General features: G+C 40.8%; 1 protein-coding gene and 1 long non-coding RNA gene across 2 annotated transcripts in view; both read right to left on the bottom strand.

Annotated features, from left to right (window-relative positions):
- The window catches only part of LOC103278708 (uncharacterized), a 14,413-nt gene extending 12,124 nt beyond the window's left edge, over nucleotides 1-2,289 (bottom strand). Inside the window, exon 1 of the long non-coding RNA XR_506276.3 lies at nucleotides 1,125-2,289. This is a non-coding gene — a long non-coding RNA (uncharacterized LOC103278708). The remainder of the gene's footprint in view (nucleotides 1-1,124) is intronic.
- Nucleotides 2,290-60,834: 58,545 nt separating this feature from the next.
- Nucleotides 60,835-125,908, bottom strand: mdfi (MyoD family inhibitor). Its single transcript, XM_008109691.3, has 4 exons — nucleotides 124,923-125,908; nucleotides 81,048-81,275; nucleotides 62,842-63,117; nucleotides 60,835-62,431 (listed from the first exon to the last, which is right to left on the bottom strand). The coding sequence occupies exons 1-4, from the start codon at nucleotides 125,056-125,058 to the stop codon at nucleotides 62,175-62,177; spliced, it is 897 nt and encodes a 298-aa protein (XP_008107898.2). The 5' UTR covers nucleotides 125,059-125,908; the 3' UTR covers nucleotides 60,835-62,174.
- Nucleotides 125,909-129,620: the final 3,712 nt, after the last annotated feature.

Raw genomic sequence — 129,620 nt, 5'->3', positions numbered from 1 at the left:
TGCTTATCTGGATAGCACCCAACTGTCCAGCTTTCTTGAACCACTTCATATTTAATATCCTCCCCAAGAATCACAGAGCAGTATTGTTTTTTAATCTATTATGCTATGTCTCAGATCTTCTCTACCAGTTTGATTCTCAGAATCTACTCTGATACCTACAAGCTACTTTTAGCAAAAAGGACCCAAAATAATCTGTTGACTTCTTCAGAGCTGAAATCACACAATTTCTATTAATTCCATTAAAATATTTTTCAAAGTCCCTGGGCATAAACCCTCACAGTACAGTGCAAGTAAAATCTGATTGTGTCTGTAGGCCAGGAAAGTATTATGTGATACTTGGACTAACTGCTGAATTTTGGAGATGCACAGTAGCAAAGGGAGGCCTGAGAACTGAGTACCTTTGTCCCATATGAAAAGATAGCAGAGGTGGGGTGGTAGAAGTTGATGTTTCTTGTAACCTATGAAAGTGTGACCACAGATGACCTGCTGTTATTTTGAAGTCACAAGATCTAAGGGCCCGGAAATGGGACAACTAAGTTCATTCTTTCCATTTAGTTCTAGGAGAGAGTTTGGCTTTCCTGGGGTTTATTTCTTTCTATCTTCCTCTTTCATACATACACACACTCAGTTTAAACTCAAATCCTTCAGCTTCCTTTCCCTGCATTCAAAAGCCTTTTCAGACCTCTTACAGTTTTCATTTCAAGCCTCCCTTTCTCCCCTTCTCTTTCTCTCTCTCTCTCTCTCCTTTTTAAGGGGGCACTGAAATTTATACAATATTTAAGTAGCATAGCAGAGTCCTGGAAGATATTATTAATGTAAAAGGGACAGGCTGGAAATGCACTTGAACCTGGTTACAATTAGAGGGTGATTTTTCTAAAGGTCAATGAATTCAGATAATATCCACAGGGGGGAAAAGAAATTTAATACCTTTTTAGTGAATTAATTAATTATAATATTATATCGGCTTGGGGTTCTTTTCCAGAGTGATTAAGGGAGCGATCTGTCTTCGGAGAGGCTGGGGGAGTCAGCAAGTGAGCAAGAGAGTGACAGAGTGAGGGAGAAAGGGGGAGAGAGGCACTTTAATGCAAGAATAATGGAGCCTTTTCTTTCTTTTAAAAACTTACTGTATTTCAAGGCCACGCGCTCCCTGCCTTCCCGGGCCTGCTTCTGTCTGCTCTTTGGCTAGGCATTTCCATTCTGCGTACTCTAAAGCCCATAGAAAGCAGAGGCCATTATTCCTTCAGGATGTGGGTCAAAAGCAGAAATCTGGGGAAGACAGCGGCGTGCGCGTACAAGTGGCACAGACCAAAGCGCAAGGCAAAGGGAAGCCTCTGTATTGACTCTTTAGCCCTGCTGGCCCATTGAATGTTTAAAGAGTTTTTGTATTGATTCATCGTCTCCTTTTAAACTGACCAATTACGGTATTTAGATTTAAATAAACCAAGCAAAAGCTCAGTATACTGAAGGAAGTGTGTGGTAACTTACAAAAAAATATGACAATTCATTGTGGGAATTGCAAAAAAAAAAAAAAAGATTTTCTATAACTACAAAGTAGTCCATGGGTTGCTGTGAGTTTTTTGGGCATCCTCAGAGATTGTGAGGTATATTGGAAACAAGGCAAAATTCACACTTGCCTCCAACAGAAAAGGATTCATTCTTCCATCCCGGACCTTCCACAGATATATAAACCTCCCTTTCCTAGTTTCCAATATACCTCACAACCTCTGAGGATGACTGTCATAGATATGGGTGAAATGCCAGGAGATAATGCTTCTGGAACATGGCCATACAGCCTGGAAAACTCACAACAATCCAGTGATTCCAGCTATGAAAGCCTTTGACAACACAAAGTAGCCCTTGCTTTTACATGTGAAAGGGAAAAGACTACACAACTTTTATTTTGCCAGTTTAACTTTATAGCATTTTAACTCTTGCTACAATTAAAGATGCATTTTGATTTGTTGTATTTTGTTGCTGCTGACTAAAATTGTTTGTTGTATTTCCCTTTTCACTTATTTTTATTTTATGCTATTACAATCCTATTAAACACTGCAGTCGGTACTTTTTGTAGGAAAGTGAAATATAAATCAGTTAATACTGTCAACCAATTCTGCCAATAAACTGCTATCATATCAGCTAGTCTCAGGTGACCTTTTGACTTTTGCATCTTCTTTGTACAGGGCATAACTTATCCAGAATTCCAAAATCTGAAATACTCCTAAATCCAAAACTGCCCACATGAGTGGCTGAGATGGTGCCATCTTTGTTTTCTTCTGGTTCATTGTGCACAAACTTTGTTTCATGCACAAAATTCTAAAAAATATTGTGCATAAAATTTACATTAACTTGACAGAAGTGGGATAATCCCATTTTTCTGATGGGAAAATGAGGCAAAAAACCTAAAGGCTGTCATTCTTAATTCTAGGATAAACTTCAGGCGACTTAAACAATTTGAGGAATGGATCTAAAATTCTACAATCAGATTTACACAGAACGTCTGTTCAGTGTTCCCTCATCATAACAGCATCAATTGGTTGTGAGCAAGGGGGACAGGACAGTTCGCAAAGCTGAAGGATAGTGAGATTGGCAGCCTGTCACTATGCACACAGAGCTTGGGAGCATTACTTTTTGGTCAATCGTCTTCAGAGTTCCATAGTCAACATGATTAAGGAATTGAAGGGAGCTGTAGTCAAAAAAGTAACTTTTCCATGCTTACAATTTATTTGCTGGGAATTTCTAGGCCATTGAAAGGCTGCTGTTATAAGCAATACCTTTCCAGTCTTTCTGCATGCCCCATCCTTATGAACATCCAACTCTGGTCTTTTTTCTGACCAAACTCTTCCAGAGTTAGGAAGGGCTATCAAGACTGAGCTCTTGCAGAGACCCTTAACACTGAGAACACTTCTGTGCCTCAAGATCCACTCCTATAAAGCAAGGGGCAGAGGTACTTTCATAGAAGGATAGAAGATTTCAAGATAATGCATTAAGCGTTATTATTATTTTATTATCTCTACTAGCATGCAATGGCTCTAAGTACCCCTGTGAATCTAGCAAAATGCTTAAGACTCAAGTGCCTTGCTCTATGGTGTTTCCTGGCATTAGTTTATCCTCTGCTCAAGCCAAGGCTGAAATTTACACTCTCAGCTAATCCACCCAGCCAGTGAAATTAATTATAGCCTCGTACATTAAAAATTAACATAACCTTTCTGGATATATATGCTTATAAGTAGAGAAGTATGCTAGATTCCCTCCGCTACTGTAATTGGAGTTGCTTTTTTTCTACTTAAAGCCTTCTCCCTTGTTTTTTTTAAAAGATGTGGACATTTGAACTCATTAATCATAGATTCTTAGAAATTGGTAAAGTTTAAGAGCCTGTAATTGCATTCTGTTCTGAAACTGACTGTCTATGGGGGTGTGTCCTATTATTAATATTCAAATAAACACTAAGACTTGGGGCAAAAAAGAGGTTCACAGATTTACCACTTCATCACATGTGTCTTCACAAGCATCCTAGAATGCTTGCAACATAATTAATCAATGGAGCCCCACAACGCCCATCACACGACACACCCTTACATCTGGTGGGGCTCCGTTGCTGTGGGCGATGCAGGGTGTGGGGTGACGGGATTGCCCTGCTGCCCCACAGATTTGCCGCAGAGGCTGGCAGATCCCCCCGCTGCTCTTCGTCAATGTGATGAGGTCCTTTTCAGTTGCCATGCTAGCCGGCACATGCTGCCACCACCACAACACAGGAGGCTTTCTGTGTTGCCATTAAAAGCAATAGAGGGAAGCCACACAGTCCATGCTTCTCACCATGGGATCAACTGGAATGAGAGCCAGGCAATGAGCGGCATGGGGTGCCACATTCCCCATTCCCCCCGATGACATAGGGAGATTCCGGCGGCTGTGTGACGAAGTTGTTCCCACAGACTAAAAAGCCCGCTCCTGGAAGTGTCTGTGGGCCGTCTAGATCCTCCAATGCTATTCTACAATATGTTTCTGGCCCAAGTATAATAAAAATATAGGGTTTGCTATTATTCATGGTTTCAGGTCCCTACAGGGGTCTTAGAACATATCCCTAGAAGATATGGAGGTTACACCACAGGATCAGAATATATTTGGTTAACTGTCTCCTGCGGTCTTGCACATTACAGTCTAGGTTGCTGTGGGTTTTCTGGGCTATATAGCCATGTTCCATAAGCATTTTCTCCAGAAGTTTTGCCTGCATCTATGGCAGCCATCCTCAGAGTTTGTGAGGTATGGAACATGGCCATACAGCCCAGAAAACTCACAGCAACACAGTGATTCCAGCCATGAAAGCCTTCAACAAGACATAAAAATAGATGTGTTGGGAGCAGCACTGCTTACAATGTGATGGCTTTTTTGAGGGTATGGTATCATCAGAAGATGTAGCCACAAGGATGTAACTTCATGATGTATGTGTGTTTCCTGATACTGGATATTAGCCGCCTTCTCAGGAAGGCTTTGGGTGGAGATGAACACAAAATTAAGTATGCATTATACTCTTCCTAAAATCCACAGAAAAGTGAGGTCTGGATTCCTTTGTCTGAAATCCTGCCATGACTTCACATTGACTTAACTGCTATTACACAAATAGTTTTAAGTAGTTGGTCAAGGGTGGTGTCCTTTTCAGGATTGTGCAAGTTCTGTTAAATCAACATCAGCTTAGAAGCATTGTCTAAACATTAGTGGTGGTGGTTATTCTTATTATTATCGTTATTTAAAACACTTTTCCCCCTTGAACCAAAGCTCAATTCAAAATACTGAAAACAATTTAAAAAGCGCAATTAAAACAGTACAGCACATGTGTAAAAAGTCTTTTTAAATACCTTTTTAAATACCTTTAATTCACAAAAACCTGCCAGATTTTTTAACAGGTCTTAGCCTACTGATGGATGGATAGCAAAGAGTAGAGCATTTTAACCTTTTTGAGAAGAGCATTCAAGAGCCTTGGAGCAGCCACTGTAAAAAGATGTGTAAGTGGCTCCTTAGTGTTGATTATTAGATGTGTCATACAGACCACTATGAAGTGGTAAGAGTACACGGCTGTACTACCTGTTGTATACAGCTGGTTTACAGTGCAATTCAATGGGAAGCATAGCTGTGCTTGCACAGCTTTGTGCTATGCGGTCACTGAACTGGCTCTTGCCCCTTGACTCCCCCTTAACTGTTTACTGGTACACCTCTGTGCTCCCAAATGGCACAAATTAACAGAGTTCTTTTTTCATTCAGAGGAGAATCATTTTAAAGGACTTCTTTTTGCTAGTACAGCTCTTGCAGACATGGAGATGAATGTGTGAAATATTGTCTGGAGATGGAAGCATGAATATCTGGCAGACATTTCGACCTTTGGCAGAAAAGGCAGAAACAACTGTGAAACCTTTCTTTCTCAGGTTTTTAATAAAACCCCACCCTTCCTTTCCCCTCTTTCATACTATGCTACTTCTTCATTTCCTCTATGGTTGCATTTTTTAAATGGATACATTTGTTTCCTGTTAATTTCTTTATGTCCTCTTCCTTCATCTTGCAATGGGGTGGAGGGTGAACCTCAGAACCAACTCACAGACTTACTGTACTTGTCTTCTCAGAAGTAAGCTCTATTGAATCCAGTCTGAATTCAAAGGCAGTAATTCACAATGTGATAATGGGAGCAAACATATCAGGCTGTGGCCTATGATGACCTCTGATTTATAGGCAAATGTAAAACTGTTAAAGTCTCATTCCGAACATTTACACAACTTTGTTCCCATGGTTTGAGAAATTCAGGCGAGGGGGCTATACGGGTATCATGTTATGCCAAGTGCACAAGTTCTTCCCTGGTTCTGCTCTCATACTCATTAAAATGGATGAGAATCCCCACTAAAAGGGCATTAAGAAACCACTCTTTTTACTGCATGTTAACTCTCCAGTTAAATACAACTGGGAGGTTAAAAGGTGTTAGAGAATAACTGATTTGAATGATCTTGGCTGTGCATCTCTAAGCTGCTGAGCTCAGCAGTATATTCTATAAACTCATGACATTTCCCAAAGATTTGGCCCATGGCCCCTAAGCCTTTCAGAACCATCGCGTCTAGTGAGTCCTTTCTGATTATCCCTCTTGCCTGGGCCTTCCTCAGAAAGACCCCAGATCATTTTGCCACTTAAACATGAAGCAGCATGTCAAACTACATAGTACCTTTGTGGAAATAGGGCAGTATATAAATAAAGGATTATTATTATTATTATTATTATTATTATTATTATTATTATTATTATTATTATTATATACCTAAAGTCAGCAAAGCTAAGATCAAAACAGACACGGTGATAAGCATTTAATTGACTACAGATAGGTATCTGGGCAACTAGAACTGTAAATTGAACCCATGTTTACTTTTGCAATGGGTAATCATATTTGTTGCTGATAAAGTCCTCCAAACTATCCCATTCGACCCATAACACTGAATATCCTGCATTTCCGTCTTCTCTAAAACCATGGATCCCAACTTTTGGTCCTCCAGATGTTTAGAACTCCAATTCCCAGAAATTCTGGGAGCTGAAGTCCAAAACACCCGGAAGACCAATGGTTGGGGACCACTGTTCTAAAGAATAATGCCTACAGTGTTTGCCAATGTTTTGCTGTTTATTCTTTTCCTTTAAGCAAAGTTAATAGCAACTTCAGTAATTGATCTGGCAGTCTGGTGGGCTTAGTGAATGGAATCAAAATGGCTAGAAGATATGTACATTACTTCATAGATTTGCTGAGTTTGGCCAGGCAGAAAGTGTTTGAGTGAGGCTCCTGGCATGATTGTACCATAGCTTATGCCGATGGGGAAATTGCTGTCCAGCAACATCCAAAGAGCCACATAAGTATCACGCTTGGTGTAGATCAGTGTTTCCCAAACTTTGGTTTAGCAAAAGTTTTGGACTTCAGCTTCCAGAATTCTTGTTAGAGAAGAGGGCTAGGGCTTTTGAGAGTTGAAGTCCAAACAAGCTGGAGGACCAACGTTTGGAAACCATTGATGTAGATTAGTGGTTCCTAATCTTTGGCCCTCCAGATTGCTTTGAGTCTCCTTTGTAACCGCTTTGAGTCTCTTTTGTGGAGAGAAAAAGAGATGTGTAAATAAATAAGAATGATAATGATAATAACAATGCTTTTAGACTTCAGTTCCCAGAAAACCCTCAAAGCTTACCAGTCCAAAACACCTGGGGGTCCAAAGGTTGGGAACCACTGGTGTAGATCCTGTTTTCTTTCAGGGAGGCATTTCATATGAAAAGTTATCATAAAACAAAGTTGGAGATTCCCCCGCCCCAAGGGAAATCTTCTACACTGAAAAGAATGAAGTCAAACCGATTTCACATTGGGGACAGTGGGGAGATTTAAAAAAAAATCTCATCTATCTTTACGGGAAAGAAATGTGTAGGCATCACTTGAAGACAGTTTCATTGGATCCCTTTGGGTGGCTTGTGTCAATCTTCTGACATTTAAGGACAACCTTGATCACTGGAGCTGTACCTACAAAGCTCCATCATGCAAAGGACACACTACGGGGCACACCTGACACAACTGCAACAGGGTCCCCTTGGGCTCTCTGCCTGTTGAGTTAGACAGGCCGCCTCCACTTGGGTCTTTCCAAACCTGCTGCTTTCATTTTTCCCTGTTGCAAAACAAAGCCCACCATCTTTCCTTCAGCGAGCCCATTCTTTCTTCCTTCCCACCCCTCCTTCTAACTGTACGCCTGTGCCAAAGAGAGCCTGTGTGCTCGCTCCCATTGTGCTATCTTTGGGTCCTAAATTAAAATTTATGACATCTTGAAATGAGCAGTGAGGGTAATTTTGCTTCTGAGTGAAGATGCTAATGAGTCTCCTTAATGGCGTGAATAAGGAGTTGACGGGTCGTGTGTCACTTTGCGCAGCCCGCGCCGGTGGTGTAATGGCCACAGTAAGTGTCTGTAATTATACCCTGTCTCGCTGTATTTTGGCAGCCGTTGTGGGAGAAAAGGCGGCTCAGTCACATACCAAGGGGTGGGGGGTGGGGAACAAATCCCTTGTACTACTTTCTGCATCTCCTGCCAACCCTGGCTTGTCCCATGCCCCCAGCTCCAGCCCCTTCAGCAGCAGGTTCTCTGGACTTGGCCCACAGACTGAGTCAGCCTTGGAAATCTCCCCTGATTTCTTTTCCAGCATGTCTCCTGACTCTGCAGTGGATGCGACTCTTAGAAATGTGTGCCATATGACATCTGTTGTCCTCCTCCTTCTACTCTGTGAGAATATCAAGTCTCATTTGTAACAAAGATGTGAAGTCACAGATAAACTAAAAAGTCCAGATTCCAGAGTTAAGAGATAAGAGGAATAAGAAGCTCAGCATATGTAAACACAAATTCCCATAATGACATTTTGCTGCTTCTGCTTTTTTGTTACCCCCACAAGCCTACACAAGCTCTAAGTTAGGACAGCAGAGTGTGTGTTTTGTGTGTGTGTGTGTGTGTGGGGTGGTGGTGGTGGTGGTGCTGTTTTCAACTTCTAACATTTCCATTTCCACGTCATTTCTTCTATATTTTTTCTTTCCATTAAAGAAAATCTGTTCAGGACAAAAAGGTGGATAATCAGGATAATGATAGTGATAGGAGCCTATGTCTGGTGTTGCACAGAATTGTAAGAGAAGTCCAGGGGCGCTATCCAATCCATTGCTCTTCCAGTGTAATCTTGAAGCTGAATTGCAATTGTCCATCCACACCTTGGGGACTAGATGTTTCATGGCATCTTCAGGGGTATATTTATGGGGAGAGAAATGAGGGCATTGCTCAATCTGAATTTTGAATGCCACATTAAATTTCCCTTCAGTTTGCAAATGTTTAGCATTGCAGAAAGTGAGACACTGACAATAGTTCACAAGTAGAACTCTTACATCTGCTGTGTCTGCATTCCCTTGGACCTGCTGACTGCCCCTTTTCTTTAGAGCCTAAATTATATTTGTAAATGCTTGACTGAAGATTTCAGTTACTGCAGTGCTGGAAATCAGGAGGATGAAGAAATATTTCACAAGGGACCAGAATTCTTATTTGCAGGACAATGATCTCACTTTGCTCTCATCTCATGATTACAACCCAGTGCATCTTGATCCCACTTCCCTTTCTTTCCTCATCCCTTTTTGGTCAATATGTACACATGCACCTCTCTTGATATTTGGATGTGGGCACACATCACAGCACCATTTAAGCACCTGTTTTGTGTACATTCACACATGTATGTTTAAAAAATGTGGCTGGGGAAGAGAACTATCACTAAGCTTTATGTTATCAGACAGAAAAGTCCACTAAATTCAGGGGTTATTCTCAGGTAGCTGGGTATAGAATTGCAATGATGAGACATTCTTGGTGGAGTTCAGTACAAATGATCTCAAACACAATCTGATCCTGGGTCTGGGATCTGGTCACGTTGTAGCAAGACTTCCTGGAAATGTGAAAATTGTTAATGTGGGATTTGTGTATTGGTAGAGTTTAAATGAAATTTGTGTCTTGCCTGTATTGCATACTGATTGCATCATCCAGAGTGTACTATAGTCTGGAAAGAGTTAATTGCTAAGAAGCTGTGATGTCCTTGATGTGTGGCTGGAACTGGGGAGTGTCCAGACACAAGTGTGTGTGCATTGCTGATTGCATCAGTTCAGTTCCGTTCTGTTCTGAGTTGAGTTGAGTGCTGTCTGCCTAGAGTCCTGTGTTCATCTGCAAGTCTGTTTGTCTTGATTATTACTGCTTACAGTAAAACTTTGTATATAGTTTTACTAATGTCTCTGAGTGTCTCTTCGTTCTGCATTCCACTGACTCCATCCAACTACTGCTGTGCTGCAAATTACTCTGACAATTTCTGCTCTTATTAGTTCCCAAAATCAAAACAAGAAGATACAAGAGAATAAACTGCTTTTTATGAGATCCAAGACTGAAAAGCAGTTTGGTTTGTCAGCTAACAGGAAAGGGAGCCCAAACAGCACTGCTGATTTTAGTAATTCCCAAGGTATAGAGAAGGCAGAAGTTTTCACTTTCTGTTGTTTAATTGGGAATGAAACATGAAAGTAACAATATTGCCAGGTGATGAAACACAGAATTGTTCATTCCACTCTGTAGTAATACATAATATATAAACTGCAGGAGTCCTAGTCTTCCATTCTGGAAAAGCAGGGTTGAGACTGATCAGGATAATTATTCTACTGTTATGTATATGATAACTTTAAAATTTAGAATATTCTCTTGCCTAACACGGACAGTCTCCATTTGGTGAGGATTTTCATAGACAAATCCTCTTCCTGTAGCATTAATGGGCAGAAGTCTCTTTATTTTTCTTGCAGCAAGTAATACCATGGGATAAGGTAAAATAAGCTTGTTCACTAAAACCTATTCCTTAAGAGCCATGGAGAGAAGAAATATTTCCACAGTGTTTCCAAAGACTTGGAATTCCCTGTCCCTAACAGCATGTGTATAATTCTGCAATCTCCATTTTAGGATTGAGTTTATGTAGCTACAACATCGTATCCAATATATGGGATGCTGAAATCCTTCCCCCAGCACATTCCTGTTTTGATAAAACATATATCTTGAGAAAGTATTCTTGAACTTAAAAGAATGTGTTGGTTCTAGTAAAAATACTGGCTGCCTATGGATTCTGGATCCCCCCCTTTAGATTCTAAAACACACAGAGGGCAACCTGAAAGACCACATTCCCTCTTTTAGAAACTAAAGTGAATTAGTACCTCTTGACTTATCAATATGCTGTATCAGGGCTTAGAGTTATAGAGCCAGAAGAGATATCAAGGGCCATCCAATCCATGAAGGAAACGAATCCCTTTCCCCCCACTACAATCTATAAAACTCACACTGCCTCCCTATGGGTCCTTCTACACAGGCCTGAAAACACAGAAGAAACTGCAATAAAAGGGAGGGTGTCAAAATGTCTTTTCACAAAAATGTGTGCTGATTCAGATTAACAGCTGAAAAACACGTGTTTAAAAAGTGTGCTTAAAACCTAATTTCGGCCTAAAATGCACATATTCTCATGACTGTATATTCTTGCAGTCAAGGAAAACATGTGATTTCGTTCATATGCCCTGGTGTACTGCTCCAGGGCATGTGCACATTTTAAAATCCCCAAACAGCTAAATGGAAGCTCATTTGGAAAGCAATTACAGTGAGAACACCCTAGAACCATTCCTTTATTCTGATCTATATGAAATCAAACAGAGCTTGAATTTACAATAGGGTGAGGAGAGATAATAAGATATCTGCTTGTGTGTACATTTCGGTATCTGCATGAGCACATATGGGGTCCAGCACATCTTGGAGAGATAATTTTTTAAAAAGGAGACTTCTGCCAGATATCCCACATTCATCTTGTGGATTTTAAAAATCAGCGACTAATGAAGGTGTCAGGACAGCGAGAAGCCATTTACCGGGAAAGGCAGGTTTGTGTTTGAACTTGCTGTCAGGTCTCATGATATTTTTTTTTTTGCCCCACTGATTTGCCCCACATTTTGGCACTATGTTTTGAATTAAGCTCAGTATTTACACTATCCCATTTCATTAAAGAGAACCATCGCTTGCTGGTTCCTATCAATGGCAGGCAAAATAGAGGGTGTATTCAGCAGTCTCCTTCTCTGGCAGTTTTTAAGCAATGGCTGGAAGACAATTTCTCAGCGGTGCTATGATTGTGTGTTTCCGCTTGGCAGAATGGGGTTCCACTAGATGTCCCTCATCATCTCTTCCAACTCTATGATTCTGTATAATTGTAGTAGTTTGCTATCACGTTTAACTGTGATGGTTCCATCCTGTGGAATCGTGGGATTTGCAGTTTGACTATTAACTTCAAATTCTCTATCAGAAAGCTCTAGTACTGGAGGTCAGGTGAGTGTTGTAAAGAAGCCTATGAACCTCCCAAACTACAAATCCCAGGATTCCACAGGATGGAACCAAGGCAGATAAAGTGGAATCAAACTGCTCCAACCTAGGATACACACAAAGGCATTCTTAAGTTATGCCTAGACAGACGCAAACCCTTTGTATCCCCATGACGTCTCAACATGATGCCAGCCCAGGCTCTCAGGAGGGCAAAATTTGGACAACCCCCTCCCTCCCCCCAGCCTCCCTTGTCCCATCTCCAAGCTCAACAAACCAAAATGGTATCAGGGCAATTAACAAAACGGAACCCTCTTTCAACTAATTCCATCTGTCAGGGGAAAACACAGATGCCAATGGAACTGTGCCGAGGAGATTGGGCACATCAGAGAGCTGGCTTCCCACAGAATCAATAAAAGTGTCTATTACAGAGATACAAGCAGCAGTGTTTTAGAGGACAATATCAATAAACTCTGGAGAGCTCTGTTCACACACTCAAATTGGAGGTTGGCAAGCAGATTGCTTCCCTGCGCCGGGGAGACCACGGCCATTGAAATATTGAAGTACTTGCATATAAACGCCGCTTTCAAGTATTTTTGACAAGGGTACTAATTAAATCTTAATTGACACTGCACTAATTAGCCTCTTAATTACATGGAACCACATAATTAGCAGCACACTCTGTGCTAATTGTTAATTAGGAAAACCAGGCCTCCCCCTCCCTGCTTCCCCTGTTGTCTCTTTTAACTAAAGGGCCTCTTGTATAAAAGAGGTTCTCAGAACAATAGACCTGGTAAATCCCTCCACATGAGAGAAAGGAGCTTGTTGGTTCCTGGCTGCTGTTCTCCCCATCAGTCCTGCCTCTGAGGGCTGAAAATGGAGAGGGTGGGCTTCGGAGGCACTCAGCTTTTACGGAGCTCATTGGCACCCAGCAGGGAAGGTGCTGAGACCACTAGTAACACTTGCCAGCTGCTAATTAATTATTACAGGATTGTTATTCAGCAAGAGAGCAGAAGTCTGTCATCAGGAGAGCCAGCCAGTTAACCGATTTTGCACTGGTTCTGCACCTGGTTACAATGGCATCACAAAAGTGAAACCTGCAAATGTGGAGGGCCAACTGTTACTACTCCCTATGCACAAACAATGTCACATACGATATGTTTTTTTCAGTCCTATTCATTGAACTCAGTTTTGAGTCCCATTGAGTTCAGTAATGCTCACTACCAAGTAAGCTAGTTCAGGTAAAGGTAAAGGTTTTCCCCTGACGTTAAGTCCAGTCATGTCTGACTCTGGGGGTTGGTACTCATCTCCATTTCTAAGCCGAAGAGCCGGCTTTGTCCATAGACACCTCCAAGGTCATGTGGCTGGCATGACTGCATGGAGCACCGTTACCTTCCCGCCAGAGCGGTACCTATTGATCTACTCACATTGGCATGTTTTCGAACTGTTAGGTTGGCAGAAGCTGGAGCTAACAATGGGCGCTCACTCTGCTCCCGAGATTTGAACCTGGGACCTTTCGGTCTGCAAGTTCAGCAGCTCAGGGCTTTAACACACTTCACCACCAGGGCTCCATGTTCAAGATCAGTCTTAATTCCTTCAGTGCTAATTCATTGTAGCTATGCATGACCAAACATCTATGTTTCTTTAGTTCTCTTACACTATCCTCCCCTGCCAACATTAGTTTTTTTTTAAAGCTTTCCAGAAAAAAATGCTAGCATCTGGGTAGGCATAAAAAGACTTTGTAAATAGAAGCCTCACTGTCAGAGACTTTATTAAGTGATCTCTAGATTTTGAATTAAGTGAGACACTTGCTGCTGTCTCCATCAGTAAATTGTTTCACTCACTCTCGGACTAGTGCACAATTATAATTGTGTAGAAGAAGAGTTGAAGATATAAATGTGTTGTGTCATGGTATGGTGAAGAGGAAGGAGAAGACAATTGGAACCTGCAAATTATCCCTTCTTATAAGTAACAATTACATCATTTTCATCCATGTTACTTTTCACCGTTCAAAGATATGTTAATAACAGCAACGGCAACAACATAGTAGATTAGTAAGCCAAAAAATCTATTTCTTTTTAATACAAACATGTTTTCAATTAACCTGCCTATTTGCATGTTGGTGCCCGACTTTGTCGGTGATTTTACATTCTCTTAGGCCCCTTCTATACTGCCATATAATTCAGTTCAAAGCAGATAATCTGGATTTTATATGGCGGTGTAGAAGGGGCCTTAGAAGAACCATAGCCTAAACAAGAGAATGTGACATATTTTAACAAGGGTATAATGTACAATGGTTTCTCAGGGCTAAGGTAATAATAGTAATAATAATAGAAATATTATTTACCTGCCTCTCCCTGCGGTTGAGCTATTAGCGGAGGTAAACCAACATGTTAATAGAGTAACATTTGTTTTAGACATGTGAAAAGACATGGCCTGACAGTGACAGTTTGAGCTGATACATACCTTAAGCTTCCCTGTACAGCTGTGAGTAAGTGATCGATGGGACTGTCATTCAGGTGTGAATGGGTGATGATATATTACACTGTGAGGTTTTGGCTCATGCTTGAACTTGGCATATGTGAATACAGTTTTGTATCAGCCAGGCTACAGATGCACATTTGTTAGATCATGTTAGCACATTTTGATTACCATAAATTTTGCTTTGTGGGTGAGCGTAGTTCCTTCCCTCAGACAATTCTCTGCTCTTGAAGAGTCATAACATGAAGTATTTCTCAAGAAACCCACTATTCCCAATAAAATAATACTTCATATAGTCCCCCTCCACTCATATACTCACTTATAGTCTTTGTTCACAACCTTTGTATTTATATGTTGTCCCCTTACCTCTTTATGATCCGTCTGGCAAAGCATTCATGATCAACAGCTGGGGTAGGCAACATATGGCCCTTTAGCTATTGTTTGACTGCAGCTTCCATCATCCCTCAGCATTACAACTAAGCTAGCCTCTGACAGATGCACAAAATGTTTAACCCCAGGAAGGCTGATGCCCATACATGAAAATGGCACTGAGTTAGTAGTACATTCATACTATGTTCATTCCATTTCTGCACTATGTTATAGATAAAAGAACATAATACAATGAATCATTCAAAAGAAGGCACTGCTGGGAATATTCTTTATCTCACTATAACAATTTAACACCTAGGCCTAAAGGGCATGACTCACTTTTAAATCCCATTTGTATCAGCAGGAGTGACTTAAACATAACGTGTAGAAATCAATGGCAGGTATCTATCTTTTGCTAGCTTGTGTTCAAAACATTTAGCCTGCAAGAGAACAATTGGCTAATAGCAGCAGGACAGAAGTTGCTGTGGAATAGCACATAAACAGAGACTTTTGAAAGAACTGTTTGCTGTGACTTAATGATGCAGTTTAGGCCATTCTCAATGCAGGGAAGTGTCATAGCAGTTATTCACCCACCTTTTAGGAGAAAGATCCTACATTTTATGTAGTCCTCTATACAACAGTAATCTCACAATATCTATTATAGAAGACCATAGTGGTAGTAAAATAATAATAATAATAATAATAATAATAATAATCATCATCATCATCATCATCATCATCATCATCATCATCATATTTCTTACCCACCTTCCTTGTGGCTCAAGGCAGGTTACAACATAGCTAAAATCACATAATCATTATGTAAAATACTCATATTAAAATGTATTTCTACAAAATACATATATTAAAATAGACCTATTGTTATGTGTTAGTTGTTTCTAATTTATGATGATTATAAGCTGACCCTAGGTAAAAATAAAGGTTTTCCCCTGACATTAAGTCTAGTCGTTTCTGACTCTGGGGGTTGGTGCTCACCTCCATTTCTAAGCCAAAGAGCGGGCGTTGTCCGTAGACACCTCCAAGGTCATGTGGCCAGCATGAGTGCATGGAGCGCCATTACCTTCCCACTGGAGCGGTACCTATTGATCTACTCACATTTGCATGTTTTCGAACTGCTAGGTTGGCAGAAGCTGTGCCACCGGGTTAAACCGGTTTTCTTTGCAAGATTTATTCAGAGCAGTTTGCCTTTCTCTGAGGCTGAGAGAGTGTGACTTTCCTAAGGTCACCAAATGGGCTTCTATAGCTGATCAGGGATTTGAACCCTGGCTTTTAGATTCATTTTTGTAGTCAATGTTTTCAAAACATCGTGATATTTTGATGCTAAATTCATAAATACAGTAATTACTACATGGCATTACTGCGTATTGAACTACTTTTTCTGTCAAATTTGTTGTATAACATGATGTTTTGGTGCTTAATTTGTAAAATCATAACCTAATTTGATGTTTAATAGGCTGTTCCTTAATCCCTCCTTATTATCCAACATATTCACTTATCCAACGTTCTGCTGGCCCGTTTATGTTGGATACGTGAGACTCTACTGTATTAATAGCTTTTCAATATGCTTTCTCCATTATGCTAGTGTGTACACAGAATGCACCCAAGAAAACAGCCATATTTTGGGGGAAAGAGTGCCTGCAGTAAAAATCTATGTATGCGTTCCAGGTTTCTGTCATTTACATAGTCTCCCTGACATGCTTCAAAGATAAGCTATGCGTGAAGCAACTCACTTCTAAAGTTCATTTTGTTCTGTGACCACGGTTTCATTGGCATGTACCTATGTACTTGATTTAGTCCGAGTGTCAGAATATGTAGCAGTACGCACCAGTGTGTTGCAGGGTGCCTCCCTCCTCCTTGTGTCTCTGATCTAGTTCAGACTCCCTTTGCCTTTGAAACATTCTTTCCTCACCGGCTGCAAAGCCAGCTACAATAGTCGCTCTTATTAAATGGCTTCATTTCCACTCTCTGCTTTTGGTCCTGCAGCACCAGTCCTTGTGCCTTTGCAAAGTCAAAACCCCAAGGCATAGGTTTTGAAAGGCCCCCTTCCCGACTCCCTCTCTCTCCTTTTATAGTGCTATTTTCCGGGAATTATGAAAGAGGTTCAACACCTGCCGTTCAGCTTTCATGAGAATCAATGAAAGAAAAGTGCAAATGGGGGAAAGGGGCACCCTTTTCCTGAAAAATAAGGGGGTTGAGGGGAAGAAAACATCTAGATTTTGAATAAGAAGGGTGGGTGGGAGCAATGCAGAGCCATGGACGTTATTCTCATTTGACAAATCTTTCTAATTACGGGCCAATTATATCCTCAGATTCCTAATTGGGATTCTGGCAGTTTTTCAGGCTTGTAGGGTAATTAAAGCCTGGTAATTCTATTAAGAGGGAAATTTGGGAGAAATCCCTTATCATAACATTTAGCTTTTGCCATCTGTGCTGATGAGCCATGGCAAAGATGGAAACGTGGGATTTCTCCATTGGAGCTTGAATATTTTTCCTTGTCTTGACAGGCCTAGGACTGCTCAGTGAGCTGCTTCTTCTCCTGGTATTAATGGCATCTTTTCACAGCAGGAAGAACATGCTCAATACTTTTGCCTGTGAGACTCTAGAACCCACAAGGGATTGCTCTCTGAATGCATATATTTAGGTTCACTTGGGCGCTCAGAGCAGGACTTTAAGGTAGAGACCCAGAATCTTAGAATCCGAGAGTTGGAGGTCAGCAGAGTGAACACAAGAGTCTCCAAACACAACAAGACTAACTTATCACATACCCTCCATATGTCCCAGTTCTTCATGGATTGTTCAAATTAGTCTTCAGCTGATTTATGTTGCAACAAACTTGAGTTCAAAGTACAAAATACTTTGTGTACAATTAATTCAGTGAAAGGATAGGATAAGAGAGGAGGTATAGAACCTTACCTTTCCCTGTAGGCTCAGGCAAAATCAAACTGCTGTAACCTCTCATAGTTTTGTGTTCTTCCTCATTATCAATGCTTGCTGTCTTGACCATACTCTAATGTTGTTTGGCCACATGTGTCCTGGTTATCACCTCTGAAATATTGGAGAGTATATTTCCACATTTTGAAACAAGTTAAGCAATACTATGGCTATCTAAACCAATATTGGGAATTGGGGAAGTACTCCATAGTTTATCATTATGAAATTCTACAACTTCTTAGCCTGTAATGTATCATGAACCACACTACTCAAGCATTTATTAAACCTTTGTCTCCTAGAAATTCAGTAACTTTTGCTCTGGGTCTCTACTGACATTCTAAAATGTGAGGATTGTGCACTTATTTCATGCAATTTATTAAGTCAGAGGTGAAAACCATGCGGCTCTCTCAATGTTGCTGAGCTACAACTTCCAGGATTCCTTACTATTCAGCTATTTTAGTTAGGGCAGCTGGGACTTGCTATCCAACGACATCCAAAGGGCTTCTCAGTTCCCTTCCCTGTATCATGTACAAAAAAACACTGGTGCTGACTGGGAACTAGGTTGTTTCACTGAAAGAAAAAGCTCTACCATTGAATTTTTGTATTGATAGGAGCATGATTTATGAATTTCATGTCAGTAGATATATATGAATAATCGGACTCTAATCTTGCTAATATTAAGGGAGAACTTTCAAATAAACAGAAATCCTTATGTGATTTGCCAATAAGTACAGTTGACCATTTTCACAGATGTATGAGCTAGGAATCTATCGTATCAAATCTGCATTTTTACTATTACTGCATAAACTACACTGCTGGTAATCCAAAAAGCAATAACAACCAGTGCCCATGTACAGAACAAACAGAAAGATGACAAACAGTAGAGCAAAATAACTGTTAGAGGCCCACTGGTAGGGGTTTTCAATGGACATGGGTGGATTACAAATACTTTCTAGAAAGATTGACTTCTGGATTCCAAAATTCAGAGGTCTCTGATGAAATTGGTGGGAAAACCCTCAATATTTAATTCTGAGTAAAGGGGTTGCTTCTATGGGATTGAATAAAGTTTATAATCCTAAAATGTGGCTTAACACTTTAATATGGCTTAACATTTTGCAATTATAAAAAAGATGTCAGACTTTCGGCTGAGAGAAAACTGCAAAAACACCTACAGAGAATATTCCATAAATCTAACAAAATACAATGTAGCGTGGTGTTTGGTTAGCAAAGTACAATGGCATGCATTGGATTTGTGCCATTACAATTATGATGATGATTATTATTTACTATTTATATCCCACCTTTCTCCTTGTGGGGAATCAAGGTAGCTAACAATCCCACATATTGCAGCTCACTTTTGTGATTGGGGCATAAGTCAGAAGTCCTTTTCCAACCATGCAAAAATCAAAATCCCACTCACTCACCTTATAACCAGCACAGCTTCCTCAATACAGGGGGATGATATACACCCAGTTGTTTTCCTATAGCAGGGCACTGAAAGGAAGTAATCTGCAGAGAGCTTGCAAGGATCCACCATATATCTTTGGAGATGCCTATCACAGTGCATCTGGCTACAAAAAAGTAGCCAGTCATGTCCCTATACCTTCTTTCTGTTTTCTGGCAACACGAAAATGGTCATGTTGGGAAGCTATGCTGCATGCAGGGTGAGGGTTTGGTGGGTTTTTTGTTTGTTTTGGTAGCAATGGAAGTAGCTATGAGACAAAATCATGTGAAATAAGCACACCTCCTGATACAGGATCTCTGCTAAAGCATATTACTATTTTTCAGACTAAGCTTGAAATTTTTACTTTATTTGGATTACACCTCAGAAATCTTTCAGCAAAAGGATTTTTGGATGATATGCATCTCCAGACTGTAGGCTCAAATACCTCCTTACTGCATTTCATATTTTTCCAGATGATTCTGGCTAAGACTTAAATTAGGAGCAGGCCAAAAAGACAATCCACCAAATTCTGTTGCCTGGTATATTATTATTGATGATTACGTTGATAATGATGGTGATGGTGAGCAGGATGATGGTGATAATAATATAAAAACTCAAGGCAGTTATTTTTAAATGGGTTGGTTGTTCTAGTTCCTAAAAATCCTCACTTCCAGTGCTGTCCAGAATTGAGAACAAGAATAGAGGTAGCCAAGATGAACACAGAGGAGCTCGAACAAACATAGTCAGTAAACCCACCCGACAACATTCTAATTATAATTCAAGTCAATTATTTTTCTCAGCTGCATTGGGACTAATTCCCTCCCAAAGTCTCCCAGTAAACATTTTCCCAGTGCTATCAAATTTGCTACACAAAGGCAAGCCGGGGCTGCGGCTTATCTCAGCTGAGTATTATTCCTCTATCTTTCACTATGTAAACCTACTCGCCTGCCTGCCGATAAGAGGCCTTGCACAAAGGATCAAAGGAAGCAAGGCTCTTATGGAGAGGAGGGGTCTCCCCCCCCCATCCCCCCATGTTATTATAAATTTGCAGACATAGAAAGAGCTGCTTTCCATCCCAATAACCCAGATTAAAATAATTACCCCAGGCAGGTTTCATTAGCCAAAAAAAAAAATCCTCCATGCCAGCACTGAGGATAGGAACTCCCCATGTTAGATGCCGGGTGCTTAAAAGGACTTCCCTGCTCATGGCTTTGAGCTGAGTGTTAAACATGGTAACATCCCCCTCCCTGTCCTTTCTTATGGATATTGTTATCATCTTGCTCAGATGGCATTGAAAGGAAAGGTCTGCCATGGAATATAAATCCAATAACGAAATTACCCCTTCCTCAGATATGTCTGACCCACAGAAGAGAAAGGTCAGTGTTACCTGTTTAAGTAGTATTACCTGTTTGACTAATAAGAACGTATTCTGTGATGACCCTACATGATGGCTAGTGTCAGCTCACAGAGGCAGTGCAATGATCGAAGAGAGATGCCTTTCCAAAAATGGGCACCATCATTGTTCTTAATGTGTAACTCAACCTTTATTGTGCCCCACACTGTAATCTCTGTGTTAGCAATAATGCACATGGTTTGGCTTGGCTTGGTTATTGTGGGTTCTCATTAGATCTGTCTCCCTCAACCTTTGGCCTTTCAAATATGTGGGGCTTCAACATTCAGAATCCCTGACCATTGTCCATAGTGACTGGAGTTTCTGGGAGCCGAAGTCCAGAATGCTGCGACTTTTGGGGGAAGCTGGTTTTCATAGAAATTCTAGTGCAGATAATAATTCAACATTGAATATTTTGTGCTAACATGTGTTGAATGCCTGCCCATTGTTTTCAAAGCCTTTTCAATCTGTTCTGGCTGCTCATATCCCAGGATATTCATGAGGTGATGATTATTTCCATAAATTAATAACAGGAAAAAACCTTACTTTTATAAAACCTTGAGGATCATACATGCATGTGCATGTGCACAAATCTAAATATCACCGGTGACATCAATTGCAAATAGTACCACTCTCAATTCTGCATTTCTGCATTTCCCCCCTACTAACTCATAACTGTGTCGATCCAAACCACTGACACGATCTTGCAAATGCAAGCTACCTCCAAATGATGAGATTGCTGGGGAGCATGAATAAAAAAGGTGGGCAGCTATGGAGGTGGAGGAGGCAAAATATTAAAAGTATGATGGATTTCCTCTGTCTTCTTTGGAACACGTGAGCCGAAGGGACACGGAGGAGACTTGAGCAAGTGCCAAAAGGAATTTCCAAACTGCTCTTTCAACATCCCCTCTGCCTCCTTGGCAAGGACATGACTTCCTCTTAGAGATGAGCCAAGGCACAAGGAGGATGGGAGAGCGGGCTGGACGGGGTGGGGAGAGTACAAGAGACCCTTCTGCCCATTGGCACATAATCGTTTTCCTATTAATCCGGCATTATTATTATTATTATTGTTATTGTTATTAAACATCTCTCTTCTCCCAAATCATCGCTGAGCTGCAGCGATGTCCCCAGTAATAGCTCCATAAATTTCAGCCATAAAAAGTAATGGAGGGAGACAAATGAGATAATTAGGAATAAATCTTCACGAGGTCTCTATTCATCAACATCCCCCGGAACTGGCCAATATTCCAAATCATTAGCAAAGCCCGTAATTAACAAAGAACCCAGGCTTCCAACGTTAATAAAGCTTTCCTGACTCTATATTATCAGGTAGCGGCTGACGAATCGGCCCTGTTAATATTATGGCCTTTGTTAAAGATCTCTCTTTCATTCATTGCTCACTCTCTCTTTAAACTAAAAAACCCATGTCAGTTTTTTCCCCTTCTTCTGCTAAATTTTAATTAGATTTTGCATGTGCATCTGTAGAGGGAGAGTGTAGGGACAAAAGGACAAGGGTTTTCCTTTCATACTCAGCAATGCTGGCAAAAAGAAGAATTCTAACCGCTGGCTTCTCCCCCTCATCGCTTTCTTCTTCTTCTATTCAGAAATATAAACCTCTCTCCTCTGGGTGCCTTTTTGAATCAGAGACCAGAACTCATCCCAGAGCATTCTGGAAAGGGTTTCAAAAGCACTCAAGATCACTTTTCAAGGACTTGGTTCCCATTTAGATACTACTGTGAAGTGGTGAGCTTCAGAAGTGCTGATGGCCCAGTTGCTCCCATTGTGACTTGGCTGCAAAGGTTTTCAGAGAAGCCCAGTATTTCTATGTGGCTACACCAGTTCTCCACTCCGTTGTGTGGTGTTTCAGGATAATAAAAAGGAATGATCCTGAAACATCCTAACAGACAGACTCACTCCAAAATCCTACATTTGTGTGGCTTATTTAAATAAAAATGGCAAATGTCATGCTTTTTAACCTGAGAAACCACTTCATTAGGCATTTCTAGGTCCTCTGGTACAGGGCTACTTCAGTTTCTTCCACTTGCGACCCCTTTCTGTCAGAGAAATTTTTAACTGAACCCAGGTATATAGGAATATAAAACAGCTACAAAATATCAGACATTCCGGTAATAAATCATCATTTGAAAGGTTTGCTAAACTGGCTGGTTCTCCTTTTTGTGGAGTACAGCTGAAGCATTTTCTGCAGAGCCCACTTTAAACACTGCATGTTGTTTCTAATAGATGTGTGTAAATGGGTGGCATTCAATAACCTTTTACTGTTGCCAAACTTTTTGTGACATTAAGCTAAGGGGATCCCATTTGGGGCTGGATCCACAGTTTAAGAAGTAGTGCTTTAGTGCAATTTTATGGTTGGCTTTCAAAGGAAGTTGACCACAGAACTGTGCTGGAGGACCTAGAAATGCCTTAGAGGAGCATTCTATATAGGCCAGCGGTTTTCAACCTGGGGTCCCCAGGTGTTTTGGCCTACAACTCCCAGAAATCCCAGCCAGTTTACCAGCTGTTAGGATTTCGGGGAGTTGAAGCCCAAAAACATCTAGAGACCCCAGATTGAGAACCACTGTGATTCTGTGGTTCTGTGGTCCTTGCCTTTTAAAATCATGTACACATAGCAAAAAAAAAAAAAAAAACTGGAAAGGAGGGATAAAAATTAAGGTAGAAGAATAGTATAAGGAAATACTGAAATTAGCAATAATAGTTAAATTAACATGTAATTTAAAGGTAAAAAAGACCTAAGGAAAATAACAATTTTGAAAGTATATGGAAAAAAAAACTATTGAAGAAACATTGAGCAAATAAAATGGGAAGCAACCCACACCAGAAGAAATGAAGTTCTGGTGTGATCACGAAGAAAAAACGGACTCCACAGATGGGGAGCATAACAGGGGAAATGAGAAGAAATAAGTACATTAGAGTCTCGCTTATCCAACATAAACGGGCCGGCAGAACGTGGGATAAGTGAAAATGTTGGATAATAAGGAGGGATTAAGGAAAAGCCTATTAAAATAAAATTACATTATGATTTTACAAATTAAGCACCAAAGCACCATGTTCTACAACAACTAGACAGAAAAGGCAGTTCAATACATGGTAACGTTATGTAGTAAATACTGTATTTACATATTTAGCACCAAAATAGCACAACATTTACTACAAAAACATTGACTACTAAAAGGCAGACTGTGTTGGATAATACAGAACGTTGGATAAGCGAAGGTTGGATAAGCGAGAATCTACAGTATATGAATTATAGAGGTTGTATTTTGTAATGGAATGGAATAGAAATTTAATATAATTATTAAAAAGTAAAATTGCGTATAGGGCAACAGCAGAGGCAGTGCCAAATATAGTAATCCACGAATAATCAAATCTGCAAATGCTTAACTTGCAAACATGAAGGGACAATTGTTGTGTAATACTTGTACTAAGCTAACCAAAAGGCACAGAAATGTGTGCAGGGTTTTGAAAACTTCATATCTGTTCATCAGTTCAGTTCAAATCTGTTCAAGCAGTTCATAGGGATGGAGACAGGGTTAAGAGATGAGAAAGCTCAGTTCATAGGTGACATTATGGTGCGTGCTTGATGTCCTATTTGGGATGGGGTGGCTGCAGACCTTTAAATTAGCAGACAGCACCAGTGTTTTAATATTTATCTGGAGTATGCTCTACCATGAGTAAAAGTAAAAAAAGGCAGAAATACTCCTTTCGTTGTGTTGTCGAAGGCTTTCATGACCGGAATCACTGGGTTGCTGTGGGTTTTCCAGGCTGTATGGCCATGTTCCAGAAGCATTCTCTCCTGATGTTTTGCCTAAATCTATGGCAGGCATCCTTAGAGGTTGTGAGGTCTGTTGGAAGCTAAGTGAGGTTTATATATCTGTGGAAAGTCCAGGCGGGGAGAAAGAACTCTTGAGGCAAGTGTGAATGTTGCAAATGGCCAGCTTGATTAGCATTTAATGGCCTTGAAGATTCACAGCCTGGCTGCTGTGAAATCCAGAAGCACGTAGACAATTTCAACAGAAAGGAGAAAACCATGAAAATGAAAAAAATCTGGCTACCAGTATTTTAAAAAACCTTTAAAATCAGGACAGTAAATAAAGAACAAATTCAGAAAACAGGGGAATTCCAGACAGGAAACAATCAGGGACAGGCAACACCTTCCAACAAATGGTTCCCTCAGGCAGCAAGCAGCCAGGCTGTGAATTTGCAAGGCCATTAAATGCTAATCAAGCTGGCCATTTGCAACATTCACACTTGCCTCAAACAGACAAGAGTTCTTTCTCTCTCCCCCCCCCCCTCCCCCCCCCCCAGATATATAAACCTCACTCACGGTAATTTCCAACAGACCTCACACCCTCTGAGGATGCCTGCCATAGATGTGGGCAAAACATCAGGAGAGAATGCTTCTGGAGCACGGCCATACAGCCCAGAAAACTCACAGCAAGCCACTCCTTTCATTCTTTGAAAAAAATCTAGCTATACATTTCAGCATCCCACTTCAATTAAACCACGCAATACATTTTTTTTTAAAAAAAGAATCACTGTTTGAACAATAATAAAATAGGCTGATTGGCTATTTTAAGTTAAAATATGCAATAATAAAACATTAACTAAATCTATTGAGGACAATCAAATCTATTTATTGTATACTGTACAATATCTTCATTTTTAAAATGTTGTGGAAGTGATTCACATCTGCAAACAAAAATCTGAAAATATTTGAAAATATTCAGAGTTCATCAGATATTTGGCTGCAGCCCAACTCAGTAGGAATGTACAAATATTGTCACTTCAAGGCATCTGATGAGTTCATTTCTCTATTTCTTCAGCTGCAAGCTGTCTCCGTATTTAAAAAAGAAAACACCTTCTGTTTCTCAGGTCCCAAAGCAGGAATGATTTATCTGAAATGATCACACAGCTTTGTCAACATGACTAACTACAATATATGATCTCAGAGTTCAAATGGTGAAAAAAAAAAGGCATTGGGAATCTCAGGCCTGTAGGAAATCAGCACTCTTGGAGAAGGAGTTCTTCATCTGTGGAGTCCTTCTCACATTACAAATTTTATACACAGAAGCAGATTCCAGTTAGGGAATCACATGAATCTTTCTTATGCACCAATCTCTGCAGGTACTTAAACTGAACACGTTTCTTAGAAACTGAGATCTATCCACAGCTTCTCCACAGATTTAAATTTATCATCTGTGATATTATCAAATCTACAAAGGGATTCCTATGTAGAAGATGGAATTATCCAAAGTGTTTTAGACTCAGAAATAATGGGGGAATTCTACGTCCTCCAGTGTGATTCTCTGACCAGCACTCAATGGAAATCTATTCCTAGAGTCATGCTGGAAATGTATGAGATTAAAAAATAGCAATTTCTTTATTCACCGTCTTCCACCTTCATAGGTGCTCTGTGTCCCTAACCCTGGTGAATATGGAGGACTGACTGTAGAAGTTATAAAACTCCTCCTGAAGTTTGATAATTAACTCTTGCTGAAAGTCTAGTATAAGCTGATGGGATCTGTACAGCAGATGCATCTCTTTAATGCAGTACACAAAGCAGCAAATGTTCTGAAACAGCATCTGGGAAAGGTGAGCACACAAGATCTTAACAATTCATTGAGTTTTTCTGAACCATCTTCCAAATGGGACCTTTTTCTCTCTTTACTTTGCATGGCTCATGAGCACAAACCAAGTGAAAGCTGGGATATTGTGATGCTTCCCCCCAACCGATTGCTTTCTTCTTTTTGTTGGGTTGATAACAGACAGCATAAAGCTTTTAAATGTAACTAGGAAATGTTATGCATTATACGAATAAAGTAGTTTTACCCCCCACTAATTATGGGTATTTTTGAAATGTAAATGAATTGTGCCCTTATGAAAACAACAGAAAAAGGTAACTGGTTTCAAGGAGCTCTGTTAATAGCTCTGCTTATTTCTGAAATTGAGTAAATGTTCTGCATAAATTAGACCGTTCTTTTCAGGGAGACTGGCAAATATTTTCCCCAGTGTGCTAGAGAATGACATCCATTTATTTCTTTTTCTGGAAATTTACCAGGAACCAGAAGCCAATGGCTCAGAATCAGACCAGTTCAGGAACCAACAGTTGAAGTAACACTGAAATAGAAGTTATGGCAAGTTCACCATGCCTTGTATAAAGGTAATCTAAATCATATGCATTTTGTAGTAGAAATTGAGCTCCTGATCCTTTCAGAAGAAGACAAGAACAGGATACAGCTGAGATAGCTTCAGAACGTAAGCGCCAATCAGACATCACTCAGCACGTTTTCTTGACCACAGAAGCAAGGCAGCACCTTCCTTTTACCTCCTTTTTAATGGCTCTCCTAGTATGAAAATTGATATGTCTTTTTTAAAAAGGATATGGAGCATTTCTACAAATGCAAGACCCCTGATTTTTCCAGCGTTACAGCACATATGGAGAGCTGTCCTGAGAGCAAATACTTCTCTTCAGATGAACCATTTTTCACGATAGGAAAGTGATATGGAAGGTGTGGGAAGGTGCTGCCCTGCTTCTGTGTTCAAGAAAATGGAATCATACCTGACCTACAGTTGAATCATTCTTCAAAATGGTAGGAGGCACAGCTGCTGTGGATATCTGGAAAGATGAATGAATGAAGCTTTATTTATATCCCACTCCATCTCCCAAAGGGAATCGGAACAACTGACAACAAGACAACAGTATAAATGATAATGTTTTATTTATTTATTTATTTAAAACATTTATATCCCACCCTTCTCATCCCAAAGGAGACTCAGGGCAGAGCACAACATATATACAGCAAGTATTCCATGACAGGACATAAAAGAACTATAAATATACATAAACATTAAAATCAGTTATATCTACTTTAAAATCAGCTGTTTAAACCAACTCAAGACACCATGCTGGCTCTGGTCAGCAGAGTAGGTTTCCTATTATTGCCTCATTGCACTGCCCCAAAGGCTTGGTCCCACAGCTAGGTCTTTACCATAAGGACAGGAGGGAGGGGGTTGATCTAATCTCACCAGGAAGGGAGTTCCATAGCTGGGGGGCAATCGCGGAGAAGGCCCTCTCTCTCATCATTGCCAAACACACCTGGGGGCCTCTGGTGGCACAGTGTGTTAAAGCGCTGAGTTGTTGAACTTGCAGACCGAAAGGTCCCAGGTTCAAATCCCGGGAGCGGAATGAGCGCCTGCTATTAGCCCCAGCTCCTGCCAACCTAGCAGTTCGAAAACATGCAAATGTGAGTAGATCAATAGGTACCGTTCCGATGGGAAGGTAACGGTGCTCCATGCAGTCATGCCAGCCACATGACCTTGGAGATGTCTATGGACAACGCCAGCTCTTCGGCTTAGAAATGGAGATGAGCACCAACCCGCAGAGTCGGTCACGACTGGACTTAACGTCAAGGGAAAACCTTTACCTTACTAATAAAACATATAACAAATCAAACTAAGTTAAATTGCCAGAAATAAAAGGGAGTCATAATAAATAGGAAGGAGTATAACTCAATAATGTCACACATCAATATAAACTATGTAATCATTAAGCATATAAAACATATAGACATTAAAATGATTAAACATCATATGACCTATTCTTTTAACTGACCTGAGTCAGTTAAAATTCTGTTTAAAACTCAGTCAGTTAAAATTATGGTTAGCCATTTTCGAAGGCCTTTTTCCACAGTCATGTTTTCAGTTTCTTCCTGAAAATTGTTAATGTGGGAGCCAGACTAATCTCCTTGGGGAGGGCATTCCAGAGCCTGGGGCCTCTGCCGAGAAGGCCTTCTCTCTCATTCCCACCAGCCGCACTTGTGACGGGGATGGGATTGTGAGAAGGGCTTCCCCGGCAGATCTCAGGGCACGAGCAAGTTCATAGGAAGGGATGCGGTCACAGAAATAGACTGTACCTAAACCATGTAGGACTTTGTAGGTAATAACCTGCACTTTGAATTGGGTCAGCAAACATATAGGCAGCCAGTGGAATTGTTTTAGTGGGGGGGGGGGGTGTGCTCCCTATAATTAGCTCCCATTAACAGCCTGGTCACTTCTCTTTGTACTAACTGAAGTTTCCGAGCCGTCTTCAGAGGCAGCCCATGTAAAGTGGATTGCAGTGATCCTTCTGAGATGTAACCAAGATCATGTCTTGTATCCATTTGGGGGATGCAGAAGCAGTTTGATTGGGCAGAAGCTATGCAAACTGGCCATACAGACATTTGCATAATGCTCTTAAACGTTGGCTTCTCTTGCCTTACCAGGTTGGTTATTGTCCATGACTGTCCAGATCCCCAGATGCCATCCACAAATAATTCTATAAAATTCACATCCGACTAGTCTATTGTAACCAACAGAGGAGAGCTGACTTCAAGTTCTACCAGCTATCTTGCCATAAGGTCCTCTCACCTCTTAACTGTATGCTTTGATGTCTTTCTGACATGTTTTAACTAGTAAGGGCAATAGTTTGCCCTATAAATGAAGGAGGTTTTCACTAATAATCAGCTGTGAAACACAGCCATCTTTTAAATGTTGGTAAGGACAGCTATGCTCCTATAGCTGGGGAGGAATGAAAAGAATCCCTGAACCAAATGGAATAGGGAAGAACAGCACACAGACTAAAAGAGAGAGTTGATTATTTGATAACATCTGGAAGCTATTTTATGAACAACATTCACAGTCAGACTGAGAGGTGTAGAATTAGTAGAGCAGTCTGGCTGGGATTTTTTTTTTTTGTAAGTTGGCCATTTATGCCGACATCTTCAGTTTGCTTTCATTGTTAATAGAAATACATTAGCATTCATACAGAACTTTATCCAGAAATAGAGCCTTCTTAAGCAGACTTTAGAGTCTGAAAGAAAAGTCACTCTTGATTTCAGACAAATAATCCAAATCCAAATCCAAGTTAACTGTATTTGTGTTTTATCCATTCTCCTTTTGTTTAATGTGGCCACTTAATCTAGATTGCAATGCAAGAAGAGCTGGAAGAAAGAGTAGAAGAGCTTATGACGGAAACCATTTTAGCTGCTAAGAGTGTATCTACATACACTATAGAATTAATTTAGTTTGACACTACTTTAATTCTCTTGCCTCGATAGCGCAATACTGTGGAATCGTGGAAGCTGTAGTTTGGTGAGGCGCGAGCATTCTTCGGCAGAGAAGGCTAAAGAACTTGCAAAACTACAGCTCCCATGATTCCATAACATAGAGCCTTAATGTTTCAAGTGGTACCAAACTGCATTAATTTTACTGTGTAGATGCACCTTATGTGAAAAGGTGGGCAAAATGTAGTCCAATTGTTATATGTTGTCCCTTAAGGCCATTTTCACAGAGTATGAGGTTCAACTGTAGAAATTACAACCACATTGATGTAATGGAGCATATGGTTAAATAGCATTAAAGAGCTATACATTCATGAATGATAGACCTATCAATAGCTACAAGTCACGAGGTCATCTATCACCTCCAGTGCCAGACACAAGATGCCTCTCAATACCAGCTGCTGGAAAATGCAGGCAGAAGGGTGCTGTTTCACTGCTGTCCTATTTGTAGGCTTCCCATATTCTTCTCTCTAATGACTATATGCAAAGACTGTTAGCCATCTGTCAGGAGTGCTTTGATTGTGTTTTTCCTGCATGGCAGGGGGTTGAACTGGATCATCAGTGTCACCTCATCCAACTTTATGATTCTATGATTCTAAGTGGGGTGCAATTGCACTCAATATATTAATCATACATGAGTGGCATCTAATGTTTGCATATTTGTATATTTTAAATTGTATGCTAATGATTTTATGTTAAGCTGCTTTGAGCCTCCTTTGGGAGAGATAAAGCAGGGTGTAAATAATAATAATAATAACAAAGTTCTGGAACACAACACACCAGACATCACAGTTGTGGAAAAGAAAAAGGTTTGGATCATTGATGTTGCCATCCCAGGTGACCGTCGCATTGACGAAAAACAACAGGAAAAATTCAGCCGCTATCAGGACCTCAAGATTGAACTTCAAAGACTCTGGGAGAAACCAGTGCAGGTGGTCCCGGTAGTGATCGGCACATTGGGTGCCGTGCCAAAAGATCTCAGCCGGCATTTGGAAACAATAGACATTGACAAAATTACGATCTGCCAACTGCAAAAGGCCACCCTGCTGGGATCTGAGCGCATTATCCGAAAATACATCACACAGTCCTAGACACTTGGGAAGTGTTCGACTTGTGATTTTGTGATATGAAATCCAGCATGTCTATCTTGTTTGCTGTGTCATACAATAAAATAATAATAGATCTCTGCATGAGTCACATTAGCTCAGGAAGAATTTCTAATTCCAAATTGTTTAACAACATCAAGGAAACCATCAAGGAACTAATCACCAGTCCTAAATTATATTATTAAAATGAAGAACATCTAAAGTAGCCACAAGTGAATGCTTTTTGAAAAAAGACTAAATTTAGCTCTAGTGTTCAAGACAAAAAAAAGTTACATGATCGGAAATCATTCATTCTAGAAGTATAGGGTGTTCCAAAATGATGGACCTAATTTCAGCAGTATATTTCACAATGGCAACATGATACAATTACACAAAAAGTTACAAAAGGTTTAATGAGTTGTCAAGTTTTATTAATCATGTGATAAATGCTCTATGTGACCTCCACCTGCTTTATGGAAAATATTGAGAGCATAGTTGAATTTGTCCCAAATGCCTCTCAAAGTGTCTTCTTCCACTGAAATCGCCACTGCTGTGATTCTGTTTTTGAGGCCATCCAGATTAGTCTTTGATCTTAGACCTTGGCTTAAACTTTTGTATAAAAAGATGAACAGCACAAAGGAGAGATAATTTGAAATAGCAGCCTCAGAACAGGCTTAAAATGTAAATACATATGACAAGTTGTTTCTTCCAAACGGTTAGTTCTCAGTTTCAAAACATTTTCTGAAATGTGAAGTCCAGAGTTTCAAGGCTTGGAGGGTCACACTTTTCAATGTGATAAGAAAATGAATAGTAAAAAAAAGAACAAAACAAAAGACAGATTTTCTCAACGTTTCTTGAGATTCCATTGTCTTTTGATCTGAATGCAACCAGACTTTTGCTCTCCAAGTACAGCTAAAATGCTGTTACTGCATACTTTGTTTTACAAAATTGTGAACGGTGACCTCGGAGATCATTTCTCGGGATTTGACAGAGTTTGTGTCAGAGAAAGCAACAAGAAAGTTCCTCCCAAAGTTTCTTGAGGCCTTTTCTTTTCAGTTTCTCTCGGCCAGCATTTCCCATTCCCTCCAGAAGAGGGCAGTGGTGTGTCTCTTTGGTAGACAACTCTCTGGCCGGTTCCTTGTAGTGTCAAGAAAGCAGACATTCAGGTCAGATGAAAACACTATTAAAAGAACCTTGGAAATAGCTAGCTGCAGGTATAAATACCACACAGCAGGCCAACTCTTGCCCTCAGTTATATTCGTGCAAGACCCTTTTGAGCCTCTGTGGTTGCAATAAAGCAATTAAAGGCAGGAGTTGGCCCAATGCCTCGAAAAAGCAAGATGCAATCCGAGTTAATTACAAAAGCCATCCAAACCTCGGAAACAGCTGAATACACATCTACTCCGCAGTGTCCTTCCTCTTCCTACCAGACCTGTCTACGCTCAGTCCCAGTATCATTGTTCTTTATAAGGCAGGCATTAATTCACAAAGTTTCTAACAATGACAGTCTTTTAAATGGTCTACAGAGTTCTCAAATCTAAGCCAAAGTTGCAATTTTAAAAGTCTCGGGGTTCATACAGTTGAACGAAAGAGAGAAAGAGAAAGGACTACTAGAAGCAATAATGAAAGATTTTACTGGGTGAACGTACTTCCAAAGGTACTTGTCTGGAGAGGGAAGAAATCTGCCCTTAAGCAATGTTCAGGGAATGAGCTAATTTCCAAAAGGTTTTTGCATTTTGTTCATTGAGTAGAAGAATGAGGAAGCAAAGGCAACACTGGAATTCACTTTTAGATCTCCAAAGTACCTAAATCTGGGATCTCCAAAGCATCTAGAACAGCCATGGGCAAACTTGGGCCCTCCAGGTGTTTGGGACTTCAACTCCCACAATTCCTAACCGCCTCAGGCCCCTTCCTTTTTCCTTTCAGCCACTTAAGTGGCTGAGGGGACTGGTGTCCGCAGCTTCATTTATCCACATTCATCAAAAGAGGTATTCTATCACATAAATTTTCTGTTTATTTTTATTTATACCCCGCTTTTTCGCTCTACAAATGAGACGCAGAGCAGCTAACAATAGGTCCTCCAGCATGACTCATGGTATTCCTGGGCTAGAAGTCCTTTATTTCCATAGGGTTATTACAGTGTTGCACATCCACATGAAGACCAGGAAAATATCTCCAATGTAAATTCTTATTTCCAAACTCTGCATTTGTAACTACATGTTGTAAGAATCACAAGTATTCTGATGTGTTCAGTTTGCTCCAGATGTATGAAAGAGTGACAATATTAAAACCCATGGCTTCAGCACACTGGGGAATTTCCTGTGTGTGAAACTGGTGTAGTGTAAGAGGATCTGAATCCTTTCAAGCACCATGATAACCAATGTGTGCAGGAACAAGCCAACTAGAAAACTGCTACATTAAACCCTTCTGCTGCAATAAACTCACCTTTCCTTGGGGCCAAGGCCAGCATGAAGTATGAAGATAATCTGATGGCGTGTTTGTGTTGGGATATGATCTGCGTCTGGGGTAGTATTCAAAATCCATCTTTGGGCAGGGTTTAATCTATCTTCTCAGAGCAATCCCATTAACAAATGTTAACTGAAGAGATAAGGAGAACAATCAATTATTTAGAGAGTGAAAAAGCCTCCAGTCGGCCATCCAAATGCAAACAAACACTCCCCCAGCTCAGTGACTTGGCAGGATTTCAGACTACATCTGAGCTTTTCTTTGCGACCCATCCCAAGAAATCTGAAAACTCCTTACTTTGTTCAGAATTTCCAGAGGACTTCACACCCTTTTATGAGACTATTCTCATGTGCTTATTCTTCCATCATGACTACCATCAGTCATTTGGCCTTTTTATTCCAGCATCTTTCTCTGTTATTTCCTATAGCTAATGATGTTTTGGGTGGTGTCTATACAGTCTGAAGCTGGTGCTGGCAGTCTTCACAATGCACAATAACTTCTAATAAGAATCTGGAGTTTTTAGCTGTGAACTCAACTTTGCTTGCAGTATGCAAAACTGGGGGTTAGTCTAGGAGGAAACTCTGGAGTGTCCTTGGGGTCTGCAACCATCTGGACCTGGTCCTTTCATTCATTTTAGCCTGGTTCATTGGCCACATGTACACTGCTGCCCATCACCTTTTTCCTGCTCAGTGCATGAAAGGGTCATCCTCATGTCACTGCCATAGTTCCTTACCAGCCATGGAGGGATTGGCTGTTGTGGTCACATCTTCTGAGGTTGGAGTGGGGTGCTCATGCAGTCAACAAGAAGGACAGCGTCACTCTACACCAGAGATCCTCAAACTTTTAAATCAGAGAGCAGTGAACAGTCCCTCAGACTATTGGGTGTGATGGACTATAGTTTGAAAAAATGAATTCCTATGCACACTGCACATATCTTATTTGTAGTGCAAAAAAACATGAAAGAACAATACAATATTTAAAAATCTAGAACAATTTCAACCAACTTAAACTATGCAATATTTCAATGGAAAGTGTGGGCTTTTGGCTGATGAGAAAGTCAATTTAATTAGGATTGTTGTTGTTGTGTGCCTTCAAGTTGGTTCAGACTTAGGGCCTTAGTTTGGGATCCCCTGCTCTACACCTTCCTGATTGATTGTGTGGATGTCCCGTTGTGACCTCAGCAGCATTTACTGCAATGGCCAGGCTCTAGCAAGGAATTCCATGGCTGGAAGTGACAACACACACACAAGGGACAGACCAGTGGGGCCAATGTAGTCTTGACCCAGTTGGACCATTTTTATACTGATGGGGTGTCACAGAAGATTTGGCCCAATGCATGTGCCCACTGTCACAATTAATCCAGGACTAGTATGGAGCATAATGCTCCAGACTATCTCTGGAGGTTCTGGAGTTCTGGAGGCCAGATTTCATTAGCCTTCTTCAAGGTTACAGTGCCAACTCGTCCTACCAGCTTTGGTTATTTCACTACATAGATGTTCAGACATCGGCTTCTATTTGTAACTTTAACATGTTCTTCCGTCATTATTTCTCTAATCACAAACAAAATCTGTTAAGGAGGGAAAGATAAAACTGTTGCACAATTTTATGCCTTCTGATTGGTAGCCAAGGAAATTAAAAGTGGGGACAGGGAGGGGAAAATTACATATTTTTATTCCTTAACTCACAGAGATTTAAGCCTAAACTAGGGATGGGGAATCTATGGCCTTCCAGATGCTGTTGGATGGCAATTCCCATCAGCACTGGATACCAAAACTACCAAAGAAAAGTGATATGTGATGGGAGCTGTAGTCCTGCAACAGCTAGATCACCAATCATAACATTTTAAACTTTTACAGGTTAAAAACCAACCCATTTACAGTCAATACTGGAAGGCCTGTAATGCCCCCCGCCCCACTCGCAGCAGTCTAGATGGGTTGCAATTGGGCCAACTTCCCAGTCCTCCAGAATGACTTCTAAATAGCCTTTGGGTCCCAAACCATCTTTCCCTTTTTAGAAACTAACCACTGTGCTCTGTGTGTGTGCATGTCAAACTTGTCTGAGTAATGCATGCAGACCATTCTTTTCATTGAAAAGGGGGCAGAGGAGGGGGAAATTGCCATATTTTCACTCCATAACTCACAGAGACATAAGCCCATTCAGTATATTTCAAAGTGGGTTAAAGGTATGTCCCTTAATTATCCTCCCAAAATATTCTTGGTTAATGGCTTTCAAATGTTGGCATCCATCCTTTCCTTGTGCACTTTGGCTGCTGGCTCCGTCTCAAGCATACACAAACTCCTCCAGGACTGAGATATTTAAACACCATATCCTCTCCGATTTCAGCAGCGTGTTGTAAAGAAAACAACTCCTGCCGGCTTCAGCAGGAAATCACTATTTGGCTTTATGAGGTACCTCTTCCTGACAGCCCTCACTGAAGAGCCTTTTGCAAGATTTACAGGGTTAGTATCCCATAGCAGCTCGGCCGCTTTGCTCCTGTCACAAGCCCTCCTGGAAAAGGCTAGCGGTGGGCTTGGAATGCGGCACCCTTCAGAATAAGAGACCCTCCGCTTTATTCCCTTGTTAGATTTGGCTGCAACTGGAAAGAACATAGAAGGACTGAGGGGGAAAGGAGGCCTTTGCTGACTGGAGAACCAGTGACCAGAAACTAAGGGTATAAAAACAGAGAGGCCCAAAATATAGTCCAAATGCAGGACTGAGTGTCTGTGTAAACACGCCGTGGTAGATGCCTGAGGCAGAAAAACATGTTTTCCTCCAATATTCCAAACAAAGAAGAGCACAACATTGGCTTTACTCTGCCAGTAATAATATGAAACCTTTTTTTTAAAGTCACCTTGTCCCTACTCACACACAAAATTTGTTCCCAAAGAAAAAGTGAGAAATAGCTTCACACAAAGGCAAGATTTGTTACTCCAACAGGAATGAACAGAGAAATGGATATTGGACTAAGAATTCGTGAACCAGTCATGAATGCTGTTCCTAAGAGAGTTCTGAGAATGCTAAATTATATTTCAAAGTTCGACTTGCCTGTGCCACAACCACATAATACCCAAAACTTGACAAATAGAATATGTGCTTCCTTTTTAGAGAGGAAACGTTGTTAGTTTCTTTTGCCCCTTAGCCAACAAGGCTTAGAAAAATCAACAGGATAACAGGCCCTGACAACTAAAAAGATGTGATACAGAAAGAAAATGGGATGTGGAAGAAGAAGAGGGAAACATAAAAGCAAACCCAGGCACCAGTCTTACGTTTCTTGCCGTGGCCAGCTGAGATGGAAATGGTTCAGGTTGGCCATTGGAAAGACTGCCAACTAGGTGACAGTTGAGGGAGGACCAAACACAGCTGAATTCTCAGTAGACGTAATGGAATCGCTTTTCTCTGCCGCCTGACGGAAAAGTCTGCTGCTAGGTTAATTAACAAGTTAGTTTCAGAGAATATCAAGCCACACGCTTCTGCTCAGTGAGGGATATGTGCTCAATCTTGTCTTTGGATTACTGCAACGATACAAATTAGAGGAATTTAGGAATCCATTAAAATGTATTAGTTATCATCCGTGGATACCAGCTGCTGTAGGCTATATTTCAGAGGAAGGCATCGGCAAATATTCCTTGCCTACCAAAACCTTATGAAATTCATGGGGTCAGCAAGTGAGTTGAAGGCACACACATGTGTCTCTAAATATGTCCACAAAAGCATGCTAGCTCCCACCTGCATTTTAAGACTACTTTTGTGTATTTATGCTATTTTATGTGTGGCCTGAAAGTAAGCAGGGGAGGAAAGGAAGGTTTTGTAAAATTTCACTGATTGCATAAAAGTGACACCAATCACATATATGCAACAAAATCCAAAATCCACAAAGCAATGGTATAGTTATTGGGCCAGCTCCAAACCATAAAATACATTATGCAAGCTTTTGAAGCTTCACTGGCTTCTTTGTTAGACAAGATTATACAGGAGAGAAAGAATGTGGCAATGTTTGAGTCAATTGCATAAGTGATACCCTTTCCAATTCCAATTGCGTATGTGATCTTCTTGCAAAGTACTTTTGAGCATGTCTCTCCCATGGCTAGAGTGTAATTTTAATTTTAAACACACTTATATCAACCTTTGTAAGGTCTAAGCTCCCCCATGACTTTAGAAGGAACCTTGCATATAACCTGCAGGCTAGGAATGAGGCTATAATGAACACAAAGAGAGTTTAAAATTGGTGACCATCTCTCTCCCCCCCCCACCTCCCTCTTTTTTTCCTATTTATTTCTATCCTGCATTCTTCCCAAAATTGGAACCCACTCCTGGTCACCACAGAAACCTGGAGCTCCAGGGTCAAAGCTGAACCTAGGAGTACACCCAACTGTGAAGTGAAATGCCCCCCTCACGGTCTGCATTGCTGCCATTCCCTCCATGCCTGCTTTGTCCTGTCAATTATTACCCCTTTCCACTGATAACCACCTGCATTTTAAATATATATTGTACATTTGATGTGACAACACATTTGATGTCATGTCTTATTTGCCTTGAAGAGATTCATAGCTTTGCAAGATGACGGATTTAAATTTACACTTCAAATTGCTTGCAGTGTTCGTATGTCTGTTGGCCTTTTTCTTAAATGACAAATAAAGTCATCTATTTCACAGACCACACCTGTGTTTTGGTAAAATTGCCAAGGCCAACATCTGTGGCTGACATCTTCAGAGGTTTCTCAACTTCTTGCCTATTCTCCACAGAGAGAACTCAGTTCCTGAAGCAATGGCAAAAGGCCAGAAAGTACAATGTTCTCTGAGGACTTTACTACACAAGGGAGAAATTGTGAATGCTGGTAGTGTGTCTGGATTGAAACAGGAAAAGAATCCTACATCTTTGTTGAAAATGGCTGAAGGACATAGGACTAAGCCAATGGTGATTTACACGCCTGTGCTTAATTGGTTTAGTGGGAGGGTATTTGCATCACTTCTGTAAGGGAGGTCTTCTCCTGCCCATTCCATGTATTACACCGGAGAGCCAAAAAAGGCATTGCAGCAGCCAGTTGCTTTATTGGCTGGGCAGGCCTGTAATTCTAAGCTGGCATGTGAATCTCAGCACAGAGATTGACTGTATACTGATATTCATGCAGCTGGGTACAGCTGGGCATGCCTCTGGTGAAGTTTGACTCTATCAAGGTTGAGAAGAGACATGGAATTTAATGAAGTCAAGGATTCTGGAAGGTTTTCAGTTTGCCTGGAAATGAGTACAGCATTCTTTGTTTTTTTGCAGTAAACCACAACCATCCCATAATGTATGCATTTGTATATGTATGTGCTCATCAGACACATGACTGTGGCTTCAGAGAGGAAGCAAGAAGAACGACAAATATAGGAAACATCTGCCAATCATGTCACAGTGGCAGCACCAACGTTTTCAGCAGGAAACTGATGGTAGTTTGGTGTGCCAAAGGAAAATGGCTCCAAACACTAGAACAGGACAGCAGCTCTGTGAGACAGGGTTGTTGTATGTCTTTCGGGCTGTGTGGCCATGTTCCAGAAGTATTCTCTCCTGACGTTTTGCCCACATCTATGGCAGGCATCCTCAGAGGTTGTGAGGTATGGATAAACTAAGTAAGGAAAGGAAAGAATATATGTCTGTGTAGAGTCCAGGGTGTGGCAAGAGCTCTGTGAGAATTAATGTAAACTAATCAGACATGGAATGACCACTCAAGTGTTTGTCTGTTTTTGATTTAAGAAGGAAGAGAGGAGATATCATACTGCTTATTATCTTGATTTTTTTATAATTTTAAATAAAACTGGAGCATCGTCATTGTTTAAACAAGACTACAATCTCACTGGGCTTCCTGGAAAATTGGGAATAATATTTCCACCAAGGGTGCACTGTGTTGTTTAGACACTCCAAACCAATTGCGGGCTCCAAAAATCTGAGAAAGCTCAACAGTGTATTGGTGGAGCATACGTGAGTTTTCTCAAACTCCCTACACACACCATGACTCTCCAATGTGGAAATTACTTCTGGGTAGGCACATATGTGATTGCAGTTCATTGAATGTCATCTGTAGCAGCTATGTGAAGGACAGATTTGCTTTATGTAATATAGTGGCTTCCCCAAATGTACATATATGCCATTTATCACATGGATGCAAGATCATCAAGTATGACATCATGTGAGTGTGCTTTTTGTGGGGCCCATGCAAAATCCTCATACAGAAGTAACCACTGTGTAAAACCCCCCTATGTACTATGAGCAACTGTGGAGGATGGGGGCAATTTCCCCTTTGCACTTCTCCCAACCCATAGGCTGCATGGTCTCTCTTGGCCTGACCAGATATGATGAGATTCAAATTAGTGATTTTTTTTTTTTTGCCATTTGAGAGGGAGTTTGGTAGAAGGTAGAAAAGCCATGCTTTTGTGATAATTTGGATGTTTCTCGATGTTTTTGGCATGAATAGACTTTTGAAATCAATAAAACAACCATCTTTTGAAAATCTTGAGATGCATCTCCAGTTGCTTTTGTACATTCCCAATTAGAGTATACAAACTGAATAGCTTGATAGTAAGCAGTTGTAATTGGTGCTTTTTAGGTTAGTGGGTTGGTGAACGCACTCCAAGTTATGACCCCAAGGGGCCATTGAGTGTGCCAGTCCTTTTGAGCACAGTGTTCAGCACTTTGGATAGCCCCCTTAAGATCTGAACAAGAACCCAAAATATTGACATGGAAGCCACCAGCTAACACTGTCAGTAAGTTGATACTTCTTTAAATCCAATTGCTTCAGTGGATCTACTTTAGTTGGCACTATCTTCTGTGTCTGAAAGAATTTTAACATCGTTACTGGAACATTTTTTGTGCATGAACATGTTTCTCCATAAGTCTTCAGAGAAATGTCCCCATATGTTTAGATATTGCTAGATAACAATGATTCTCTTGGGCTTTGCTATCCTTGCCATGATTAAAGCCTTTTCTTCCCTCCCACCATACTAGTAGGCCTATCTTCAGTCCAAGCAAATCGTATCTCCAACCTGGTAGCAATACAGAACATACAAAAAATATGGGCTGTGCTCACTCAAGGATGTGTAAGAGAAGCTGAAGTTCCCAGACAGATTGCAGTTTGGCACGCAGAAGGAGCAGACCTGCCAACTAGGCCTTGTTTCCACTGTTAGAGGATCCAGAATGCTTCTGTTCCCACAAGACATTACATGATAGCAACACAGATCAGACTTGGCTCCCCTACTCCTAGGCAACTAGACAAACACTTTCAAAATGAGCTCTGGGGACTGGAGGTAAATGCAACTTGTCTAATATCTCAAACACCTAAAAAATAAACAGCCCATATGTTCCATATATTTTACCTTTCTTTTAAAAACAAAGTTTGTTGCATTTATTAGTATAACTATTGCAAAATTATTCTGAATTTTTAATGTTACGGAATGAAATTCAATGATTCATTCATGGCCACAGTGGATATTTATATAGAGGTAGGATATGGCCCCAGATTCCAATTGTTGTTGTTAACTGTCATTCATTTTGACTTATGGTAATCCTATGAATGAGAGGCTTCAAAGACATGCAGTTACTATTAGCCCTGCTCAGGTATTGCAATTTCAGAGCTGTATTTTGCTGGTGGTTTAGAAAGTCCTAAACAATTTCATATCTGGGTAATTGTTCTCATGATTTTGCACTGGGTCTTCCACCCAGATCGCCCCTTCCCCAAGTATGATCAGTGGACATTAATATGGAGTTTAGTTTGTGGCATTCTTCTGAGAAGAGCTGTATTGTAGTGGATCTTCCTAGATATGGATTTGATTGTGTCAGTTTGGTTATTCTTGTAAACCAAAGACGGGATCTGGGTATCCCTAGAAGTTGCTGAATTAAAGCTCCCAGCATTTTTCTCCACTGGCCAAGTTACTGCTGCTGAGATTTTGTGGAGCCATGGCAGCTCAGGTGTAATCATAGTCTTATATTTGAACAGTGTGAAAGGCTCCCAAGGCCTGGCCTCACTATTGACCACAATTATGGAATTGTGTCAGACCCTCCCAAGTCTATTACCATTCCTCAGTATTAAAAGACAAAGTGGTGGAGGCCACACAACTTGCCCCGCAGCCCCTAAACTAGGCTGACACCAGGTGTCATGGAATATCTCTCCCATTACTTTGGCTTCTGTGTGCTGTGGTGGGATGGTGCTATCCAGTCCTCGAGTAGTGAAATCTCTTGAAAGAGTCGTAACTGTAGCTAGTTTTTTTTCTTCTTCTATACACATAGTACAACTTTTCTAGCTTGCTGTGCATTTATTTTTCTTGAATTGAGAGGGAGTTTGGGGAGGAAAAAAATCCTAAACACCAACATCAAGCCAGGAATTGTCAGAAGCGGGACAAGGTGAAGCTGCCGAGAGATTTCCAGCCATCAAGTCATTTGTTTTCTGGAGGGGTAAGCAGCAAGTCGGCTGACAGTTCTGAAATGTGAATTTCTTCCAGCTGTTGTCAGTCTGGCAGGCTCTCAAAGGGAACTTAATAGACTGCAGACTTCTCATCTTGGCCCGGGCTTCACGAGAGGCAGTGCAGCACAACTCCAGAATGAAACAAAAGTTCTCCTCATCTCCCATGGATTGGGGATTTTTCTTTTCCTTGGCTCCACTCATTTTGCTGCCATGCGTGTCCCTGCCCTTTAAATGCTCAGATTGTTCCAGGGGAGGAACTCATTTCAGCAAAAGTGTTTTTGGAGATGGGAACTGAGTCCGATTGACTTGAGACCAGGCCCCAGTTTGCATCTCTTTGCCCCTTGTGCCAGTTGGGAGGCAGCCATCTAGGAAGTAAGCTGGAGCTTTCTTTTGAAATAATGAAAAGCAGGGTGTCAAGTGTATTGATTTTTGAAAAATTTGACTAGAAATAACATATGAGATTTCAAAGACATTATTGTCATAACTTGAATTAAAGGGCCAGATTGAACTGGAGCACAAATTAATTTACTACAGCACTGTATTCAGTGGTGAAGCAAAAGACCACTAAAGCTTTGTTTATAACAGATCAACAACAAACTTCCAAAACTGTCAGTTCAACTAATAGGGACATAACAACATTTCACAAATGAAAAGTGAAACCTGCGTGTTCAAGCAACAGAGTGTCATCAAGATAGAAAAAGCTATTCATGAGGAAGGACACCAGCTCCTTTCCTTTTCCACCTTTGTGTTGAGTGCATCCTTCCTTAGATGGGCAGAGTGACATAAAACATAACGTGAGCTGCATATGTTTTGAAAAACAGCTACAACAATATTTGACCACTGGCCATGCTGGTTGAGGAAGATGGGAATTATAATCCAAAACATCTGTAGAGGACTTAGTCATCTAACCTAAGATCAACATAAGGTATGTGCTCTTCATTGATGGCTTGTATAGAGTCGGCACCGTGTAGGTCATCCAAATAGGAAGGGTGTCACAAGAACTTAGAGAATCTTTGGTTTCCACATGATCCCACAATTTGTTGAGAGTCAAAAATAGTCAGAAGAAAAAGAAACATTGTCTAAGGAAAAATGATCATATTATTTGACAAACATCATGACTGCAGTTACTATAGTCCTCTAAGCTGCAAACAAATACACAAATTGATATTACACCTCAGTCTTCTCTTGAAAACTCAAACTGCTCTAGTAGTTGCAGAAACCCAGTATCAAAATGTTTCTGTTTGAGAAGAAAATGAAAGAGATGCAATAACATACATAAGGGAGAAAAGTTCTGAATGAGGATCCAATACAGTAGAGTCTCACTTATCCAACATAAATGGGCCGGCAGAATGTTGGATAAGCGAATATGTTGGATAATAAGGAGAGATTAAGGAGAAGCCTGTTAAACATCAAATTAGGTTATGATTTTACAAATTAAGCACCAAAATATCATGTTTAACAACAAATTTGGCAGAAAAAGTAGTTCAACATGCAGTAATGCTACGTAGTAATTACTGTATTTGCAAATTTAGCACCTAAATATCACGATGCATTGCAAACATTGACTACAAAAATGTGTTGGATAATCTAGAACATTGGATAAGCGAGTGTTGGATAAGTGAGACTCTACTGTATACATGAAGTATTTTGTCTCAGTAAATCTAATCACACCTTTTTTGTGTTAACTAGATTACCATTGCCTCTTTTTCTTTATCCTTTATACAACATTTGCTTTTTCCTCACAACAACTCTAGGTTGTCCAACTCCAATGATTTCAATGAAAGATTGAGATGATAAACTAGTCACACATGACCAAGGTCATTGCATCATGCCTCAGGCATGACCTCAAGTTCCCCGAAACTGAAACCAATTTTGGGCTGTAGTATCATAATAGTTCAGCTGAGGTTGAAATCCTGTGTACATCCCATTGAATCCAATTGTGTTTCTGGCTAGGATTGCAGATAAGATGTACAATGTTAATGCCTCTTCTGAATCTCCTCTCCATTTAAAGCATGGAGGGTAGCAATGAGAAAAAGGGCCTTCTTAGTACATTTGTAAGTTTAACGACTGCAGATTTCTTTAATATGTTCTCTGTAGTCTTTTAGCATTATTTTATGGTCAGCATCTATTGGAAGTCGACTGTAGAGTTTCACTGGAGGATCCAGAAATTTCTAGAAAAACGTTTTTTCAGGCCAAACAAAAATTTTGAAAAAATATTTTCAGTTTTCCCACTTTTACAGGGATCCTGCACCTCTAATTCTTGGAAAAATGACATAGCTTGCCTTCAGTTGTGGAATGGTCACATTAGAGAAGCTTGCCTGATACTTGTGTTGTTGTCTGGGCTGTATTAAAACTTTTTATTCTCCCATTACATTTAAGAACTTCAGTTAAGGTTATGCTCTTATAGATTTTATTATCCATGAAAGATGTGGAATATTAGTATTTGTAGAGATCTTATATATTTTAGTACCCATGTAACTGATGCTTAGTGTTCTGTTCTCATTAATATTTGGGTTTTTTTTAGTTGCTATGGTTTGCATATCATTGATTGGATAAAAGGTATTTAGGGTCATTGAATATTTAAACAAAATTATGTTGGACTTTTATCAGGAAGTTTTATCAAATCCTACAGTACATATATTGCATCTACAGAATGTATTTTTTCCTGATACTACCAATGAAATGAAAGAAACTAATCTCACTTGTGATTGTCTAGAGCAGGGGTTCTCAAACCTTTTCAGCTGTGGAGCTGTTTTGGAAACAAAAATTTGATGTTGACCCCCAAGAAATCTGTGTGTGTGTGTGTGTGTGTGTGTGTGTGTGTATATATGTGTGTGTGTGTGTGTGTGTGTGTGTGTGTGTGTGTATATATATATATTTAGAGAGAGAGAGAGAGAGAGAGAGAGAGAGAGAGAGAGAGAGAGAGAGAGAGGAATAATAATAATAATGGAGCAACTCCAGGGGCCATCCAGTTCAACCCCCTTATGCTATGCAGGAAAAACACAATCAAAGCACCCCCAACAAACGGCAATCCAGCCTTTGTAGTAGTAGTAGTAGCAGCAGTAGCAGCAGCAGTAGGGGGAAGGAGCGGGAAGCCTGGAGCCCCTCAGTTTGTTTCGCAGAGCCCCAAGGGAACTGCTGGTCTAGAGATAACCAATAGAGAGAAGCAATAAGTGAAGGACAGTTGGGCATTCTTATACATTTATTAATTATTATTTAAACTCATGGGACGGGGAAGTAAATGAAAGCAAGTCCAAATTAATAGGAATGCTAAGTAGTACTGAGACAACTTTTGTGCTACCAATCAAGGGTTGTTGGGTTTAAAAAAAAACCATAGTGGCTGATGTGCTCCAACTCAGCTTTTTCACTGTATCTAATATGTTCAAGGTCAGTATTTTTCATCTGGCTGGACATCTTCCATGGGCTGGGACTTCAGCCAAACCTCAACAGTTAACAAAGAGAAGCACGTTTCCTAAAGCAATTTCCATGCAAAGGCAGGAGGCTGAATGAGTTCCCTGCCTTAATGCCTTTTCCCAAGCTGCACAGTAAAGACAGAGCACAGGGAATGTAGTTCCCTTGCAGTCAATTAACAATTAGACAATAAACTTTCATTATTAATATGCTCCGTAATAAATCGCCGGTAGTGAGGCTGATGAAAATTAAAGCTCTCCTCAGCGTAATCTGTCACAGGGGCCCTCTGGATGAAATTTACTTGAAAAGCCATCTCGCAAAGTCCATCTCACTTGCTGCTTAATAAATCCGCCTGGAGTTCCAGGGAATGGTTTTCCAGCCAGACTGGTCCATTGGATACCTTTATTGAATCACAACCAGCTGCATTATATCATGTCAGATGATGGGTCTTTCTCGCTTAGTATTGTTGCCATGACTGGTATTGTCTTAGTGCAGAGGTCCCCAGACTAAGGGATGTGGCCCCCACCCTAAACTTTAAATTTAAGGTTACCCCAAGTCTGAAACAACTTGAAAGCTTTATTATCTCATCAGCCAAAAGCAGGCCCACACTTCCCATTGAAATACAAGTAAGTTTATCTTGGTTAAAATTGTTCTTCATTTTAAATGTATTGTTCTTTCTTGGTTTTTTTTTGCACTACAAATAAGATATGTGCAATATGCATAGGAATTCGTTCATGTTTTTTCAAACTGTAGTCCAGCCCCACAACTGGGGGACTATGCTTAAGCCCTTTGCTTAAAAGGTTTGAGGACCCCACCTTAATGTTTCAGAGAGAAAAGGTTCTCAGACTTTTTTGTGTGCAGATAATGAGGATTGAACCTAGATCTATGCGCATGTACAGTATGTGCATGACCACTGAGCTGGTTGCCAGATTGAATCTGGGGCAGACCTTCTGTGACTTTAATCTTTAACATATCTTGGAGCAGAACAAAGTATCATAAAGTTCTACACTCCAAGATCTGTTAAGGATCAAAGTTACAGGGCCTTGTCCTGAATCCAATCTGACAACCCAGCCACTGAGCCTTTCAGGAAAATCAGGGATTTTTCAGAGTAATTCTTCTTTGAGTACACTAAATAACGGAATATTCACATATTTTGAAATGAGAAGAAAAATATTATCAAGAAAGAGAGAGTTATGCCATCTCCCTTTCATTTTGTACCAGTAATATAACAGATTGAGTGGGGTCTGAAATCCTGAGAGTGTGTCCTATATAGAATTCTATCTCTAACTCTAAATCAGCAGATGATCTCCATATATAATGCATTCTGCCTACTCTTGTAGGAAAATACAGGGAGGTGGAAGATGCCAGGGAATATCCTTGGAAGATATCAGCCTTCATATGGTAGCCATTGGCCACTCAAAGTTGGAAGCATTCAATGCACATAACAGCAATTTTTGGAATCTGGTTTAATGAAGTAGTCCTTTGCTGCAGGGAACGATGTCACCTAGCAACTCCATTCAGTATAAATTGTATTTTTTTGGGTTGGAGAGTATCTTATCTTTGCCTTCTATTTGACTTGATACAGTTTAGTTCTTCTTTAAGTTGGTGCAATGGAGTAAATGCCAGTCTGAGTCCAGAGTATCCCAGCCCAGCATCAAAGCTACAGCCAGTCCTCCACATTTACTGGGGTTACAGATGCAGGATCCCCATGAAAATGGAAAACTGTGTCTAAAAACACTACTTTTTATCCGAAAGACTATCTCTCTAGTAATTTCTAGATCCTCCACTTAATCATAGAGTTGCACTGGGGACCTAGAGATTCCTGGAGAGAACATTTTAAAAATCAAATCCATGAATAATCAAATCCGCAAACATCAAGCCTACAAATATGAAGGGCTGTTCAGCAAATTGCAGTTTAGGTAGCTGAGAGAATGGAAGACGTATTGTGCTACTACAGATCTTTGATTCCTATATGTAGGACTTCCATTGACAGAAAAATCTAACTCCAAGGTTTTGCCAGTCCAGAGAACACGATTCTGTTAAAGGGAATCTTCTTCCAGCTGTGGTGAGTGACTTGCAGGAAGCAGTGGGAAAAACTGGTGCAACGTTCCTTTTTTAACTCGTAAGAAAGATAAGAAAGCCACCCTTCTACAACTCAAGTTTTCTACTAAGCAAATACTTATGCAAAAACCTTTATTTTAAAATGAATCAAACCACGAGTCCCTTCTAAAATGGTAACTGCCCTCCTTTTAGTTTTAACTGATCCCAAATTGACATATTTTGATTTACTTAATGTGGATTGATTTTCAAACTCTTCCTGGACCAGGTGGCAGTAATTCCTGGCCAATGACCCTCAACCCCTTGAGAAATTGTCTGTGAGGCATGACGCGCAACGCGTCACTGCTGCCAACGTCAGGGGAAGTGTGCTTGTCCGGCCAGCTGGCACTGCACACATGGGAGAACAACAAGCCCATTTACTCTCTGCCCTGCCCAGCCAGGCTGTTCTGGTACCATGTGACCCACCGGGCCTGTAGGCATACAGCTTGCCTTGGCATCTGGACAGCTCCTTGCTTTGGAAAGGCCTCCAGGGGAACTGTAAAACCGAGTGTGGCAGGAGATTAATTAATTGAAACTGAAGACATCTGTTGTTAATTAATTCCCCGAAGCCTGGTTAACCCTTCCCTCACCTGCTGCCTGAAGGTTTTCCCACCTGCTGCCTGAGCAACTTTGCCATCCTACCATTCAAGCATGCCTGCAGTACAGGTTTGTGAGGTGGACAATTCTGGGCCATAGAAAATGACCCGACGTAAGCACGTGCAGGATTCCTGTTGCTTGACTAATTTTATTTCTCAGAGATTGGAAGGTCACTTTGAAAAATAAATTCCTGTTTCTATTGTAAGGTTTGATAAATTTAAAGTGGAATTGTAGTGCTATAATTGTGTAGTGTGAAAGGACCTCTGGTGTTTGTTTTGCACAGTTTTTGTTTAGTGGTTTATTTGGTTCACTTTTCCACACTGTACTTTTGTAATACATTTGATTGCTCCTTACATTTTCTGTGTATAATTTAATGTTCATATCTAGGTACTAAAGATGCTAAAGACAACGGATTTTTTTTGATTTTGGAAGTTGAGCAGGGTCAGCCCTGGTTAGTAGTGTGCTTGGATGGGAGACTGCCAATGAATACTTGGGTCTGTAGGCTATATTCAAAGTGAAAACACCTTTTATTGTTCCTTGCCTAAGAAAACCTCAAGAAGTTCAGGAGCATTCCATGAGTCTAAAGACAAACTGAAGGCACAAACACATAATTTCCTTCTAGAATTATATTTTTTGAAATTAAATGGCTTTTTGCAATGTATTTTTTAGTTGAGTGTTTTTAAAGCATTTTATTTTGTTTTGCTTCAATAAATGTGGAGGATACTAGTTTGGATAAATACACCCACCCCAAAATATAAAGGAATTGTGGGAGTTGCAGTCCAAAACACTTGGAGGGCCAAAGTCTACCCATGCCTGCCATACACTATGGAATTCCCTCCCAAGATAGGCTTGGTTTCCTCTCCCCACTATTTTTTCCTTACCTGTCAAATACCCTTTTCTTTAAGTATAACCTACAAGTAAGCTCTACTATAAAGCAAAGCTTTAAAGGGTAGTGACTTGCTGAAAGAAGCTGAATGGAAAAACTGTTAAAGAAGAGTGTTGTAGGGAGAAGAAAAATAGGAAAGGAGAGAGGCTGAGGAAATGAAAACATGGCCAAAAAAAAGAGGCCCTTTCATCTTATCAGACCAAACAACTGGCAATATAAACTGATGACAAAACCATCCAGAGACAGAGGCTCAGTTGTGTATGGAGTAAGAGTCATTACAGACCAGGACCGCCTTCACCTGGAAAATGATGCCCTCACTGTGGAAGAACATGCAGATCAAGATTAGGGCTCTACAGCCACCTACATATCCACTGCTAGGACACAACACTCAAAAAGTAGGGCTACTGATGATTATTATATGATGAATTGAACTTTAGCAAGTGACTCGGTTTTCATATTGTTGGTGTTAATCAAACAGGCTTACAAAACAGGGTCTCCTTTAGGTACAGAGGCCATATGGAAGAGAGAATTTTTAAATAGTTGTTCAGAAGATTGAATCTCAGCAGGTGTGGTTTGCCATACATGTTAAACCTGCTAGAAATTCCTCTTGTAGAAAATATTAAAAGTCTACTAAGAAAACCCTGTGGTAGATTCTCTCTCTCTCATACACACACAAACTCACACACATCCAACATTGTACACAATGACCATATTTTAGGATGTCTGTGAATGCTAATTAAGAACATATTGGTATAAGTGCCATTTAGTTAACCAACACCCTTCTATTTTTAAAAAAGGCTTATTATTTCCTAGCCAAACATCTGTTGTTATGGAAGAAGGAGTGTCAGGGTGACAATAGTGGCGAAGGGTGGGAGTAGATGCATCCCTTCTTCTGGTTGGGAGCTGGCTGGGAGGCCCCTTTATTGCCATAGGAGCAATGCTGGAAGCTAGGAAAGGGCTGGAGGACCAGAGAAAAATGCACCAGGCTTACTTTGGCCTTCTGCTTCTTAATACCCTTCCCCAGATGCTCCAGTGGAAAATATTTCTTCTTCATCTTGTAATAAACATACAAAACATACAAAACATCAATCTTTTCAGGAGGTACTGAAGTGCTTTTTTTAGGACCACACACTCACAGGTGGAAGAATTTGCCTATTTAATTTGCTGCTTTGCTAGTAAGTCCTAAAACTACCTAAACTGAATACAAAGAAATTTGCAAAATTTGATCAATTCATATTGAAATTGATCTGGGATGAACTGTTTGTCCTTGTGTGCTGCCATAAAATTTGGTGGGTCCATTTTTTACTCTCAAGGTGGAGGAGATGATGTTGTCCTTGTCCTCTGCCAAATTTATATATATAAAAGGGTAATGAAATTTCGGCCTAGGACAAAACAACAAAACTGCACATGCCAGAAACACTAAACTTGGCAGCACAACCCCTCATCCATGCCTCTACGTTCATACAACAAAAAGCTCCAGCTACTCCAGAAAACGGCCAGGCTTTGAGACTGCAAGGCTATTCACTGCTATTCTACCTAGCCAACAAAGGATTCCCATAAGCCACAGCAATGCGTGGCCGGGCAAAGCTAGTACCTATTAAAGAAGTTGAGCGTATCAGAAAAAAGTGGTGGCAGTCCCAAACTCAGAATTGACATGATCAAATGCATTAGCAATAAAATCCAGACTTTTAAGATCTAAATCCTCAAAGCCTTTGTAAATCTGTCAGTTTTAGTTTCTCTTGCATTGTTTTTTTAAAGACATTTAATTTTTTTCCATCCTGAATATAAATATCTCTGCAAATTTTGGCAAATCAAAAATGAATTCAACTGAAATTTGGCACTCCTGTTCCTATTTGTAGAGAAGCAGTTTTCGGATTTGACAAAGGTCACACACAGTTGAAGTTAACAACATTCAAAAAGGCAAATTCTCTCCCCAAGGTTTAGTGCTGTGCTCTCAGTCCTGGCCCACAATGTTGTCAAGACATCTGCAGCTATTTTCTTGACACTTCCTTTAGAGTTTGCTCCTTGTTCTTTTTCCTTTAAAAAATCCCGGCTGCGAAACATTTTATATCAGCAAAGCAGCAAAAGATAGGGAAATTCTTGCACCAGACAGGAGTGTGCTCTGTGCCTTAACAAAATTAGAATATTGGTACAAAGTAGCATGGAAGATAGTAATCCTTGATAAATTGACATGCGGTATTAAGGCTAAGAAAGGAATTTGAAAATTAAATGATTTTTGGAAAATATGGGGGAAATTAATAAAATATGTGTTTGCTGAAGAGCAAGGGAACAAACCTGCAGTGGAAACAATGATGTTTTGGAAATAATATATTAAGCGCTTGGGTCCAGGGGGAGGTAGCACCCATCTTTATTTATTTTGTGGAGTTTATTTTATGGATATGTTGAAATTGGTACAAACGTTGAAGCTCAACTCAACAGTGTGAAGACATAATAGAAGTTCTGTTATTGTCATTTCTTTAATCAAATAAAATAATATACTAACAGTAATAAAAGTTGTGGGTCCTGGCTCAGCCTATAGAGCAGGTATGGGTAAACTTCGGCCCTCCAAGTGTTTTGGACTCCTACAATTCCTAACAGCCTACCAGCTTGTTGGAGGCTAAGAGAGCTTTGGATGCAGATTGCCTGGATTGACTATGGTTTGGTCTAATGTACATAGGGCTAAAATTCCACCAACTTCATCACCATAAGACAGGTTCAACAGTGGAACTCTCTGCCTCAGATTGTGATGGAAGCTCCTTCCTTGGAGGCTTTGAAACAGAGGCTTGATGGACATCTGTCTGGGGTGCCTTGATGTGCTTTTTCTGCATGGCAGGGGGTCTGACTAGATAGCCAATGTGGTCTCTTCCAATTCTATTATTCTAGGATTCTATATGGTTCCTTTTACTAGGACTAAGAAATTGTATTTTGCTACTATTATCTACTGATCCTGCATCAACGTATTCAACCAACCACAGCTTTAAAAAGACAAAATATATACAAAAAAACCAAAGCTTTCTTTTGCTGTTTTATGTAAGGGACACCAATTTATGATGTCGTTGTATATAATGGGACTTGGGCATTCACGTATTTTGTCCATGGGGTTCATAGAACCAGTGGATATCAAGGACCACTGTACATATCCTTGAATCCCCAGTCAGCATAATCTATGGCTGCAGCATTAAACAAGATTAAATAAATATCTATCTCCCATGAATCCCATGAGTTCCCCTTTAGAAATAGTTATTATTGTTATTATTATTATTATCATTATTAAATAATTGAAATTAATGGCCATTGGGTATTTGTTAGGCTTGATCGATCCACGAAAAATTTGATTCTAAACTCGTTTCAAAACTAGAGGGGGGCAGCTTTTCGTTTCTGATGGTATTTCCGAATTTGGCCCCCCAAAAAATTCGAAATTAACGAAAATTCGTTATTTTCTAAATTAATTCGTTAATGGCGGACGCGCATGCGCAATTCCCAAAAACAGCACAGAGGGAGAGGACTTTACAGGACTCTCCCACTCTCATTTTTTGAGTGATCTTCTTCCAACTTGGTACAGTGGTAGAACACATTTAACACTGATAGCTCACCAAAATTTGGAACGTTTCCCTTATCCTCTGATTTTTGGCAAATTTTCATAGCTTTTATAATAAACCATTTTTTAATAATTGCAGAAATCTGTTCCTGGTTTGAAAGTCTTATTTCCTGTTAAATTGGGTTGTCTTTACTGTGAAAGTCATTGTTCTACTTCAGAAACTTTGTTTTTGTGGCTGAAACTTTGTTAAATTGGTGTGTGTGTGATATATACTGTGTATATATATATAATATATATAGTCCCTGCATAATGTGTGTGTGTGTGTGTGTGTGTGTGTGTATAGGTAAAGGTAAAGGTATCCCTTGACGTTAAGTTCAGTCATGTCTGACTCTGGGGGTTGGTGCTCATCTCCATTTCTAAGCCCAAGAGCCAGTGTTGTCCATAGACACCTCCAAGGTCATGTGGCCGGCATGACTACATGGAGTGCCATTACCTTCCCGCCAGAGCGGTACCTATTGATCTACTCACATTGGCATGTTTTCAAGCTGCTAGGTTGGCAGAAGCTGGAGCTAACAGCGGGCACTCACTCTGCTCCCGGGATTTGAACCTGGGACCTTTCGGTCTGCAAGTTCAGCAGCTCAGTGCTTTAACACACTTCGCCATCGGGGCTCATGTATATATAATATACATACACATACACACAATGTGGAGAATATGTGGAAAGGTAGATAGATAAGTTGGGAGCCACAGCGAAGGCACCTTCCTGGGAGCAAGGTCTAATAATAATAATAATAATAATAATAATAATAATAATAATAATAATAATAATAATAATAAAAAATCCCTTACAATATCCAAGATGGCTCACTGCTACAGAATCTTGGGAGGTTTAGTTTGATATGGTACCATTATTGGCAGAGAAAGCTGAAACTAAGACAAGTCAAACACGCATTCTGGACTTTAAGAGAGCTGACTTCCAAAAAATGAAGGAATTACTGAGCGGCATTCCATGGACGCCGATATTAAAAAACAAGGGAGTTAAGGATGGATGGGAGTTTTTCAAAAGTGAAATACTCAAGGCGCAAATGCAAACAGTGCCAACAAAGAAGAAAAATAAGACAAGTGCAAAGAAGCCAGAATGGATGTCCAAAGAACTTCTAACTGAGCTAAAGCTCAAAAGTGACATGCACAAGAAGTGGAAAAGGGGAGAAATCACCAAAGAAGAATTCAAACGTATAGCCAACACCTGTAGGGAAAAGGTTCGCAAGGCTAAAGCGCAAAATGAGCTCAGGCTTGCCAGGGACATAAAAAACAACAAAAAAGGCTTTTTTGCTTACGTTGGTAGAAAAAGGAAGAAAAAGGAGGCGATAGGGCCATTGCAAGGAGAAGATGGGGTGATGGCGACAGGGGACAGGGAAAAGGCAGAACTACTTAATGCCTTCTTTGCCTCGGTCTTCTCAGAAAAAGAAAGCCATCTTCAACCTCAGCAACACGGAATGGACGAAGGATTGGGGGAAATCCAACCCCAAATAGGGAAACAAGTTGTCCAGGAACACTTGGCCTCTCTAAACGAATTCAAGTCCCCAGGGCCAGATCAGCTACACCCAAGAGTACTGAAGGAACTAGCGGAAGTTATTTCAGAACCACTGGCAATTATCTTCGAGAGTTCTTGGAGAACGGGAGAAGTCCCAGCAGATTGGAGGAGGGCGAATGTGGTCCCTATCTTCAAGAAGGGAAAAAAGAACGACCCAAACAATTACCGTCCGGTCAGCCTCACATCAATACCAGGCAAAATTCTGGAAAAGATCATTAAGGAAGTGGTCTGCGAACACTTAGAAACAAATGCGGTCATTGCTAATAGTCAACACGGATTTACCAAAAACAAGTCATGCCAGACTAATCTGATCTCTTTTTTCGATAGAGTTACGAGTTGGGTCGATACAGGGAATGCTGTGGATGTAGCGTACCTGGATTTCAGTAAGGCCTTCGACAAAGTCCCCCACGACCTTCTGGCAAACAAACTAGTAAAATGTGGGCTAGACAAAACTACGGTTAGGTGGATCTGTAATTGGCTAAGCGAACGAACCCAAAGGGTGCTCACCAATGCGTCGTCTTCATCATGGAAAGAAGTGACAAGTGGAGTGCCGCAGGGCTCCGTCCTGGGCCCGGTTCTGTTCAACATCTTTATTAACGACTTAGACGAAGGGTTAGAAGGCACGATCATCAAGTTTGCAGACGACACAAAACTGGGAGGGATAGCTAACACTCCAGAAGACAGGAGCAGAATTCAAAACGATCTTGACAGACTAGAGAGATGGGCCAAAACTAACAAAATGAAGTTCAACAGGGACAAATGCAAGATACTTCACTTCGGCAGAAAAAATGGAAATCAAAGATACAGAATGGGGGACGCCTGGCTTGACAGCAGTGTGTGCGAAAAAGACCTTGGAGTCCTCGTGGACAACAAGTTAAACATGAGCCAACAATGTGATGCGGCTGCTAAAAAAGCCAATGGGATTCTGGCCTGCATCAATAGGGGAATAGCGTCTAGATCCAGGGAAGTTATGCTCCCCCTCTATTCTGCCTTGGTCAGACCACACCTGGAATACTGTGTCCAATTTTGGGCACCACAGTTGAAGGGAGATGTTGACAAGCTGGAAAGCGTCCAGAGGAGGGCGACTAAAATGATTAAGGGTCTGGAGAACAAGCCCTATGAGGAGCGGCTTAAAGAGCTGGGCATGTTTAGCCTGCAGAAGAGAAGGCTGAGAGGAGACATGATCACCATGTACAAATATGTGAGGGGAAGTCATAGGGAGGAGGGAGCAAGCTTGTTTTCTGCTGCCCTGCAGACTAGGACACGGAACAATGGCTTCAAACTACAGGAAAGGAGATTCCACCTGAACATCAGGAAGAACTTCCTCACTGTGAGAGCTGTTCGACAGTGGAACTCTCTCCCCGGGGCCGTGGTGGAGGCTCCTTCCTTGGAGGCTTTTAAGCAGAGGCTGGATGGCCATCTGTCGGGGGTGCTTTGAATGTGATTTCCTGCTTCTTAGCAGGGGGTTGGACTAGATGGCCCATGTGGTCTCTTCCAACTCTACTATTCTATGATTCTATGATTCTATGATTCTATGAAAGCTAAGCTGTAGGAGTTGAAATCCAATCATTTATCCTCCCTATAGAATCAATTTTATATGCATTTTTAGCTACAGAAAAGCTAAAATCAGGACAGTAAAAGAACAACACCCAGAAAATGGGAATTCCAGACAGGAAACAATCAGGGCCAGCTAATACCTCCCAACAAAGGATTCCCCCAGGTAGGAAGCAGCCAGGCTTTGAAGCTGCAAGGCTATTCAATGCTAATCAAGGTGACCAATTGCAACATTCACACTTGCCTCCCACAGACAAGAGTTCTTTCTCCCACCCTGGACCTTCCACAGATTATTATTATTATTGCTAATTGAGAGACCATGAAGGCCAGTCATATAGAAAAGGAGGGTGACTTTGTTTTTGCCGTCCTTTTTCCCTTGGCGCCTGGCCAATGGCCTTTTCAACCGGTACCGTGGACTTCATCTCCCAGAATCCCTGGTCTTTGAACCATCCACGAGGGTTTCTGGGAGTTGGAGTCCCGAACGCCATCCATTGGCATTGCTGGAAACCGCTTGGGTCTTCAACTCCCAGAATTCATAGCCATTGAAGAAGCTTGCAAGCGTTTCTGGGAGTTGGAGTCCAGAATGTTTTGCTGGCTGAGGTCGGAGCACAGCCACAGAGGGTGGTTTTCCTCTGTCGCCATCCTGCTGCCTTGGGCTTCCGAGCGGCTGCCCTTTGCAGGAGGGAAAGGTGGAGGAAGGGTTTGGCTGGGCCTGCTGCCTGAGAAGGGAGGCGAGGCCTAGCCAGGCGCCAAGCACTGGCCTCACATAGGACGCCGTCCCAGGAAAGAGATGCCCTCCCGGGAAGGGGCGAGGAGGTAGCGGAGGAGGGCGGGTGTACATGGATATGGAGATGTGTGTGTGTGTGTGCGTGTGTATGTATGTCGGCTGTTGGGGAAGGGCGGAAATTGAGGCCTGGATGTGCAGCGGCCGCCTGGAGCCTCCGCGGCCTTTCCGGCTGCCGGGGAAGGCGGCAAAGTGTATGGGTCCGTGGGGGGCACCTGGAGGCCCGCAGAGAGTAGCCACCTTTCGGGTGGCTTTTTTTTTTTTTTGCAAAAGCTTTTTTTTCCTAACGAAAAAAACGACGACATAACGAAAAACGGCCTCTCGCGATTCGAAACTGCGATATCCAGACGTGTGGACAACCAATGCTTCAAAATTGCTTCAAAACAAATGAAAATAACGAATTAATAACGGTTAACAGGAAAAACGAATTATTTGAGCAAGCCTAGTTTGTATATGTTTGTGTGTGCCTGCAAGCCATCTGCCAAGTTGTAGTGACTCTATGAATTTCGTAGGATCTTCTTAAGTAAGAATACTTAGAGGTAGTTTTGCCAGTCCCTTCTTCTGAAATATAATCTAGCAGCACCTGGGGCTTATTCGCATTACAGTATTACAACACTACAATTCCACTGTAACAGCACTGATGGCATTCCCTAGAATCCTGTGTATCCAGAATACCCAGCTAGAAGACCTCTAGTGTCTCACCACACCACCAATCTCAGGAGTCCATGGATTGCAGCCATGGAAGTTAAAGTGGAATCACAGCACTATCTTATTACAGAGTGAAAGGGCTTCTAATCCTCCCTGGTGATCTCCCTCCACAGTATTAACCAAGCCTGGTTCTGCTTAGCTTCCAGGATCAGACGGGATATGGGGTCATCATTAGTGTCTCTTAAAGTACCCTTTCAACATTTAACACTGAATTGTGTTTTCACTCAATTGATTAGTATGTATTAAACTTCAAAGATACAATGCAATTGCAATATATTATTTACATGTAAGTCTGGTTGACATTATAACCTGGGCTGTAACATAACATGAAGCAAATGGGACTTAAGGCGACTGAACACTTGTGTGTATAGTTCTCCCTCCACAGAGAAAACCAAGTGCCATGGAGTAAGGTTCTAGACTAGTCTGGTTTTTAGACAGAGGTAGGTATGTTGCAGAAAAGGCTCTTCATTTTTTAAAGAATATAATAGTGTACTTTCTGTAAACTGTGGTATCAGTTTCCAGAAGTACTGGGCAACTGTGAAATTTTAGGAATAATAGAGCCATATCACATTGCATTGTTGTAGCAATATTATTCCACTTCAACTGCTATGGCTTCTTTCTGAGGGACTCCGGTGCTTTTAGGGTAATGAGGTCCTTGATTACAGAGACAGATGGAACTCACTGAGCAGGGTTAAACTGTCCCTTGCCCAAATCCTCCTGACGTATCCATCTGAAATTAAAATCAATTCCATCAACTGGCTTCATAAAGATAACATCAATAATTCCCTGTGTTTATTGATAACATTTGATGATACCACCATAGCTAAGGATATATATGCAAGCAAGCCTATGTTGTGTAGATGGGGAATCCTAGTAAGGAGGGTCTTTCAAGATCTATCAATCTACCCACTACTACATGGGCTTGGAGGAACCACCCAAAGAAAGAACTGCTCTAATAACCCCACAAGGCCTTTATTCTCAGCAACACAGGATCATGACAGTGATCCAACTCATAAATTGGACTTCATGGCCACCATGACGACCATGGGGCTGTCCCAAGTAATATCTGGAGCCACCCATGTAGCTGGACATACATTGGACCTAATTTTCATAACGGACAGTGGTAATGTCGGTGTGGAAGGGCAAAAAATTCTTCCATTGTCATGGACCGACCATCACCTGATCAGTTTTACAGTTACCATAACCTCCAACCTCTGCAGAGGTGGAGGACCCATTAAGATGGTCCGCCCCAGGAGACTTATGGATCCAGAGGGATTCCTGACGTCTCTTGGGAACTTTCCTGCCATGCTGGCTGACAATCCTGTCGATGTTCTGGTAGACCTCTATAACTCAGAGGTGACTAGGGCGGTTGACACGATCACCCCTGAGCGTTCCCTCTTGTCGCAATGAGTCAAGCCAGCCCCCTGTTTCACCAGGGAGCTGGCGGTGATGAAGCGTACAATACGGGGGCTAGAGAGCTGCTGGCGGAAAACTCGAAGAGCATCCGACCGAACACAGGCTAGAGCCTCTCTTAACGCCTACTCTGTGGCAATGAAAGCAGCCAGAAAAACTTTCGCCTCCCAGCTCCAGGAATGCTCGGACGAGACCGATTATCTAGATTCATCACAGTCTGATTTCAGGCCTGGTCACGGGACTGAGACAGCCTTGGTGGATGACCTCCACAGAGAGCTGGATGGGGAGTGCATGCCTACTGTTCTCTTGGACATCTCAGTGGCATTCGATACCATCGACCATGGCATTCTTTTGGGATGGCTCTCAGGAATGGGTCTTGGGGGCATTGGTTTGCAGTGGTTCTGCTCCTTCCTGAGGGATCGCACCCAGTTGGTGAAGCTGGGGGATACCTGCTCGGACCCCTGGCCTTTGACCTGCGGGGTCCCACAAGGTTCCATTCTGCCCCCCATGCTTTTTAACATCTACATGAAACCGCTGGGTGAGGTCATCCGGAGTTTTGGAGTTTGGTGCCACCTCTACGCAGATGACACCCAACTCTACTACTCTTTTCCACCAAACTCCAAGGAAGCCGCTCAGACTCTAAACCAGTGCCTGGCAGCTGTGTCAAACTGGATGAGGGCTAACAAGTTGAAGCTTAATCTAGACAAGACAGAGGTCCTCCTGGTCAGTCGCAGGACCAATCGGGGTTATGGGTGGCAACCTGTGCTCAACAGGGTCGCACTCCCCCTGAGGGCGCAGGTCCGCAGCTTGGGGGTCCTCCTGGACTAAACACTAACACTTGAGTCTCAGGGGTCCTTGAGCTTGTTTGGAGGTTCTAGCAGGGGAGCGCAGCTATCGTATACCCGGGACCGAAGACTGGAGACCTCGGTACAGTCCTTCTATACCTGGGACATCGTCCTCTTTCACCGAGTGCACAGCTTTGGGAGGGACGCACATGGAGCAGTGAGGGAGGAAGGGGACACCCGCCTAGCCAGCCAGATCAGCCAAATCAACCCTGGAGATCAATGGGGTGACAGATGTCACAGCCAGATCACCCTCACATCCCCCTCTCAGGTGTCGGTGGTGGCCGGGAGGGCCTTTGCACAACTAAAACTTGTGCGCCAGCTGCGACCATACCTCAAGAAGTCTGACTTGGCCACAGTGGTCCATGCCTTGGTTACATCCAGATTGGACTACTGCAATGCTCTCTACGTGGGGCTGCCCACGAAGATGGTCCGGAAATTCCAGCTGGTTCAAAGGTTGGCAGCCAGGCTTCTGATGGGAGCTGGTTATAGGGAGCACTCAATGTCCCTGTTGAAGCAGCTCCACTGGCTGCTGATAAACTGCTGGGCCCAATTCAAGGTGCAGGTACTTACCTATAAAGCCCTACACGGCTCGGGCCCTGCCTATTTCCGTGATCGCATCTCCCCCTATGAACTGGTGCAGGCTTTGAGATCAGCTGGGGAGGTTCTTCTCTCACTCCCACCATTGTCCCAAGTACGTTTGGTGGGGATGAGGGAACGGACCTTCTCAGGGGTGGCCCCCTGGCTCTGGAATGCTCTCCCTAAAGAGATTAGACAGGCCCCCACCTTACCCACTTTTCGTAAAGCACTAAAAATCTGGTGGTTTAGGCAGGTTTTTGATCAAGATTAGTTTTCACTTGAATCAGATTGTGGTATACTGCTCATCACCTGCCCCTAAGATAGGTATATAAGTTCTCATCTACCCTTAAAATGGATTAAGGCCAGCCTCGCCCTGACTAATGTTTCCCACCCCTTGATCGAAGGCTGTCACTGTGATTGTTTTTTAACTGAAATTGCTGTGTTTTATTTATGATGTATTTTTGTTATATTTTATTGTATGTTGTTTTGTATTTGTATTTGTACTCTTTGGAAACCATCCTGAGTCCCTTTGGGGAGACAGAGTAGTATATAAATAAAGTTTTATTTATTTATTATTATTTATTATTGTGCCTGTGAATTTATAAATGCTCCTTCCTAAACTACAAATCCCAGCATTCCATATGATGTTGCTATGGCAGTTAAAGTGGAATAATAGCACTATAACAGTGTAGTGCAATAAGGCCCACAGTCTCCAAAAAGTCTCCATCTTTATCAAGATGGACTCTTACGCAGTGTTGTGCAATGTTGTCTTAGTGCTGCAGTTTGTCCCCATACACAACCATTCTATGAAAGCATGTCATGACTCCATGCCTTCTGTAAGTATGTGTCCTATTGTTTGTGGGTAAGAAATTTTATGACTTCCACGAAATCCAGATACAGTCTGAGTACTTTTGTGAAGCGTAATAGGTGCATCCCATTTGATTTGCCCAACCAGTTTTACTAGCTATAGTACAATTGGCTGCTAGACTAGACCTAACCTGAGTGTTTTATCCCCAGGTTAAGCAAGCATATGTCACCAGCAGGGTGTTGGGTAGATTGTCCCTTCCCACACAATTCACTCAGGTCACACCCAGAAAATTTGCACTGTAAACATAAACTTACAACCTCTTAATTTACTCTGTATGGGATACTTTTACAAAGTGTTATGGTTGGTGTGTAATACTGGAAAAAAATTCTTCTGAGACAGAAATGAAAAAAAACTTTATTTACAGTAACAAATAAGAATGAACAAAATACAAACAGTTCCCATATTAAAAGGAATCAGGGGACTCAGTATGGTAGACCTGCTCATATTTCAGTTGGTACAAGTTGTCCCACCTCCTGGTCCAAGGCATCCTACCAAGTTGGATGGCTCACTTGGAATGCTGTCACATCAGTGTCCAATATCTTGCTAAGAGGAGATGAAACTGACTTGTGCCTTTGAGCCAGGCTTAGCATTTTGTCTGCTGTGGGGAAAGACAAAGAGTGGCAGCTTCTCTGGTCTCTGCCACACCAATATCCTGCATCTCCAGCCTATTAAACAGCATCTTGATATCTCTGGCAGGCGGCAGAATAGCCAAGAAGCCCTTGAATGAGCACATCTGGCAGTGGAGAGTGGTGTGTTCTTAGCTTTTGGAGAACTATCCAATCACACCACCAATATCCAAAAGGATGACTCAGAGGTGGAGGAAGAAGTGGGGAAGGGATGAGATATGGTTCCTTTTGAAGGGTTCGGAGAACATGCCAGCTCCCAGGGAAGTCTCTCCAGTTCTTTTTCTCACTGGGTTAAAGGCTGTTCTGGGTATCTGGCTTCCTTTCATCGCACCACTGGAAGAACTCAGCTGAAGCTACAGTGACAGGGATTGGCCCACAGCAGCTGTGTGAAAGCATTCCTTCTTGGCACACTAGGCTAGCTGCCATTCCTTTGGGCGCCAAGGGGCTCAAGAGCCAGTCAGCAGCCAGCATGACTGCCAACTAATTGGCAGCACCACTACACTTAAGGCACTTTCGGCAGCCAGTAACACTCTAGAGCTAGAAAAAACTTCTCTAGTAGCTAGATGGTGGTGGCTGGACTTGTTGGCCAGTAGATGGCATAGCTTACTGGCATCCTAAAACACTGGCAGTATAGCTTGAAGGTGATCTTTGGCCTCGTGTGGATGCTCCTGATCCTTGACAAGCAGCAAAGCTGGCTGTGCAGATATTCCTTCCCTGCTCTTGGCTCAGGCAGCAGGAACACTGTTATTTGCCAGCTTCCATTAGGAAGAATCTGGTGAGAAGGGGAGAGAGAGATACAGAGAGAGAACCATATCCACTATGTGAGCTTCAAGAGTCCTGCAAATCTTTTGTGTCAGTCTGGTAAAAAGCAGGACTTTGGTTCCAGATGAGTCCATGCTGGGCTCATCTCCTGCTTTAAACTTAGCTTCTATGGGCCTCGTCATTTGATAGCAGGAGAGAATAAGAGAGAGATTATGGCCAAGGTCTCTCCCTCCTGTACCCAGTTCATGGCTAGACCCCTGTGTTTAAGGAATGCGATCTGGCTCCCAGTTTCAAGAAGAAAAGCACAAGCCACAGCACTCCATGCAGATCTCCAGGCAGTCAGCTGACTCGCAGCATGCATCTATAATGCCACAGTCCATGTCACAGGGCAGGTCGCAATCGGCGCATTCCCCAGAGCCACAGCAACAGCAGCAGATGCAAGAATCCTCAGAGCTGCAGGAGCCGCAAGTGGCACAGTCCAGCATGATGTTGCAGAGGGTCAGGAACTCACAAAAGAGGCAGGAGAGGATGCAGTGGACACAGCAATCTGGAAGCAGAAAGAAATAGAATAACCAAAAGCAGGCAACATGGTGGCCATGATGGGCATGTGCAAAATGAGAATGGGAAAGCAAAAAGATGGCAGGTGACATTGAGCATAGCTGGAGCATGGCAGGGTTTTGCAAGGGTGTGGCTTTAATGTTTTACCAGCTGTTAGTCTGGTTGTACATGAACATGGGAGGAACTATCTTGTCTGCCTCAGACAGCAAAAAAGTCTTGTACCAACCCTGGCATTGACTGCACCTATTCCAGGTGGCTAGGGTCTAAAAGAATAATGAAGGTCATCAATGCCTCTGCTGGTTCTTTTTCTCTTAATCTCTCTCCCTCTTACACAAAGCCTGAAAAAGCAAACAAACTCTAAACAGTACTTCCAAAATATTGAGGAAAGGGGAGAAGTACCTTCCTGTGCTTCAGTAGGAATTTGAGAGGATGCAGATTTGGAGCTGCCTTTGCTCTTTTTGCTGATCTGACTGTTGATGGAGTGATGTGATTGTAGCTTCCGATGAGGCTTCTGGGAGCCTGAGAGTGACCTGAGTTCAGAACACAAGGCACCATTTCCAGCCTCGCCATTTGAACTGCCAAGCTCATCTGAAACAGGTCCAGCACCATTCTGCAGCAGAGGGACGTAAGTTGAAGCTGGAGGACTCCGGACAGTTACCCGGCCCTGGGGTTGGCCTGTTGGGGACAGAGAGAAACATATCTGAACACAGTACCTATACAATCATAAAATAAATATATTGAGGAAAGCATCTGATACTCAAAAAGGTTTAGATTTGCATTCTAAATGGGAATTTGCCTTCCTTCTTTTGAGAACTTAATTTGTATTTATTGTCTCTCCACATTCCCCTTCCCATATTTTCTGTCATATTTATATTTAAAATAAGTTAAAAAAATGAAAAGAACCATACATTTCAGAATATTAGTAATACATCCCTCATCCAGAAATATAACATTGACTGAGTCTTCTCCAACAAACTAAAAGCAGATACCAGGGCACACATGTTTCCATTAACCCATCGTGGTTCTTTTTATTCTCAGAATGTTTTCCTTCCCCCCTGATGGCTGTAAGAAAAATCATTGATTATTATTCATTAAAACAAACAATCTAAACAGACAGACCGAAGTCGCAAAACTTCAAAAGGTGCCAAGATTCCATGAAAAGATGTAAAGGAGCCCTTTAAAGATTACTGAGAACTTTTTCATTTAGTATTTAAAGGAATCCATGGTAGGTTTTTATGGAGAAGAGGATGCCATAACCTAGATACAACCACTGAGAAGACAATTTCTCTGGTAGTGGCATTTGACAAAGGACCTCCAATCATGATCCCAAGATGTGCATAGATTAATATGGGAGGGTTACATGGTTCCAAGCTAGTGAGGATTTGGACTAGATTCAGAATAGACCTGAAGCCAGCATACTTGACAAAGCACTAGCATAAGATGCTTAAATTTCCAAGTCCACACTAAGAATTCTGCTACTCCATTTTACCTGAGATTCTGGACTGTTTTCAATGGCAGCCCCATGCATAGTGCATTACAACAATCTTAAGTGGCAATTTACCCAAGCGTGGATATTTGTAAATAGGATGTCTATGTTTAGTATGTCTGCCATGCATTATACAAGGCACAAATATGAAAGCAAAGGGCTGGTCCTTATGGTGTCACAGGGGTGAGGGAGGCCCAGGTGGGGATGGGAAAAGTGGCAAGAATCGCTCAACGCAAGTCAAACCTCTGGTTCTAGATTTGTAGCAAGTTTCCACCCTTGAAGCCTGGCTTTTTTTTTTTGCTAGTGAATAATTGCTTAAGATGGAAAGGTGAAGGGTGCTTTTAGGCAGTAATAGGTCTATCACATAAGGGAATGCTGTAATTGTTCAGGATGGGCAGTAGGATAGCACAGTTGTGTGATTTACCAATTATAACAAGTTGTGATCACACAGGACAGTTTGGTGAATAGCTAGCATTATTAATGCAAAGGGATCTTTACAATTAGTAATGCAGTTGTCAGAGTTAATTTTTGCATGTAATTTCTCAGGTCCTCTCTTTCTGCAAACCAGAGCTTGGAAGGACTTACATGCAACACAACACTTTTTTGAGATTGTGTGTGTGAGAGAGAAAGAGGTAGAAAACAAATGATGGTTGAATACTTTTTGCCTTTTTTGTGTTTTTAAACATTTTAAAATATTTTTTTAAAAGCAACTACAAAGGAATGTTTTAAAAATTAACACAGCACTCTTTGAAAAATACGTAACACCAACAAATTCTTCCTAAATTACAGCCTAACAAGTATCCAATTATTTCAGAATAACAGATTCCAAGCTCTTTTACAAACCCACCCACAACCATATGTATTGTATATATGATTGAAAGTCTGAACAACACTCCATGCATCTGTGTAAGTGGGTGGTAGCCCACAACAGCTTATACTGTAATACATTCTTTAGACTTATTTCTGCAGCAGCAGCAGCATAATACAAAAATGTGGAAATCTTTACAATGGAAGATACAAGTAGTCTTGACTGGATTAAGCCTCCGTTTTCTGGATATTAGAGTATTACGCAGAGTACAGTTCAGAAAATTGAATTTCAATTTCATTTCCAGTTGATTGTGAAAAGTAATGACATGGCAGCAGGAAATATTCCTAATGTGGAACCTTTTCAAGGTTTCTGTTCCATCCTTGGCTTTATCTTTGTTTATCAGTCACTAAAATTATCCTCCTTCGAATAGAAAAGGGAAGTATGGAGCAGTTTCTATGCAGAAGTTTTGCCACCTGTGAAGTAGTTCCAAAGTTCTTTTTATGAAAACTCTTTGCTTTCAACCTAAAGTTTTCTGTTGTGAAGGTCTCTGGCACAGATAAAGACTAATATCTTTGATTAGATGAAGAATATCAGTTTTTAATGTATGCGCAGTTATTTTTGAAATGGAGAATCAAAATTATTGTCTATTATTGCTTTATCTCTTCCAAGAAACAACTCAGGGTAAGAACTAGTAGCTGTTAAGTCCAATCTGAGTTTCTGTATAGCGTTCCTCACTATTACATCTTAAGATAGCATGCAGACCTGATAGAGAACATCATTCCTCACTTTTCCTGTCTGTTTTTTGAAGAGAAAGCATGGAGGGCTCAACAACTTGCCTTGATCTGTATGCTTTTTTTGCTTGACTTAATAAAGGCACTTCCATAATACAGATACTAAAAAATATCACAGTATGAACTTTAAAGGGTGATACCATAGAGTTCAACATAGCCACAGCTCTAGGATAAAAGCTATGTCTCAGTCTGTTTGTCCTTGTCTTTGTTATCCTGTGCCGTGGCACTAACAGTGGTAAGAATGTTAAGAATACTTTCCCATTAATATGGCATTGGGGGCTGTGTGTTGGTGGTTGGGATGTGGAGGGATAGGTGTATTGTTTTGTAGTGTGTGCTGGGGAAAACATTTAATTTAGTTGTGCAATAGCATAATGACAATAAAGCTATTCTATCCTATTCTAGTTAATATATATCTATTGAAGCTTAGACTTCTTTCAGTGTCTCTGAAGTCAAACAAGCCAAACAAGTCCAAATAGCCAAACAAGTTCACAACAAGCTGGAAGGTGTTCAGAGGCGGGTGTCTAAAATGATCAAAGGTTTGGAGATCATGCCCTATGAGGAGCGTCTTAAAGAACTGGGTATGTTTAGTCTGCAGAAGAGAAGGTTGAGAGAAGACATGATAGCCATGTATAAATATGTGAAAGGGTGTCATAAGGAAGAAAGGAACAAGCTTGTTTTCTGCTGCCCTGGAAACTAGGACTAGGAGCAATGGGTTCAAATTATAGGAAAGGAGATTCCACCTGAACATTAGGAAGAACTTCCTGACTGTACAAGCTATTCAACTATGGAACTCTCTGCCTTGGAGTGTGGTGAAAGCGCCTTCCTTGGAAACTTTTAAACAGAGACTGGATGGCCACCTGTCAGGAATACTTTGTGCTTTTCCTGCATACAGGGGGTTGGACTAGATGGCCCATGTGGTCTCTTCCAACTCTATTATTTTATGATTCTAAGTCAGGCAGTTGCACAGATATTCAGAGACAAATCAGTATGACTTTTTAAAGCTTAAAAAGCAGAAAATAATTAACAACTACCGCATGTCTTTCATAGATTCATAGAGTTGGAAGAAACCACAACAGACATCCAGCCAATCCCCTGCCATGCAGAAATATATAACCAAAGCACTCCTGGCAGATGACCATCCAGCCTCTGCTTAAAACCTCCAGAGAAGGAGACCACCATATTCCAAGGCAGCATGTTTAACCGTCAAACAGCTTTTACCATCAGGAAGTTCTTCCTAATATTAGCCTTCTCTTTTCCAAGTTAAACATATTGAGCTCCCTAAACTGCTCCTCAAAGTTGGAACAACATAATTTGATACCATATACCAACCAAGCTCTATTTATTTGGAAGTAATGTAATTCCACTTTGCTTCAATAGCACTTGCATATAAAAGAAGGCAAATGGCTGCATGACTCTCTAGATAGTGTTGGAGTGAAGCTCTCCTCACTTGGGGCTAATGAGGCCTGCAATCCAACATCACTTGGAGAACTGCAAATTCCCCATCTCTACTAGAAAATTACTGCATTGAGAAACACGGCACAAAACAAACACTGAAACCATCTTAGTTGGTATGTAAAAGACATCTGGGACAAATTTGCTTAAATAATGCAGGCATTGTGGCTCCTAAAATTGTTTTTCATTCTTTCTTGGTGGTAATGGTGGAGAGACTAGAATTTCTTGGTGTTAATGACAGGGAGGATATGTGCGGAGCTTTGGGAAATGGGCGTCCCCATTTTATACAGCTAAATTTCCTTCTCAGGGTCCAGTTAGAAATATCTCTGCTAGTGCTGGCCTGTTAGACCCTTCTCATCTAAATCTTCAACCACCAGACCTGAAAGAAGAAAAGAACAACTGTAATTACAGGTCTCAGTGTGTCAGTTTAGCTCTTTTTGCTCCAATAGAGATTATTTGAAAAGGTGCCATATATAAGGAATATAAGCAAATATAATCAAATAAGGCAGTACTCTATAATTTTTTGGACCAAAATGCTAACTGACCACAATATTAAGAATATGCAAAACAATACGCTCTTGTTGCAAATTATAAATTCACAAAAAATCAGCCTAATGGAGAAGTGGCATGATGGTGACAGTTATTTTCCTAAAGGTACCATGAAGTGGGTGGCAATTTCAAAATCCTTTGTTTTAGATCTCAATCCAACATTTTGGATTAGAGTTCTAGATATGACATAGCCATAGATATATTTTTAGCTTTTTCATACACTGCTTCAATGCATATTTTCTCTTCAAATCTACATGTTCATGAATGAGCCTGAACTAAGGTTTTCAGACAACTGAATGGAAAATATGTTTGTACAGCAAGATCACACACACCATTTTCAATGAAAAAAAAGTATAGTGAAATGTTAAGTAGAAATAGTCACTGGAATGGGAGCAGCAGCTTTTTGTTGTTCCACCCACATCATTTTTACACATCATTGCTCTGCTGGTATAACATGTGGCGACAAAGCAAAACTGTGAGCTATTCCTGTTTGACTACAAATTCCAGAACCCCAGTGTTGGGAGATTCTGGTAGGCATATTATTATTATTATTATTATTATTATTATTATTATTATTATTATTATTATTGACACAACGACGTTGTATGACACAGCAAACAAGATAGATATGCTGGATTTCGTTTCACAAAACCACAAGTCGAACACTTCCCAAGTGTCTAGGACTGTGTGATGTATTTTCGGATAATGCGTGCAGATCCCAGCAGGGTGGCCTTTTGCAGTTGGCAGATCGTAATTTTGTCAATGTCTATTGTTTCCAAATGCCGGCTGAGATCTTTTGGCATGGCACCCAGTGTGCCCATCACCACCGGGACCACCTGCACTGGTTTCTGCCAGAGTCTTTGAAGTTCAATCTTGAGGTCCTGATAGCGGCTGAGTTTTTCCTGTTGTTTTTCATCAATGCGACTGTCACCTGGGATGGCAACATCAATGATCCAAACCTTGTTCTTTTCCACAACTGTGATGTCTGGTGTGTTGTGTTCCAGAACTTTGTCAGTCTGGATTCGGAAGTCCCACAGTATCTTTGCGTGTTCATTTTCCACAACCTTTGCTGGTTTGTGATCCCACCAGTTCTTTGTTGCTGGCAGGTGGTACTTGAGGCATAAGTTCCAATGGATCATTTGGGCCACACAGTTGTGCCTCTGTTTGTAGTCTGTCTGTGCAATTTTCTTACAGCAGCTGCCGCAGGTGCCACCTTGATGTGGTGGGGGGGCTTAACTGCTCCAATGATGACTGAGGGCTGTGCTGGCGGAAGTGTAACTACCGGCAGGTCCAACCAAGCCAGAGAGGCCTCAGCTGAGGAGCAGAACTAAGAGCACCTAACCCATTAGCATTATGGAGGATCAAACCCAAACGAAATACTGGCTCGGTCGTCGCCCAGGATAAAAAGGACCGCGGTGGATGCTGCTGATTCTGGACATCCATCGACAAGTGGGCTACGGAATCATCAAAACCCAAATGAACAGTCACAGAAGCAGCAGAAATATACAATGCCAGAAAACCGCACAATTATTATTATTATTATTATTATTATTATTATTATTATTATTATTATTATTATTCCTATGGGCAGTCTTATTTCTCATCAGTGTCTGAACGCTGCTGCTTCAGAGTAAAGGTTAAAATTGTGACAGAAAAAAAATCACAATTAGAAATGAAAAAATAACCCCAGAAAAGTGTGTCATTTTATTATTGAAACCCTAATATTCAAGATCTCTAAAAGTTCCCTGATGCCATCAAACAGGTTACATTTTAAAAATTAATTCATCAAATTTAAATAAATACATCATTTCTCTGTTGCAGCAGCAGATCAATGATGCGTAAAAAAATGTACATTTTTAATTTTTTGTAACCTTCCTCGGGTCTCATGCTGTGAGAAAGATGGGAAGGATGGATAAATAAATGTGTCATCAGTAAAACTTCAATAAATGTACACATTAGAAATGCTGTAAGAAATCGAATTTCCCCATATTAAATAGAAAGCATGTTTTCAGGAAGGCCATTCTTTCTATTCTTTTTTAAGCAAAGGTAAAGGTTTTCCCCTGACATTAAATCTAGTCGTGTCCGACTCTGGGGGTTGGTGCTCATCTCCATTACTAAACCGAAGATCCAGCATTGTCTGTAGACGCCTCCGAGGTCATGTGGCTAGCATGACTGCATGGAGTGCTGTTACCTTCCAATTGGAGTGGTACCTATTGATTTGCTCACATTTGCATGTTTTCGAACTGTTAAGTTAGCAGAAGCTGGGGCTAACAGCAGGAGCTCATCCCACTCCCTGGATTCGGACCGCCAACCTTTCGGTCAGCAAGTTCAGGAGCTCAGCGTTTTAATCCTCTGTGCCACTGGGTTTTTACATTCCATTTTAACATAAGAACACAAATGCTTAACATGTAGATAATCAATTTGTACCAAAATTTCCCTGTCCAGTTAGAATTGTCCCTCGTGGTAATCTACCCATATTTTAGACAATTATATACTTTGAATATGTCCTGAAGGGAATCATGATCTCGTTTAATGTAAATAGCAATCTAGAAAGAGTAATAACGGAGTAGCTATGTATACAGCAAACCCACATTCATTGCCTATGCATGTGATAGAAAGTTATACTTGGACAGGGTTTCCCAAATTCAATTAGTCAAGGCTTCTCAAATATATGGATTTGTGGTAAAACACATATAATTAAGCATTCTTCATACATGATATGTGCACACACACAAACACACACTAGATTGCAGTATCAGGAAAGGATGAAATCCATCCAAACTCCCCACTCCACCCCATTTTAGCAAAACCCTGCAGTCTTATGTGGTCAATTCTCCCTGTAATTTGGGCATAGCAGAAATGATTCTTGTATATATAAAGTGTTCCTAAAATTGCTTAGGAGAATACAAATTATCATTTGGAATTTCCAGATTCATGAAACAATAAACTGAATTGTTTTGACTTAGAGAGATATTTTGAGGAGCCCAAGTACAAATTACCACTGGACCTCTTGTATGCAGCTTCTAAACGGATGGAGTCTAGACCAGGATGGGGCAAACTAAAAGGATGCAATTGGGCACAATACAAACAAACAAACCCATCTAAGTCCCATCTAAGATTTCTGCTTCTCTTTCTCTCTTTGCTAGACTTTACATTTCTCTCCTCTCTCTGATCTGTAAACAAGCAGTGATTCAGCAGAAAGGCTTGAGGGCAGAAGGCACCTTGAGCCAATCCCGGGAACAGAAGCTATATTCTCTCTGGGGTGTCTGCTGGACAGGGCCAGACTGAGTCATCCTGAAGGCATTGCACACAGCCTTCAAACACAAGATGTTTCTTGTCTCCAGCTACTGAGGAGCCAGGCAATGCACAGTAGGTGGCAAGAAGGCAACCTTGGTTTCTCTGGTCTGGATAGCCTACCAAAGAGTGCAAAGTTTACACAAGGTTCTATTTTGACTCACATGGACTCAAACGAGAAGAGAAATGAAACTGGAGGCATTGGGAAATGTATTAGCTGCTGTTTCCTTGGCCTGAGCATGGAGAAGAGGAGGCAATGACTTGATTTTGGAGACATAGCCTGATCCATAGAGCGGAATGTATAAATCCAAACTGAACTGAACTCCTCCCTTCATCCCTGACACCTGCCAAAATGGAGATCAGTATTGTTTGCTGATAATGATCATCAGTTTAGTGGTGATGACATAAGGCAACATCCATGTGTGTTCACATGCTATTGCCAGAAGAGGAAATCATTGTATCTTCACACCCTCCTGCTGCAGGACTCTCGATCAAGATCCAGAATATTCGAATCGCAAGGCACCTTCTTTGGTAATTTCTTCCACATGCTCTCTGAGCAGTGGAAGAATTAAGTTTAAGAGAAGACACTGTATAAAATCCATCAAAAGCACATAGAGGAGCAGTTGTAGGCCATGAATATGGTACTTCATTCTCACATGGTGCTAGAAAGAACTCTGCCCGAGATCCTGGAGTTGAAAATAAAGAGCTAGCTGCACCAGTGCTCTGACTCTGTATTGTGTTCCAAACATGATAGCATGCCCATGTACACACACCATTTCACAATACTCTACCCTGGATAAATGGAACTTCCCTACAGATTCTTTTACATATAGAGAGCAACTGTTATTGTTGAACAGTAAGGATCTCATTAAAAAAAGTATGGTGCTCTAAAGATTTTGTCTAAAAATTGGAAAAATGAGGTCCAGATTTTTCTATGTATTACTCTTCTATTGGCGAGCTTATATTATCCATAGCAGATAGCCACTCAGTGAGATCCTTCACACTCATGGAGCACCAACTATCATTGTTATTTCTTAATTATTTCGGAGGTGTATGTTTTGTTTTTTAGCTGATGCAAAAAATGGCCATATAAGAGCACATTTGAAACATGTCAACTGATAATAATAATAATCATCATCATCATCATCATCATCATCATTTATACATTTCTATCCCGCAAATACATCCGATCACAATACATAATCAGTTAAAACATCATATCCCAATATAAAAAACCCAATTAACATATCAAATAAAACAATTTAAAAACTTACAGCAAGCACCATTTAAAGATATCCATAACCTCCGGCCACTGAAGTTATTTGTCAAATATTATCAAAATATTTATCAGACTGGCAGTGCTTATTATCATTTGTCTGGGAAGGCCTGGCTCCACAGAAAGGTTTTAATTTGCGAATAAAATAACAGTAAGGCAGGGGCTGTGCTTCATTAGGGAGGGAGCTCCAGAGCCACGGGGGCCACCACCGAAAAGGCCCTCTCTCTCATTCCCACCAAATACGTCTGTGATAATGGTGGGACTGAGAGAAGGGCCTCTCCTGAGGATCTCATGGCTCAAGTGGGTTGGCAGAAGGAGATATGGTAGGCTTAAGTAGGCTGGGCATGACCTGTATAGGGCTTTATAGGCTAAAGCCAACACCTTGAATTGCTCCCGGAAACAAACCGGAAGCTAGTGTAGCTGCTTCAGGAGCTGAGTAGTTCTTTCTCTACATCCCGCTCCCATAAGCAGTCTAACAGCTGACCTTTAAACCATTTGAAGTTTCTGAATGCTCTTCTGGGGCAGCCCACATAGAGCCCTTTACAGTAATCTAACCTGGATGTGACTAAGGTGTGTACTACCATGGCCAGATCAGGTTTTTCAAGGTATGGGCGCAGGTGGTGCACAAATTTTAAATGTGCAAAGGCCCTCCCGGCCACCGGTTCAAGGTCAGGATGGTATCTTTGGCATCAGGTGGAAAAGAGTAGTAGAGTTGGATGTCATCTTCGTATAAATGGCACCCAATACCAAAACTTTGGATGAAAAAATCATGGATCAACCAGACAATTCATCAGAAAAATATCAATTTTACATTTCTAAAATAATACTTGTTGTAATGTGCAGCTTCATCCCAATATTATCCCACAACTATCGCAAGATGTAGAGAGCCTTTATTCAGGGCTAATGAGTTGAGTTAATAAATAAGAAGACTGCCAATGACCTTTGGACCTCGCCAAGCTTGCTCTGTCATACCCTGTCATGGCTAAGTTCCATGGCCACAATCCTCAACTATTTTACTCTTTTATATCAGCAAACTTCTTGCCAACACAACAGCTTTTCAAATCAAACTGTATATTAAATAATGTACCTTGTTTCTGATCCATCTGAAAACTGCATATGGAATGATCGGCATTCTGAAATGTGCTGCCGTTTTCATTTGGATAGCATGCCAATTGTCAGGTTTCTCTCTCTTAACAGAGATACCACCCATTAGCATGCGAACAGTGACCACACATTAAAGTCTTGCACTTAATGCAAATGGCTTGCAGTATCCAAGTGCACTTATTGCCCCCATCTGATGGAGACAGATCGTTTCCCTATATTTTAAACTTTTCTGGGAAGGACAGACCCTTGCTATAGACACGTCCATCTAGCTTTCAATTCCAGCTTAAGGCAGAGAATGAATTTCACCAGCTGAGATCAAATGAAACCCATGAGAATATGGGTTCACACACTGACATGACCTTAACTGCAGTGGCATGAGTGAACCATTATAATCATCATTATTTCAGGGATGAAATTATAGAGTGGCGAATCCCCTAATCAGATAATTACAGGTGGGAATTCCACTGATGATAAGAATTTTGTTCCCAGCCATTTATTACATTTTCCCCTTGCTCTCCAACACAGACTTCTTGCACAAAGCAGGCCAACACCCAATACACCATTAGCAGCTTGGATTGCTTCTAAAGGTCTCTCTGATTCATGGGTGAAAGAGGGCAAGTAGCCTGAAGATCCACTGGTACAATCCACAGGGAACGCCACTTAGGCAAGGCTATCCAAAGGAGCAAAAAGTTCTACATATACTCAGTTTGGATGAGAGAGAAACAAAATGGGGAAATCAAGCCAAAGCTTTAAATATTTAAATCAGGTGTAAGCAATGTCAGCAGATACTGGGGCCAACTTTCTGTCTTTGGTACTCACTGCATGGATGTGATCATGAATGTCAGTCATTATTCTTTAAAAGGTTAGTTAATGAAGTATATAAACATCCAATCAATTTGATTCAATGCTGCATTTTTGCAGGCCACAGCTTCAATTTACACATGTACGCATCTTTTATATGTTAAAACATTTTAGCTGGAATTCAGATTGGGACACACACACAAGTGTCTATTACATGTAGAGATGTGATTTTTTTCAGAAGCAGCATCCAAAGCCACCCTTCCTGGCTTATTTTAAAGTCCCAGAGCCACCTCAAACCAGCATTACATGTTTCAATGTAAACATTCTGAATTGGAAACATCTGGCAATAGCTCCCAATAGTGGTTGCAGCCCTCTGAAGAACTCCATCAAACCTCAGTACTGATGTCATTGTTGTGCATCTGGCTATTGGTGGTGGTAGTAACAAGACCTTTTCTTATCCTGGCTGCTCATGTTGAAGCATAGAATGCTTATATGAGTCTGTTTTGGGGTTTTAAAATATGTTGGGGGCCAGGGGTATATGCATTAGCAGAGCGTAAGGTTCACATGCAGATCTTTAAACTATGTAGAACATATTTCATTTATTTCTTGTGCTTCCTTGTGAACTAGTGCAGTAGTCAGAGGCGGCCCTAGGTATTTTTCAAGTGTAGGCGAACAGAATTTTGGCACACACCCCCCCCCAAACCAATCACTGAAAAATAAAAGCGTTGGATAAGCGAAAATGTTAGATAATAAGGAGGGATTAAGGAAAAGCCTATTAAACATCATATTACATTAAGATATTACAAATTAAGCACCAAAACATCATGTTTTACAACAAATCAACAGAAAAAGCAGTCTCGACTACGCCCCTGTATGTTTTGCGCCCGAAGCGACCGCTTAATTCGCCTCATTGTTGGACCCGCTCTGGCAGTAGTTGCATTAGGCTAGAGTGAATTCAAATTCCCAGTTGGCTAGAAAGCTCTCTGAATTATTTAAAACTTCAAGCTATCTAGAGGATGGGCAGAATATTATTGATATCAATATTGATATTGTTATTCCATTTTCTTTTACAGAAAGGGGATTCAGAGTTGATTAAAACACATCACAGTTTAAACACACAAAAAGTCACCATTAAATGGAATTAAACTAGCAATAACATTAAAATGATGTATAACATAGGAACATAAGCTCACCAATGCATTGCAGTTTAAATAAAACATTTGCTTTTTGGTTACCAATGGCTTCTATTTTACATTCATCCTCACAGTTGTTCTGGCGGGTACAAGTGAATGGTAAAATAAGCTAACCAAGACCATGTAGTGAGCAAAAAGATGGAGCCAAGATTTCAATCAGTGCCTTCCTTATCCAAACACAACACTCCAGTAGTTGTACTGTTCAGCTCCATGATTGTTATTGTAATTATCCTATGTACATTGCTTATTTTAACTTTCTGTTGTACAATATGTAGTGTTGTTCTTTCTGTTTAAGTTATTTTTATTTTTATAGGCATTGAATGTTTGCCTGGTTTGTTGGAAACCACCCTGAGCTCCCACAGGGAGATAGGGCGGGATACAAATAAAATTATATTATATTATATTATTATTATGGCATTTTATTTATCTGAAAGCAAAAGTTCTGAAAGCAGCAAGAAATATTCTATTGCAGATGGGTTGGGATGGCTCAAAAGGAATGTGAATTGTATAATGATACCCAAGAAAAATGCCATGTAAACATGACAGCTCTGAGAGAAATGTTTCCTGTTTAAATATTTTTGAACATAAAACTGCCTCATGGATCAGTATCAGACTATGATTAAGTAATCTTTTTACTAGGCTTGTCCGATCGATGGAAAAAATGTTTCAATTCTCGTTTCTAAAGTAGGGGGTGCCGGCTCTTCGATATAGAAATTATTTCTTAATGTTTCACCCAAAATTTTTGGATATTTCCGAAAATTCGTAATGTTTCTAAAATGTTTCTAAAATGGCGGACGCGTATGCGCAATCGCCAAAAAACAGGAAACCGGGGGGGACATTTCTGGGGGTCTCCCGCCCTCATTTCTTGAGCTATTGTCATCAAATTTGGTACAGTGGGAGAACACATTCCACACTCTTTGCTCAACAAATTGCAGAATGTTTCCTGTCTCCTATGATTTTTGGCGAATTTTCATAACTTTTTATAATACACTATTTTTCAATATTTGAAGAAACCTGTTCCTGGTTTGAAAGTCTTATTTCCTGTTCAATTGGGTTCTTATCACTGTAAAAGTCCCTCTTCTACTTGTGTAGACTTTGGATTAGAAATGCAGCACACACCAAGCAATGCCTTGGCAGGAATGCCACTGTCCTTTGGAAACTATAAATTGCCTTGGAACCTTTTGATCAATGGTGCCACTGGCTGACCTTGTGATTGCAAAAATGAAACTTTGGCTGAGGACTTTGGATTAGAAATGCAGCACACGCCAAGTAATGCCTTGGCAGGAATGCCACTGTCCTTTGGAAACTATAAATTGCCTTGGAACCTTTTGATCAATGGTGCCACTGGCTGGTTTGTTTTAATCCACTTCCAAATGGGATTATAGTGTCTGTGTAGAATGGCCCCTGAGACTAAAAGAAAAGAGGAAAATATTTGAAAAATATATTCTTAACACAAAATTTTTCTCTGCTGATTTTCTTTCTGGATAATCACACCAATCGCACTTTAAGAAAAAGCAGCTATATGTATGTCCATGCATAGAATCTGAAAGTTAAAAGATACCACAGGGGCTATCCAATCTGTTCCCATTCTGCATGGATGAATACACAATCAAAGCATTCCTGACAGATGCTCACCTAACATCTGCTTTAAAAACTCCAAAGAAGGCAGCCTATTCCACTGTCAAACAGCATACATGTGTCTGAGTATAAACCTACAGCAGAACAGTAGTGATGACAAAACAGCTGGGGCAAAGCAGCTGAAAGCTTCATTTCCAAAGAGTGTGCAGCATGACTACAGAGTGACTCATCAGTGCAGAAGATCAACAGGCAGGCAGCCCAGCACCAGATGCTCACAGACAGCCATGTGGTCTCAGTGTGACGACATTTCTAGGACAGCTTTCTTTAGTCACCTTTCGTTCACATATCTGTTCGCACAACAAGAAGCCTCATACAAAGCTTTTCTGCTTTCCTTTGCTCCAGTAGGGAGATTTCTTGATTTTGTACAACTTTAGGGAGGGAAGGACCTTTTGGGAAATAAAGAAGAATTTAACATTCATAGAGCTTGACAGCCAGCAAGTTCTATAATGTAGTGATCTCAGTGTTGGACTAGGACTCTGAGAAACTAAGGATTGGATTCCCACTCAGCCATGGTAATCCTAGGTTGGAATGCCATAAAACAGAATTAACTAGGTCTCATGTGAGGGAGGAGGAGGAGGAGGAGTAATCTTGACTGGTTACACAGTAACACATGCAATGATAGCCCAAAGCCTCCTTCTTTGGGGATTTGTGTTGAATAAAAATATTCAGGGAAGGTGCTAGAAGCATGGAATAATTTTTGTTCAGAATAATTTATCTCACTGATCCATAGCCACTGCTAGCCATCAAAATTGAGGGGTTCTAGAAACTGAATGAGGGGATGACTATATATTTCTATATTCTCTGCCTTTATGCTCCCTTATGCATCTCACCAAAGCTTTCAAAACTGAAATGATTGTTTGGTGACTATTTTTTACATAATTGACAAGTTCTGATGCTAACTTTGTAACAACACATGTCAGTATCCCAGATCAATATCAGACCATCCTGAATCAACGGTTCTTTCAAGATGATTGAATGTGAGTCAGCTCCACCTTGAAAACCAATCTTATTTATTAGAGCATTAGTTGTAGCTGATAGTACTTTGTTAATACACAATTCTAGATAAATGTTCCAATCTAACAAGATATTTCTTCTCTCACTGTGTTACAGTGGCAATACAGGAAATAATTGTGACGGGCAGAGAACATTTTGTATATTGAGATTATTATTTCATTTAAAGATCCGGTGTTTGACTTTAACTACTACCAGCCATTGCCAGTGCAGACAACGATGGAAATGTAGTCCATGGATGAGCAACTCCAGCTTATCTGAGGCAAATTTTGCATCCCCTGAACATAACATAGACTGCACCCCCTAAAAAAAGGTGTTTTCCTGTATTTTTTCAAAAAATGACATGTAAAACAACAAAATTTAAAAATAAAAAGCACAAATCACAGCACACTACATTCAAAACACCCTTCCAGGTCTACTGTCACGCTTAGGTGTATATCAGGAGTAGGCAAAGTATGGTTTGTGGGTTGTATGTGATCCACCAGCCCCAAACGACAAACAGTGAAGCTCTTTGGAAGCCCACCTCCAAATTCCTCCTCCTGGAAGATTTTTTTTGTCCCCAAATCTCCTCAAAATGAATTTATTCCCACAATCTCCTCTACATATCTTCCAAATAGTCTATGCTGTAAAATTGAATGAAAGTCAAAGTATGGTTTGTGGGTTGTATGTGATCCACCAGCCCCAAACGACAAACAGTGAAGCTCTTTGGAAGCCCACCTCCAAATTCCTCCTCCTGGAAGATTTTTTTTGTCCCCAAATCTCCTCAAAATGAATTTATTCCCACAATCTCCTCTACATATCTTCCAAATAGTCTATGCTGTAAAATTGAATGAAAGTCGGCTGAAAATTGAACTGGAAGTGACCTGAAAAATGGCCTGTGCCTCCTTTTCACTGCTAGAGTAGACCCAAAGACACAGACTCGTATTAGAACAATACGAGTCTATCTACTGGAACACCTGTATAAAATCCTATTGAAGCACATGTATAAAATCCGAGAAAATTATGCATTGTTGTTGGTTTGCTGTTATTGTGTGTCTTCGATTATTCTGATTTATGGCACTCCTGAGACAAACTTATTGCAGTGCTTTCTTGGAAAGATATGTCCAGATGGGGCTTGCCACTGCCCCCATCTGAGGCTGAGAAACTGTAACATGCCCTAGGCTACTCACTGAGTTTCCATAGTTGGTTGAGGATATGAAAGTTCCAAAGTTCTAGTCTAATACTTAAACCAGTAAACAATGCTGGTTCTCTGTGTTGTTGGTATTCACTTCCAAACAACTTAAAGGTCTATACATAATTTATTACTAGAAGATTCTTCCAGTATGTAGGAAACTGGAAGATTTACAAGCCAATATGTGTTGGCTCTGCTCTCCTGTGCAATACAATTGGGATAAAAAATGATTTAAAGAAATCAACAGTCTGACAAAACATTATAAACACACATTTAGCTATTTCTGTTTTATTGACTGCACTCCTAAATGAGGTTGTACCAACAGGGCACCCTCCTTTATAACTGAGGCATTAGTGATTATGGGTAGAACTCAGCAGAAACCAAAATGTAATAATAATTTTGAAAAGTGTGTGACAAAGGCTTGCCAACTAACAAAATTGTCTACATTTATGATCAGTTTAAGAGATGGCAGAGAGTACTGAAAAAATGGCTAAGAGCTGGAAACCTTTTATTATTGGTAACAAAACACAGTATTCATATTAATATAGTTAATAGCTATTTGACAATTTAATTGCTTCTATCTGATTCCTGCTTTTTAAAAATGAGAATACTGATTTGTCTTTGTAGAACTGCAGCTGAATGAAGATAATCTCTATCCCCATTTGTGGCCTTATTCACAGGTGACGAGTTGTTTTGGGGGGAGAGCAGTGGGGGTGCAACATTTCTGCAATTCTTTGGGGGATGGCACACAAATATTTCATAGGGATAGGAGTAATTATTACACTGATACCTTTTTCTTTAACAAAGTAATGTTTAAGTCATTGTCAGTGCCACCACATGCAGCATTGTTCTGCTTTAAAAGCCAACAAAGTTTTTTAAACCACCTTATAGCCACTTTGGATGCTATGGTGGAAAACAGGTGGCATATAAATAAAATAAATAAAACTGATGGGTCTACCCCACTGAAAAAATCAACCCCAGTGAGCTCATGAGGCCTTTCATGGCTTTTTGAAGCATTTTTGAGGGGGAGCAGTTTGTGAAAATTCGTTTGCGCAAATACTTGATATTTTTGTGCAAAACTTTAAAATGGGGGGGGGGGGGAGGGATTGTTTTTTGTGCAAAATATGAAAAGTCACTATGGCAATTTCATTTCCACCATTACAGATTCTTCTGCCTCCCCAAATTGTCCTCCTGTTTTGAAAATATTGTCCATCCATTTCAAGCTGAATAAAGCTGACCCTCCATATTTGCAGACTGGATTTTTGTGGATTCGATTATTTATTTATTTATTTACTTACTTACTTACTTACAGTATTTATATCTATATTTAGATTATCAACAAATTTGATCAAAATATTCTTTCTAGGAATCTCTAGTTCCTCCAGCGTAACTCAATGCACACATAACCTGCTACCAGAGGTTAATCATACAGACATGCTGGAGGACCTGGAGGTTTCTATAGAGAATACTTCTCTAGGAATATTTAGGTCTTCCATTGTGATTCCATGGTCAGCTTGGTGGAGGCTGACCAGAATCACTATGGAGGAGCCAGAATTTATTTATTTATTTACTTACTTACTTACAGTATTTATATCTATATTTAGATTATCAACAAATTTGATCAAAATATTCTTTCCAGGAATCTCTAGTTCCTCCAGCGTAACTCAATGCACACATAACCTGCTACCAGAGGTTAATCATACAGACATGCTGGAGGACCTGGAGGTTTCTATAGAGAATACTTCTCTAGGAATATTTAGGTCTTCCGTTGTGATTCCATGGTCAGCTTGGTGGAGGCTGACCAGAATCACTATGGAGGAGCCAGAATTTCCTGGAGAAGTCTTTTCTCAGGTAAAAAAAGTGTGGTTTATATTTCACTTTTTCCATTTTTGTGGTGGCCCTACACTCTAACCTTAGCAAATGTAGAGGGCTGACTCTATTCTCCTTAGATTTGGTTTAGCAGTGTATACGTATGAAGGAATGGGGGAGAAGGGGGAGAAGAAAGATGAGGGTAAGGTGAGCAAAACCTACGTGTCACAGCTTCTGTTGCTGTTACAAAGCCATCTTCAGATTTTGTCTTTGAAGAGGACATTCCATTCACCATGGATCTGTGAGGTGCTGAATGTTCTTGTGATGGAGCGTCTTCCTTCGCTCCTGTGGTTGGATTTTGACAACTGTGAGGTGGGTTTGAAGAATCTGGAGTTGTCGTTGATATCACTGAATTAGACATGGAAGATGGAGAGACATTCGTATCTTGACCTAAAAAAAGAAGGCAGAGTCTAACATCAGTCCCACTTCATTCAAGAGACAACCATTTCACCTTATTTTTGAGATTCTGGAAATTTCCACATTCATAAATGAAGGAACATAATACATCAATTTAAATGTTGCATTATAGATGTACATGCACACACACACACACACACACACACACACACACTGTAATAGGACATCAGTTTGCACATACATTATAAAGAAAAGTCATGTTGTGCCATTACATCGTTGCCCATTCATGTTCTACTTGGTCCACAAAGATGCAGCACTTCTAGGAACAATTAACTACAGTTCTAAAATGGTTACTACTCTATTCTAAAAATTACTGCATAAGTCATTGTGCTTTCTCAGAAGTTGGCTAAGTGTAAACTTTAGAAATTCCAATCTTTCTCAATGCACACAACAGATCAAGGCTGGGATACTGGTTGCACAATTAGTTGTCTCAACTATCTAGAATTAGTGTCACTGGGATAAATGTATGTTTCTTTAGCAATATATAGGGCCTTGGTATCAACCCCATTTTGAAATACTAGCCAATATCCTAGGCACCTATACCAAACCAACCTAGATATACTAAATCTTGTAGTATTGAATCTCCACTTCTTTTCAGATGGAGAAATAGTTACGACATTTTGAAATTATTTGTTGTATTCCAGAAATACTCCAGGTTTATTTCCTCCCATTTTTAGAATTAGTTACATTGTAAATCACATAACTATAGTTACCAGAAAACCTAAGTTGGAATGTAAACCCATTTCAAATTGTGGTATAAGACGACAGCTTATCCCAGTTCTTGCAATCTGGTTTGGATGTAATGAGAAACTATGGTTAATTAATGAAGGAAATGTCAAGTTGCAGTGTGCAGAGAAAACAGAAGGAAAGAGACATTATCAAGTTAGCATGAGCGGGCAAAAGGCTTGGCCCTATCTTGGAATAATAGGTGTACATCTACTATGTCAAGTGCTATGATGCACTAAACGCTGTGGTATACTACATATATTAACTGGGGTTGTTTTTGGGAGAGCGACTCAGAATACAATGGTTATCAAAAACTAGACGTATGTGGGTGCTTTCTATATTTATCATGGCAAAGAGAAAACCGGGGAAACATGATGACCTTTTCAAACATAGTATCTTAAAGTTTTTATTTATTTATTTATTTATTTATTTATTTATTAGACTTGTATACAGCTACTCCCAGTTTGGCTCGGAGCGGTTTACAGAAATAGATTAAAACAATACACTTAGCTTTAAAATAACAATATAAACAATAAAAACAACCATAAAAACAACAATAAAATCAACAAAAAAAAACAGACATAGTAGAAGTAATGTAGAAGATTGAGCAATCTTGATTTGATGATAGGAGGAGTGAGGAGGAAAATCCCACATTTTGGGATTGTCTGGATGAACCCCGAGTTTCCATGCCTGAGGATTCAAACTGTAGTCTACTGCAGTTCTCAAAGCTCTGCACTACAATGGTTTCCAGGAATGTTAAAAAGAACACCAAAAATCAACATTCCATCAGGTGGCTTTCTGTCTGATCAATGCAACGCCCTTGTTATGCATGCAAACCATTCCAAAGGAATAAATATACACATTTTGCAATTTTCACATGGGTGAAATTAACTGTGGTCCCTCTGGAGTCCAGAGATATGCACAGAGATATGGACACTGGTATGCTCCAGTGCACATTGCTACCATATTCTACTAGAAGCTACCCCACCATGTGCTGTTGGAAAAGTATTGCCATTCCAAGCGATTCTTCCCAGCTATGTGCAAGGAGTGATACTATCAGGGTCAAAGACTGGTTGCAACTTTAGTGAGTTGGAATGGAACCTGCTTACTACAGAGGAACAAGAAGACCTAAAATAAAACTTGGATTCAGTGCAAATGGGGACCAAATTCCAACTGAGACACTAGGAGGGCAGACAAACTGATCTTTGAAGCAGACCCAGCTTCATTCACAGACCTGCTCACCATCCCAACCCCTCCTTTAGAGCCCCTTCCTGCTCCCATTCAGTACTCAGAATAGCAACAATTTACAGATGTGATGAGCAGCCGGAGTGCAGCAACTTCAGAGGGGTGGGACCACACTTTAAATAAAGTAAATTACACCTTAGGCAAAGAGAGGCCAAATACCCATAATTACACTGACGGTAACAACAAGGCCTACTCGCAGTCAGGCAGGGGGCTGAAGGCAGGAAGCAAGAGGTCTTGGACCCATCATTAAATTGAATATAACAAGAGGTCCTACATGCAGGCAGACAGGGAGGAAAGGAGACAGACCGTGCACACATAATTATAGTGACTGTAACACGGAGCTCAGCTTGAAGAGTACTGACTGGATCCACAGGCTATTACAGTTAATAGGGTGTTTTTTATATTCTTGTAGAAGGCTCCACATCAGGCAAATAGCACATAGATTTGGTGACATGCTTAGTCACATCGTTTTAAAGGGTTTAACTACATGCTACTTGAAATTCATAGCATATAGCTGAGATGTTCTTTTTTACACTCAAGTAAGCATGTGGAGGCTCCACTTGACCCCCCTCCCCCCCCCCACACACACACACAAGTAGGGAAAGTCAGGAAAAAGCTCTTTGTTTTTCAGTCCAATCGAAATACTATTGATTAAGATCTTTGCTGGAGAAGAGTTCTCAAAGTACAATGCTTTGCCTAGTTTTGGAGACAAGGAGTATTGGCACCCAAGACATGGATTTCTGTTTTTGGGTGGATAAGATTGCCTCCTGTACCCTTCACAGTTGCAAAATACTTACGTTACTACATCTTATTAAGATATTTATATCCCACCCTATATCCAAATTTTGTAGCTACAAAGTCGCAAGCTGGAGGTAAGATCAGCAGAGTGCTGATCTACTTCAACTAATTCTTGTACTTTAAGGATTCCTCTTTCTATGCAATTGTTAAAAATTCAGAGATTTTTCAAAGCACTGAGGATTGTGGCATCTAGAAAACAGTATTATAGTATATCTTAATATAATGTGAAACGCCCAGTGTTAAGAATGGGGCACTCTGTTCATGTTTATTGAACATTAAGGTTGTTGTTCAACATTCCCCATTCCAAAAGCAAGCAAGCAAACAAACAACAGAATAAATGCAATCTGACATGTCATTGTTTCCTGTTATACGTACACATAGGGCACTTCCAGACATAGCTAAAGCCTGTATGGAAATGGGTTAAAATAACCCACTTCCACATGGGCTCTAATTGCTACCCCCAACCCAAACTCTTGGCTTTCCCTCAGGGGGTCGCTTTATGGCATTCCGGATCAATCTTTCTTGATCTGGGATGCCATCCAGCCACCCCCTAACCCCACCCCCCACCCCCATTTGGGCCCCAAAACTTACGAGAGGCTTTCCACCAGCACAGGCCTCTTCCTATAGTACTCCTGGCATGAGAAAATGACACATCAGGAAGGGAAGGAGAGAAATCCCTCCTTCTCCCCCTCCCCCCCCCCCCGCCAAACACCATTTTCTCATGTTAGGATGACTGTAGGGAAAGGCCTGTGCTTCCGGCAAGCCTATATGGTAAGTATTAGGGCCCAAATGAGGGGCTGGAAGAGGGGCAGTGGGCACCATCCCACTCCTCTGTGCTTTTCAGAGACTGAAGAAGTGAAATGTCTGTGGGGTCACAGGCTCTACACCTCAACAAACCCAGGTCTTTCAGTAAGACCCAGATTTGTTGAGGTGTTTAATCAATTCAGAGTAAACTGGCAAAACCCAGTTTACTCCACATTAATTCACTTTAACTAGAGTCATTGTTTGGACGCCTCCTGTAAGAGGCAGGTCTCAGACTAAAGGCCTATCTGGAAGGGCCCTGGAACTGGGAGATAGGGCGAGTTATAAAGTTTATTATTATTATTTCTTGTAATATATACTCACTTCAATTATTATGTTGTATTACAAAGCAGTTAAAAATCTTGTGACCACTTTAAGATTAACAAATTAAGATATTGCTATTTTATTTTTTCTACCTTATGTATTTTACTGTACAGCTTGAATTTTATATTTGCACTGATGTTAACAAGTTCCCTTGGAGCCTTTTTTGTGCAATGATCGCTTTAAAATCAACACAATTTATTTGAAAGGAGCTTTTGTGGACTGGAGCTGAATAAAATTACATGCTGCAATGAATAAAACAGTTACCTTCCAGATTTATTGCTAACTTCTGATATAATTATTATGAATTGTTCAGTATTTACTTGAGGATGTTGCAATCAGCCTGGATGATTGTAACTGCAACAGCTTCATTTCAATCTGGAGCTTCAAAAACAAACTAACTATGGCTTTACGATTATTCCCCATTATTATAAAGGCTGTAATGTATGTGTGTCCACGGCATTGCGTTTTAAAATTTGACAGACAAGCCGGGCCAGTGGCAGATGGATGTAGAGTGTTTGTGTGAAGTAATTGAAAAAAAAAAACATGAGCAAATTTCTATGTACATTGCACACATATTGTTTGTAGTGCAAAGAAAGAAATAAAGAACACTACAATATTTAAAATGAAGAACAATTTTAACCAATATAAACTTAACAGTATTTCAGTGGAAGACCACAGGAGCTATCCAGTACAATCCCTTCTGCCATGCAGGAAAAGCACAATCAAAGCACCCCCAACAGATGGCCATCCAGCCTTTGTAATAATAATAATAATAATAATAATAATAATAATAATAATAATAATAATGGAGCTACCTCAAGGGCCATCCAGTCCAACTCCCTTATGCCATGTACGAAAATCACAAAGCACCCCTGGCAGATGGCAATCCACCCACTATAGCAATAGTAGTAGTAATAATAATAAGTGCAATCCTAGTGACCATCTACTCCAAACCCCTTCTGGCATGCAGGAAAAGCACAATCAAAGCACCCCTGAGCCGTGGGAGGGAAATAGGGTTTTGGAAACGGGGGGGGGGGGGGGAGAGAGAGAGAGAGAGAGAGAGAGAAGGGTCTGGGCGGCGAGAAAAAGAGTTTGGGTGGTGGGGGAGAAAGGGTCTGTGCCCTGGAAAGATGCTGCTGTTTCGAAGCTCCAAACTGTAATTTCCCTGCATTTCTCAGAAGGAGGAGGAAGAGGAAAGGGGAAGCAGCGGGAAGTAGCATGGTGCTGCGGAGCTCCCCACTATCACTTGTGGAGCCCAAAGAAGACCCCTGCTCTAGCTAAGAGTGCAGGCATCTGATGAAATGGACTGCAGCTTCTAAAAGCTTAAATCAGGCCTGTGCAACCTGAACCCCTCCAGATGTTTTGGACTTCAGCTCCCACAATTCCTGACCATTAGAAAAGCTGGCTATGGCTTCTGGGAGTTGGAGGCCCAAACACCTGGAGGGCCACAGTTTGTGTAGGCCTGATTTAAAATATACTAAATTTGTTAGACTTTAAGGAAGAGCTCTTTGTTGTTACTGCTTTTTTGCAACAGACTGACATAGCTACCTTTTTCACATCATAATACTTCCAATTCTGATTTGGAGGCAAACTGTGGTTGTCTCTAACTATATTTTTCCTGATGATGAAGTACTGTAAAACAAGATGTTGCAAAAATAGCTTTTTCAAATTCACCCTCCCATATGCAATCCAGGATTTATTATACTCAGGAACTTTACAGACAGGTCACCTTGTTCTGCAGTGCAATATCTCGAGTCATTACATGGTCCATATATTCATCAAGGAAACTCCAATTGTCAATAATAATCACCAATAGATGTGCTGGCTAGAGCTGCTGGGAGTTGCAGTCCAGCAATACCTGGAGATCACGTGCAATAAACCACAAGTAGTCTTCAGCAAGCTGAAAATCACCAACACGTGTCCAGGTTAAAGGAGACATTTCAAGATTCCTAAGCAGGAAGAACAGAAAAGGCCAGACAGGCTCACGCTTTCTACAAAATACAAGAATTAAGTGCATTGTACTTTTTCTGACCCATTTCTGCTATGTTCATTGAACTGCCCTCAAGGGATCCGTATGTGAATAGTTGCCTCCACTATCTGCATGTCAGGTGGGCCCATGTTGGAAGAAGGGGTTGTCTGAAATCTCTCGCAGACAATCACAGCCTTGTTTCCCAAAACAGGAAGACAAATATTGATTTGGCTTAACATTTTTTTCTCTTTTTCGGTAATGAAATTATTTTAAGATAAAATGTCTCCAGAAGGCGAGAGTTTATTAGCCAAAGATCTCAAGATAAGAAATTTTCAATAATTTATGGGGAGAAAAAGTACAAAATATCATCCAAAATGTTTTTATTCTTTGTAGAACACAGTGATTTTGGAATCTTTACCCAAAGGTATATAAATGGCAGATTATTCTCTACTTACAATATGTTTGCATCCCCTCATCTAGGAGAAAATAGTTATGTACAATGATTTAGTAGCTACTTCAGTACTCCTAACTTGAGTAGAGGAATGTGGTTGCTTCATGGGAGCAGGAATGAATACATGTTATAAAGCTTCAGCACATCCTGAATTCAAAAGTACTATAGCTTTGTCAACACTGTCATCTGAAAATTATTCAAGTTTCAACTTAAATAACAAATAAAAATCTGAGAGTGCAACCATCTTCATGTCTACTCATAACCAAATCTTACTAAGTTCAGTAGAATGTATTTCCTTGTAAATGAACAAATGACAACAGCCTCTATGTCATAGAATCATAGAGTTGGAAGAGACCTCATGGGCCATCCAGTCCAACCCCCTGCCAAGAAGCAGGAAATTGCACCCCTGTCCATGGACCTTCCACTTGCTACTATCCATTTTGTTCTAATGCAGTGGCTCCTGTGGGTCCCTAGGTGTTTCAGCCTCCAACTTCCAGAAATCCCAGCCAGTTTACCAGCTGTTAGGATTTCTGGGAGTTGAAGGCCAAAACATCTGGGGACCCACAGGTTGAGAACCACTGTTCTAATGGATCTCACTATACAGTATATCAGCAAATTCTGTCTCATTTTTTTTCCTGCGTGCAGTTATTTGCATTCTGACTTGGTGCTGGAGAAACTATGTAGAGAAAGAACTTAACAAACCACATGATTTGCAGATGTGTGTAAACTTGAGCACTGTACTCTTACACACACACACACTGTAGTCACATATAGCAGTCTTCCAATGCCTTTGAAAATAATCACACCACAATGGATCAAAAGAATTTACCACATAGTAGTGATGCCCCTTTGGCAAGGAAAATAAGGAAAAGAGCAACTTCTTTGAAATTGGATCAGCAAGTACAAACAGCTAGACAGTGCAGTACTGGACTGAGGGAACACATCTCTATTAACAGCATCAGGCAGCAGCCCCCAAAAGAAGATATCTGTGTTGCTCCTTCCATTTTCTCCCAGACCTAACGTACAAGCAGAAGCCAATCCTCACACTACATCTGTAAGTACAGCTATGTGCTTGCACAAGAATTTTCAAAAGGTTTCTCCCTGCTCCTTTGATGCTAAGACTCAGAAATTGTTTCAAAGGTCAAATTTTATCCTATATGCTCTTGGGACATACCTGTTTTCAAATCTGGACATACCTTGCCTAAGGGTTGCTCAGTAGCAATGTATTATTTCATCAACGGCAGCAATGATGATTTCATCAAGAAGATGAAGTGAGACAGACCATCTTCTGGACACACAACAACAGTTTCTGCTGACTTTGAGCACTTTATGAAAGCTGGGCTGTGTAATCTGACGAATGCACACCGCAGAGCACAGAAATTCACAACTGTATGACCAAGCATTTAAAGGGAAGAATTTTTTCCTTAAAATATGCATAACTTTCAAGAAAGTCTGTACTTTGAGCCCCGATTTTCAAAATGTTTGTGTCATTACTAATGAGGATACTGATTAGCTAATGTGACGCTACAATGTTAGAAGAAACAAAAATATGGCCTTCAAAAACCTCCTATATTTTCATCAGATTATAGGTAAGTTACAAACAAGGTAAGTTCTGTAGGTTGTTTTTAAACTGAATCTGTATCTAAGTCAGAACAGATACATTTTAAGTGTAACTCCAGCCGTGTGCGTGTGTGTGTGTTATGGGAAGGGTTAACACCCCTGTGGTGTTTGTTTTGCTGTCTGTGCCCCAGTTCAGAAAATTTCACCTCACTTTCTTTCCCTGCGATAATTGGATTTTGAAAAAATTGGCTTGTTGTGGAAACAAGGATTGGTGAGAAAGCTTTAGTTGATATACCTTTTCCCCATTATAACTCTTTTAGGAGTGAATTTCCCTTCCGAGGGGTAGATTTCTCTCACTTTGTTGTTTCACTTACTTTCCTAACTATGAGCTCTTTGTAAGTCAGATGTTTGTCAACTTGGCGATTGCCTGTCTATTGATAGAGTGTCTACATTAATTTCAAGGTATGTGGAGACAACAATCTAATAAACATTTTTGCCATATATAATATATGCCTGCTGGTATATTGCATTATATTAGTCACCGTCTATATGCTGGGGCAACAGATTTACACAGAATAGATTCAGATCCAGAAAAAAAAAAAACTGGGAAGCATGACGAAATTACAGCATTCTGATTACTTCATCATTCATAACATTGACAAATGTGCTTAACTCTGGGTTGACTTTCCATCTGGCAGTTTGTAACACTTCCCTAAAATAATAAGGTGGACTGAAATGTTGATCTATGTGACACTCATGAGAAACATGACAGAGTACTGAAGAAAAAGGAACATGTTGGTTTGCTCATCCATCATTTAATGATGTGTCTAACCAGTGTGCCTTGTAAAATTGTATTCCAGAAGATACTACTGTCAATTGTGGTCTGGCAGTTGGAAGTAGCACAGCAGCTGTCCAACAACTGGGAGGGCACTGGGATGGAAAAGGCTGGTCTACCATGACTGGGAGTGGCTTCTCACGGTTTCAGATAGGTGTCTTTCCCAAGACTGGAAGTGAAATGAATGCTCTGTTGCCCAACTATGGCTCTTTCCGAAAAGTAACATGCTTAAATGAACAAGATAACATTTTGGAAATAAAACATAGCAGTGTAATGGATACATATAACATATGGAAAGTTCAGTATATGACACAAGTGCAAAGCTGTGGGCATAATAATAAAATTTCTACTGTTTAAGATGTTTACAGTACTTGATAGATATGCAGAAGTTTAGCTTTGTCACATCTCTCTCTCTTTTATCTATATTTTCTGTTCATGTATGTACAATAAAAATGCTGTAGGTAGCTGCTCTTTCCTTGGCCTGCTATAGGCTGATAGGCACAGCTACAGACGTATCAGCTAGAGTAGAATCCCATTTCTCCCAGTTCATAGTTTTGTACTGTTCAGTGCAGAAATGTTATTGCAATGGACACCGAAATCCATGTTTCTCCAGCTCTCCTCTGCCATGTTTCCCAATGCCAGCTCTACAGAGAGCATAAAGAAGAAGGGCACAGGGAGAGTGGGCAGGTGTAAAAAACCATTATAAAAAGAAGCTGCATTTCAGTGCAACTTAAAATATACAAATATACAAATATTAGAACAGTATTAAACAATATCAACATTAAAACAATCAAGTTTAAAACCATAAAAGCATAGAAAATCACATCACAAAAGCACAGCAGACCCTCAATGGTCTCAAACATCTTCATCTTGAAAAGCCTGTCTGAAAAAGTTTTAGCCTGCCACCAGAAGGACAGTAGGAAAGGTGACAATTTTGGCTTCTTTGGGCAGGGAGTTCCAGAGTTGAGGGGCAGCCACCGAGAAGGAAGTCCCGCTCTCTTGTTCCCACCAGCTGGACTTGATGGAGGTAGGATCAAGAGAATAGCCTCTCCTGAAGATCTAAGGGCTTGGGCAGATTCATATCAGGGGATGTGGTTGGCCAAATAGCCTGGACCTGAACCATCTAGGGCTTTAAAGGTCATAAGAGCACACCGCGATACCTGGGCCTCCAGGTTCAATACCAAGGCCAGAAGGACTTAGCAAAGTCAGGCTGTTAATTGGCATAAGCCTACAATGAGAGTTTAGTTTCTCTACCTGCTCTTGTCAGTACTTTTGAAACATCTGCTCAGAGCCATCAGTTTAATGACAGAAAAAGTTAAATTAAAATAATACAGTTGGCTTTCCACTTTCACAGAGGTTGGGGGCAGAGGACCTTGCAAAAGTGGGAAAGCCTCATTAAAAAAAATCAACACTTTTTGTTTAACCTGAGAGAAAGCTTCTCTGATAATCTTTAGGTTCTCTATAGTGCTTTTATGGCTAATTTCCATTAGACACTGATCATAGAGTTACCCTAGAGGACCTAGATATTCCTAGAGAAGATATTAATCAAATCCATGAATAATCAAATTTGCAAAAATCAATCCCAAAAATTGAAGGGGCAACTGTATCACTTTTCTAATGCCCAAAGAACTTTTCTTACAATCCAGCTCACCTACCCCAGGGCCTTCTTAAAGGGGGAGATATGGGAGGCAATTATCTTGGGCCTCATGTTTGGGAAGGGCTCTCACATGGAGGAAGCCACATCAATTATGGCATTATTGTCAACTAGTTTATATTAGAAACCCACTAACTCCAAAAAGAGGGGGTGGGAAACAATCACAAAACAAACTCTTGGAGTGGAAGTGTCCTTTTGCCTTGAAAACTACAGCAAGGTGGCTACAGCTATGGGTGATATTAATCATAGTAACCCAAGTCAACAATAGTCAAACTTTTTGAGATTATTTTTAGACCCGTCCTTTTTTTCTCCAAAGGATCTTAAAAGGCTTATATGACATTTCTCCTCTTGTCCAGCTTACTGTCACCACAATTCTGTGAAGAAAAGATGAAAGACAGTGACTGGCTGCATGTTCCCTCCTCTCTTGTGCAATGTTTCTTTTTTAGAAAGTCACATACAAAGCTTAATGTATGGGGATTAAAATGGGGATTAGAAACTGGATTTCCTGTATCTAAGACTGCATCTACACTGTAGAATTATGGTGGTTAGACATCACATTAACTATCCTGGTTCATAGTGATGGAATCCTGGGAGTTATCATTTTACAAGATATTTAGCCTCTCTGTCAAATATTGTTGGTGCCTCAGCAAACTACAACTTCACAAAATTACAATAACATCACCCTGTTCTTAAGTTCTTCAAGTTCTAGGGTTCATTCAACATGTATCCTTTTTATATAGTTATCCACCACAGGATGATAGAACAATTTGAGCATCGGATTTTTTAAAAAAATCACATTTGTTTTGCCTAACATTAAAATGCTACTTTAATTTTTTTAAAGACTGTCTGGAGATAATGGGTACTGCAAACCAAACTCAAAGATGTGCACAATCCTAATTCTACATAGTTGGTGTAAACCTGTTCTGCCAGCAGAAATATCCTTTGGCCAGCAGAGCTCTCTTCTGGCAGCTGATCTCAAAGATTTACTGATAGAGAAATCTGCCAGAAGAGCCAAAACAGGATGGTGAAGTGGCAGAATGAAGGAGGAACTGAATTATATCTGATTGGAACCCTGTTCAGCCCAAGGACACTACCATAATGGCAGCACAAAATTAGGCCCAATGAGAATAGTCCTCAAGTAATTTCCTGCTCCACCAGACTGGGAGAGGTGGCACACAACTTTAATTGGTCTGCTCTCTGAGTTTGGGTTGCACTTTTGAACTCATCTGAGATTTATTATGGCATATGTTTGATTGATGAAGCAACCGTATATAAAAGCCAAACTCTAGTTCCAACAAGAGGAGAACCTAGTGAAAGCCAGTGTGGTGTACTGGTTTGGGTGTTGGTATGACTGGAGACCAGGGTTTGAATCCCTACACAGCTATGGAAAGCCACTGGGGATTCTTGGGCAAGTCATATTCTCTCATCCCCAGCGGGAGACAAAGGAAAACCACCTCTAAACAAATTTTGCCAAGAAAACATACCTCAGAAATGCCTCATAAAGACACACAACTATGGGAGAACCCAGTGAATCAATGGGATTTACATATGCTGTTGAGCTATCCCTTAGAAATTGATTCAATGGGTCTACTTGAGATGCAACCACTTTTGATTTAGGCCCCTCATCAGCTGAACACCATGCAAGTGAGGAGGAAGAGTGAGCAAACTTTATATAAGCACTAACACATATGATCCCCAAAACTATGCATATTTTCTGCTGGTAACTCAGGTTCTATTTTAATGATAATAATAAACACCCTCCATTTTCACTGGATGTCAAAATTAAGCAGACCTGCAAACATTTACTTATTCTGTGTAACAGTTTTACTAAACACGAGTATTAACAAAGTTTCAGGTATTCTATTCTGTGGTTACTTATGTTTATACTACAATCTACTTTGATTACACCAGTGTAACGAAAAATACCATGTCTCTTGAAATCATATTGAGCCTCTTTCTGATTTTTGTCATTGATAATGTGTCTTCACATATTTTCAAGCCTTTCTGCTCAATCATGAAGTCTAAAACATTAATTTTAAAAAACTTAAGGTGAAAGCCAAATAAAAGGCTTCTGTGCATAAGCCTGATACATGAGCTCAGTACATTAACCTAGTATTGGTGTTAATCTTTGTTCTGTGTATTTTAATATATGCATTTTAATGTATCTGTCTGTAGTTTTAACCATGTTGTACCCTGCCTTTTGCTGTGAGAAGAGGCAGGTAACAAAATTTATTTTATATTATTATTTATTACATAAACTGATTCAAGATTAAAAGACATTTGATACAATTCTTGAAACATATTCATTATGTTGCTTTTAAGATTTTTTTCACATGTAATCCCTCCAACTCCTGTGCCAGTTACGCTTAGAAATTAAACATCAAGAAATTTGTTAAGACTTACTTTACAGTAAAGGTGTTCAGACTTGCAAGCACAGTTTACACAACAGAAGTGGTTATAACGTAAGCATTTCCTAAATGTAGCATTTGCACTATTTAAATATGTAGAAGGGAAAGGTTAGATACCAAAAAAGAAAATGAAACACAAGCATTTGAGTTTGCAAGCAAACTGTTTTCAACATGTTAGCAGGAAATGAACCTTTACCCAGTTCATTCAGATTTTGTCTATTTCTTTCAGAGAAAGAAGCATAAAAATAGGTTTGGCAGCAGACAGAAACCCACAATTTGGAGGATGTATTTTGATGGCAGCTGGGTTCTGTGAATTGTCTTCAGAGCTGCAATATGTGTGGGCACTTGGGCCTCATAATGGCAGAGCTGTGGCTTCATGAGATCAATAGTTGCAGTCTTACTTGGTATATTACACATGCCATGGTGCTATGTCTCCCAAGTAGAAGACTGACTTCCCAGTGGACATTTTGCCTAAATGATTATCTTTGTATTAGATATCAACATCCGTGAAGTCTAGTGCAGTACTTTATTGTGCCACATACAATCAGCCCTTCATATTTGCTAGGATTGGAACTCCAGTAAAAGTGGGGGGAAATCAAATAAAATGCTATTTTTTTGAACTCCAAGAACAGTTCTCTAGGAATATCTAGGTTCTCCAGCACAAGTGTATGATCAACATCCAGCAAAAGCTGACCGTAAAGTTGCAGTGGATGACCTAGAGATTCCTAGAGATTGCATGTTAATCAAATCTGCAAAAGTCAAACCCACAAATGTGGAGGGTCGACTGTATGGACCAAAGACATTTCATCTTTCTGCCATTTATTTTTTTGCAACTGCACAACTAGCATTATAATTTTTCCCTTCACCTTCTACTTTTATGGGAAGTCTTTATTATGCACAAACATCAGTGTTCTGGAAGAAGCAAGACCACAATCATTGGAACAAAACAGTTACATTATTTTCAACTTCAGAATGGAAAACAGAATGTCAGTCAACAACAAAAGAGATTTAATGATGGACTTAAAGCTAACCTTTAAAAATGTGGCATAAACACCCAGAACTGGAAAGTGCTGGTACTCGAGCATTATAACTGGAGGTCAGCTGTTACCAATGGTACTATGGATTTTGGAGAGAATCATAGAATCATAGAATAGTAGAGTTGGAAGAGACCTCATGAGCCATCCAGTCCAACCCCCGCTAAGAAGCAGGAAATCGCATTCATAGCACCCCCGACAGATGGCCATCCAGCCTCTGTTTAAAAGCCTCCAAAGAAGGAGCCTCCACCACAGTCCGGGGGAGAGAGTTCCACTGCCGAACAGCCCTCACTGTGAGGAAGTTCTTCCTAATGTTCAGGTGGAATCTCCTTTCCTGTAGTTTGAAGCCATTGTTCCGTGTCCTAGTCTGCAGGGCAGCAGAAAACAAGCTTGCTCCCTCCTCCCCCCCTATGACTTCCCCCTCACATATTTGTACATGGCTATCATGTCTCCTCTCAGCCTCTCAGAGAGGCACAAATAGAGGGTGATAAGGAGAAACGTGCCTAGAGAAAGGCGCATCGAGCAAACCCTGGTTGTGACCAATTTCCACCTGAAAATCTATTGTCCTCAAGGTAAAAAAAAAGACCATGCAGATCCAGAATAGGCCTCCACAGTCACAGACCCACCACTAAGACTCTACCTTTGGAAGACAATCATATTCGGCCATGAGTGATCACCTATAACAGTGGTTCTCAACCTGTGTCCCCTGGTGTTTTGGCCTACAACTACCAGAAATCCCAGCCAGTTTACCAGCTATTAGGAATTCTGGGAGTTGAAGGCCAAAACATCTGGGGACCCACAAGTTGAGAACCACTGACCTATAATTATGAGTGATTGCCCATGACTTAATTTGAGCAAGATCAAGTATCAGATCAAGCAAATCTCTTATCCATATGCTTTATATTGATGTTTTAAAAATGTCTTCAATTAAATTTTGTTTTAATATTACCAACTGTTAAAATGTGTTTATAATATTGTGTTTATAACTGTTTATAATATTTTGTTTTTTTATCTGTATCATTTTTTAAAAAACACCAGTATGACCCCAGTGTTGGAAGAAAAGTGTAGATTTATGCAAGATGACTCCTTGTTCCTATTTCCAGTTTTTCATGTGGATACTTCATTTTACAACAATGAGAAGGGAAGAGTTAGAACAACATTTCACAGCCTCTGCTAAAAAGGTGCAATAGTTACAGTTGTGGTCCATGACCTTGTCCATTAAATTTACCTTCAACCTGAAAGTAAACCCTGTCTGGGTTATTTCAAATTCAGAGGTACACAATTGCAGTGGCACTCATTCCTGACTGCCTGAGATACGTCAAATTTCCTGTCTCAGTTGACTATATTTGTAAGGAGTTCTTACACAGCCATTTAAAGCTCTGATTTTAATTTTGGTTCAAAATTGTAGTTCTTATTGTAAGCTATTTCATTTTGAGAAGCAAAAAAACCTTATGAAGATAGAGATGTAATACTTCCCACAATTCATTTTATTTCGGTGTTGCAGCACAGATGAGCTTCAAGGCTGGGAGAACAGCTACATATGGTACAGATCACCTTCAAGAGGTTTTAGAAACTGCAGACCTTTCACATAGACCGTCATGCCAAGGAAAATTATGGAGAGTCTAATTAAGGACATGCTGGTACAGTAATTGTATAACCTTCTTGGGTCAAACCAGCACAGGTTCTTTAAGGGGAAATTGTGCTTCTCTAACCTGCTAAGAGATCTTTTGAGAAGTTAATTGAAGATTAGATATATGGGAGCTAGTGGACATCATTATTAATGAAAATTATAATTTGAACATATCCAACTCTTTCATCGCAAGTCAGACTCATCCCTGAGCTTAGGTTTTATTGAAATAGTATTATCTGAGCCAGTGACAACATGAGCTCATATTAGATTTTTTAATATAAGGTACATGCATGAATGCTCAAATATAAAAACTCTCAAATTCTGCCTGGATTCCACCATAGGTGAGAGCTAAGGATATGTATACTATCTGCCTTTGCCTGCATATACCAAACCTGCATACCAAATCGAAAATATGTGGAAGTCAAACTTAGTTTTCATAAACAAGGTGTGGCTAAGAACACAGCAAAAGCTCTTGTGCTTTTCATTAGGATATACCAAGCAGGCAATTAAATTGCTACTGTGTACTCCATTGCCAACACGCATTAAAGAAAGATTGTGAGTGTGTATGTATGTGTATACTTCTAAAAACTCTGCATAATCCAGAGCTGTGGTGATAATAAATGAATTGTGCAACCTGTACAAAGCAATGTATGTTATGAAAATTTGTAAATGTGTGTAAATGTGTATTATTTCACACTATACAAAACATCAAATAACAATGCATGGATACCCATCTCAGCTCCCCCAGCTGGCCTTTTGGATTCCCCAGATATTACTCGTGTACTTTCTAGACTATCACTGTATAGAATGAGATTTTAGTGCTCATGAATTTTGGTATCTATAGGATATCTGTGTGTATGTCCCCTAGAACCAAACCCTAGCAGATACTAATATGGAATGCATTTAGCCAATATTCCTAACTTAGGGATCACAACCATACTTAAGCAAAGGACATAGCCTAAAGCTGAATTGGAGATAGGACATTACTTAGCCTAACTTTCTGATATAATGTAGAATTATCCATCCATTTATGTCTACATTTATTCAGAACACTACACTCAAAAAGTGCACTATAAACAAAAAACACAGGACACTAAACCACTCAAGCATTTTGCAGTCCCCACATCCACATTTCCTCTTTGTGATCATAGTTCCCAACTAGCCTTGTCTTCCAGAGTGACATATTTTTGACAGTGTGTTTAAAACAGTGTGAATGACCTCCATGGTTATCCTGACATTTGACTCACCAAGCCATGCCTGGTACACAGCCTTTGTACTACATATTGAGTATCCCTTATCCAAAATGCTTGGGACCAGAGATGTTTTGGATTTTGGCAAGTACACATTTCCATGTACATACAAAATGAGATATCTTGGAGATGGGAGCTAAGTATAAACACAATATCCATTTCATGTTTTATATCTTATTCACATAGCCTAAAGCTAATTTGATAGAATATGTTAATATTTCTGAACATAAAATAAAGCTTGTGTACAAAAAGCAAAGGTGTCACCATCTCAAGCCCCATCTACACTGCCATGTAATGCAGTTTGAACAAGGGAGAACATAGGAAAACCCCATCTCCCCTTCCAGATGTAGGCATAATCCTCATACAATGTCTCCACACACCTAACAATGGACCAAACCAAAAGTCATGGAAATTGCCCAGTGCCTCACCTCTGACCTTTTCCTGGGAACCCATTCAGGCTGTCTAACACCCATTGCCACTCCTGTTTCACCAGCAAGGACCACTGTCCTCACCCAGGCTGGAAAAATTACCATCATTAACACCCATTAGCTCAAATCCTCATGAGAGGCGGAACAAGCAATAGCCACAAAACTTCAAACTGAACAATGACAATTAATTAAAAAACCTGGAGACCAATCAGCAATAATGGCAAATGGCACTTCTCAACCACTCTGCAGGTGGATACTAGTTGTCCTTGGTCTGAACCAATCAGCACTCAAGGCAACAAAGTCTTTTGTTTCAAAATGCAGTCTAAGTAAATCTGTGTGTTTCCAGTTGCTTTATGTCGTTCTTTAGAGCACAGACTCTGCTGGCATCCACTTTGGCCCAGATAAATAAACACCTCTGTTCCTTTTGCCTTCAACCTGTTTGTATTTCATTCGATCTTTGGAGCTAGAAACACCTGTCCATGAACCCATGATTTCAGCAGAGATGAAATCACTCAGCAATCAACCAAAATAGCATCTGAAAGTGGCATCACATCATGTCCAATGCACTGAAACATACGGCTGCTGCCTTCAGAGGAGACAGATGGAATGGCTACTACCGTGTTTGCAGTTGCTCATCCCTGATGTAGTGCTTTAATCCCAAATAATAAATCTGCTAACCAAACAGTTTTGCAGTTATCACTGAGGTACAATACATTAATGCTGACTGGGTAAATTACTAGAGTGACTTGTGAAACAAGCCAGATTAGTAACATTACAGCCTGAACTTTCTGTGGCAAAATATGGTCCTTTTAGATGTTTTCATTGAGTTGTATATGTACATAACAGTACCTTTATGAATTGACATTGCAACTATAAATGATAGAAAGGAAATCGAGGACGATCTTCCCCTCTGCAAGAAATTAAAATCTCAGTTCACATATAATGTCAGGAATATACTCGGTATAACTATTTGTCACTGTATATACACCTCAGGGAAGCATTGTGGATTGAAGCTAGCTGTACATTCTTTGTATAGGCCAATGGCAAAAATGTCTTTGACCAGTTTTATGGTTTTCACAGCAATGTTACTGAGTAAAAGTAAAATGTTTTATTGCTACATTCCAATTCTGTCTACCTATACCAACAATGTATTGAGAGCTTAGATTTCTGGAGAAAATTGTATCTCCAGCAATAACTAACATTACAGACACAGGTAAAAGACAAGCAATGCTGTGACAGTCATATAAACATGCTGTCATTTACTTTTTTCCAATTCTAGTTATGCTAGAATAGGCTTGAAACGACATCATATTACGGCTTTGTATAAATAGTATGTAATGGAAAATATGTGACACGATACTGTGAGGATTAAATAGGGCATGTTGGTCTCACAGAATTAATTACCACCAGCAGTGCCAACAAAAGTTGAAAATTTGGGATGTAAACTTGCACTTCACATAAAATTTGTCCTCTATCCCAGATGCAATCTACAGAATGTTTTACAAGCCCTATGAGGAGCGGCTTAAAGAGCTTGGCATGTTTAGCCTGCAGAAGAGAAGGCTGAGAGGAGACATGATAGCCATGTACAAATACGTGAAGGGAAGTCATAGGGAGGAGGGAGCAAGCTTGTTTTCTGCTGCCCTGCAGACTAGGACACGGAACAATGGCTTCAAACTACAGGAAAGGAGATTCCACCTGAACATCAGGAAGAACTTCCTCACTGTGAGGGCTGTTCGACAGTGGAACTCTCTCCCCCAGACTGTGGTGGAGGCTCCTTCTTTGGAAGCTTTTAAGCAGAGGCTGGATGGCCATCTGTCGGGGGTGCTTTGAATGTGATTTCCTGCTTCTTAGCGGGGGGTTGGACTAGATGGCCCATGAGGTCTCTTCCAACTCTACTATTCTATGATTCTATGATTCTATGATTCTAAGTATTGCACACTCTGATCTTTGAAACTGGAACACATTCAGAGATTCACAGAGTAGCTGTTGAGAGATAGTAATTTAAAAGTATAGCAGACCTTAAAAGGAACTACTTTAAGTAACCGTAATTCCAAAAATCAGTTCTCTTTCACTAATTCATTTTCCCAGCAAAGAAGATGTAAAGAGTATGAAATTTCAACTGTAACTCAACAAGAGATAATGCCATAGTGGAGCTGTAGTTTTGTAACTTTATACGCATTTCTTCCATTTAGTTCCACAATGGAGGAAAGAGAGGATCCCATGGTTCCAAGTGTTGGCCCATGACTCTGCCCTGGGCCAGGTATTAAGGCAACAACACTGAAGATGAGGAGAGATGAAATGCCAGTGGCTTATAGCATTCAGATTATTTTAGTTAATTCTGAAATATACAGATGGAAAAAGTTACTTTTTACCAATGGTACAAGCAGTAGCACGCAGCTAAAGTTAGGGTAGAACTGGAATTGTAACAAAGTACATCTTAAAGCTAGCTTTTTAAGTTTTGAGCTATAGCAGTATACTTGGCCCTCCACATTTGTTGATTTGATTATTCATGGATTTGATAAAAATGTTCTCTGGGAATCTTTGAGTCCTCTAGGGCAACTCTATGGTCACTTCTACTAGTAAGTAACAAAATTTAGCATTTTTGAGAAATGTATCTTTCCAGTTTCATAGGAATCCTGTATCCCATCCCTCACTAAAGTGGAGGGTTTTTTGTATATTAATTTGGTTCTGAATGAATTATCAATATTGTAAGCTCTGGAGAGATTTCTTCTACTTTCAAACTAAGTCGCAGTTTAAGTCACAGATGGTCAAAAAGCTCCAAATCAAATTACTAAATTACTAAACAGCATCACAGAATGGCAACTGAAGGCATCAGATCTCACAGTGGCCTCCCATATAAATGTATATAGTTGTCCTTTGAGCATCCTTGCTGCTTCACATTACTTGTTATGGGGAGGGGTAAGGGACCAGAGGACACACATCTTGATGTAAAAACTGAAATAGGATTCATGGCCTGAAGGCATTCATGCCTCATACTGTTGTCTGAGGATACCTAATCCAGATGTGACATAATTTCAAAGTGATAATGAATTCAGAAATATGCGTGGCATGTTTTTAGAAGAGCTGTTCCCTCAAAGAGTGAAAAACATCTGTCATAGCATGTGGTTTTCCTTAGTTATGTAACTTGCATTTGGCATGCTTTCTTTTGTGATTGGTCTTTGAAAGATAGGCAAAGGATTAATTTGTCAGTGTGATTATGGAGGTTCGCATCTCTAAGGACATCCTGCTGGGAAAGAGAAAAGGAGTTAATTGCAAGTAATGGGCACTCCCTTAACATTTAGTTTAGAGAAACTTGAGTCTAGTCTGAAAAGGAACAATTTTTAAGCATCTAAGAAGGACACTATAACACACAATGTCCAAATTTGTATTTGCACCTTTGGTTTATTCTCTATGCTCCTTTGTTAATTAGATGTCTTATTCCCCTAATTAAGCAACAGAATGGAATACAGTATGTGCTAGCAAGTAACTCCCCATCAGTGCAAAAATCAAATAGACAACCTGTATGATCTCAGGCAGAAAAATGACTGCACTTTGTAGAGTTGACCCGCCGCATTTGTGCATTAAGCATTATGACTTTGATTATTTGAAGACTAATGTATTTGCTGTCCTAATTGCAAATGAATAAATGTGTTCTCTCTAAACATTTCTATGTCCTCCAGTGCAATTTTGTCATCAACATCCACCAGAAGGTGACCACAGAATCATGCTGGAGGACCTAGACATGTCTAGAGTAGTGTTTAAAAATAGTGTTCATGATTCTTATTTATATTTACAGGTTTTCCACTTTCACAAGAACCCTCCACATCTTAACCCCTGCAAATGTAGAAGAATGACTGTATTTTCCAGTTAATATAATAGGCTAGCTCCTTATACTGAGCTTTGCTGCCCACAACTCTTGCTGACGTCACACAGCCTTTCATCTTGACCCTTTCCTGCACTCCAGTCATAGCCTGCTTGGAATTTACAAGGCCAAATGATGTGGCCAGATTATCTTCTCTGCGAGGAGAAGCAATAAAAACTCTTTAGTCACACTGAATTGAGAAAGATATGTCCCAGGTGCTCTGAATGGACCTGGAGGGGGACAGAAACTAAACTCAAGGCCATCTTATCTAAAAGCCACTCCTTTAAAAGGCCAGCTAATCTTTTGTCTTTCTTGTCCTTCTAGAGATGAATAAAGCCTAACTAGAGTTTATTGCTTTAGCTATGTCACTTACTTTCCAACTGAGTCAATGGTTTTCTCTTCAAAACTGTATTCTCCTTTCCCCCCACTCACATTCAATGTGTTACCTATTTTTGAAAATACAACAGAACCCCTTCATTCACAGGGAATACATTCCAAGACGTACACACACATGGATACCTGAAAATGTGAATAGCACACCTCCATTTTGATTATACTTGACTGGAAGCATACCACGGAATCACACAAGAGGATCTAAAGAGGCCAACAATGATAGACATTACATTTGTGGATAAAAGGGCTGTACCGTACAAAAATGTTATTGCAGTCAGAGCTGACTAAAACCCTCTTGCTCAGAAAATATACAATTGGAAAAAATCGACCTTCTCCTGAAATGTAAAAAATGTATGATGCAGAGCAGCTCACTTACAGAAATTTATTTTATTGTTCAAATAAGAGATCACTTATCTGTAAGAGAATCGTTTGCATTGGCATCACACTTGAATATTGCCAGCTTTATGACTAAGTTCAGCGACTTGATTCTGAACAAATTTCAAGTCCAACTTTCCAAAAAAAAAAATACTTTGAACAAAAAGGCTCAGAGCCAGATGTTGTTGGACTGCAATTCCTAGCATCCCCCACTATTGGCTATGATCACTATCGTTGATGGGAGCAGCAGTTCAGCAACATCCGAAGAGATACCCTTTGCCTACCCTGATCTACAGCATCTGAACCTTTCATGATTCCATAGTAAGTTTTTGTATTGCTGAAAGCCCATCAGAATTGGAATCATCCTTGGTTTATTGTTGCTTATAATACAGAGAAAAGTGAAAGGGTGGTGGGAAGGGGCCGATAATCCAGAGTTCCACTGCTGTGAATACAGTAAAAACTAGTAGCATTACACACATTGTGTGTCCTCTTTACAACCAGAGATCTCTTTAGAACAAGGGAGACACTACACAGTCAAGGAATGAAAGAATAGAATACAATTCATTCCTTGTTTTGTAGATTAGAAGAATTCTTAAACTGATTATTGGATAGGATTAAGTGGTTTACAAACCAGGTACAACCTTCTTCCACTTTCTTTCCTCTATTTCCTTCAAGTTACCTTGAAAACTGTATCTAAGTGCATTTTTCTGAGGACAGTATTCATAACTTTCATCAGATTCTCAAAGGGATCTGTTAACTGCCCCACCCCCCTCCAAAGTTAAAGAGGTTAACTGCCATGTCAATCCAAAACAGAAAACGTGCAACAACAGAATTTTTTTTAAAAATCCTCATTTGATTACATATACAGTAGAGTCTCACTTATCCAACATAAATGGGCCGGCAGAACGTTGGATAAATGAATATGTTTGATAATAGGAGAGATTAAGAAAAAGCCTATTAAACATCAAAATAGGTTATGATTTTACAAATTAAGCACCAAAACATCATGTTATACAACAAATTTGACAGAAAAAGTAGTTCATTACACATTAATGCTATGTAGTAATTACTGTATTTATGAATTTAGCACCAAAATATCACAATGCATTGAAAACATTGACTACAAAAATGCATTGGATAATCCAGAACGTTGGATAAGTGAGTCTTGGATAAGTGAGACTCTACTGTAGTAGTAAACCTTTGGATCAGATGTATCAACACAGATCTTCGGGAGCTTATGGATGGAATAAGCACAGCCCAAAGCATGCCATGCATATGGTTTTCCAGTTCTGGGAAAGATTGTAAAACGAGAATATGAAATTCAAAAAATCCAAATAGGATGCTGTTTGGTTTCTGCAACTAATAGAATCTAGTCAGGCAATTTCAAAGGAAATCCAATTAGAAATGTGTGCAAGAATGTAGTATTAAGCAGCAGGGAGCAGATCCCAGAAGGAAAACGTATTGTTTTGCTTTAAAATTGGAACTTTTGAAAAGGACAAAAGGTTGCTTATTGTTCCTTTGCCATTCCTTCAGTTTGTTATTATTTTAAACATATGTCAGTATTTCACAATAGAAAACTAGAAAACTAGGCTGTTACCTTACACAAACAAAGCTTTGATACCTGGGTTGGACATCACTGAGCATATCAGGGCCACGACAGAGATCCTTTGGAAATGTTGGAGATACACCTTTTCTATCCTATTCTGGGTAATGCACTCTTATATATGCATGTAAATATCTGTACTTCCTGATAGCATATTGCCACCCAGCAACACACTCACTCAGTACAAGGCCAGTACAGGCCATCCTGGTAAAATCCAGATTCCAAGCCCCAAATATTAAAGAAAAACAAATTGTTCAAGTAAATGAGCCTGGCTGTAGCCTATATATTATCATGTGTAGAATTTGGAGAAGTTAAATTTTGGGATTATAGCCACAAATGTAACATTGTAAAATTGCTCAATCACATCAACAACATATGTACACATGCAGCATGTGATAAAGACCTTAAACAGGCATTCTAGGAAATGTTTGCCCATTTGATAGCAAAACAAAACTAAAATCGAATGCCTCTTGTGTGAAGAATTGCCAGTGGTTGCATGACTGCATGACAGCAATTCAAAATCTTTGCAAGCATTAGTTTGCCAAAGCAAGCTCTATCAAGTGCTTCTATCATCTGAAGAGACAGAGTGATGACTTTGCCTCTTGACTTTTGAATACAGCCCTACTCCTGTGTCATACCAACACAAGGCAATGTCTAGAATTCAGTATTGTACTTATAGATTTGTAGTCAAGAGTGGTCTACATTCAGTAAGACTAAATGGATCTACTATAAGTCCAAATAAACTCCATCTCAGCCCACCCTAAGAACCAGCAGTTGAATTGGGTGAAGAAAACCCATTCAGCTTCCAATCAGGATGCAAGGAAGAGGATATTTCTCCTGCCAGAAAGAGATGCTGTGTGGGAAGCAGAACTCCTGTTACAAGTTCTTATCACAGGCTTGCTTGCTAGTTTGAGGGAAGTGGGCTCTTTTCAGAAACTGAATAAACCTCCTTCACCCAGTCTAGCTGTTGGCGCTTAAGGTGGGTTGTGGGGGAGGACAGCCCAGGAGACACATCTATAACTTGGGATGTGTCTATATGGCCAAAATAATGTGGACCCGCCACTCAGTTGCTTTGGTGAGTCCACATTACACATAGGCCAAATGCACAACACACACACTGCATCCAGCAAATCAGAACATGGGATTTACTCCTGAGCTTCCAGGAAGCTCCAGAATAATCACACAGTGTTGGAGGTGTGGACAGCTGGATCAGGTTGGATCAATCCCAATCTGCCATTCTCACAGTTCCAACGCTGTGTTTCTGCCAGTAAACAGCTCACTCTGAGAGACTTGCTGGAAATGTTGCATTTCTGATAAAGTGCTGAGCCAGAAATGTAATGTTGTTGCTAAGCTTCTCGGAGAGAGCCGCTATTGTTGTTGTTGTTGTTGTTGTTGTTGTTGTTGTTGTTGTTATTATTTATACCCCACTTTATCTCTCCCAAAGGAGACTCAAAGCAGCTTAGCATAAAAGCATTAGCATACAATTTAAAAATTCACTATAGCATTCTGGTAGTAGATGTTCACTTATGATACATATTGGAATTTGCCTATAGACATTTTCTGGTTCAATTCCAAGCCAAGGAGTTCAGTGGCAGCCCTGGCTACTGAAGTCCAGAAGGAAGTACTAAAACTAGCTAACTGACAGCAAGCAAGGCCAAGCATATGAAACTTAGCACATTATTTCAAAGAGTCCCCAATATTAGTCTATTGCAACAGTCTCATGGCACCTTAAAAGACTATGCCAAAGCTTTCCAGAATAACATTTATAGCAAAATCTATTTAAATCAAGAATAGATGATACCATGTAGCCCAATGGTGCCTAAAAGTGGGAGGTAAAACTTTCTATAAAAGCATTATATAGAATACATCACATCAAATAAGAGGCAACTTTATGATCTGGCAAAGCATAAGCTTCCCCCTTAACCTTCTCTAGTCTGTTTTTAGCAACTATTCTCTATCTCTAAACCTTCCCCCTTTTTAGATCCACTGGAGTAAATTGTACTCATGCTACATACTAGATAATCAGATTAAAAAGAATCCCTTGCACAATGGGATCAAAACCCAATTTAAAAGCTCTGGAACTGTAGAAGAATGGGGAATGGGTGGAAGTATATTGTACAGATTCAAAAATAAGACCGACATAGCTACCCTGTTTCCCCTAAAATAAGACATCCCCAGAAAATAAGACCTAGTAGAGGTTTTGCTGAATTGCTAAATATAAGGCCTCCCCCGAAAGTAAGACCTAGCAAAGTTTTTGTTTAGAAGCATGCCCGCCAAACAGAACACCAGAGCATGCAGGATCGGTAAATTTAGTTACCATAAAGTGTTGTACATGGAAATATTGGTAGTAACAAGAAATTCTTGATAGGATTCACAGTTAGTCTGGTTATGCTGGTTTATGATGACAACTACTGTACAGTATATAATAAATGTTCATTTTTTTGTTCAACAATAAATGTGAATTCTGCTTCATGGAAAAATAAGACATCCCCTGAAAATAAGACCTAGAGCATCTTTGGGAGCAAATATTAATATAAGACACTGTCTTATTTTCGGGGAAACACGGTAGCTCATGGCAAGATGGCAACTGTCCTGATATATCCTTGTGTGAATGGCTGACCATGCAAATAGTCAAAGGGCTTCAAGGAATGCATTGGAGCAGCCTCAAAGTCTTTTACACTAATTTTTAAGGTAATTGTAGACATGGCTTAAGTAACTGATTTAGAATATTGAGCTGCACTTTTCCCTCAAGCATTTCAAGTCTTGCAATCAAAGGATTGTGTTTTTATTCTTCAGGATTTTCTGAATTATATGTGCTCCATTCTGCTGCAATTTTGATTTTTTTTTTGGTGTTTTCATTATATTGGACTGTTATTATAATATCAGTTGCAGTATGAACACCAGTATCAACTTGGATAATAGTAAAATAAATCAATATACATTATACAATATGCAAAGAAATAAATAATATACAAATATTTGCTTCATGACATCCTCATACACACATCCTCTCTCACAACCTTCGTGGACCTGTGACTGGTTCTTAGAATAATCAATGGGTATCTGCTTTAGTGAAGAATATATTATTATTCTTTAGTGAAGAATATAAAATTAGGATACTGCTTTGGAATTTGCAATTACAGGGAATGATGCAGTTTTAACAAAATTACTGTGTGCATTTGTGGGGAAGAGAAGAGAAAGGAGATATTTCAGAATGGCAAAATGTGTGAGCCTAATTAAACAATAGTCTTTTGTTATATTCTCATTTTCAAATGAGAGATCTTAACATAAATGAGGACAATGGGGATAACACCAGAACTTGACTTCTTTTGAAAAATTAGTGTTGCACTTAGTATCTTCTACAGGCATCTTCATAATTTCCAAGCTATTGTTACAAAAAGGTGGCTGTTTAAAAAGGAAGGTTAAAAATTAAATGGAGTAATGACTGTGGAGAAGAAATTAACAGATGAAAGGTGGAAAACCACCTTTACTAATGAGATAAGCTAATAAAACTGGCGTAACTAAAGAGAAAATTATTATAAAGTTTTATAGAAATTATACTTCAACCCTTGTTAAGAAAAGCAAATTCAATATGGGTATACTAGATATATGTTGGCAGCATTCAAGATGAACTGCTGATGACATGAGTACATGCTGAAGCCAGGAGATGATTCAGGGCCACTCGAAGGAAGAGCAAAAATTAATAGAGATAAATCTTCACACTCATTACCTATGACTTCAATAAGATTTTGGCTTGGATGTAGCAAAGATGTGGTGCATAGTTACTAGTTTTAAGAATACAGTACAGCATGACACACACACTCTCCCCATTCCCATCCACGGGGGATACATTCAAAGACACACACACCATTGATATCTGAAGCCATGGATAATAGCAAACCCTATACTTTAACTGTACTTGACCTGCAAGCATACTATAGAATACTGGAGGCTTCTGAGAGACTTACAAACACTTTTGATAGGCTTCCTCCACAACATGGAAGGCTTCCTGTGTTGTGCTGGTTTCATGGAAGGGCAATGCTTCCCCCATGTGATGGTGAAAGTGTCACCAAAAGGGAGCTGCACGTGGGTAGGCAGATTTGCCCCACTGCCCCTCTCTTTTCTCCCCGAAGTCACCTGGCCTTTGTGATGGGGCCCATATTAGTTAGCTAGTAAACAGAAGACAGTTGGAAGATCCAGGCAGAGGAACACGAAGGGCTCACATCAAGGATAGTTTATCAATTTGGGAGGTCTTGTTTGCATATAATGCAAACTGTATTCTCATTATGCAAATAATGTGATGAGCCATTCATATTTACTAATTTTCTACTCAAGATCATCCCTTTCAAACTTGGTTGATAATCTAGAAATAGAAAGGGTGCACCTACATATGCATTTTGTGTATTATTCAGAATACATTTTTTTTACCACCTTGCAACTACCCTTTCTACTAAGAGGGCTCCTATGTCCTTTAACAGGAGATGCAGATATTCAGCACAGATTTCCCAGGAACACAGATGCACCAAAATACGCAAAAAAAAATTAAATATGAGCAACCATACTGCCCTGATTCAGTTTTCATGAGGTTAACTGAAATGATATAGTACCAATTGTCTTGTATGTTTAAAAATACCTTAAAAATTGTGTTTTGCCTAACTGAATTAGGCAAAAGCTGCCTGGTGTGACTGACTGCCAGGAATAGCAAAAAGCACAGTTCCCCTCCTAAAGAGCTTCTGCTACTGGCTCACTTCCCTTCCTCTTGATATCATCCTTGCCATTGCCAGAATCCAGATAAAGCATCCCTGAGAAGTGACTATCCAAGCACTGTTCAAAAAGTTTCCAACAAAGTAAATCCCACTGCCTTCTAAGGTAGCCTGGTCCATGCTTGAACAGTCTGTACCACCAGACAGTTCTTCTTAATAACCAGGCACATTGCTGGATCCAATGGCATTCCCTAGTTGCAAAGTGGGTCCCTCAGAGAGAGTACAACTTCACATAGAATGAGTGTGTTCTCAAATCAGCTTTTCTACTGTCCATCCATACATTTGTATTATACGAATGATGTCTCAACTTGTAAGATGACATGTAATTCATCACTGCTCCCAGGCACTGATTCAAGACTTTCACAGCCTCCTTGGCATTAGTTGAAAAAGACAGAGTTGAATATCATTTGCATATTGCCGACAGACAAGTCTCAAATCCCAGATTACTATTTCTAGAGGTTTCATGTGAATGGTGAATCAGCATGGGAGAAAGAGCAGAACCTTGTGGAACTTCCTAAGACAGTAGGTGGAGAGCTGAGCTATAATTCCTTCTCATGAAATATCCAAGCATACATGTTGCAATGGATCGAAGCCACTGCAACATGTTACCACCAAGATTTCCAGGAGGATGGCATGTTCAATGATACTCAGATCTGCCATGTGATCTAGATCCATTTTCTTTGTCTAGATGTCACAGGTGGTCATCATTCAAAGTGACCAAAGATCATGTCAGCCCTTATAACAGGTCTAGCTTTCTTAGGAAGATGATTACTCAGATGCTTCCCAAGTTGGGCTTGGAAAAGAACTTCAGTTTGGAAAAGATTGAAGTAATCATCTTACTCCAAGAAACTGTGAAATTCAGTTCTGAATACATAAATTCCATATTTCTCCTGTTGCAAGATAGCATCCATTAGATTGACCAGACATTGCATCTTCATAAATGATCCACACATGTTTATCTGGGGAAAAGCTGCACTGAAATATTTCTGAATGCTGCATATAACTGTTTGGAGTAAGCTACATCTCCAGTGAGTGAAAATAAGAATCCTGCTGGATCAGTCCAAAGGTGACTGTCCATCTTGTCTCCCACCAGATATCTTAGGAAACAACATGTATGTAAGTAGGACATGAACACCATAACAAACTCATGTTCAGATTCCCTTGCAAGTGGTACTTCTTTTGACACAGATTCTGGAGTTACAATGTAGCCATCATGATAAGCAGCCATTGAAATCTATTTAGAAAGTGTGACCTATGTCATGTCATACTGAACATGATTGAAGTCAACTGTGGAGTCTGACATTTCTTCAGGTCCAAGTTAGAAGTTACAGATAGATCAATGGTGCATCTATCAGAGTGGATACGGTAACAGTTTTCTAATTTCTCATGCAATCCGAGTCTGGATCTTGGTGCTTACATATGAAAGCCATGTACTATTATCACTTGTTACACGGACCTGCTCTATTCTCATACAACGTGCTTACTGTTTTCAGATTGTGCGATTTTAAGCAATCTATTTAATTAATATGTTTTAATGATGTGATTTTAAAGTATATGTTGTTTCATTTTGATATGTGTTCAAGGCACCAAATTGCGCCTTTGTTGTGAGCTGCCCTGAGTCCCCTTCAGGGTGAGAAGGACAGGATATAAATAAACTAAATAAATAAATTACTGCAGGCATATGTGATCCATAACTGTTCCATACTTAGGTTTTGCCTTTTCTTTCTCTTTGCAGTTCACATCTGTACAGGCTGCAACTACTGGCTCCAGCATAAATCTTTCACTGCAAAAGGGACACAGTCCCTGTTTGCAATGACGCAACACACTTAGCCAGATGCTGTCTGGAAGATTCCATTTTTAAGGCAAGAGAAAATACATCCCACAATGTCTAGAACAATCTCAGCTTCTCCTTTGCCACATTAATATTTTCCCATTTTTACCTGCCACAAACACAAGCAGCAAAGCCCTAAAGTTAAAGCTGGATGGACCAACAGCCAAAGAACTGACACTTAAAATTATGGTCTTAATATATCAAGGAAGGGTCCTCATATGGAGAGAGCTGAACAGAACAATGGACTGATTGGAGGCCACATCAGCATTTCATTTGGCTGGAAAGGCTGAAAGCCAAGTGAAGCATCAGTTGAGGACTCTTGTGAAAGATGCATTGTTTGGAAGCGTCCAAGGGGGCTGGGCAGCCAAGCTAAGTCTGGATTTGGACACAGAATGGCTTTCAATCCCATGTTATACCTCAGGGCAAACTAGCTGAGAGAGGTTAGAAAGCTGCTCTGTGTGTCTATGACAAGTTAGTGCTCCCTCCCTCACCCCTCAGCCCCATTAATGCAGTGTGGAGAAGCCACAGAGCCATTGGCTCAGGTAGGAAAATAGGGAAGGAGAGGCAGGAAGGCAGCCAAGGAAGAAAATTCCATGGGCCAATTTTATTTGTATTTGTTTTTACTTCTTTCTGAAGTACATGGCTTCTTGAGGAAACACACTCACCTTCCAGCGTAGTTCACTGAAGCTCTTGCACTCTAAACAGAATGCAAAGTGGAAGAAAAAGATGAGGGGAGGGGGAGAGAAAGGGGGTGCTGGAAAAAGACAGAAGAAATGCAACAGAGGCTATACATATACATATACATTTATATATATATATATATATATATATATATATAGAGAGAGAGAGAGAGAGAGAGAGAGAGAGAGAGAGAGAGAGAGAGAGAGAGAGAGAGAGAGAGAGAGAGAGTGAGTGCCAGAGGGCTCATATGAGGTTGAACATATGGCATACCCAAAGTTTGGTCTACCTGTGCAAACTTGCTGAGTTTGTTTTGGGTATCCTTTGGTTTCCATGGTTGGGAGAACAATTAATCCCCTTCTAGTGCTTCTATTTTAAAAGAATGGGGTTTTCTTAACCTTTTCTATATACAAAATGCAGAAGAGACAGCATAACAGATGCTCTTGATTTCATCTTGTCATCATATACTGTCTCCAGTCTTAACTTTCATGTGTCCTATAGAACCCTTCAAAGAGGTGACTGTTCATTTATAGTCCTGTGTATGTATAAGCTTTGTGCATTATCAGACTCCTTTACAATCAGGATTTCACATTGCATGAAAAACCTATGTGCATAAACCTACATCATTGATCCCTTTCAAAATATTGCACAGAATACAAGCCATAGTGAGGAAGCCCATTCCAGAATTGTTTGAGAAGCAAGAAAAATATCCATCAACTAATAAATAAATGAGTAAACCAGCTCTCTATAGTATCTGTCTTGTTCAATCTACAACTTCTAAAATTTAATTCCCAAAATATTCTGGGTAAAGTGCTGTCAACATTAAGTCCAGAGAGTAATCATCTTGGATACTGAGGGTATTTCCAGACGGCCCTAAACCCCACACCAAAACGGGTTAAAGTAACCCACTTTGGCATGGGTTCAAGTCCCCACTCCCCAACCCAAACCTGGACTTTCCTGAAGGGGGGGCTACATGCCATCCCGAGTCATGAAGCCACCCCAACCCCCCCCCCCCCCCAATATACTCCTTAAAACTTACTTTAAAAGGTCCCTGGTTGCCATGAAGCCTCTCCTTGCATCCTCCTGGCATGAAAAAATGACACCTGAGAAGATGGGAAGGGTGAGGAGGAAAATCCCTCCTCCCCCCATCTCCTCATGTGTAATTTTACCACACCAGGAGCGAGGAGAGGCTTCATGGCGGCCAGGAACCTTTTTGGTAAGTTTTAGGGGGCTGGGGGGGGGTGGTAAGCGCCCTCCCACACCTTTGGGCTCCAGGAGCCCAAAAGGTGCAAGATGGCTGAGGGGACTCACCCCTGGTGTCACAGAACATGGCCCCGGAAGGCAGTTCCCACAGGTCCAATACCTTATTAGACTCGTGCCTTTCAGGACGGCCCAGATCTAATAAGGTATGTAATTAATTTGGAATAAACCAAGGAAACCTATATAGTCACTGAAGGGGAATGGTTTCTTGAGACTTTGGGCCAATCCAAACAGGTCCCATGTTTTGAGCCTGTCTGGATGGGCCCTGAGTCTCAAGAAACCATTCCCCTTCAGTGAAAACTCATGAAGTGACTATAAGAGACAGATGACTATATAGGATAACTAGGATAGAGTGAGGAAACTGTGGATCTCCAACTAGTATTGTACTACATTCCCACCAACTGTGAAAATGGACTGTGCTGTCTGGGGCTCATGGAAATTGTATTTCAGCAACATCTGAAGGAGCTCCTTGGGCAAGGAGCAGTCACGTACATATAAAAAAAGCTAATGAGAACACTTGCTCATGGCTGATGAGCTCTAAATTCTGTAACACTTAAGTTCCACATCAAAGAGTGTGGAGGTGAAGGGAAACTTATTATACAACTTACAATTCTGGGTTTGCCAAGCAGAGTGTTTCTAACAAACCTGCTCAGATTTTAAAAACTCAAAACTATGATACTATGGAGTAATCACATCTCAGTTTTTATTCAGCACATAAATACTTCTGAAGGACAATGCAGTCAACTTCTATTTCTCACTTAGACGTACATTCCCTTATTAGCCCCAACTAAAGTGGAACCCATTGAATCAATGGAACCTAAACAGATTTTTACTCACCAAGTTCTTATTCATTCAATGAGTCTATGGTGGTTGGGACTGAGAACTAGATTTAGGTCTGAGTGTTATCGTGATGGCCATCAACATTTCTCAAATTATAATGAAGATGCAAAAAATACATTTTAAAAAGTTTGCCAAAGATAGGCTTTGGCACTGATGTATAGATCTAAATGGACAATGGCTCTCTAGTCAGTTTATGGACTGATCTGGCTATAACTATCGCTCAGGAAGCTTCCTAAACTATGGTTTTCAAAGACCTGAATAATGGTTATAACAGAAACAGGCCATTTACTGATCACAGAGCTATTGCAGTTTATGAAGCCATGAATTACACCTAGGCCTAAGCATTGATCTGCGCTTTGCTTGAATTAAACCACAGTTTCCCAGTTCAGATCTAATAGCAGCCCCTGACAAAATAAGCCAGGATCTCTGTATTAAAGCTGACATGAAAACTGAGAATGCAAAGAACAACCAAGCCACTGTTTTCTTCTCAGATTTTTCAAGTGTCTTGCACAACAATACATTAATTCATTTCTAGATATAATTTTCAAACAATAAAGCAATGTTTGACAAAAATTTAATTTTCTTTGGTGGAGGATTTATGAAGGAATTGTTACACATATGTCCTTGAAATGAACTGACTAATGGAAGCAAAGCAGCAAGTATGGGGCCATACTCAGTTTTTCACAAACATTATCTCATTAGCATTTACAACGATTTCTACAAGATACTATTATCTCATATTAAAGACCAGAAGATTTAGACTTCCGGGCTGAAGTGAGACAAGAATGTCTCAGCTAATGCAGTGTGCCTTGCTACTTACTACTTTTAATATAAAAGGCAGTTTCTTAGTTAAGAACAAGTACAATTGCCTTTTCTATAACTAAGTATTTGAACAGAATAGGCAACAGTGCAACATGCCCTGCACATTTATTTTTATTTATTTATTTCCAATATTTCTATCCTGCCCTTCTCACCTGAAGGGACTCAGGGCGGCGTACAATTGGCAACAATTCGATGCAGATTTCAGACATCAGATTTCTAGACTCTATAATAATCAGTGAACCAACCTTTGTAGTGTTCACTAGCAGACATTTATGAAGACTGTGAGAGTTTTGGATAGCACACACAAATGCTGATAAACTTGCACTGTAGAAAATGTAAGCTCTTCTCTTTCATGTCATTCTGACAGGATACATGCACACATGTATGCACATTTCCCTTAAGGTACTGCTCTAGACCCCATAGGTATTTCAAAAGAGCTTCCTAAAGCATGAATTAATTTGGACTCCAAGCAAGCTCCATTTTGTGGAGTTAAACAGTCGGCTCTTATAACAATGATCACAGAAGCCATCACCTCATAACTGCTACAGCAACAGCTGGTCTAGAAAACTTCCTTGTTTCTCTGTATGTACAACTATTCTGCTGGTAAACTTAAATCAAATAAAATGGCTTCTTTCAGATGTAAAGCTACAACATTGTTTAATTCCATGAGAACTGAATTTGTGCACCCTCTCTTTTCAGAGTGGCCTCAAAGATTTTCTACATTTCTAATGAACCATGGCTTATCATTATGTCAGATGCACGTGCACAGTAAATTGTGGTTAGTTTAAACTACATTTTATGAAAACTAGCTCACTTTAAATAATTGTTTATGCTTCTGGCTTATTGTCGGGTTCTCTTCTCCCAGTTGTGCTGTGGGTCCGTCTTCCAAAGAAAGCACCAAGACACACGCGGGTAGATTCCAACAAGTTTTATTGTACCGAATGCCAGAACCTTCTTTTGTGCCATATATATAGGGACTCTCACATACCAGAGGGTAATTGATGTTTTATGGCCGGCCTGCTTTTATGGCTGGCATCTGTTCTTTGTCAGCTGACCAGAGATGTCAAGGATTTGGGATCCTGACACTTATTCAGAGAAACCATAGTTAAAATTAATCAGTTTCCCTTGTTTTATATATACAGGCAGTCTCCGAGTTACAAACATCCAACTTACAAATGATTCTAAGGACCTCATCACATTGAGGTCCAAAAAGCAGGTGATAATGGGGGGATTCGCAAATCCAGTGGGGGAAACTGTCGCTTGTGCCCCACATCACTCGCATCAGCATTTTCCCCATCCCACAGGGGAAAGTGTCACCACCCAGCTTACCTTCATGCTGTCCTGTTCTTGTCAATGAGGACACAGGAAGCCTCCCGTGATCCCTGAGCAGCATGCTAGGATGCTGCCAGGACACCAAGAAGACAGAGCCCCGCCGGAAGTAACTGTGCGTTGTCTGATGGGATCTGGGAGGCTCTTTCTGCTGAATGTCCTGGAAGTGTCCTAGGACACTGAAAAAGTCTAATCTGATGAGGTCCATAGTTAAAAATAGGGGTGAGACAACACCCCTTAGGAAGGGAAATTCACTTCTGAAAGAGTTATCATGGGGAAAAGATGTCTCCATTGAGGCTTTCTCACCAATCCTTTCATAATCCAGTTATCACAGGTACAGAATGTGAGGTGAAATCTTCTGAACAGGGGGGCACAGACAGCAAAACAAATACCACAGAAAACAAAACAAACCCTCCCCTATGCAACCCAATGCTAATATTGTGTGTGTGTGTGTGTCTGGCTCGAGTTACACTTAAAAATGTACCTGGTCTGACTTACATATAAATTCAACTTAAGAACAAACCTACAGAACCTATTTTGTTCGTAACTTGGGGACTGCATGTAATGACAACATATAAGTTCCAGAGCTAGGGAAAAGGTGTATTTCAGATGTAACCCCAAACTATTGTTATTATATTACTAATATAATAACAATAGTTTGGGGTTACATCTGAAATATTTCAATGATAATTAGGAACATAGGAAACTGTCCTATAGGAAGTCATATTACTTGTCATTCTGGCAAACACTGAATGAGTCACATAGCCGGTCCAATGATTTGAGAAAAATGCTTTCCTAATCTTACTAGGAGATTTGCAAAGCAAGTCCTTGCATGCAAAGCATGTCTTCTGCCACTGACCATTTGTGTGATTTGATTTTCACATATAATCTGGAATCCTGTTTTTCTTAACTGAAATTATTGTCTTGGGATTCCAACTAAAGCATACACTAGAATTGTGCTGGAAGCAATGCCCAGAGAAGTGTTCTCTCTAGACTTCCATAACCTGAAGCTGACCAAGAATCATGCTGGATGCCTCGAGAGAACACTTCTATAGGTATCACTAGGTTCTCCAACATGATTCAATTATATTCAAAGCTTTTTGGGGTTGACTCAAACTGTATTCAGCAAACTTGCATTGTAAGCAGCTCTATTATATGTACAGCCAATAATAATTTAACATAAGAACAATGTCTTTCTGCAAAAAAAAAAATCTGATTTCAACATGCTCAAAACAATAGTTCTCAAAGGAAAAATAACATTAGGTTATAATAAACAAAAGTACCTGCAAACAGTATTCACATGCACAAGGCCTATATCAACCATGAGCCTCTCTTACATGATTTGTATTTATACATAAACATGGTTTATACATAAACTCTGGAGTTTATAGGTAAGCAGGGCCGGTTTAACCTATGAGGCCGGTTAAGCCACGGCCTCAGGCGCACGCTGCTAGGGGGCGCTGTCGACGCCTCGACAGCGCCCCGTAGCGCTGCCGCTGCCGCCACGCCACACAGCAAAGCGCTGGGTCTAGCTGGCCTTGTGGCCTGGCTGGCCTTGCCCAGACCTCCGCTGCAGTCTGGCCAGCTGGAAAAGGCCAGACAGGCGAGGGTGAGTAGCGCGGGAGGGTGAGTACAACCCTGGCCCCGCCTCCCGCGCTACTCGCCCTGACCCCGACTCCCACGCAGCGTGGGAGGCGGGGCCAGGGCACGCTGGACAGGAGGCGGGGCCAACCTTGGCCCCGCCTCCCGTGCTACTAGCCCTGACCCCGCCTCCCACGCTGTGTGGGAGGCGGGGCCAGGGCGCGGGAGGCGGGGCCATGTGCCTCCCGTGACACATGGCCACGCCTCCCGCTGCACCGGCGGGGGGGGGGGCGCTATTCCCCACCCCCGCTTAATATTTTAAATTTTCTCCGGCCGGCCCTGTAGGTAAGACTTGTTATCTGCAACAATTGATCACCATAAGGTTGTGTGTATGTTGCAATCCATGGAAGTGATGAAAACCTTACAGAATTCAGCTTTGTAAACTATTTCTTGCCGTCTTTTTTTCAAGCCACTTTCTTATGGTTTGCATTTTATTGTTGCAGAAATATGCTTGGTAGTGTAAGAAGCAACTGGGGAAATGTCAGAAGTCAGATGAATTGCCAAATAAAATTTCCAGTAGTCACATGGTAAAGCGTAGGTTCCCTGTATAACTTTTTGTTCCTCTCCCAGACTAACAAAAACAGCATCAACCATATATGCCTAAGAGGAACGCTGTATTCCATGACCTATGTATCTTGTAAGATGTTGTCCTTTGAGTTGCCTGAAGTTCATAACTTTGAAATGATACATTATCTGATGCCTTTAAAATGTACAGTATTCCTTTGTAAAACAATGTAACAGCTAGTAACATTTTAATTTTTTTTCTGTCATGTGTAACAAATAAGACTAGTTAATCACCTTTCATCATTACTTTGGGGGAGGGAATGCTTTGGGAAGTTTACCTCCAATTTTAGATCATTTTCTCACTTTTATAATTATAAAAGTCCTGCATGGCAGGGGATTGGACTAGATGACCCTTGTGGTCTCTTTCAACTCCATGATTCTAAAGGAACTGAAACGACAGAAAAAAATAACAGCAATGCAATAAACTCATAATACATATTTGCAACAGTAACTGCCGGGATGTAAATTCCCATCCATTTTATTCTCTAATTGAAAGATAAATTATCTCAAAAATGTTTTCCCTACTGTTCAAGATAAGTTTTCTGCAGGAATACATATTTTGCACACACACAAACATCCTCCCTTGTTTTAGCAAAGAAGACTGTGGCTGGAAACTTGTTGGGCACATGCAATTGTTTTATTAAGTTTCCAGCCAGATGTGCTTTCTGCGTGCCTGTCTTTTTACATTCATTACACAATGAACTATCTGGTGGTTCTTTGTGCAGTGCCTCCCCACCATCCCTGGCTGGAAGTTTGCTGTTTAGAAAGGCAAGCATGCTCTGCCTCAATCATTCAGTGGCCAAGAGAAGATGATGGGTTCCCAGACAGTATTTGGCTGCCACTAAGAACAAATAGCCCCCCCCTCCCCCGAACTCCAGCAAATATACTGGAGGACTGGGAATGAGATGGGCTTTCTCTGGCTGCAGTTGGATGTTTCCCAGGTACCCATCCTCCTCCCTGTGACATGACTAGGGAGCAGAGGACTTCCTTTTCATACTGGCTTGTGAATTTATTTATTTATTTATTTACAGTATTTATATTCCGCCCTTCTCACCCCGAAGGGGACTCAGGGCGGATCACATTATAACACACATAGGGCAAACATTCAATGCCCATAAACACATCAAACAGAGACTGAGAGACACATGCAGAGGCAAGTTAACCTTCTTCTGAGGGGATGTTCAATTCTGGCCACAGGGGGGAGCAGCTGCTTCATCATCCACACTGACGGCACTTCCTCATTCCAGGTCGTAAATTAGTTAATCTTGCCTCCCCACTTTATAAGTGGTACCTTATCTCCTACTTGATAGATGCAACTATCTTTCGGGTTGCTAGGTCAGCAACGAGCAGGGGCTATTTTTTATTTTTAATTGACGGGTGCTCACCCCGCCACGGGCTGGCCTCGAACTCATGACCTCATGGTCAGAGTGATTTAAGGCAGCTGCTCAACAGCTGCGCCACAGCCCGGCCTTCTCTCCCTATGGCTTTGCCAAACAACACTGAAACAGAGTGAAATTTAGGTTCTAGCAGTCATGTAATCACGCAAACACACACAATATTGAAGTCCTGATTTTTCACTGCAGGATGACATTGGAGGGTAAAGCTATCCCTAGAAATTGGACATTATGCTTATATACTTCCACTAAATCAGTAAAGAGCAGGGTGGACTGGCCCAGGACAGACCTCAAAGCTGCAGGAGGATTTGAACCTAGGACCCTGAGGGCTTAAGAGTCAAATCCCATCTGAAATTGGAAGTTAAGCAGTATGAGTAGTTGGATGGGAAACAGACAGATGCCAGGTTATATTTTAGAGGAAAGAACTGGCAAACCCACCCCTGAATATTCTTTGCTCCAGGAAACACTTTAAAATCATGGGGTCACCACAAATTGAAAGGCTACGTAAAGGCACATACACACATTATAATCACAGGGATGCTTCTAGTTCCTTTTGATACTAGTTATCAGGAAGCATAAGTGTGACTGAGCTCATGTCCTACTGATATGGTTTTCAACTTTGGTTTGCCAGGTAGTAGTGACTTCAGCTTTGCTAACTTGGCAAATTGTCAGGAATTCCAAAACACTTGGAGGACCTAAACACTTTGCCCTGATCCAGCAAGGCTCTTATCTTTCTCATGATAGTTGACTAAACAAATTTAAGCCATTATAGAGATGGCACTGCATACCTTCAAAGAGCCCATGCTACAATCTAGGAAGTCTTGAATGAAACTTAATTGTCCACCTACTATGGAGGAACTGCACAACAAGCAGGTTTCAGACCAGGGAAAAACTGTACAGCTCAAATTCTTAATCTGACTGAGCATATTGAGGAAGGCTACGAAAAAGGTTGCATTACGGGAACAGTTTTTGTGGACCTTACGGCAGCCTATGACATGGTGCAACATAGAAAAATGCTGCATAAAGTCTACCATATTACCTGGAACTATGATTTTACAAAATCTATCCAGACCCTCCTAGAAAACTGCAGCTTCTATGTGGAGTTTCAAGGCAGGAAAAGTAGATGGAGGAAGGAGACAGAAGAATGGTTTATCCCAAGGCAGTGTTCTTGCACTGACCTTGTTTAACATCTTTACGAATGATCAGCCACAGCCACCACTCACAATGAACTTTATAAATGCTGATAATTTTGGTCTAACAACACAAGCAAAAGACTTTGAAACAGTTGAAAACCAACTGACTAATGCCTTGAAAGATCTCTCCAGCTACTACAAAGATAATCACCTGAAGCCTAACCCTGACAAGACACAAGCATGTGTTTTCCACCTACGTAACCATGAAGCCAACAGAAAAGTGAAAGTTACCTGGGAAGGCCAAAAATTCAAACACTGTTTCCATCCCAAATCCCTTGGTGTCACCTTAGATCGAACATCAACATTTAGGAATCACTGTATGAATACCAAGCACAAAGTAGCTGCACACAATAACATCCTGCAGAAATTTACTGGCAGTGCATGGGGTGCAGACCCACAATTAATAAGAACATCAGCCCTGACCTTGTATTACTCAACTGCTGAGTATGCCTGTACTGTCTGGCACAAGTCTGTCCATGTGAAGCAGGTGAACCTGAATGGAACATGCAGAATAATCACGGGATGCCTTAAACTACACCTTTTGATAAAGTCTACAAGCTAGTTGGCATTGCCCCCCTTCCTGATGTGCCATGTGCTGCTAACTGTGAGAGGAATAAGGTTGAACACTGTATAAGCCATCCTCTGCATGGCTATCAGCCTCCTCCCAGTAGACTCAAATCAAGGAAAAGCTTCACGAGAACCACCACTCCTCTTAATGTTCCCCCAGTAACAGCAGGAGTGTCCTTCTGGGCAGCTAAACCAGGCAATTCCAACTGGATGGCCCCCCATGAGGGTCTTTCTCCAGGGGCAAACCAAGAATGGGCAACTTGGAAGTCCCTGAACAGACTCAGAAGCAGAGTGGGCAGATCAAAAGACAACCTGGCAAAATGGCACTACAGTAGAGTCTCGTTTATCCAACCATCGCTCATCGAACATTCTGTATTATCCCACACATTCTGCCTCCCACTTGGATCCACAGCTGTTTCTGCAAGCAGCAATGCATAGCGGGCCAACATGCCCAACAACAATACATGCAGCCATGCTCCCAAACAAGTGGCAGTCTTGTTGTAAAACATGATGTTTTGGTGCTTAATTTGTAAAATCATAACGTAATTTAACATTTAATAGCCTTTTCTTTGATTACTCCTTATTATCCAACATTTTCGCTTATCCAACGTTCTGCCAGGCCGTTTATGTTGGATAAGCAAGATTCTACCGTACCTAAAATAACCCTCCACCTTGTGCAACTGTGGAGCAGAACAAACAACTCAGCATCTGTATGCTTGCCCACAATGCCCTCCCTCATGTGCAGAAGAAGAATTGTTGAAAGCTACAGGCAATGTGGTTGCTGTTGCCCGTTTTTGGTCAAAAATTATTGTGTTCCCTTTATTTTTTATCAGTTTTATACTTATTTATGCAATAATTTTGACATGAAATAAATAAATAAAAACAGGAGGAACTTAAACCAGCCAATCCTTCTAAAAAACTGTGAGGAGATCCAAGTTATCCATTCAGCCATGAAACTCACCAGGGTGTTTGCTCATGCGCCTTTAAAGAGCCACACCTTGATGGTACCATATAAATAAATAACATGTGCATTGAGGGTTTGAAGTAATTTGGAAAAGTACTACATAAAATTGGAATGTGTTGTTTACTTTGGAGAGAGCTGGCTATAAGCAGGCTTTGGAAAATGACCCTCCATCTTGAATAACTTAAGATTTGATTGCTGTATTGTATGGTGCAAGAGCCATTAGACCAGGCTTGTGCAAACTTGGGCCATCCAGGTGTTTTGGACTTCAACTCCCACCATTCTTGACAGCCTCAGGCCCTTTCCTTTCGCTTAAGCGGCTGATGGGGGAAAGGAAGGGGCCTGAGGCTGTCAGGAATGGTGGGAGTTGAAGTCCAAAACACCTGGAGAGAGGGCCCAAGTTGGCCTATGCCTGCATTAGATACATGTCCACACTCAGCCTGCACCTCCTCAACCAACTCATTTTGCTCCTGAATCAGTGTTTTGGTGCCAGGAAGGGGCATCTCCCAAGCAGCCCTCTCCCCCAATGCAGTTGGCTGCCAAGGCAGGCCAATGGGACTCTGGAATGCATCCTCCAGACCTCCATCCCATCCCAGTTCCATGGCCAGGAGCTCTTTCTGCTGAAAGGATTATATGGAACAAAGAAGTAGAAAGTCTTTCCTGGCTGCAGCGAGGTCTAGAGGATGTTATTAAATTTCATGTGATGAGGACTGGGTGGGTAGGGAGGCAGGGAGAAGTCGAAATCCCACATGGGGTTGGCCCACAGCCAATAGCACAGGATGCCTGAAGTAAAAAGTTGGGGGAGGAGAGAAAAGTTCCTTGAGAGAAGCTCAGCTCCCTTCGTCGCTTGGAAAGCCTGGCTTGGGAGCAGAACGCGACTCCCAGGATCCCCGAATGGCCTGTCTAGAAGGAGACTACCAACTGCAGCCCCCTTTCCCCTGGAAAGTAACTTCTCCCAAGCTCAGCTCCCTGCACTCCCTTCCCTCCTTCGCAATGCCTGCAACAAAGATCAGGTAGAAACTGAACAGGCAAGTCCTCTTTGCTCCCCGCCCCTTGGAAAGTCTTCCCGTCCTGCCAAAAAGGATGCCTTTGGAGAGCAAAGGAAATGGTGGGTTTCGTCTTAGAATTGGAGGCGGGGGGAGTGGAGAGGGAAGAAGGCAGAGAGGGAGAAAGAGAGACCCTTGGGCACACTGGACTCTCTGGAAGGGCCTTCACTTCTCCAAGGGACAGGTCGTTTCACATCCTACTCAGGGGAGAGCCAAAGCAATGGAGCTCGAGATCGTAGGCTTGGGGTGTGTGTGCGTGTGTGTACGTGTGAGGGGGCGTTACAACCACTTGTGTGTGTGTGCAAGCGTGCGCTCAAAGAGAGAGAGCGAAGTTTCCAAAACACAAATGCTGGGCCATCGCTTGAGCTGAGGAGGGAGAAATCAAAGCCTCCATCCCTCCGCAAATGTTTATAACTTTGTGTTGTCGAATGCTTTCATGGCCGGAATCACTGGGTTGCTGTGAGTTTTCCGGGCTGTATGGCAATGTTCCAGAAGCAATCTCTCCTGACGTTTCGCCCACATCTATGGCAGGCATCCTCAAGGTGTGGGGTCTATTGGAAATCAATTGCAACATTCACACCTGCCTACAACAGGCAAAAGTTCTTTCTCCCACCCTGGACCTTCCACAGAGGGCTGTAGCCAAGGGGGAGGGGGTTAGGGGTTCAAACCCCCCCCCGAAGTTTTTCAGGCTTTTTTAAAAACCTGGTTTACTCATGAATTTTAACTGATTAACCAAATCCCCATGAGTGCCCACTGACATTTATCTTTCTTGAGTGTCCACTGAAGTTTATTGATGGAGCCTGATTTCTAAGTTTGCGTTATGGAACTACTTCTCATGATTCGATTTAAAAAAGTTTCAAACCCCCCCCCCCCCCATTTTTTTCTGGATTTGGCCCTGCTTCCACAGATATGTAAACCTCCCTCGCCTAGTTTCCAATATACCTTATAACTCCTGAGGATGCCTGCCATAGATGTGGGCGAAACGTTAGGAGAGAATGCTTCTGGAACATGGCCATACAGTCCAGAAAACTTTCAGCAACCCCGTGTGTAACTGCAGACTCAGTGAGTGAGTCTGTGTGAGAGGGAGATGTGCAATTGTGCGTACAATAGATAGACACGAGCACGAGAGCCAGCTGGCGCAGAGGATTCTGAAGCCTTTCCAAAACTTCAGACACACACGCGAAGTTCCGACCAGAGGGAAGGAGAGAATAAGAGTCGGGGGGGAGATGTCATTTTCCTCCCCTTTGCTGGAGTGGCTTGTTTTGTGCCCATCTAGATCGGGGCCCAAAGACACTCGTACACAAACATACACAGAAGAAAGGGAAAGGTAGAAAGCTGTGAATGGCGCAGACGATGCAGAAGTGCCCTTTGCGCGTCGGACTTACCTGTGGCTCTGGGCGCCGGGTCTCCTCCTCCTCCTCCTCCTCCTCCTCCTCCTCCTCCTCCTCCTCCTCTCGGGGGCTCTCCATGGGGCGAATGGACGGCGGGGCTTTGGGGCTGGTTCCTCCTCACCTGGGACATGGGGCCAAGCCCTGCCAGAGACGCCGCCGCCGCCACAAAGCCCAAATCCAGGCGCCGAGGGAAGCGGGGCAGAGAGAGGGACGGAGGCAGGAGGCGCGCATTGAAGACGCCCCCTCCGCCGGCCCACAAGGCGCTCTCTCCTGGGGTGTGTGTGTGTGTGTGTATGTGTGAATCAGCCTTAGAGGGGGGGAGCAGCTCCAGACCCGCCAGCCCCCGACTTTCTCAAAGGCAGCCCTCCCTCTCCCCGCAAACTCGGTCCCCTTTTGCGAAGGAATTCCAGCGAGGCCACCCAAACTCCTGGAGACACCTTTCCTTTCTTGCCTCTTGCCAGCACCACCTCTGTCTCCCCTCCCCTCCGCCACAGAGACCTCTCTCTCTTTTTGGAGAAAACAAGTCAATGTGGGAGAGGACTTCCTTCGGGGCGACTCTCTCACTGCGCTCCCGCAAGTGTCATCTTACTGTTTTCTCCGTGCCAAACAAGGTCTTCTCTTGGTTTGGTCTCCGTCTCCTTTCCTTTCAGCTGAGGTTTGCTTCCCCACGGGGTTCACTTCTGCTCGGGACCCAGCTCTTTATTGCACGTACTTCGTAAAGTTCCCCTCACTGGAAGGACTGGGAAAAAGCGCTGGAGGAAGGAGCTTGCTTATCTTTATGGCAAAGTTTGGTAATTACAACGGGACAAGTTTCTGCCTCCCCCCCCCCCCCGCCCCCCTCCAGGCTCTGCGGCAGGAAATTGCATTCGGCCTCGAATATTCAGTTTCCTTGAATCAATCTCTCTCCCTGTGTTTTTAAAACGGCAAAAGTAAACAAATGCGCGGGAGGGGGCGGGCGCGCGCACACACGCATGCACTCACGCGTCAAAATCCCACAAACCCACTTTCACAAAGTCAAGAAAATGGAAGCTGAGGGGAAGGGGAAAAGGAAGAGGAGGGGGATAAAAAGTGCACGACGAAGTGAGCTCAACGGAAATGGCCTCTCCAAATCTGTACGTGCCTGTTCTGAGAAGTCGTTGGCACCTACAGTCTCAAAAAAGCAACAAAAGTCGGGTAAATGCAATGCTATCCCATTTTAATAAAGTTTTTAAAGCGGTGCGAAGAAGGTATTTTCAAGAGAAGTAGTGTCAGTGGCATGTATATGGGGCAAACCGCATAGGGTGACACCTTCAGATGACACAAGAATGACTGTCTCTTAAATATTTGTATAGAATTTCAGTAGGAATTGATTATTTTAAATACAAAATATCCCTATTGTCAGATATAACCACAAAACATGTTTTGTACACCCATCTTATATAGTACATAGAGTCTCACTTATCCAACATAAACGGTCGGCAGAACATTGGATAAGCAAAAATGTTGGATAATAAGGAGGGATTAAGAAAAAAACCTATTAAACATAAAATTACATTATGATTTTACAAATTAAGCACCAAAACATCATGGTTTACAACAAATTGACAGAAAAAGCAGTTCAATACGCAGTAATGTTATGTAGTAATTACTGTATTTACAAATTTAGCACCAAAACATTGCAACATTTACTACAAAAACATTGACTACTAAAAGGCAGACTGCGTTGGATAATACAGAACATTGGATAAGTGAAGCTTGGATAAGTGAGACTCTACTGTACCTCTTCTTGGGAGGAGAGCCATGACCAGTCTTCATAGAGACATCATACTGGCAACAAAGATCCACTTAGTTAAACCAATGGCAGGCATCTGGGATATATTGAGCATGGCATGGTGATCAGATCATGATATGAATAAACATAACAGTTTAAATAATACCAGTAAGGCCTTTTCGCGGATCACCCTGAGAATTTCCGGGGGGGAGGGCTGAAGCCCCTCAACCCCCGGCTAGATGCCTGACCAATGGTATTCCCTGTGGTAACCTATGGATGCAAGAGCTGGACCATAAGGAAGGCTGAGCGAAGGATGCTTTTGAATTGTGGTGTTGGAGGAAAATTCTGAGGGTGCCTTGGACTGCTGGAATTCCATACTCCAGGAAATAAAGTCCTGCGGCTCACTGGAGGGAATGATATTAGAGGCAAAGATGAAGTACTTTGGCCACATAATAAGATAGGAAAGCTTGGAGAAGAGAATGATGCTGGGGGAAATTGAAGGAAAAAGGAAGAGGGGCTGACCAAGGGCAAGATGGTTGGATGTTATCTTTGAAGTAACTGGCTTGACCTTGAAGGAGCTGGGGATGGCCATGGCCAACATTGAGGTCTGGCGTGGGCTGGTCCATGAGGTCATGAAGAGTCTGAAGCATCTGAAAAAATAAACATCAACCAAAAGAATCCACATACCTACAAGGTTGAACTCTGTTCTAAATTATATTTTGGAACCTTCTATGTGTAAGCACTCTGGTGACACCAACCCTAGGGACCACCACTGCCTCATTGGATTCACACTACCATTGGACTTATAGCAGCTCAGAAGAAAATATTGTCTGTGTTGGGACTTGCTAACCAACCACCTAGTCATACCATAGCAACTAATCTTTTATTTGGAAGCTTATATATTAAGCATTTTCAAAATGGCTATTGCAGTGCATGTTTGCTAGGCTGGCATTCTGTAAAGTAGCAACTTGCTACTCAACTGGTAGAAAGGAAAAGTGCCAGTTTCCAGACCACTGGCGGTTAATAAGATGATGGAAGACCATCATTAGTCCTTTACAATAGCAATGAAAGACATGAAGAAGATGTTCACAACAGATGCTGACAATTGCATTCTGACATCTCAGAAAATAAAATTGACATTCCTAAGAACGGGACTAAATTGATAGAATGCTGTGAAAGAAAGTCAAAATGAAAGTTATCATCTTATAGAAAAAAGGTAATAAGGTGCTACCTTTGTTGAGTATGATCTAAGAGTTACAAGTAGAATCTATTTTAAGAGTATATATCTCATTATTTGCTTTGCTATTATGTCTCCAGCATTACTCTGGTTATGCACAGTAGTTCAATTAGTGCAAGATGTAGGAGAGCACCCTTGGAAGCCTTTCTGCCTGCAGCTTTAATCCCATCAAAGTAAGAATTCCTTATGCCATAGGATTTTTTTATTTTTATGTATGGTTGTGAAAGCTGATCAGTGAAGAAAGTGGATGGGAGGAAGATCAAGATATTTGAAATGTAGTACAAGAGAATAATTGTGCAGATGCCATGGACTATCTAAAAGAGACATTATTAGGTTCTTGTGCAAATCAAGGCCAATTCTCAGTAGAAGATTATTCAACTGGGTCTGTCATACTGTGGATGTGACTCACTGGAACAGACAATAATGCTCAATAAAGTGAAAGTCAGAAGAAAAAGAGGAAGCCAGCACTTCAGGTAGGTTGATTCAATAAATGAAATTACATCCCTGAATTTGCAAGACTTGAGCAAGAGAGTTGATGACTCAGGCTCTTTAAGGTCTTCCTTTTATTAGATCATTATTCAATTCAAGTCGACTTGGCAGTATATAACAACAGCTCTGATCACCTCACTTCAGAAAATAAACTAGATTGTTGTGAGTTTTCTGGGCTGTATGGCCATGTTCCAGAAACATTCTCTCAGGACGTTTCGCCCACATCTATGGCAGGCATCCTCAAAGTTTGTGAGGTCTGTTGGAAACTAGGCAAGTGGGGTTTATATATCTGTGGAAAGTCCAGGCTGGGAGAAAGAACTCTTGTCTGTTTGAGAAAAAGTGTGAATGTTGCAATTGATTGCATTGAGTATCATTTAATGGCCTTGCAGATTCAAAGCCTGGCTGCTTCCTGCCTGAGAGAATCCTTTGTTGGGAGGCATTAGTTGGCCAAGAAGGTCCGCATAGTTAAAGCAATGTTATTCCCTATAGTAACCTATGGATGTGAGAGCTGGACCATAAGAAAGGCAGAGTGAAGGAAGATAGATGCATTTGAACTGTGGTGTTGGAGGAAAATTCTGAGAGTGCCTTGGGCAGTAAGAAGATCCAACCAGTCCATCCTCCAGGAAATAATGCCTGACTACTCGCTGGAGGGAAGGGTATTAGAGCCAGAAATGATGTACTTTGGCCACATTATGAGAAGACAGGAAAGCTTGTAGAAGAGAATGATTCTGGGGAAAATGGAAGGAAAAAGGAAGAGGGGCTGACCAAGGGCAACATGGATGGATGGTATCCTTGAAGTGACTGGCTCGACCTTGAGGAAGCTGGGGGTGGGAACGGTCAACAGGGAGCTCTGGCATGGGCTGGTCTATGAGGTCACAAAGAGTCAGAAGCGACTGAACAAATAAACAACAAAAACAAATGAGCTGGCCCTGATTGTTTCTTCTCTGGAATTCCCCTGTTTTCTGAATGTTGTTCTTTATTTACTGTTCTGATTTTAGAGTTTTTTTTAAATACTGGTAGCCAGATTTTGTTCATTTTCATGGTTTCCTTCTTTCTGTTGAAATTGTCCACATGCTTGTGGATTTCAATGGCTTCTTGGTGTAGTCTGACATGTGGTTCAACATTTCTGTGTTCTCAAATAATTGTCCAGGTTGGTTCATCAAGTGCTCTGCTTGATGAAACATCAGGAGAGAATGCTTCTGGAACATGGCCATAT

Source organism: Anolis carolinensis, chromosome 4 (genome assembly GCF_035594765.1).
Source record: "Anolis carolinensis isolate JA03-04 chromosome 4, rAnoCar3.1.pri, whole genome shotgun sequence".
Taxonomy (NCBI): domain Eukaryota; kingdom Metazoa; phylum Chordata; class Lepidosauria; order Squamata; family Dactyloidae; genus Anolis; species Anolis carolinensis.
The sequence above is the reverse complement of the archived record's forward strand: the minus strand, read 5'-3'. Positions and strand labels throughout refer to the sequence as shown.

Bases quoted from the DNA above. Each gene is read 5' to 3' on its own strand.
- mdfi (XM_008109691.3), bottom strand. From the start codon at position 125,058: ATGTCCCAGGTGAGGAGGAACCAGCCCCAAAGCCCCGCCGTCCATTCG. The intron at 81,276-124,922 runs GTAAGTCCGACG...TTCTTTTTTTAG, and splicing joins CCCGGCGCCCAGAGCCACAG to GTCAAGATACGAATGTCTCT. The intron at 63,118-81,047 runs GTAGGTTTTGCT...TGTCCCCAACAG, and splicing joins AGCAACAGAAGCTGTGACAC to GCCAACCCCAGGGCCGGGTA.